This window comes from Nyctibius grandis, chromosome 5 (assembly GCF_013368605.1).
Source record: "Nyctibius grandis isolate bNycGra1 chromosome 5, bNycGra1.pri, whole genome shotgun sequence".
Lineage (NCBI taxonomy): Eukaryota > Metazoa > Chordata > Aves > Nyctibiiformes > Nyctibiidae > Nyctibius > Nyctibius grandis.
In genome coordinates, this window is record NC_090662.1 from 59,576,714 (window position 1) to 59,703,252 (window position 126,539).

The 126,539-nt window shown below is 42.6% G+C and overlaps 2 protein-coding genes across 5 annotated transcripts; both read right to left on the reverse strand.

Annotated features, from left to right (window-relative positions):
• Positions 1–386: 386 nt before the first annotated feature.
• On the reverse strand, positions 387–66,514 carry EP300 (E1A binding protein p300). Of its 4 annotated transcripts, none has more exons than XM_068400551.1 (32): positions 65,278–66,514; positions 64,528–65,153; positions 49,590–50,248; positions 41,106–41,282; positions 38,645–38,906; positions 37,769–37,882; positions 36,621–36,857; positions 33,890–33,983; positions 33,423–33,557; positions 32,947–33,064; positions 32,267–32,441; positions 30,347–30,424; positions 29,391–29,500; positions 28,743–28,898; positions 27,271–27,711; positions 25,823–26,011; positions 24,705–24,861; positions 24,019–24,137; positions 22,498–22,737; positions 21,856–21,944; positions 19,331–19,411; positions 16,746–16,802; positions 15,208–15,285; positions 13,490–13,557; positions 11,897–12,047; positions 11,395–11,541; positions 10,864–10,977; positions 8,943–9,108; positions 8,101–8,265; positions 5,856–6,017; positions 5,122–5,403; positions 387–3,816 (listed from the first exon to the last, which is right to left on the reverse strand). In XM_068400551.1, exons 2-32 carry the CDS (start codon positions 64,619–64,621, stop codon positions 1,579–1,581), a joined length of 7,353 nt encoding a protein of 2,450 aa, XP_068256652.1. In that variant the 5' UTR covers positions 64,622–65,153; positions 65,278–66,514; the 3' UTR covers positions 387–1,578. The 4 variants fall into 4 exon arrangements, with proteins under 4 accessions (XP_068256652.1, XP_068256651.1, XP_068256650.1 ...); XM_068400550.1 differs by having other exon boundaries at positions 64,528–65,156; XM_068400549.1 differs by having other exon boundaries at positions 64,528–65,392; positions 66,453–66,497.
• A 30,019-nt stretch (positions 66,515–96,533) lies between these two features.
• RBX1 (ring-box 1) lies at positions 96,534–108,804 on the reverse strand. Its single transcript, XM_068401875.1, has 5 exons — positions 108,678–108,804; positions 106,242–106,320; positions 99,480–99,550; positions 98,083–98,168; positions 96,534–96,714 (listed from the first exon to the last, which is right to left on the reverse strand). Exons 1-5 carry the CDS (start codon positions 108,753–108,755, stop codon positions 96,702–96,704), a joined length of 327 nt encoding a protein of 108 aa, XP_068257976.1. The 5' UTR covers positions 108,756–108,804; the 3' UTR covers positions 96,534–96,701.
• Between the last annotated feature and the right edge of the window lie 17,735 nt (positions 108,805–126,539).

The window sequence follows — 126,539 nt, forward strand, 5'->3', positions numbered from 1 at the left end:
TGAAATAAGATGTTTTAATATCACATATCCAAACAATAGTTCTCATTTCAAAATGCAAAATAGGTCCTTTGAAGATCAGCTGCTCCCAGGGCTACGTGAGCAGGGTGGGGTACAGCTGCCTGGCAAAACTGCTGAGGTCAGACCTCATTTCTTTGGTAAGATAGATGCCGGGAAGAAATGCGAATGCAGAGCTGTCCCAAAAGTGTCCGTTTAGAAGACTAATTATTACTCCACGTCCCTTATTAGAGATTTGCATTTTAAAACAGTCATATACATTAAATAGCTCTCCACCATCTAAATAGCAAACAGTTGAATCAAGTAGCATATATTCTGCTACCCCCACCATTTCAAGCGTGTAGGAGAGAAGGGAAACATTAAAAACAGGCTGTCTGTCTCACACAGTTTATTTAACAATAGGTAATAAGAAATCAATTTTTAACAGTCTATACAGTGATCGAAAGTTCATATTTATAAGTAATCAACTTTAATTGCATGATTTACAACATTTGAGGGTTTTTTGCTTTCTATTTTCAAGTTTTACAGAAAGTGGAGGAGGGTGGGAAAGGGGCACGGGAGAGAGAAAGCAAGCATAAAGAAGAAACCCCAGGGACTTTTTCTCAGGTTAAAATCATCCCGTTGGAATTGTTTCTTACCCTCTTTTTTATTTTTTTTTTCCTTTGTTAGATGTAAAAATAACGAAAAAAATTCTTTCAAGAAAACAGAAACCACAATATATATACTACATCCATTTGGCAGCTGCCCCTGTGTATTTGCAAAAATGTTGTCTTCTCTCTACATGTACAAATTATTTTAATACTTGAAGGTTTTTTTTTTTTAAGCTCAGACTCTTCTATAGAAAATTCTTGGAGGACAAAAGTAGACTTCAGGAGGGGACTGAGTTATTTAATATTTTTACATTTTTCAAAGAATTGACATATTTCCAACCAAAGAGGAAAAGATTGGTATTTATTTTTTTATATATATATATTTATATATGCAATGTATTTTTAAAGCAACATTAACCCCTTTTGTCCTCCGGTTTTAGGAAAAGGTTCTCCTGTGGTGGTTTTTTGTTGTTTTTCTTGTGTTTCTTTTTTTTTGCAGTGACATGAAGAAAAACCAGAATAGGGAAAATGTTTACCATCTGCCTCAGTAAATAATAACTATCAATATTACATATTTTCATTAATTTAAAAAAAAATAAAACCTATTGGAGGCATGAGTAGGGCACCCTTTGGTGAACAGCCAAAAGACCACCCTCTTCCCCTGACCTCCCCAACGCACACAAGGAAAAAAAAACCAAGAAAAAGGACTGGTTATGATTCCAGCCATAACAAAAATATATTCTTTGTACTCTACTGTCCCTCAGGTTCGTTGTTGGTTTGTTTTGAAAACCACAAACTACTGCTGCAGAGTTCAGATGTGTTCCAGGGAAAAATGTTGTTTTAGCTAAGAAAGATTCAAAAAAATTTGTCTTCAGTACAAAAAGTCTTGAGAAAATAATTTTTTTTCTTTTCTTTTTCTTTCTTTTCTTTTTTTTTTTTTTTTTTTTTTTTCTCCCAAAATGCTACAATGTGTCTAGTGTATGTCTAGTGTACTCTGTGAAAGGTTTGAATTCAAGTCTGAGTTCTCGGAGCTGAGCCCCAGTTCCGTGGCGCTTGTACCATGGAGGCCTGCCATGCCGGGATTGCTAGCAAGCTGGGAAAGCATTGCACTCTGGTCCGGGCTGGCAAAGTGCCCTTGATCCATGGGGTTAGCCTGGGCAGCTACCAGTCCTGGATGTGGGGAGCTGGTCTGCGGGGAGACATGGTGTGGAGAAGGCTGAGGTTGCATCCGGGGGGACGGGCTGGAATGGGGGGGCTGGGACTGGGGCCGCGGTGAGGGTACAGGCTGCGGAGAGCGCACTTGATTGGTGAGCGATGAAGGGAGCTGCTGGCCCTGGAGGTGTGGGGACTGGGCCTGATTGGGGAGCATGTGCTGCTGGGGGCTCATAGGATTGGGCTGAGCTGGGGACCCCATCTGCTGCTGAAGTAGCCTCTGCTGGAAAGCCTGCTGCAAACTGGCTCCTGTCTCTGCACTCATCGCCTGTGGAAGCTGGCTTATTTGTCCCATGTTTCCTTGCTGCATCTGCTGCATGTGATGCTGCATTCGCTGCTGCTGTTGTTGCTGCTGCTGGGGATACCCGACACCCTGGGGCTGCTGGAACTGGTTGTGGTTGGCCATCCCCGGCCCCAGTGCTGGTCCTGCTCCCTGCTGCTGCTGTTGCTGCTGGTGGCGCTGCTGCTCAATCATCTGGTGCCGCCTCATCAGGAGGTCTCGGAACTGGGGAGCCATCCCCGAGTGATTCATATTCATCTGCTGCGCCTGAGGATTCATCCCAGCCATGGCCTGCTGCGGCTGCTGCTGCGGCTGCTGCTGGGGCATGCTGGGCCTCTGCACTCCCGCTTGCATGGGGTTCATGTTCTGCATGGCTGGGTTGGGGTGCACCCCTCCTTGCTGCCCTTGCATGGCCTGCTGTGGCTGGAGCCCCGGCTGACCCTGGGGGATGCCAGGCTGACCCGTCATCCCCTGGGGGTTCTGGGACCCCACGTACTTGGCAGCCCGCTGCTTGATGAAAGCGGCCAGCAGCTGAGGATTGGAGTGAAGGATGTTAAGCACCTGCTGCTGCTGCATAGGTGAGCTGGGAGACCTGAGAGTCCGCAGCAGGTTTTGTAAGGCTGCCTGGGGCAGTGGTGGTTGTTTGGGCTGAGCAGTGCCGGGTACCTGACCCATCCCTGGCTGAGGTGCCATATTCATCGGCTGACCTGGCTGGGCTACTGACATCATGGATGGCCTCTGCATTCCTGTCTGCAGCTGTGCTTGGGGTAAGCCCCCCTGCACCCATGGTGGCTGCTGCTGGATTCCTGCCGGCCCCATTCCTTGATCTATATGACCCCCAGGACCTCTGCCTATCTGTGGAGGGTTCATTCCCATAGGCGGCATCTGGGGCATCTGGTGCTGAATCGGCCTTTGGAAGATCTGAACCTGCGCCATCTGTCGTTGGGTCTCCGCTGCCCGCTGGATCTGCATGGCCATTTCCACTGCTGCTGGAGGAGGACCCTGAACTGGCGGTTGAGGTGGCTGGGGTGGAGTTGGAGGAGTCACCTGGCCACCCGCCTTGCCCTGGGACACAGCACTGGGCGGCTGAGTTCTTGGCATGGTGTAGGGTGGCATACTGTTGGGAGGTGCAGGCTGAGGCTGCGAGGCAGGCTGGGGCGGAGGCTGGGGTTGTGGGGTTTGCGGTGTTGGGGGCTGCTGGCCTGTTGGAGTTGTTGGGGTGGCCGGCGTGGGTGAGGGTAATCCTTGCTGCTGGCCTACCACACCGGTCCGCTGCATGCTCGCCATCCTCCTTCGGAGCATCTGCGCCTGTTGCAGGCGGTGCTGAAGCTGCTGTTGACGGAGCTTGTGTTTAATGTTGAGGCAGAAGGGCACTGGGCACTTGTTCTCCTGGCAGTGCTTTGCATGATAGCAGCAGAGAGCAATGAGTTGCTTGCAGATGGGGCACCCTCCATTGGTTTTGCGTTTGCAGCCTTTGGTGTGCTGGACGACCCGTTTCATCTTCTGACAGGACGGCAGTGAGCAGTTGGCATTACGACACTGGCAGGCGTGGACCAGAGACTGGATACAGCGCTGAATGCTCAGGCGGCGGGAATCACCAGGGCTCTGGGTGGTTGCAGTCTGCTGGTTGTTGCTCTCATCATCTAGACCAAGGCCTAATTTTTCCATCTTGTGTTCATGGTTTTTAGTGTTATAGCAGGTGATGCACAGGTCGTAATCCTGGAAAGATAATGAAGGAAAAGTTATCACTGTTCCTGAAACTCCATACAATAAATGATGTCATGCCACCTCAACAAATTACTCCCAGTCTGTTCCAGGCAAATTGTTGCTCTAGGGAAAAATCTAATCTTTCACGCCACGTTGAGGTACTAGAGAAGGAATAAATCTAAATTATGGCCAGGGAAAGTGCATGGGTGCAAGGGTGTCTGCAATCTACACAAATATACGTAGCTTGAAAAACAAGTTGGTCTGAGATAGTAAGTCACACATTATTCAGCTGGGCCAGAAAAATCCCTTTCTTTCCCAATAGGAAAGGAGAGGAAAAAGGCAACAAACAGCTGCCCATCTGCTGCTGCTTCAGAAGAGGGCAAGAGTGGCAGGAGAGGTACCAATTTTCAAAAAAGGAAAGGGGAATGAAAGCTGTATTTTCAGTTTTCAGGGGAGTTAAACAGCCAAGCGCACTGGGCAGAAGAACAGAACAGCATTTCCATTCTGTGAAACCAACAGCACAAGAGTTTGGGCTCAGTAATTGAGCCAAGTCCTCGGGATTCATTAATCCACAGGAAGTTTAGCATTTATTTTCTGGTACATACAAGCAAATGGGAGCATCGCATTTTAATCGGAGCTTTTCAGAACTGAATCAGAGACAAGTAATTTATTTCCAGCAGGCTAAAAAAATTAAGTTACAAGCCAGATTCAAAGTTAGTCCAGCTTCTGGAAGGCTCAGCATTGACCCCGACCACTGGACTTGATCTTCAAGCACACTGGTATTGCAAACACTTCTGAAGACAACGATGCTGTTTGCAGCATGCTACAGAGAGACAACAGGGTAGTGGAAGAGTCACCCAAGTACAGGAGTCTGACTTCTAACATAGCAAAACCTCCATGCCAGTAAACCAACAGAGAGCCCTATTTACAGAAATACTGCAGCACAACACTTCTGGCTCTGGAAGAAGAAAGGATGCATTGCTCTTCAGAAAAATCCACTGATCCTACCATTACTGCTCAAGCAATTGCTACAGTTCCCAACTGCTTACGCAGCTGCACCTTAAAGGAACTACAGGAAATACAATTCTACTTCAGTTCCCCACAGCTTGAAAGTACAAGACAAAAATCACACCAAGTAGGGGATTAGTAGAATTGCTTGTTATGGAAAACGTTTCTTCTCCTTTCTTTCTGAACTGGTGGAGGATGAGCTGCACAGATTTTTTTCCATCAATTAATATTGAGAAATCAGTTCAGTTAAAGAGCACTCTGGGCACAGAGATATAGGGAGACAAGTAGAGAAAACTTCACCAAGCATACCTCACAAACAGTGCAGTGCCATCTGGTCTCCACGTGATGCTTGCATTCATTGCAGGTGTAAACAAAGCGGTCTTGGCTCTGGGTATGCAATTCCACCAGCATGCACATGGTTGACCACTGAGCCCTTCGTAGCGAGGAGAACTCCAGGTGCTTGTCTCTAGCAAGGGTTAGGAAAGCATCACGCCCGTCCATCAGGTCACACGGAATAAGGGGGTCAGGCTCAACGATGGGGGGCAGGGAGTTGGCTGCAGGGCCAGCAATGAGACGGATGACAAAGAAGACCTGAAAAGTAAAAAGACTTAATATGCCAGCACTTATCAAGATGTTTTGGTTGCCAAACTTCATTACACAGAGTGTACAATTCCAGGACCAACTAACACTTGATTGATGTGCCGCCAGGGTGGTGTGCTTGTAAGGGCTGGGAAATTTCAGACCTCTGGGTGCCCTGCAGGTTCACCTTCTTCAGAAGCATTAGGTAAGGAGCACTGCACTGAACAGTAAAACTGCTGTGACAATCTAGGCTGTTAGGAAGTTCTGTACGAGCACAGTTGTATTTATCCCCACCGCCCTCGCAGCAAAGAGTGTCCAGACTTACTGGTACTTGTCTGGTGTGCCACTCAATTCTCCAGCCAAACCTGTATAATTTACAGGGCACAACTCTGAAGTATCCATCAAAGCTTTGTACACCTCTCTACTTAAGTAAAATATGTATTTATCATTCTATCAACTCTTACCTCCTTGTGCTTCTCCATAGTGGCATACAGCTTTTGGGAGAGGTCATTGGACACATTGGGCATGCCAGGCTTTTTCTTATTACCACGACTCAAGCTGCTCTTGTTCTTACTTGTCTTCTTATTGTTCTTCTTTTTGGCATTTTTGCTGTCTCCCTTGCTCACCTATTAATTTTAAAGGCATTTTATGTCAGGTATCTAAGTCACACCACATCAGCATTTTATTACTTTCACATCTTCTGTAACTGCAGGACAAAATACACTTCACAATAACTTACTCTGAAGACACTTACCGGGATCCACTGAAACATTAAATTAAATCCATTAGAATCACTTCAGAAGATAAAGATCAGCAATACATAGTTCTAAAAATATTAAAAGCATAAATGCTCAGGAGGTGCAAGGGAAACGTTATGTACTGAAACCTGTTTGTCTGCTATAGTTGAACACCGAAGAACCTCTTGGATAATCACACAGGGGTTCAGCACATGGCTTCTCAATGCAATTCAAAACTAAAAATAACTGAAAAGTCCAACTGATACTGCACTAAACAGAGGTAAGAAAGACTTAATCCACCTAGATTTAGTTTGTTACAGCTCTCTGACAGATTTATTTTTTAATAGACTGCATTAAATGGATTTTGATATCAAGCTGTTCTTCCGAGTCCAAAAGGCATTAGTAGTGCAATTTCTAGTATGCACCTCCCTCCTGTTATATCCCGCAACAGTCGAACAAAACAGGTCAGCTTAATTCCAATTATAATCAATTAGCAATGAACAGTTTATTCCTCTCCATGCTTCTCAGAGGGCCCCTCAAAACACTACAGCATATGATGATCAAGGATCAAAGCAATTCTTATCCAAATAAGCATTTTTTCTAAGCTTAAAATAACTTTGTCAGGATGGAAATTTCCAGTGAACATGAATGATTACCGTTTCATTTGAGAGTACAGTTTATTATTGCCTCATTTTCAAGAAGTAAAACATGGGGTCAATAAAAAGTTAAACCTACTTTTAATAATAAAAGTTAAACACCAATATGGTGCAAGCTTCCCCCACCACAGGATTTTGGGGCCAAACTGCTGTGAAGGATCAACCAAGTGTTGACCAGCCTCACACAAAGCTACGCAATTCCTCATGACTGGTTTCTGGTGTATTAGAGAGAAGGGAACGTGCAGCTCTGCCAAGTGGAAAACAAACCTTTAAATAATACCTTCCTAAGTAAGAGGTTAGTTAATGCAAATTTGATATCAAGTTGTCTAATTCCCACATTACTCTTGCTCTTAGTTTATTCAAAGTCCTTGAAAGGAGGTATTGCAAGAGCAGCACAGGAGAACCACAAATTCCAGTTCTAATGTTAAACCTAACTTTTTTGATCCAGAGGTCTTTAAGGAAAAAGATTAACTCTAAACCCCAACAAAAATCTAGAATCTAATAAGGTGACGAAGCAGTAGTGTTTACACAGAGTTAACTAACAAGTACTACTGTGTGAGCAAAACTACTAACCCTGTCCTAGATTCACCACCTCTTCCATAAAAGATCAAAAGATCCAAGGATGGGCAGATGCATAAATTCCGCATCTGTTCATTTTCAAATTTATTGTTGAATTAAGAGGCATACCTTTCTTTGTTCTTTGTGGAATGTGAAAGCACAGTTGTTGCATATTCTCCAAAAAATATTGCACAAGATACCAGCAAGAAATTTCTCTAGTTTAAGTAGCCCAACAATTCAGTAGTATTTTGTGCTTCAGATCCTCAGTGCCTTAAAGCTTTCTACTAAAAAAACCTACACTGAGTAAACAACTAAATCACAGCGCTCTGTTACTTTCTCAGAACATTCTGCTAAGATTGGTATTATAACATCTAAGTTAGAAAGAAAATAGTTAGCCGCTCTTCAAAAGCTTAAACAAAAAGCTTCCAAGTCAGGCTGAGGTTGCAGCATGGACATTGATAATAATTGGATTTCAGCAGCAAAATATTCAACTAGCAGCTGTTTCAATCTAATTGACTTTGGTAGTTAGTTAGGTTTATAGCCGTATGAACAGCCACTGCTCATACGAATGTAGCTTAGGGGTATTTTAATAACTCTTATTTATAAAATGTAAAATTGCAATTTATATTAGAGTGAAGCTAGTAAGGTGAAAAATCCAGTTAACCGAAGTGCCTAGGCCTCCCTTTTTTTTTTTTTATACTAGCCACACGTAATTACAACTTTTACATTAGCTCACGAAATAGCAGAAGCATTCTTACATCCGTGCTTTCATTACTAGTGTTTTCTTCTCTCTTCCGTTCTTCTTCTTCTTGCTCTAGTTCCTTAATGCTCTCCTCTAGAACATTAGGCCAGAAATCCCCTTCGAAGTAAGGTAACTCTTTTGCACTTGTTAGTCGATCTTCTGTTGCTTGCTTAAATATATCCTGAAAAGGAGCAAAACACTTGGTTACCACTATTAGAAGTCACGTAAGTAAAGGCAACCTTTTCATTAAGTGATAAAAAAGGCACCAGCAGATCAAACAAAGGAAAGCTTAATATTTCAATTCATTTTATGATGGCACATTCTAAGTGCAGATTTAACACTGCATCAGTTACAGACAGGTCGTCAAATATATTTCAAATATTCCCATTCTGAAGAAATAAATCACTATCATGTGCTACATGTCAATATCATACTTAACAAATGGGACAATAAAATCACTATATTGTCGACACTAGCTGAAGTCCTTATAATTCCAAAGATTTTACATACTTCTAACTGCATCAGCAGCCTAACCCTGCAATTTCAGTTAACACAGGAAGATTAATGATTCCATATATTTTCTTTGTACTAATGAAACGAGATTTGCTCTCTTTTACAGTATCCCACAAGAATTTAGATTGCTCTAAGGAATCACTTCAAATCTCTTGCTAGAACAATTTCAGAAGCTACATGCTTTGAAGAGGATATATTTTAACTCTAAACTTTTAGTGCTCAATTCACTTAAAACTAATACAGTAAACTCCAAGAATCAGGCACAATGCATAAGGCAAGGAAGAAACTAAGACAGACTGGTCAAACCAACCACCCACCCCCAATGGAAACATACACTTAACAAACCTTGTAATCATGGACAATGCGCTCCGACACAGATTTGTCCAGCATCTTTTTGTACCACTCTTGCAGTCGTTTGGGTTTGGGTATCTTTTGGTCAGGAGGATGGCAATGGAAGATGTAGTCATCTCCTTCGCTAGGTGGGCATGCCCAGATATGTCCAGTAGTATACCTAGCATCGTTAGACAAAAAAAGTACATGTGGGCTCTGATGATTAACACTAGAGCTTGCTCTCCTCTCTGCCACGAGATGGAGCCACCACAAAATTGGCTGATGTCACCAGATGGGCAATAATTATAGCTCTCCAAGATTTTAATTCTAGTATTCATTCCAGCTTCATTCATGCGATACCATTACCGTCTTTTCACTAATTTTTTAAAATTCAGTGCTACATGCAGAGTAGTTTATATAAAGTGTGCACGTTTTCCAGTCTAGATAAAAATCAAAGCCTGATAAAGACTTGCAATTGCCACCTCCCAATTAACTAGTAAGAGAAAGATGGAGACTAGGTATTTCACAGTAGTAAAAGCCAGAATTCTTTTTCCTTGAGACAGCGCAGTCATTCATTATTTAGCAACATTTTAAGAATAGATTTACTTAAACACACACTTCATTTTTCTGCTGTAAATCCTCTGGTTTTTAACTTTGAGGATCAGTTTTAAAAGATTTCACAATTATATCTAGGAATAAACAGTCACTGTCAACCTATGCTATTGGGTGTACAATCTAAGTACTATGAAGATAGATGACATCCAAACAGTAGCAGCTGCAGAGAATGTAATACCACAAAGATCACTTCTTCATCCTCAGTTCTTCTCTATTAGTTTTTGAGAAGAACTCCAGTAGGAGGAATAAGCAGATCTCAAGTTAGAGAAAAATAACCATCCTTGCCATGTTGAGAAACAGCTCTGCAGAACCCTACCCAAACCCTGGGAACTGCAGCCAGTTGTCATTCCTTCTGCCTGAGAACGGAGAGATGATACTGCGTGACCGATATTGTTTTCCCAAAATGAGAACCTGATGTTACCCATCAGCACAGAAAACAGCATCAAGTAAAACTGAGGCCTGAGCTCTATGCAGCAATTTTTACAGACTCGCAGGTTAGAAAATATACAATAAAAAAAGGCAGAAAGAAGTCTAACGTATGCCTTTGGAATACTAAGGAATGTATCATCTCACAGAGGTACTGAAGACAGTACCACCCACATCCATTTTGACTCCCCTAATTTTTCTCATGCAACTACTCTAAACATAGTACCTAACAATTTCTTCACGAATAACTCTGCCAAACTACACCAGATACCTCTAACAATAGACTGATATTTAGTTCATTGCTTTTTCTACTTCAGTAATCATAGTAATTTGATTTCCACCTTTCTCATGTCTTCAGTTGTTCTGTGTTCTCTTTTGTGCTGTCCCAAGTATACTTTCCTCTTTCTTCTAAATTTTCAGTTTCGCGCAATTTCAACTACTACGTTCTGTAAGAGCTTTCTTAGTGGCCTTACACAGCTGTTACAATTAATCAGTACAGACAGAACACACTTATAAACATGGGTAAGAACTTACTCGCCAGCCCAAAGGAATGGTCTGATTAAAGCAGTAGCATTACACAAGGACTGCACTATCAAGAAGGCCAGCAAAATTTTATGGTCCAGATAAAAAGTCTCCCCTTTTCTACTTAGACTTAAGGAAGTTTTGCATAAATTTGGAAACCCAAAAACATCTGAAGCATAAGTCCCTCCTGAAAAGCCTGCAATCACTTTGTGTCTTTTCTCCTTTTCAGCTATATGCAGTTGTTGCCAACTTATTCTATCACCGGTTGATATTTAGGCACCATATTCTGCACAACAGGATGTAGTAATTTCATGTGCAATAAGAACTACCTAGCACAAATGCGGCACAGAAGAAAACATTAAAAAAGACTTACCCTAGTTTCTTGACATATTCTAGATATCCAATTAGTATTTCATGATAGACAGCAGTCCTCAAGCATTTAGGGCGGAAGAAATGAACACTGTCAAGGTAAGATATATACACTCGCCTATAAAAAACAAAGGCATGATGAGAAGCAGATATTTCAAAGTAGTTCTACAAGTTTATTCACGTTATTTTATACATTTGAAGTATCCAATACAACAGCGATCTTCAAAGTCTCTGATCCTAATTTACTCTCTAGAAACTCAGCTTTCGTTTTGATATCCTAGACTCATCTCTCTAAAACTATCCAAGCCCTTCCTTGAAAACACTGACAACTGATCCTTCAGGCAACACTGTCTGCCAGCCAGCATGCCCAGTAAGAAGTAACTCTGACATATTCCCTACAGAAGCTACTTTGTTTCTAGAAGCTAACAGCACTACGTCTTCATGTATGTAACACCAAAGCCCTATACAGAATTCCAGAAGGTTCACCCAACTGAGACAGTACCAAAACAAAATAACCTTTCATGCAGCTCCTCACCTTTGATTGGGTGGAGGACAGTCTGAGCCATACTCCTGTACATGCATCCCAAAGAAGCACAAGTCTACACCATCAATCTCCTCAAAGGCAAAAAGTGCTTTTGTTCGATAAGGGAAAGACTCAGCCATCTCTCCGCTGTCTACAAACCTGCAGATTACAGAGGGTAAAGGGGAATACCAAATATATTCACATATTAGAGAATACATATCATTAGGTACAGGCAACAATTATGAGGGCTGCTGTAAGTGTAATTTTAGTGCAATTTTAAAGTCAAGTGCTTACAGACTACTCAAAACACAAGGCGTTCACTTTTTACTATGAGAAAGATGACGCTCATCACAACTACTTAACGTGCTGCTGTAACATCTGTTTGTCAAGAACTGGTCAGTGGTGAGGTTTTGAATACAACAGTCTATTTTTTCAAAATAGTAGCATGTAAGTAAATTCAAATAGCTTCCACCTCCCTCAAAAGAAAGTAAATTTAGAAATGGAAAGAACATACCTTGCTTTCATTCCTGGTTTTACTTCGACAGTTTTGTCAGATGCGTGTACCACCCTAACTGTAACCTCTCCGGCCTCAGGGTGATTCTGTCGTCTTAGGAAGTCATTGACTCTGTTCTCCAAGAAGGTACCAAGTCTTGTAGCCGGTAACCCTGCATGGGAAAAATACAGCTCTAAATACGTACAAAACTGAACTGTTCAAATGTGATTTCTCTATTCAGATGTTAAATGAAAAGTGGCTCTTAATGCATGCAGTACATTATCATAAATTCAAGCATTATCTTTAAACACTAACACTTCTAGATGGGGTGAGCTGCTTTTCACCTGCAGGCACATTTATGGTTTACACATTGTTTAGATGAAGAAAGAATCTGTATTTTGACCCAATTTCTATCTGTCTTAAAAGTCAATCACAATTAAGACTCCTCCTGAATAGAAGCTATTAATTACTTAAACTGGATTACAAAACTGCTCTTGGACATGGCTTCCAAGAGTAGACGTTGCATTTGGAAGTATATTCTGTCTATAAAGCTACACTAGCCAAGTTAGTCTCTCCACTTACCAAAACAATATATTTCAACTATATCTGCAAGTAACATAGTTTAGAAGTTTCTCATTTTCAAACAATCTTCATACAAATGAAGTACAAGCATAACGTTAGCTGACAAAACCTAACGCTGAATGGGAGTTTAATACTTCTGGTATAACAGGGCCTGTCTCATTCCTGTCCATTACTTCTGCTAGAGTTGCATATCTGCCCAATCAGCTTTTCATTTTCCAATTTGACACCTTTCAGTAAAGCATCACTATACTATGTGAAGTATGCAATACATACAAGTTGCTAGAAACAAAAACTGATAAAAAAATGTAAAAAAAGCCCTTGTGTTCTTCCTGTATTCTTGGTGAATCTAGGGAGTTTTGATTCTGGAGATTTTGGAAAAACACTCAAGATGTTGAAACCATTCATTGAATGGTTTGCTGAATCTTGATGCTATTGGTTGGCCAGGGATTCTTTATTTATTTATTTATTTTTAGCAGAAATGTAAATACTATTTGTAAGAAGTACACCAACCTAAGAAGCTTTTGACAGGCTTTTGTCTATAGAACAGATGGACAATGACTGCACAAATTTCCTCCTACACTGCCTTCAGTTCAGCTCCCTTGATGAAGAGGAAATGTCTACAGAGAGTTTTGTCACCAGCTGATGCAACCTTTGTCTCCATCAAAGCTTTTAAGAGCAGTAGTAGTCACGGTGACTTGAACATATTATCATAAATTTAAGTTAGACTGCACACTCACACAGCAACTATTTCTCAATGCTATTAATACTGCAACTGAGACAAAAGGATGTGTATCTTGCATTAGCAGTGCTCTAAAACAGTATGTTAACCCTCTGCAACAGACTATTAACCAACAACACCACCCGTGAATGCAAACATTCTGAATATCACAGAACTGACGTTCAGAACTGACCAAAAGTATCCTCCTTTAACTCAAAAAACCTGAAATAAATGCAAAACGAGCATAAAAGCCACCTCTTCCTCATTCTTAACAAATTATTTAAGATTTGTTGGTGCAAGTGTCAGAATCTTACTTTTAGCAGAGAATTTGTTCTCTTTCCTGGTTCGTCCTGTTTTCTTTAGGCAGCCATCACAGACAAAGCTGAAGCAAAAATAGAAGAAAGTGAAAAACCACTCCAAGTCACACCGTAAAGTTCCTTAGCATTTTATCATTGGAAGCAAAATCTTTCACCAGATCTTATCCGGTCTGGAAAATACCTTAACTGAAATTTGAAATAAAAGACAGCACGAAGAACAGTGCTAGCAGAAACAGCCCAACTGTTTCAGAGCTGCAGAGAAGGATCTAAGCTCCAGGGGGTGCATCTCCTGTCAGTCACCCATGTAACCACCTGCAAGCCCAGGAAACAGTCTCCACTGACAGGTCTAACAATACTGGCTTAAAGCTTTCTTGGAACAAATAGTCTCAAACTGCTGACTCTGATGAAGATGAGATACTGCAACACACAAAGCAAAAGGCTGATTTTTTTCTAAATGCTCAAGTTTACTGTAGCATGAAATGATGGGCAGATTCTTCCTCAGCTACAGGATGTCTATCACAGAATCACAGAATGTTAGGGATTGGAAGGGACCTCGAAAGATCATCTAGTCCAATCCCCCTGCCGGAGCAGGATTACCTAGATCGTATCACACAGGAACACCGTCCAGGCAGGTTTTTGAATGTCTCCAGAGAAGGAGACTCCACAACCTCTCTGGGCAGCCTGTTCCAGTGTTCGGTCACCCTCACTGTAAAGAAGTTTTTCCTCATATTTATGGGGAACCTCCTGTGTTTCCAGCTTGCACCCAATTGCCCCTTGTCGTGTCAAGGGATGTCACTGAGAAGAGCCTGGCTCTATCCTCATGACACTTGCCCTTTACCATATTTATAAACATTAATGAGGTCACCCCTCAGTCTCCTCTTCTCTAAGCTAAAGAGACCCAGCTCCCTCAGCCTCTCCTCATAAGGGAGATGTTCCACCCCCTTAATCATCTTCGTGGCTCTGCGCTGGACTCTCTCTAGCAGTTCCCTGTCACTTCTTGAACTGAGGGGCCCAGAACCTGGACACAATATTTCCAGATGCGGCCTCACCAGGGCAGAGTAGAGGGGGAGGAGAACCCTCTCTTGACCTGCTAACCACAGGTAACCACCTGTCTACCCTCTTCTCCAGCAATGTGGATGGGACAACAGACGGTAAGAGTCATAGCTTTCTTATCAAGAAAGGGAACATTTAAAGCTCTTACAGAGCTTTATCTACATATAATTTATCAACTTTTTAAAATAGCTTTTAAAGCAATCAGAAAAATACCAGAATTTTTAATCAAGAACTATGGAGTATTTTAAGACTACTAGATTGTTTCTCAGATTTAATCTCATCACTGAGGTCAAAAAACTGAATTCACCCATTGAATTCTTTAGTAGTTACAAAATTTTTTTTGAAGATGACCAAGTAATATGATTTGTACAGATCAGTATGAAATTGTTACCAGAACTAAAAACATCTTTTCATGAAAGACTAGTATCTTTAAACATAAGGCTGAAAGGCCCTCTTCCACACACAGGAATGTTAGAACCATTTAAGATTAGAAACAACTTCACATACCACACAGCAAGATGTGATGCCTAAATTTGATGCTACCCTATATGTTCTGTAAAATTTTCAGGTAGGAATGCAACTTCTTCAATATAACGAAGCTTATGCACTAGCTCTAGTAAATCTATCATATACTCTCTACTTAAGAAGGAGAAATTCCTCACCCAGAAGGCCAGATTATCTCATTATGAAGAACACAGATCTGGTGCATTTTTCTTCCACACTCTATACATTCAACAAATCTGTAGAAAGAAAAAAGGGGGAAGGGAAGCAAGGTTAGTGGTATCATTACTTGCTTGTATATTTTTAAATTTTTATTAGCAGAGTTCTAGCATTTAGGCTCTTGAGCCTGTTTAACACAGAGAGCACATACATATATGCTGAGAACAGCCTCCAGAATGAATTAAGAATCTGTCAGCTCAGGGCAGGTGGACTATGCAGGGACACATTATTATTATTACCACTTGCTTGCCTTACTGCCATCCACTTCACTCATTTTTTAAAGTGAACCCCTTCTAAGGATAAAATCTGTAAACTGCTTGTTGCTATAATGAAGAGAGGAAAATGGATTCACAGGTGTCAGAAGCAAATAACTAGGAGAAATAGTTGGCTGTTAATTGCCCCACTATGCTTGAAGCCTGGGGTACATTGCAAATATACTGCAGAAAGGTGGGAAGGAAGAAAACAGAAGCAATAGCAAAGTCACTTTCAGAAGACTAGCAGAGATTTAAGGACAACTGAGGTTAAGTGATATGGTCTACTTCACAGATGTTGGTGAATATAATTCTCAAAAATACCTAAGGTTGCTTCATGTATCAGGACAATCTGACTCCTTTTGAACATGTCTATTTATAAGAGTCTGAGACTTCAAATGAATAGCTGTCATTTATGTAGGGCATATGGTATCATGCTGCAAGTCAGGCTTGTATTCTAGCATCAGGCTGTATCTTCACTATAACACAGGGCAAGAAAAAAGTTATGAATCAAGTTACTATTCTCTCCTTCCCACAGCCCTTGCAAAACAGAAGAACTGGCCGACCCTATGTCCTTAGAAGGATGGTGTGGGAAGAATACATCTCCTTTTTACTCATTCATTTGAGAACGAAGATCATGTTTGCAGAGTAGCAGCATAGGTGTATAATGCAGGACCATGTGAAGTGGCTTCAAAAAAACCCTCAGGAATATAAAGAAAAGCAGCTAAGTCACCATCATAACTTTACGGAATCTCTACAGCTCTGCTTCCAGAGCAGTGTAGAAGAACCGTGTAGTTCAAATTTAACTACTTTTCCTTCTACTACAGCTGCCTGTAAAGTATGACAACTAGAAAAGCCAACAGCACAAGAAGAGCTACTGCCAAATGACTCAAATCAGTCCTGAGACTTGAGCATTTGCCACAACAGGGTTTCAAAGCAGAGTTATCTGTGTTCATCCTTCTGCTGAATCCACGTTCAAGACAACAAAATGCATTAATTTCGGCCCATACATAGAGGGTTACATATTTCTCAAGTACATTTGTGGTGGTTTGGGTTCTCAAGAGAGGATGCCAGATATGCTGCTCACTGAGCAGCCCCTGCTGGCTAACAGAGCTACATGAAATTTGGAAGACACTGAAAAACAAAGCTGATGATGAACGAATAACGTGTCTTTTGCAAAATAATTATAATAAAATGAGGATCATTCAAAGTGTGACAGCATTACTTACAGTTCAGGATCCAGTGTATCGTTTTTCCTTTTTGAAAACTGTTCTTTGTTTATCGTGCTATGAAGAAACAGGCAATAAAATTCAGTTTTAACAGAAGACAACATACATTCATGCCATACCACACATCCACACATGAAGACAAAACTTGCAAGCAGATTTTTTGAACACTCCCTGGCACTACAAGGAAAGGAGCTGTATTTCACAAAGTGACAAGACAACTGAACTATATGCCACCCTTGACTCTGCCTGTGGAAAACATTCTTTTCTATGGGACAATAGCTTGCAGAGAACCACATTGTTCCCTTATTCAGTTTTACTACAGGATAAACGGTAAAACTTGCTGAAATTCAAGTTTTGGACCAGTCTGATCAGTATTTCATAGTGAAAGGACTATTTGATACGCCTCTCATATTCTGAAGGCAGAGAATTTCAATTATCTTTGACTACTGAGAAAGGTAGGTTATCTTATTTCAGATTCCCCTAGCCCTCCCTCCTAGATTAACTTCAAAGGATAGATTTCAGCTTCCAAACCCTGCAGCCCCAGCCCAGCTATTACTCTAAACTACCTCTACCTTCCCTACAGCATTTGCAAGGCCAGAAATGCCATCTTTTTGACAGTGAGGTCCCAGGTATGTTTTACACCAATCTGGTTCAAAATAGTCCAGGACAATCACACAAGAATACCCAGATCTCTGAGATTTTACTCCGAAGAGGGTGTTGTATAACGTGAGAAGAACAGTACATGCCTCTGAGAAGCAATTACAGAGACTCAATCCAATTTGTCTGAGGTGCATTAACCTTCCTATAATTTTATTTCAGTGTTTATTCCAAATAGTGCCACCTGCAGAATACTTCAAGCTCCTTATCAGATAAATAAAGTTCAATCTCCCAGTTACCTCAAACTACTATTATAATATGGTGAGTGAACAGGACGTGACCTATATATAACTAATCTTTTTTGCTTTTGTTCATTTTAACTACAGGTTGTGGGAAGAGAGGAAGGGAGCAGGATCTCTATGCCCCAGTGAAATGCGTTCCTAAGAGAAAGCCTGTAAGCGGGTGAGAGAACATTCAAAAGTGTACTTGCTCTTCATGTGCAGCCTATAGTCTCCATTTTCACTACACAACAACCAAACATTTAAACCAGATATGAAAAAGAATACCATGAGCTGGAAGTACCTTCTTACCATTGCTTATCTTCAAAGAGCTTTTGATTGTTTTCATTATCGAAAAAAAACAATTGTATCCAGCACTTGTGTTTCCAAATCTAGTGTAAAAATCAAAAGCACTCTATGCTGCCTTCTACCCCAACTCAAAGGTTTGTGGCAAACCATTCCAACTTATGTGTATGAGAGAGATTGTACTCTCTCAGCAGCTAAACAAAGCTTTATATATAACATGAATATATTTGACATTTATTTATAGACAGATTTGCATGTATATAGATACTTGCTTCTCCCATATGTCAGTATTTCATATCCCACATCTCATATTAACAAAACTGGACAATATTAAACTTTGGGTCTCTGCTTTTACCGGAGTAGTAATCCATACTATCCATGGGGACATGGCCCATTGCACTGACCAGCATATGAACATAATTTCTTCCTTTTTCCTTACAGAAAGGCAGATGTACTCTTACATCTTCCCAAGCCCCAATGGATTCTTTCACTACAGTTCGAGATACATCCATCAGGGCAACCAAGATTTGGTAACATGCTGCTAAAGACAAGTTCTACTTCCAGTGAAAGTTAACTCAGTTTGTCCAATTACCAACTTCAACAACTCTCCCCCTGGCTTCAGACTTTCTTAAGTTCCTCACTTGCTTCTATCTGCAGTGTTCCTGTACTCCCTTCTTCCAAAGAGCTTTCTTCAACAGCTCAAAAAGTAACTGCTTGGCACTCATTTGTCCCTCTAGGGCTTCCTTAGTCTCCCAAAATTGTGTTTCAGGATTTTTCTGGGGAGGAGTGAGGAGGGTACAGCAGAATGAAAGACTGTCCCAACAGTTTGCCACCAGCATGGAAAAGTCAACTAAATCCATGCACAGCCTTTTACCGTGATCTCCTCAACAACTGCACGGCCTTTCTCATAAGCAGATGGCACTCCAACAGTAAAATAGTTGTACTGCAAAAGGAGGTTGCCTGCTTCTTATTTGGATGAAAAACAATCTGAAGTTGAATACAAGTTTAATAGCATAGCCAGTCTATAAACAGAATGGTATGTTTGACTATTTCAAACTATGTCTGTCACCTACCTGCCTGCAGGCATGATTATTTTTCTTCATTAGAATACTTTCACTTTTTTTTCCCCCCCAAAAAAAACAATTCTCATCTTTCCCCTCTATTGGTGTAGTTGCAATTTTAAGCACTAAGTGCTTATTTTTCACTACAGTTCAGTCAGTCCAGATTTTAAAGAAAAAAATCTACAGCACAAGTCCAGGCTTTTACGAAGCATATCTGGTCCGCCTTCTACTAGCCCACAAACAGCGAGGGTTACCTAAAACTAAACTCCTTCCCTTTGAGAAAGTACTATAGACCATGATACAGCTTATGAATGCACGGCCCAAGCAAACACAAATAACTCACGTTTGAGGTTGTGATGGGTCATCTCCCAGAGAAACGCTCTCCCCTTGGATTTCATTGAAGCACTTCTCACAGAAATGATACCTGTCAGCAAGAAGGCCATATTTGGGTGAACTGCTCCGTCCACACAACACAGCCCAAGCCAAGCAATGGAGCCACCAATCACAGCAGGCCAAGGAAGGGACAGGAGCAGAGAGCAGGTCATCAACGGCGACAAGGATATTCAATGATGCAGATTTATGGGCCCCACATTGTGTTTGGTTGGTGGTTTTTTTTTGTTTGTTTGGGGTTTTTTTGCGCAATCAAAGCCAAGTGCAGACAATGACAAGCATGAAGGAGAAATAAAAAAATAAGATACACACGAACAAAGAAATGGGGATTTGCAGGACAAAAACAAAAACATAGAAGCAGGACAAGACAACACAGAGCAGAAAGCCAAGGCAAAGCACAGATTAGCATTAAATGTCTCAAACGGGTTCACAAGCAGCAAATGACTAAAGCAAATTAAACAAGAGTATTCCATTTTAGCATACCCATACCCTCTTCATTTTAATAATCCATGCCACGTACAGCAAAGAATTAAAATGAGAAAGGGGAAAGAGCAGAAGAAAGGAAGAACTGCTACTCTGACTTGTACATCAAGACAGCAGTTCTGTTGGCAGGAGGATCTGCAGGAGATCAGTGGAAGAGGGATAGTTTTCCATCTTAAATGTATAAGTGCTGAAAGGCCACAGGATCCTCTCCCAGTTGAAAGGGAAAGCTAAGCATCAGAAGCTTCAAAAACAGTAAAATCTGTCCTCAAAATCTTAGAGATATGAAGTACAGAACTGTCAAACTGCATGTTAACTAAACACCTGACATCAACTACACACATAATGCTCTACACTGATAGGATTCTGCCATAGCCCAGTTTGAGTGTAGAACAGTCCAGGCAACCAATGCAGCAGCATTACAGAGGAAGATTTCATTTATACTTGAATAAAATAGTGATTAATTTAAGATTCTACCCCAGCCCTACAAAATGTTCTAAAACTGTGGCCTCTCCATTACTAAGGTATGTTAATTGAGTGCAACAAGACATCTAAACCAAAAAGAAATAAACAAAAATTCAAACAGTTTATTATAAAGCCAAACAAACCAACACTATAGCAGCTATTAAGCTAAAAAGACAGGTCTCTTTAACCCTCTCTCTCTGTTTTCATCTGAGATAATGCAGAGAACAGTACTTCTGGAATTGTACATTTTCAGTCTATAGACATACATGCACACGTGCATATAGCGTAATTTACAAGTCACACGTATGCACCTGTTATAGTGCAAACATTCCCTTCTAATGTTTGAAAACAGGTAAAGCATAATAGTCTTTTGGTCCATCTAGTGCTTGCCCATAGATAAACGTAAGCAGAAGATACTGACATGATATGAAAAGCTCTATACTATGGAAGTCTAGAACTACAATAGTTATTATGGGATACTATAAGCTTATCTTCTACTTCTTCACTCCTAAAAACCTCCATTCACTACTATAAACCTTTACAAAGCCTAAAAAGGTTAAGATATAACTCTTGTAAGCTCTTTGGTTGCTTTCATCTGACCAGGTGCTTAAGAAAACTACAATTCTTCCAAGATCTTCTTGGGTTTCAGGTAAAAGCTTTAGTGTTTTTGTTAGTTTGGTGGGTATTTTGTTCGTTTGTTTTAAGGTGTTGGAAAGAATGGAGACCAGCAACTAAATCAACAGAGGTGACATATTTGGAGGTAACAAGCCCTCTGCTCTAACAGGTGCATTCTGATGACAGGCCAGGGGATATGGGAGTGCTGAAGCATATATTTTCCCTCCTTCTTCCTGCCTTGATTCCCCAATTGGCAAAGAGATGCCTAGCAAGAAATCTTCTTTCAGAATCAAATAGGTTTAAATCCTTTAACAAAACCCAAGTAAAAAAAAAAAATTCGAAAGAGCTGTAGAAGTGACAGCACTTTACACAGCTGCTGACAGCTACTTCAAGACAACTCCCTTAAGGAAAGTCAGGGAGAAAAAGCAAGCATCAGTCTACTCAAATCTGAATACACAAACCTTCCAATGAAGATTTGCACCACAAAAATAAGTTTGCTCCTCAGTGTTATCATCATGAGAAAAACAAGGACTTGCCAAGTATAACATGTATTACAAGCATTAATATATTTGCTGCATAGTTTACTCAGTGTTCTGCATGAAAGATATTGCTGCATGGCAGAAAGCAAAGACAACAGACTTGTATATATGATTTAAGATTTAATTAACTGCAGGATAACAATTTAGTAAAACATCACATTCCTACAAACAAAAGAGGAAGAGCAAAGGCTGCAGTGAACTTTTGCAGAAAGAAATCATTAACACACAAGGTAAACTTTTCAAGGGCACTTCCAGCAAATTTTTATCTTAAAACACAAAGGTGTACACATATAAAGAGGGTGTATATGTAAATACATGCACGCTTTTCAACAGATTGATTGCAGCATGCACAAAACCGCACCAAGTGAGTTCTCCTTACCTGTTCTGGTAACTGTAGTAAGTGGCATCTCGAGGGATTGTGCATAGCTGTTTGCCATAGCAACACAAAGTCTGTGGTGAGAATTCCAACTGCAAAGAGGAATGGGTCATCTTAGTACTCGTACGTGTTTTCACTTGTTCTCCATGGGAAGCAAGTGTGACCCTGATAACAATCATTTCCACCTTATTCTGTGCACAGATCTCACAGTACAGCAAGTGTATGAAGCGCTAGAGTCATAAAAACGTTCAGTGGGCTGTTATTCTCAAGTTAGCTCTTCTCCAAAGATGGAAAGCATATCAAAACAAGATAATGGAAATACACAGTCTCAACATACAGTGAAACAGAGAGCACTTCTGCAGTAACAAAACCACATCAGTTTAATTTGCAATAGCAAACGGGTTCACCCTAATCAAAATAAATCTTAAGTTACTTTTCCCCACCAAGGGCTTATATACAAATAGATGATTTAAGCACTAGATAGAATTAGAAGATTCATAAAAACCTCAAAATCATGATTACTCAGGATTGCTAAATCCTGGTAAATTTTCCCAATTTTTGACACACACTGCTAAAAACTGCAACCGCTGTATTTTTCCCCCTTCAATAGAAGGAAGCAAGCAGCAAACTAAAAATATTTCTTACCTTTCTTCCACAGCAGTAACCAAGGCTCTGCATAACTGGGTCAATTTCTTGCTCAAACACCTCTGCCAGTTTGGAACAGTACTTATATACCCGGGATGTTTTGCGGTTATACAGCCAGGCGTTATTGAACATGAGCCAGATGTCATCTACATATTGCCATGGTTCCTGATACTGTCCTGTGTCCAGCTTCCTCTTGATAGTAGAAAGGTCCATGGGGTTCTTCACTATGTCAAAATAATCCTGCAAGAATACACAGCGTATCAAAACATTACTACAGAACTATGTTGTGACGTGACAGCATGAGCATTCTCAGCATCTAAATCCTTCTGCAGTACATCAAGAAAAACAGGTTCCTCCTTAACTTAATTGTCAAACTGCTTGTGACACACAATGAAATCTCTAAGTAATACCGTATCACTCCCCAGTGCTTCCTTTTCACTATTCCTTTATTTCTCGGGCTCTATTGCTCTTCCATTCCTGATGAAATAAAGCCACTCTAATTTTAGTCAGCAAAACAAGTATTACAAAACAGAGGGAATGGCAATGTTTTTGCAGCCACTGTGATCTGAGGATATACACAAGAGCATTAATAGAAAGCAACTGTTTTTAGTAGACAGACAACCTAACAAACAAAAAGTAACTTTATTACATGATAAAAGATATCATGTCTCCTCTAAAGACTGCCTTTTTCCAGTCCCCCCCCATCAGTTATAGGACCACTTCTCCTACAAAAGTCCTCAGAATATGACAGCCAATTGAGAGCTCATTAAAGAATATTAGCAACGTTTATGCTTGCTTGTAACACAGCAGGCCTTGAGATTTTGCAGTATCTATCCTAAAAAAATAAACCCTACACCAAGACCAAATAAAACAAAACAAAAAACCAAAAATGTTTTTGGCAAAAAATGTTGCCCAAAGCACCTAAGTAGGACTTCTATGTGTATGTATTTGTGTATAAATAGTAAACTTGCGTGGTCAATACAGAGGTTAAAACACAGAGCCTTGAAGGACAGTAATGTCTTCTGAAGACAATTCTAAAAAAAGCAGAAAATTCAACCTAAACAAAAACTAGAAGTTGAATAGTCTCTTCCTTGCTTATAACAGATTAATAATCATTGATGGATTTTTTTTTTTTTTAAAGTAGTCTGATCTGCTTAATTTCCTACATATTCAGCCAAGTTTTATATATGATGAGAAATACCTATGGAATTCAGCAACAGAAGGATCACAACACAAAGTAACATTCATAAAAAGGCCACACAGCACTGGGGATCTGTTGGCAATCACTTCAATGTATGGTATACCTACTTATTTATCAAAAGGAACACAGAACTGAAAAAACTTCTAAAAACCAAACTTTCCTAAGTCAGAGGTTGTATGTTCCACTGCCTAAGCTAAACCTCTTCAAATGCATTAATATAAATATGTTAACAAGATGGACTTAAGCTGTTCTCAAACAGGTATGTCATAATATAGTAGTTTTAAATTAAAGCTGGGAAAGTATCTTGCTAAGACACTCACAGGAATTCCTAGTAGTTGGGGATCCACAGGCTGTCGAAATGGAAGAGACTCTGGATCCTGACGGTAAAGTGCCTCCAGTGTTGGCATAAGCGCCTGCCGCAACTCTTCTGGCTTGAAAACTTTTGAAAAACAATCAACATTAGAAAGATAGCAGAAACAGCTGTAAGGAACAAACCGGCTGGAAAATGTGAGGTCTGCGGAAAAGGACTACAGATAATAGGCTTAAGTTACTTAGCATGGCCTATTTATCCTCTGCAACACTGAGTTCTGAGGAGGGTATTAAAATGATCACTTGGACACAAGGAGATGTCCAAAATGTTAAAGAGAATCTTGTTTTTATCACAGAAAGACAGCACTGAATTTAACAGAGTCAGTTTACATTCCAGATACAGTCCCTCTCTGAGGTTCCAAGAAAAAATTGTCTAGAAAATCTGTAACTGAGGAGTATTTCAAATCTCTATTGTGTTGACAATTTTACTAAGGCTTAATGTCCAATACTAAAGGCTTAAAGAACTCACCCCAAGCCAATTACAAGCACATTTATTGTTAGACATTTTTGTCCAAAAGCCACAAAGAATCCATATAAGCCTACTGAGTATCAACAAAGAAAGCTCAAGTTTTTTTCCCCTAAGATTTCTCTATAGGGAGATGCAGTGAGTTTCAGCCAAAACAGTGTTCCCGCTTACTTTTTTTCTTAGACTGCCCAGCTGCTGGAGAAGACTGAGTAGCTGGAGTAGTAGGTCTTTCTTCCCCCTCTGGAACTTCAGTCTTCACTTCGGATTTCTTCTCGTCTTGCTCCAATGGCTCTGGTTTACATTCTTCCACGACTGGTTCTACTTTGACCTAGAAAGTAGTTTGGAGCCTGTCACTTAGTCTCCTATGAAGTCACCCATCCACGTTTCTGTCCTTTAAACCTATCTTCCATCCTGCCCACCACTCTTCGCTAGGATTAAGAGTATCTACTTTGTGGTCAAAACTTGCCTAAAACTCGAGCAGATGTGCTAGAATGTGTCTTTAAACACTGCAGTAATAGCCATGATGAGCTGCTGACCAGTTCTGAGCTGCAAGCAGACACACAGGTGCTCATCCAGCTCTTCAGGCAGGTCTGACGGTCTCTCATACACTGGGGCTGCCAAGATGACACCACTGGCAGCCTCACTGCTAGCTGTTCTCAGTGACAAGTTGTCAGAGCCCAGTAAAGCAGCCCATCATGTACACATAGAATCACAGAATCATTCGCAAAAGACCTTTAAGATCATCAAGTCCAACCATTACCCTAGCACTGCCAAGTCAACCACTAAACCATGTCCCTAAGCACCACATCTACACGTCTTTTAAACACCTCCAGGGATGGTGACTCAATCACTTCCCTGGGCAGCCTGTTCCAATGCTTGACAACCCTTTCAGTGGAGAAACTTTTCCTAATATCCAATCTAAACCTCCCCTGGCACAACTTGAGGTCATTTCCTCTCGTACTAGTATCTGCTATTCCAACATTTAACAGCTGCCAATAACATCTGAAGGACAGAACTGAGTGCCCTCTTAGACTGGCATTTACCAAAAAGCCTCACAGCTACAACCCTATTATCATGGTCCTTCCTGGAGCCACTGGTTTCTACCACCATTTCACCATAAAACAGAGACCCTTCTTTAGGAAGACATTGAGGAAGACAACAAAAGAGCAGCAGCAGGTAGCACCTACAGCTCTCACTGAACTCTGGAAGGAATGGCTTGCACGGAGACAGAAAGCACCTAGCTGTACTAGATAACGATGTTCTACCCAACAACTGGCCGACAATCTCACCTCAGATTTCTCCTCCATTTGCAACTCTGTTTGTTCTGGTTCCCCTTCATCTGTTTTAATATCCATCTTCACTTCCTGCAAGGGTGGCTGCTGCTGCTCTGGAACAGTCTGCTGAGAGTTCACCTCTGTGCTGCTGGTGGATGGGGGGTTGGACACCTGCCCATCAATGCTTACAGCTGGCTGTGAAAGCTGAGGGAACAAAAGACACGTTACAAACAGGCTTCTAACGAACTTATTTTTCTTTCTCTAATCTACCTTTTACCTATACTACATTTGTACCAAGTTTAAATGCACTCTAGTCCTTCTACTTGCCTCACCTGAAGAACACACTGCTGCACAACTCCAATTACAGAAAAACATGCAACAGAAACATGCACTGGAAGGCCTAGCATACAGAAAATTACATATTGTTTCTCTGTTGTACACCACCACTATGCACATGTAGACATTAACTAAAGACCTCATCCATGTTTCACAGTGAATTTCAAAACATGTACTAGAATTCTGAAAAATACTCCCTCTCCGTAAACACTAGATGATCTATAGACTTACCTTCATGCAACAAAGGTTACCTCCCAAATGCAAAAAAACCCTATTTTGATATTAAACATGCCAGGAGCTACCTCCATTATCACAGACTCGCACAAAAATAGAAGACCAACTGAAAATTAAACCTTACACTTAAACAGATGTACATACAGACTGGGGAACGAGAGGCTGGAGAGCAGCCCTGCGGAAAGGGATCTGGGGGTTCTGGTTGATGGCAAGTTGAACATGAGCCAACAGTGTGCCCTGGCAGCCAAGAGGCCCAACCGTGCCCTGGGGTGCATCAAGCATAGTACTGCTAGTCAGTCAAGGGAGGTGACTGTCCTGCTCTACTCTGCACTGGTGCAGCCTCACCTTGAGTACTGTGTGCAGTTTTGGGCGCCACAGTATAAAAAGGATATGAAGATACTAGAGAGTGTCCAAAAGAGAGCCACAAAGATGGTGAAGGGTTTAGAGGGGAAGCTGTATGAGGAGCAGCTGAAGTCACTATGTCTGTTCAGCTTGGAGAAGAGAAGACTGAGGGGAGACCTCATTGCAGTCTACAACTTCCTCACAAGGGGAAGTGGAGGAGTAGGCACTGACCTCTTCACCCTGGAGACCAGTGACAGAACTCAAGGGAATGGCAGGAAGATATGCCAGGGGAGGTTTAGGTTGGATATTAGGAAAAGGTTCTTCACACAGAGGGTGGTGGAGCACTGGAACCAGCTCCCCAGTGAAGCAGTCAGGGCGCCAAGCCTGACAGCATTCAAGAAGCATTTGGACAATGCCCTCAGACACATGGTGTGAATTCTGGGGTTGTCCTATGCTGGGACAGGAGTTGGACTCGATGATCCCTGTGGGTCCCTTCCAACTCAGGACATTCTATGATTTGCTGGGAAAGCACAATTAAAGTATTTCCTTACAGGTGTTGTGGGGTGCTGAGGCTGCAGCGCTGCTGTTGGTGTGGGAACAGATGCAGTCGTGCTCTGCTGTGACAGGGGTTGCTGCTGTTGCTCTGCAGAAGGGGTAACTGGAACTGGAGGCTGGACTTGTGGAGGCAACTGTGCCTGCGGAGGCGTTGGAGTCTGCCTTTGAGGGGGGTGCATAGTTTGCGACTGTGGTCCAGGTGGCATTGCCTGAGGAGTAGGTGTGGGGGCAGTAGTGGCAGCTGCTGTTGCCTGCTGTTGCTGTGATCCCAAGCCTGGGGGCGTGTGGTGAGGTGTTGGGGTTCGGCTAGGTACTGGAGAAGGAGAATTTCGGTGCATGGGAGGCTGTGGAAGAGGTGGGCAGTGAATATGGCTCCCTTGAGAACCTGGAGCCATTGCAGGAGAATTCACAGGACAGGAAGCACTGGTCATTTGTGCCTGTGGGAAAACAAGGATGCATTTGCAATGACTTGAAATAGAAAAGTGAGAGAAATTACTGTCAAATGGCTGCTTTCCCACAGTTACTGGCATACTTTTAAAAATGTGACAAACTGTTTTGTTTCTCTATTTCAAAAGGAGAAATGGTCTGTTCGATTTATTTTGCTCCACATGAACATAAAGCTAGTTTATAATTTATTCAGCTCTAAAAGAGAAGTTTCAACAGAATCACTTATACTTGTTGATATATTTAAAGAATGGCAGACCTACACTCTCAGTTCACAAAACATTTCCTTCTGCAGATTTGTACATCCTGAATATGGGACAACGCACCACAGTGAAAAACTGCATTCAAATACACTTACTGTGCCCATGCCCCCACCCCCAAGACTAGAAACTGAATTTATCACCAGAAATAAGTACAGCCGTAACTGTACCATTACGCGATTACAAAAAAACTGCATTGGTCAAGGAAAAAAGCTGTCACTCCACAATAATCTTGCCTGCAAACTAGGAAGAAGCATCAACGAGTAGCGTCCCTACTTCTTCCTGGCCTGAAAGGTTCTTGCTGAAAAGGGAGAGGGAAAGGACAGAAAGGAAACTGCGAGACTAAGTTCAGATCTTTAGTAGTGATAACCCTCCTATCCCCCAAAGCCAGCAATACACATTGGTCCTGGACAGACATGCCTTTTTATGACTTATTCCACCATCTCTTAATTTCTAAGGCTCTGCTGCTTCGCTGTTCAGCAAGAAATTCTTAACTACTGCATGCTAAGTAGCAATTTCTTCTTTGCTCCATAAAAACAAACTTAAAAAAATTCCTGTCACACTTAAACTTAAGCCTGAGAACAAGCCAACAATGTTTTGTTTCACCCTTGCCATTCCCCATACTACATTAGGAAAATGCAGAGTCTCAATAAACTAATTTGGTTTCCTGAGAAAAGAAGTTGTTCTCCGTTACTAGAAACTCAACAATGAAACCAGTATATGACATAGCCCACTGACACTACTTCCAGAAATCAGAAACTTACTTGAGAAACTGGTGTCTGATTGCCAGGCTGAGTCATAGGCATGCTCGCTGTGTTCATTCCCGGGGAAGAAGCAGGGAACTGGGTCTGTTGTAGAAACTGACTCTGACCAGAAGGCTGACCAACTCCTGGTTGCTGCATACGTGAAGGAAATCCCATCTGTTGGAAAAGAAAGGAACTCATTCCACACTATGTGCATACACCTCCATAACATTTCACAAAAAAATGATTTATCTTGTTGCAGAAATTGATGCTTGCCGCTTATCTGTGGGATACAATATGGAAAGCCTACTTATAGTGCTTCTCAAAAGACAGAAATTATTATGATTTCCCTTGTAAGCTAAGGAAAAAGATACTGATTTCAGATTGCAACTGTGATTTAAGGTTTTTTTTGTTCCTTGTTTTAATGATGAAACAACACAAAAAGCCAGTTAAACTTAATTTTTAGGCAATTTTTACCACCAAGATCTAAAGGCTTACCGTAGACCAGACCAATCTTTGAGTGGAGATGCAAAAGAAGGAATCAAAGGGTCACGAGAACTAAGAAATAATGCTTGATTTTTAATATTTCTTTTATTTATTTATTTCACAGAAACCACAGCCAACAGAAGCAAACCTGTGAGCTCAACACCCTGGACGAAATGCACTGACCTGGTTCATGGCCCCAGCCTGGCTTAGCTGTCCAGGGTGCTGAAGAGGAGCGGTTTGCCGGGGTCCCATCGGTGACAACTGCATGTTCATCTGGCCAAACTGATTCATTCCTGTGCATTTGTGCCAAAAAAACCACTTATAAACAAAGGCCTGAATTCTCCTTTGGGCACCATTCAACACTTGGAGAAGAAATGCTGTCAGTTTCTTCCCAACTGCGTTTTCTAGCAACCATTTTTTAAGCATGCAATACTATAAAGGTAATATTTCCTTCTATCAACCAGCTACAAGGAATAATTTTAAATATAAACTGTCCAAGCTACCATACTCCTTCAGAATACAGACTATTTTTTTCTCCCCACCCCTAAAATACTTGTTTCCACTGTTATCAAAGCTCTCAAGTTTGAAAACTACTGGAGTACACGATAAATAACTAAAGTGTCACATCTACTGCTGAAGATCAGCCTTCTACAGAAAGTTGCATTGTCTTAATTACATATTAGAAATTCACTTACTGAATCCCAAACTGTATCTTCACTTCCCTAAGTACTTTGTGTGTTGGCTACAATAATTCTTGCATATGTAACAAAAGGTTCTGTCCCCTCCTGCTGAGCAATAATTCTCACCATCTTCCCTCTGCCAACATCTCCTCATCTAACCTGGCTAGGCCTATCATGTTTGACTGACCCCACCATCCTACGTTCACACGATCAGAAGTTCTAAAGCATCAAGTTCTTTATTTAACAAAGCAAGCAGCTAAAGTGCAGCTCTTAAATTCACAAGATCATAAAGTGCTATTAGAGATACATATAGTTATGTAAGCATTACAAAATATAGATACCTAGTTTCTTAAATGGGAAAACTGCAGGGGAAACAAGGGCTATGACACTTCAAGCAAGAGCAGCCCAGTTCCAAGATTCCTTCAAAATCACAGCAGCGAATTTTCTGCAAATATTTACCTGGCTGTGCCTGCATGCGATTCATCATCTGGTTTGGCACATTGGCACGTATCAGGGTTGGGTCAGGAAGAGGACCATCTGGGGAAAAAAAAATACATTGGAATAAGATTATGGCACGTGGAAGACCGCCAGGTTTTATCCACCAAACATTTTAGTGAGAATTACACGCTAAAACCCATGTGTAAAAAAAAAAAGTACAGACACAGTCCAGTAACTCTAAACACTCTTGAAGAGTCCTCAAAGTGAGAAGCGAAACCAAAAACTTCCTTGAAAATATGAGCATGTCCCATTAACAGAAATATCCTCTGACTTAGAGTCAGCTTTCAGAAACTGAGGACAAGTTTGAAGTATGTTATCGAAGTATAACAACAAACTCAGTAGCTCATGAACATTCCAGGCCACAAGAACTTCTACAGACCACTCTACATTGTTATTGAACCTCTAGATTTGAAGCACTATGAAAGCTATATGGTTCAACAGAGCATTTATCAAAGCTCTGAAGTTTGAGAACTACTAGAGTATGTGATAAATAACCAAAAGTGTCACACCTACTGCTGAAGATCAACTTTCTACAGAAGTTATAGCAAATGAAGTCACAGCATTAACCTTTAAGAATCTTTCTTGGATCTTGGTAGTGCATCTCAGTAAATCCTGTTCTGACTTCAAGCATAAAAAGAGCCAGAACTGCATTTACCAAGATACATTCAAATTTAAGCAGGAGAAAAAGAACTCAGATGAAGTCTTGTAGCATATGCCTGGAGCTACTGGATCTTTCTGCAGTGTTAGGAAAAACACATGAAGTTTTGTCTCCTCAGTTGACTAATCCAAATTTTGACCCTATCTTCTTTAGACAATTTATTACAGTATCACTGACAGCTATACCTCTGTTTCCATGAGGTGTCTTAAGAACTCCATTCTTAACTGTAAAGTATTGAAGAACATGCAAGACAAAGAATCAAGGAGAAAAATCCTTCTGTTCTGAGAAGGAAGATCGAGATAGAGACACACTCGGGGCGGGGAGTGGAGAGAGCTGTGCTCTAGAAAGTACATTTGCAGAACTGTTGCACTTAGTTTTACGAAAGACTACTTCAGTCTCCAGAGCTGTCAGTCCAGAATCTTGGCGGGGGGGGGGGCAGATCTTAAAGCAGACTGGCTCAAACAGTTAAAAAATATTTGTTCTCTTTTACAGTTAAATCAGAGTATGGGATGTAATTTCATTTAGAAATGTACAGTTTAAAATACTGTATTTCAATTATTTACAGTATTTAACTGGAAATACAAGATTACAATGTCAGCAGATGCCTCTCTCCACTTTCTACCTAGAAATATCACCCAAATAATTTGTGTTACCTGTTTTTATCTGTTACCCAAATAAAAATATACCAGATACCTGAGAGCCTACAGCACCTTGTCCCTTCCCAATGTTGTAAAGAGACATTACACTCTTTAGCAGCATGATAGTTTTGATCATTAACTCTTCTCCAAAGTGAATTTTATTCTAATATACAAATGCATGGCTAGCAGGGATAATAATAAATAATAATAATAATAATAATAATCTGTTCAGCATTAGGAAGGTCAATTCAAGTAACAGAACTACTGTGAAATAGAAGACAGCTGCATGGGGAAAAAATTGAAATGTGGTTTTCATTGCATGCTGGAAAGGCCGTTTGTCTGAAAAAAACAAAACGTGGCACAGAACAAGCACTATCTAAACTTTCAAAGGCATAAATACCTAAGCACTCCAATCATCACACTCTCTGCTTAGCAACAATAATAATAGTGACGATCATTTTAAACACCACACAACTAAATATCATGAAAATATATTTCCCTTATAGTAACAGAAGTTATCTTTAAATCAATTAATTCTAGAGGTGAACCTAACGAGACCATTCAATGTATCCCAACTGTTCTTACTTGCAGACATCCCTGGCTGAGGCTGTCCCATGTTGGGCCCTTGATTCATGGGAGCCTGTGGCATGCCCGGAGCATTTGGGATCATGTTTTGCTTCTGCAGCCTGGTTCTTCGTTTCTCCTCCAACTCCTTCTGAATCTTATAGATCTTCTCCGCTAGTAAGTGATAGTACTCTGCCTGTTGGGGACCAATACAAGTCAGGAAAGGAGATGACACACACACTAAGTAAAGGCAACAGGTCCCAGTGATCCAAGCTTGCAAAACAGCCTTCCACACACACATTTCAGCTTGGGTGGGGGTGGTTCTCCTTTTGCAGGGGCTGCTGGGCAGACAGGAGGGCAAAAAGTGGCACTGCTCAGGGCACTGCTGGCAACCAACACCGGACATTTCTCTTCTCATGTCCAACACTTCTTTGGGAGAATCACAATGAAGAGCTTTCATGCTGCTTTTAGGGAACCCCGAGAAGTCTCAGGCACAGCACACCCCAACAGGCACCACCCCAACTCCTGGCACACCCAGGCAGAAGCTGCAGCTGGCTGGTTCCTAGACCCCATCCAGCAGCCCCTGAACATGCGGCCTCAGCCTGGGACTCTCATCTGTGCTTTCACCCCTCTTCCTCCCCAGTCACTACACAATCAAGGCATAGACACACATGACTGGATGACAGAGGATGGCATCTCACCCTGCTATTTGCTGATTCATACATATCACCTTCCACTTTCCGAGCATATGCCACCAGATTCTCCATACGTCGATCCTTCAGTGCTGCAGGGTCAGGAGTAGGAAATATGGCTTGGACTCTGGGGGAGAAAAAAAAAAAGCATGCAAGTGATTAGAATATCCCCAGATGGGGACATCAGCAATCTGAGCATAAAGCAGCCAGCAAATCTTCTGACAGACTACGGCACTGCTACTGCTCCTGGGGGACACTGCCCCGTGTAGATGGCTTGAGTACAGTGAGACACTTCCAGTACAACAGCCCCAAACCAGCAGATGCAGCTCCACCTTTCACACTCTTGCTTTCCCTTCTCACGGACCCTGACAAAATTCACTCCCTGGGCCCCTGGTTTTGGAAGCCAGGCTTCCTCCTGCCCCACACACACACCTCAGAGGCAGCAACTCACCTAACAGGAGACTGTTTTGATATTAGCTACTCACAATTTATGAACAAGGTGGTTTCGGAGATCCTGAGTAATGTCTTCATGCCACTGCTTTCGAATTCCAGTATTGGATGGTTGAGCTGTTGGCATGGCTCCCAAACTGGCAACGTTGGTGCTTTCACTCATCATAGGGCTTCAAAAACATAGCAAGAATTGAGGGCAAAAGTCTAGCCCAAGCTTAGTCATCTTACACTCATAGCCTCTTTTAGAATAATGTTAGGACAAAGTGCTAGTTCAGCCATTCTCTAATCAATGGACAAACTCTGCAGAAATAGCTGCATAGACACCAAAACAACACTGTGAAAGAGTACATGCTGTCCTACCCAAGGATTTGGAAAACTGCAACAAAAGCTACAAAATCCAAAGGGAGAGATAGCCATCAATGGCATTTACCCCACTGTTTATGCAAGAAGTGCCATGAGATCAAAACAAAATCACTGGGGTGCAAAGAATAATCCAACTTACTTCTGCGAATTCATGGTTGAATGTAACATTGAATCAGGCAGAAGATTAGGGGTTTGAACCCCTACTCCTCCATTCACTCCCATTGGATTTGCACCTAGAAAACAGAAGAATAAGTGTTCTTAAATGAACAGCCCATTTACTGCGCAAAATCAGTAATTGCTCCGCAATAGCAAGGGTCTAGACTTTCAAGTACTTTGACTTCTGTGAAGTGATTTTAATTACCTGTTGCTCTCTTTACCCTCTTTCTTTTACAAATTTAAAAAAAGTCTGAGGCACAACACTGGTGACATATAAGTGAAGCATAACACCATGTTTCTCCTCTGCACCTCTTCCTGAACTTTCCAACAAGCAAGCAATTTCAATTTGCTGCAGACCTTATGCACCTGAGTCCTTTTCTGTGACTCCCTAACTAAAGATTTGGCATTACCACCCACTTCTGTTTTTTTTTTTTTGTTTAGAAGTGGTTGGGTATTTTTGCCTTTCAGGGGCTTAGAATATATATTCACAAAGGCTTCAGAAACTTAAAAACATCGGCTACCACCTGCATCTGACAAGGTCCCCTCTCACCCACTCCATACTTAAGGATGCTACAACCAACTCCTGTTTCTATTAAGAAGGAAAATCTGACAATCCTTTTCAGGAAAAACCTCTACTAATTTGTTACATACCAAAATCTGCTTTTTTGAATCACAGCAGATCTCAATCACCATAAAAACTGCCTATTTTCTTCACACACTACAGTTAAGACTCATATAGTGAAGAAAAATGCAGCATATTTCTGTCTGGATCTTCTGAATAGATCACTTTGTGAAGTTGACAGTAGCATGAAAGCCATTACCAAGCTTCACATGCATTTAGGACATCTGAATCCTACAGAATCTGTATGTCAAGCAAAATTAGACGCTGCATACAAGAGAAATCCACTGAAATTAAGTACATCAAGCATAACACATACCTCTAATATCACAACCAAGTGTTTAACAGTCTTTTCATAAAGCTGCCTCCAGCCTCCTTGCCCTTAGTCACTTTTTTCTCCCTCCCAAATTCACTTTGCCATCTGAGCGCAAGCTGGTGTAGAAGGAAATGGTCAACCTTTGCCTTAACTCTCCCTTTTCAACTGCCAAAACCAACTATTAGTTTGATCTACTTAGGACCGCATCTTTTCACATTGCAGGTCTCACCAAATCCTGCTCTTTCTCCTAACCTAGCCATATTGTCATGTAGGCTGTGACCTGGTAACTCCTATCACACCTATTGTAACTCCCTCCTTAGCCACCCACTCCTAATAACGAAACAACAGTCAAAAAGTCTACACTCTCCGTGCTTGTCCTTTCTACATTAAGCTTCAGTCTTTCACTCTCCAAGAACTTTTCAACCCCATCTCATTGGATTTTCTTATCAGTGCTACAAGGAGTGCCCAATAAGAATGCACAGGCCAAACTCTGTGTCTATAAATAAAAAAAAAAAGCAGAGAACCATTTTGCTTCAGAAAAATGGACGACATCCCTTTCAACCTTTCAAGGCCCTCACTACAACATTTTGGAGCTTCTAGAAATTCATCTATTTGTAAAACACTAATGCACAGTAAAAATCCTTATTATTTTAATCTAATTGTTATAAGACTAAGCTCTCAGGACCCTTCCCCCCGCCTCCTATTTCAAAAAAAGGCTTTGCACACTGGAAGGCAAAATTTTAGCAGTATACAAATCACATGCAACCTAAGAGGACCAGTCATCTCATTAACAAGTCTGCTCTACCCAACAGCCTTTTCCTGAGTAACTCAGGAGTAGCACGTCCTTTGATGCAGAAACAGCACATGAAACCACAGCCTGCAGCCAACTGCTCCTTCCCTCTGCAATCTCCCAGGTCCTTCCCCATGGAATGCCTGTGCATACACAGCACTCATTCTGTACACAAGGTTGTCATGGGGCATATAGGCAGGATCACTGCAATCCCATACAAGCTTGTGATGAATCTCTACCAGCTCATCTTTCCTCTTTTCCATTAAAAAAAACCCACACCTCTACTTAAGCAACTCCAGCAAAGAGCTAGGGGTGAGAAAAATTCCTCTGATGTAATCTCAAACTATCAAAATTACATTTGATGGTTAAAGGTTACTTCATTTGACACCAGTAACAGCCAGGTTAGAACCAATTGCACTGCAAATTAAAATTCTTATGTAGTCTTTTGTAATTTTGCAATAAGCCACCCAGACAATTTACAGTTATGTGAGTCCACATGACAGGATTAAGAGAGAAAGTCTGTTATTTACTACTTTTCATTTTTATAACAAATATCACATATCTGAGATACAACTGTAAAATGCTGCAATCTGAGTGACAAGGAAGTGCACCTGAATACAGGCATTCCAATGCGTGCATTTCCAATTAAAAACTCCTACAAAGCCCAAAAGTTGCATTACAGTATAATTATAAAGCTACAAATCAACATTAAATAAAATGCTTTGGAAAACTGGTTCTCAAAAAAAAAAGTCATTTTTCCAAAGAAAATACTTTTCCCAGAGAACTTGTTTGCCAAGAGCAGGCATCTGGGCCCTCTAATGTTCCTGTTCCCCTGAGTAGCTTGCTATCTCAAGTCTAAAATATTGCAAAGCCATACCTTTTGCAAATTAACTAGCAGTATTAAGCTAGTAGGTTAAGAAAATCTGCATTAAACGTAGCATGGAAAAGTTTCCTGTGGTTTGTATTTTAACACTAACAGTTAAACTTACTCATAGGATTCATAGGGCGCAGACCCTGTGCTGACTGTCCTTGTTGCTGATTCTTCACTTGAGCCTGGGGCTGTGTCTGCATCTGGTTCCCTTGATAGGTCAGTCCGAGGGCTGCATAGGCTCTCTCGATGGAGCTGGGGTCTATCTGACTGGTAGTGTTTATGCTGGGCGTTGTCTGCTGCCCCACGCCCACAGAGCCAGTATTTGCAAGTCCTACTGCAGCTCCGCCCAGCAGCGCTGAAAGAGAATACCAAGTTAGTAAGTACAGCAGGAGGTAGCCAAGGAGGTCCAAGAAAACAGGAAAAGAACATAAAGAATGCACTGGATGTTCAGAACTAAAACATCTCCTTCTAGGAACATGGAGAGAAGAGGCCAGGTCTGGAAAACCTGTCATAAAACAGGGAGACAGGTTTTGACCCAACCAGCCATTCCAACAACATGCTGTTTTCCCCTTGAGCTGCTGAGAGGAAATCCCACTCTAAGTATTTGGGACACATCTGTTTGCTTCAAACCGAAAACAGAGGCACACCATGTCACAGAGGCTAAAGGCAGAAGGGTACATACAGCTCTTCAGCAGCCATTGTAATGCCTTTTTTTTTTAAATTTTCTTAAAACAAGAAATAGCTCAACATTAGTCATGAGAAGAGCCTAAAGCAATATTAAGAAAGTAGAAAAAAAGAAAACCATGAGGTAACACAATGATAAAAATATTGCCAAAGATTTTGGCAGGAAAACCAAGGGGACACAAAGAAAATGGGGAAGAGACATCTGATGCAAACAAAGGATGAAGACAAAACCAAATATCATGAGGGCTGAAATGACACAATCCTCTGTGTGTGCACATCTGTCTCCAGAACCTGTCCAGCTGGAAGAGGTGGTAGTGAAAAGCCAATCATTTGGTTGAGAGCGCCATGACTTGTTTACCCTTAACACTCTCCTGCTAGGAAAATCCAATAAAGTTAGAAAGCTTCCATAAACACTAGCTATGAGACAGAAAGACACTCTGCGACTCTAAAGCAAGAGGAAAAATCATATTACATGTTCCCACGTTCAAGAGCATCACCAGTATCACCTGGGTACAAAAAAGTTTAATTCCCAACGTGCATTTTGCAGTTTATCTAATACACAGAATTCCGCAGCAGACTTACATTGTTGATTTCTTTTGTCCCCAGCGTTTTTGAGAGGCAAACATACAGGACAGTCATGTCTCGTACAATTCTTCCAGTGGGAGATGATTTGTCGGGAAGACGCGCAATGTGCCACTGAGAAAGGGAGGGAAATGTAAAACTTTTATGAACTACTGCCAGTATCTCCACATGGTCAACACAAACTTGGTAAGGAGCAATTATTTCTCTCAGGGCACACATCTATATCAACAGGGGTCAGTAAAGTATCACTTGGAATAGTTCAGCACCAACTAGCCCTGAAAATGTAGCCAGATTTCTTCAAGTACTGTTGGCTCAACTGAAGCTTACTTGAAAGCTCTATGTTATACACCCAAGCCTATGTCTCCCTGGCTCGAAGAACATCACCATACACACCAGGTAGACTGTACCAAGTAATTGAGATGTCAGCAACTGGCACAACCCAGACAAGCCTAGGCTACCAAAAAGGTCGCATACATTTTCCTTGGCTACTAGGATAGACTGAAAATTCACCAGTGCCAGTAGCAGCTTAATTCCTGACTAGCTATGCCTTGAGATATGTCTCTTCTGTTTAAGGGATACAGGTAGACTCCTACCTGCAGATTCCTGCTTTGTGTCTAGCCTTACCAGAAGTGTCCAAAAGATCTTACAGTGAGTTACAAAGTTAAGCAGATCTTCACTCATCTCCTTGTGCTGTCTTGTCCCTCTCACTTGCCTAAACTTCAAAGGCTCAGAAGTTTATGATCTCCATTCTTAAGGGGACAGATAAGTTAAAAAAAATTCTACTTCCCAAGCCATCCACTAGTTCTCCATCTTTTCTAGGAACCCTTCTCATCCTGCAAATGTTGACTGCATCTATATAACCACTGCTCCACTTACCCTGGCAAGATTTGCCAGCTTGACAATGTGTCATGTGGTTCAGGACATTCTTCATGGTTCGGCAGTGAGGGAGGTTGCACTGTCGCACCTCCCCGTTGGCCTGTTCTCGCCGCTGACACTTGTGAGCATGTAAGAGGAGAACTAGTTGCTGCTGAATGAGTTTTCGTTTTTCTGGATCTGCTGTCGGTGCTCCAGATCCCATTCCTTGAGAAGCTGCTGGTCCCATCCCAGCTTGCTGAACTTGGGGAGCCTGCTGCTGGCCCTGAAGAGGGTGGAAAGAAAATTCCCAGAAATAAAATCTATTTTTGAGAATAATCCATTTAGCAAATCAACAACAGCAAAAATCAAAGAAGAGAAACAACTACTACATTCTGTGATTAAGGGAATATCCCACTTATCTGTAGTTCTGGATGACCCATATTAAATATACCCCTTAGCAACCATCCTGGCAATGATTCTCTTGCCAACCACAATTTCTTCCCCATATGACTCTCCTATTCCTATCTCTTGCCTTATCAAAGACCAGCAGAACTTTGCACAGGCTCACAGGTTAATTTGCAGTGCTAGACCAACCAGAAAATATTAATAGCACTTAGACCTCAAATCTCCTTCTCATTTGGGAGTCTAGAAAGTTGCATCCACAATTCTTGCCTTAATGGAAGAAAGCATCTTTTAGAGAGAATTGAGTTTTCCCTCTCTTTCAGTATAAGGTACCTCACAATTTGACTGTTCCCAGAAAAGGAGAATGAAGGGGAAGTTATGGAAACCTTTTTCCATCAGGGAACTTGCATGTAGGCATTCAAAAAAAAAAAAAGCATCTCCTAGTCTCTGCCAGAGATGAAGCACAACTTCAGGATAATACATGACACAGAACTTATGTCAAGTATGGCAACATCTAGTACTTCTTCTGTACTTCTGTTTATTTCTTCACACTTCCTTCTATTTCTTCCAGGTGACATTTGAGGAATACCCACCAAAGAAGAGAGGCTCAGGGACTCTATGTTCCTTGTATCACTTCAGTTCAACAGCCTTCAGTTTCTAATAGTCTCTTCACAGAGGGTTTTAGAGGATGTTTCTGGAGATCTCCAGATTTTTAGAGCTCAGCATTCCTAAACCCCAGTTCTCCCATAGCTCTTCAATACTAGTATTAACCTTTCATTTTACAAGGAGACTTCACCAGTTACTCAGTCCCCTCAGGGTTTGTATATGCTCCAATATGACCATAACTGCCTTGTTTGCAGCCTGTCATTCTAAATGACAACTGAGATGGCAGCAACTTTTCATTCCTAGGTTCAGCTGGGTAGCAATTCAACTTCAAGAGAGTTACTACTCTGTACTGAACACAAGCTTGACAGCTGGGGTTCTGAACAGCAAGTTTTGGCTGCTTCTTTATTGGTTCATACAACCAACTGGTTGTGCTAGACTTCCAGTGTTTCATGCTCAACTTTAAGTTAAAATTAAATAAAACTCATGGGATTGAGCTCCTTTTAATTCAAAGGCACTAAAGTTAGCTGGAAATGGTTTTTCAGCAAGAGCTACTAAGATCAAGAGACTGACCCCCTCCAAGGAGATGCAGGGGGAAGGAAAAAAATATTTCAAGCAGTGTGAACTTCAGAAGTGTTAATTTGTTTCCCAAATTAAAAAAAAAAAAAAAATATGTAGGGGGAAAAAAGCAGGACCTGTATGTCATACCCCTAACCAATTTAAGCTTCTAAAATAATGATGCAAACACATTCAGCCACCAGCATTAAGCTCAAGCTAGGGAACCTAATGTTAAGGCCTGTCATTTATAAGCTTGGGCCACCCACTTTTTGGCTATCCAGTTTTGCCCCAAACTCTCACTTCCCCTTAAGTCCTGCTGCAATAACAGTGTGAGGAGAAGGTTGTAAGCAGGGGCAACAGGGCTACTACAGCAACAACTGCCAGTGAACCCCCAGCATCAGGACTGTTATGCGTGTTCAAGTAATTCAGAACAGGAACAAACACATGACTAGGGCTTCTAGGCCCTATGCTAGGTAATGCCTTTTTGAGAAGAGATACTTCTCTCTCCCAAAAGCATCAGGGAGTTCAAGCAGGAAAACAATCCTCAAGATGAACCTACACTGAGGAGAAGGGGCCCGGTGGACCAACCACAAGAGAAGGGATGGGAGAGGAGAGCAGAGGTGTCCAAACAGGTGGCAAAGTACACTTCAGTTAAGAAGAATCACGTTTCATTTTCTCTGCTAACAGGGTTTGAAGGGCGAAGACTGGAGGTGCAGCTTATCAACAGAGAAAGCATAACCCAGCCCTCTCCTTCCTATCAGCCCTTTTAGGAGCTGAAGGAAGTGCATTACATGTGTATTCAAAGCATGCATTCACACTGGCTATGACAGCCAAAAAACATAACACAACAACACCAGAGCATATTGCTCCACTTCGGTCTGCTACAACATTTGCTGGAGACACCTTTCATTCTACTTACCATGTTAGGCATCCCTGCCCCAGGAACTGGCTTCTTGTCCATTGGGAACTGTGGTAAGCTATTCTGCAGTCCAGCTTTATTCTGCATCTGAGGCCCAAGTCCACTGGCTCCAATCTGCTGCCCAGTATTCTGACTGTATGGCTGGCCATAAGGGCTGGGATTGCTCATCATTCCCATCTAGGAATTAAAATGGTAAGATGTTCAAGTAAGATAGGTTAAGTTCACAATGTAAAAGGCAAATGAATACTTTCAGAGAAGCAAGTGATCATAGCCATGAACCAGTTGCAATGCAATACTGATCCACATGCTTCCCCTGCTCCTTTATATGCATGTATTTACCCATCACACAACATCAACTCCTCAACCAGACAGTTCCTATAAACACAGCAAAGCCAACTTACCAACCTTTGAGGTAAGTCTGGTCAGAACTGGCCTGATTATTTCATTATGAAAGACTTTGTTCAACAGATTTCTCATTTCAGCTATCCCAATCACAAATTTGTACCGTGGACTATATAACTCACAAGTCTGGAATAATTTTTCTGCTCCCTGCATCTGTGCAGATTCCACATAGAGACAAATATGCTTCATTCATATTAGCAGAGTTTATCCCCAAAACCTCCTACCAAACTGTCAGCACTCCCACAGCTCCTCTCCAGACAGCCATAACAATGCATGTCTGCATTTTCAGTACACAACAGTTTTCAATTTAAGAATACACCATAGGCATAGGTAACTCCACACACCATCATGCAGGCACAGTAACTCATTTGCAGTAAGCAGTACTACAGGTCAAAGGAGACGGTAGGAAGGAACTCTGCAAACAAAACAAATCTATTGAACCATTCATCCAAAGGGGAAGTAGATTCTTATTTCATACAAGCTATATGCATATTCAACAGTTTTAGCGTACCAGAATATACCATTTGTTGCCTTGGAATGCCCTAGAACCTAAAGAACACTTAAGAGCAATCTTGCCAATAAAGTTGTTTGTCCTCTGACATTTTTTCCATTCCTTGCATTCCCATCTATTTTTTCATGGGAAATCTGGCCTTCTAGGACCAAAACAACTAGCCACAAAGGACCAGAAAAAACTGGAGAACTTTGTTAAGATTACCAAGTTCTCACCATTACTCAGGCAGGATTCTTGAGGAGCCATAACTCATAATAATAAAGGCACAAGAATACTGTAAAGCCCTGTATTGTTTCGACTCACATTAGCATTTGACTAGACAATGTTCAGTCTCCTTGATGCTTTTTGGTTCAAGTCTGGGCATTTTCCTGCATCCAAATTAAGTGCATACAAGCTCCTACGGTAGGTTTGTTTCCAATCACTCCTACATTTATTCTCAAAGCATCCTCCCCTAGTAGAAACACCTTGTTTCTGCTCTTTACCAAGCTTCTCCAACTTGCACAGAGAAGTAACCTACATGCCCGGAGATGACCTGTGATTAGTCAAACACTTTCCTTTTTCGGGTTTAACATCTGCCAATCCATTATAATAGCCTTCAGTTTGCGTTTACAAAATAAAGCAGGATCAAACACAAGTGACAGGAAAAGTAACACAAAATTCACTGAAGGACCTGCCACTTTAGACATCTGATATGTACAAGTGAATTCCCTGGAGGACAGCCCCCCTCCTCCACACACAAGCAATAACCGTAATCACACAGCAGTAATTCATTAGAGAGCAATGAAAAGAATCTCTACACATGGCAGATAAACAAACCACACAATGATTAGGCAGAACTAAAAAAGCTTCCTTTCGTCTGTCTCCTTCAGCACCACCCCTGCTGTGTCTCGACTTCGATGAACACACATATGGTGACCAATGAGGCAGCTGCTGCCAAAACAGAACAGGTAAGACTCAACCCCTTCCTGCCTCTCCCTCAGAAGACTAGTAAGATCTTATGTGCAAGTCAAGCAGAAGGGAAAGTGAGAAGAAAAATGTAAGGAGTCAGCAAACACTTTCAGGACTCTTCCCCATTGTCATTGCTGCCTCAAATTGACCAACAGGTTCAAGACTTAGTGAAGGACTGACAGTGGTAATTATTTCCTTAAGAAAACAAGATATGCTTTCCTGTAAGATAGCCTGATCCTTTGGCTCCAGAAAGCGTTTTGAAAGCAGGTACATCCTGAAAAACAGAAATTTCTAAGCACACTTCTTAAGTGACTTCTGCAACTTATGCTGCTATCAGCCTTAAAAATCCCTAATCAAACAATTTAGAATTGAAGGCTGAAGGCACATTTTCACACCCTGGTGTTACAGGGAGAAATCAAGATGCCCGGACTCAGACAACTGGGGACTTCACACATGGATACCAAAGGATTCAGAATAACTGTGGCCTAATGAGCCAGATCTGTCCTAACTGCAGGGGAAAACCCCAAAACTAGACTTAAAAAAGCACCTTTGCTACATCACCCAAAACAGCAACTTTCTAATGAAACTCAGTGTTGAGGTCTGACCATGCCAATCAACCTCTGTATTTGCAACACAGCTCAGTGTTGAGGTCTGACCATGCCAATCAACCTCTGTATCTGCAACACAGCTGGACACAAACTTTATGTGAAGCATCTGGCTTTTTCAAATGTGCTAACCAAGTTGGCCCAGCACAAAGATCTCTGATGTTCTCTCAAGCATGAGCCATTGGCACTGTTTGGGGTGCAAAACCAGCCCTCTCAAATAAGGCTGTCTCCATGGCAGAAACACAGGGCTACACTCTCCCTAGGGCTGAGAACCATCATCCACCCCACCAAGGGGACTTCCTCCACTCTGCTGTACCCAGGGACCTGGCAGCAGAAGACCACATGTCCAGCTCAGCCCAGCTGCTCCCGACAGGGGTAATAATCCTCAGTTCCTTGTCTCAGCCTACAGGAGAGGCAAACACCAGAGAAGCACAGGCCAGGCTGTAAGGCAAGCATGCCAAATTGACTCCGAAAGCCACGCATTCAAGCAATGCCTAAAAGGGAGGCTAAAATACAAATACCTCAAGGTATCCTGGAACAAATCAGCAGCCATTACTTAGTCCAGGTGAGACTGACACCTGCCAGATTCACAACTGAACCTCACAGCAATGCCCCCCCCCATCCTGCCATCAGAGACCCACTAACCTGACACCAACAACCTGCATGCAACTCTAGACTGAGTCAAGAGAAGGGTCATTTGGGAGGACTCTTCACTCAGCACAAGGTGGCCTTGTGACCCTGGCACAAGAAGCAGGAGCATGCTCATGTCATTGGTGTGACATGTTGAGAAACATGAATAAAAGAAAACATCAAAAAGGAAGAAATGGATGACCTCACGACTACAGAAGGAAGATAAAAATAACCCTGTAGAATTTTATCAGTAGGAAACAACCAGAAACACTGACATATAGTTCATCATCATATTAATAATCTATTGGTAGTGAGGGGTAGATAAACAATCGAGTGCAGAAGAACTGGCCCAAGAAAGGTGGTGTTAGTATCACTGCATGAGACAAGTACAAGGCTTCATCTGCAATACCATGCAAAAACACACATGGCTGAATCATAGCTACAAGTTGGCGAGTTCAACCTCCACTCACTCCTTCCTCGCCACCACCTCCTTCCACTGCTCTTCCCATTTCTTTTCTTATCCATCCCATCTGTTGTTGTTCTTCCGCTCCTCACCTCACAGCCTCAACTTACTTTCATCACATATGCAAGGACTTGCACACAAGGAAGAGCAGACAGAAATCCACATCTTGGTAAAGAAGAAGAGGAGGAGGAGGAAACAAGGAAAACAGCAAAAGATGATGATGCATGGCTAACATGCAGTTGCAGTATCAATTACGTATCTCTATCACAGCAACTGCAATGCATGCACTAGTTTAAGACCATACTGATGGTATCAAGTATCTTTCCATATCCGCATGTTCCCAAGTGGAAGTTAATTAACTCTCCTGAAACTGTAAAGTTAGTTTTATTAAATTCCAGATCACTCTTTAAAAACAAGAATTTATAATTGATAAATTGTACATTGTTTTCTAGTGCCGTTCTACTGACTGGTAGAGCATTACTGGACCCAAACATAACCAACTTAAGAACAAAATTTTGCCAGAGGTATCTGCTGCATTCTTTCCAAGGACTCTTATCTATCATTATTCTTTGCACTTGACTGCACAATATTTTAAGACACCTACTGCAAGACACTAGCACTATTTCACTGCCATCTGTGCAAGAAACTGCCCTATCCACCCCAGAAACTTAAGACTCCAGACAAATCTTTACTGGTCCATTTCTCCCTCAGACACATTCCTCCCTTACACTGGGATAAAGTAAGAAATTATCTTTTTGTTTCACCTTGGTTCACCAAAGAAGGACCAGAATACGCAACTACACTTTTAATGGATCACATGGTACACTTGGTACCAGAGTCTAAACAGTATGGATACATTTACCTGTTGAATCAAAAAGCTAATGAAAACAAGGCAACCACAAACACTGACCTTCCACCTAAAATGTGACACTGAATATGCTAACACGAAGGAACATAAGGTGCTTTTATTTTCTTTACCGAATTTTACAATTTGAGGGTGACATCATCTTCAATCTCTCTTCAACTTTGAAGAGAACTTTATTATTATGAAATTTCTTATTGCTTTACTTAAAGGAAGTTACAGAGATTCTGAAGAATTTGTCTTTGTAAAATATTGCCATCAATTCTTCTTAACAGAGGTTAAGCTGATAAAACCAAGTGTACCCACTATAATAGGAGAGAACCCTGTGTATACTCAAACAGTAAGCCAAATGACAAAGAATTACTACTGGAACTCTAAACATTTCAAGTAATTTTACACGCGAGTGAAATACTCACATAGCAGAGGTAGTAGTAATGCCCTTACTAATCTGAACTGCCTTCACATCCATTTCATTACTTAAGCAACAGAACATTTCTTGAATCAGTGGGAGATGAAATCTAAATGACCTGAAGGCCAGATGAACTTCGTCATTTTGTGATAGAGCACTGCTATCACAGAAATGCACACACCAACTTATACGCAAAATACCCTCCTCCCCTAGTAAGATGCTGGACAGTAAGACCGTAACTGGGCACTCTCAACAGAACCCAGTGGAAAAACAAACCAAAGGTTTTAACTAGATATAATTCCAATGAAGAATGGTTCAAAACAGGAAACATGAATTTGTTCTTATTATAGAGCTTGAATTTGCTATCTATTTACTTTTAAATTAATCAAAGTTGTAAAACTATCTAGTGAAACAAAAAGCCCTCAAGAAATGCTTAAGCACTGAAAGAATCAAAGCATTACAAACAATTTCCAAAACTCTATTTTAAGAGTAATAGACATGTCTGTTATCCTCCTAACTTGCACACAACCAGGCACATAGAAAACAAAAAGCTATTCAAGAAAGCGAAACTTGTTACAATTCCCTTCCCCTCCAGTCTAGTCAGGCTAGACTTTCACAGGCATTTTTATGCTGATACTGTTACAAAGCAGTGTCCACACCCTCCTCTGACTGGTAGTATCAACTCCTTTAATATGTCCCGTCCCTAATATCAGCATTAGCTTCCCAACTGATGAGTATAAATTGGACCAGAATAACAATTCAAATTAAAACTACCTTTTTTTTAAATGACCATGTGAGTTTCAAGCTTGGATTAGTTCCTCAACATGGCCTGTCATGCAACTGGCACAGAGATGGCATGCAGATAGAATTGCTTCTTTGCATGTCAGAGATTGCTTACCTCATACATGAAACTACAGCGTTAGACCTCAGGACTTAAGCGGCAGATTATGACAGTGTAAGTTTACGTATACCAGGTGACCCCAAATCAATCAACCACATTGACATTTGGGATTTCGAGTCCTAAGAAGTAACACGCACAACTAGAAAAGTTGGAAAGTACATGTCTAATGTGCAAAGCAAGTGTTCCACTCTATTGCTAGCCAATGTTTTGGGAGGAGAGGAAGAAAATGCTTCAGTAACTCCACAGGACAACAGGACAAAGCAGAAATGTAACCAATTTTACTTTCCAAATTGACTAGCCACTTGGAGCTCACCTTCACTGTTAGAAGAGTGTAACATCCTCCCCTCCCAACTGGTTAACATCCCAGGAAACCTAAGCTATTCCTCCGTACAAACCATCGCAGAGAACACACCTCTGTTTTACTAAGAGAGAACTCAGAGAGGCAACCCTCCCATCACCTCCAGGGGCTGACTTTGGCAAGCTAACATGATGAAGTTGAACACAACCAAAGTGTCTGGTCTATTTTTTTTCCTCCTACTGAAGGACAGCTCCTGGATAATACACGTTTTTTTTTGCAGCAATGAAGGAAACCTACGGAAGTTACTACACAAACTCCCACATTAACAGTGACACAGTACTAAATTTACCGATTAAAAAAACTGGCTTTTAAAAACAACTGCTTAGGGTCCTCTATTTTCATCTACTTTTGAAGATTTGTAGGTGGGGAAAAAAAAAACAAAAGCAGATGGGTGGAGAGAGAAAACGGTCAGACATGACTGTTGTCAGATTTTGCTCACTCCACTGCATGAAGTGAAACACAGGCTCCCTGCCAACAACCAAACCAACTGAAGACATTCTGGAATTTCAGCCTCCATTTCAGACTGTTCTTTCTCATCCGGCAGTTTTGACTCCTTTATGAGGGCTATACCCACCATACTTACACTAAAAGTCTCAAGGTTTTTTTTATCATCAATTACAGAACTCTAAGTATTTTTAACCAGTCTGGGACTATGAGCTAAAAACCAGAAGTTATCACGTATTTGGTCCGAATATTCCCAAAAGCAAAAATGTTCTTATTTCAGATGTACAGCACATTTCAGATTTTAAGCAAGCAAGGAAGACAATTTAATTTTGGACTACATCAGCCAAAAGCTTGATTTTGCATCCTTTATTTATTTCTCCTAGATAAATGAGTTTATTATAGTGCATAACTCTACTTTAGCTCTGATAAGTAAGGATTAAGAAGTTGCATTTCACCCAAATACCCGATATGTCAATTTTTGACCTCTGAATACAGCTTTCTGAAGGTCAAAGTAAATTTTTTCTACAGCCAAGCAATATTGAATGAGACATTATATAATTCCAATACAAGAATACTTCTAAGTAGTTACACATTTCTTTCCACTGTAAACTGCATACAAATATTCTACTGTAGCAATCAAGCTTTGCAATAACTTTCCTATCACGCAAAAATACCTGAAATGAACAGACCACAAAATCAGCTCATTACTAGGAACACACACATATATATATCTCAGAACGACTGTTAGCAGCACACTGACTTTAAGCAAACAGCTAAGATCAAAGAACTTCATAACTAAACACGTTCATGAGACGCTAAAATCATTTTACTTAATACATAAAAGCACAGCAAAACCACTAATACACAGCATAATTTTCATTTATGTTTCAGATACATTTATAGACTATGCTACTTATCATTCCAAGCCCTCCAAGTGGACTGATTTTAGGCATCCCAAATTAGATCTATTCAGGTATTGCAAAGCGCCTTGGAAAAACTTTCCCCTCATTAGCCAAGAAACACAAAATACCCACCTACAGTAAACTGAAACATTTAAGTCTTTTCTAGGCTTTTGATCAAAACATTAAAAACTTAAATAGTCCAGTGGCTCCCTACTCTAAAAAAGCTAATTGTGCACAATAAAAATTAAATTTAGACATCTGTCACTTAAACAACTAGGTCTTCTCTCATCTTTTCAGTGACTCATGACAACAACTTTCTTCCAATCTCCTAAATTACAAAAGCACATTTATTTCCCTCTCCAGTATAAAAAAAGATTTTTTTTCAGCTTTCTGGTTTACTCTCTTATAGCCAAAGCCTTTGTAAATTTTAAAACTAGAACTGAGTTCTTTTAAGCACCCAACATTTGCCTTCAGGTTCTTACACAAGCATTAATTCTCCACCATTAACTCAAATACCTATTTCTTAACAAGGCCAACGTATGTCTTGGCACATACAGTGCATCAGTCCATTCAAACCCGTATGTGCCTCTTAGCATCTGCTACGGCATAAACAGCTAATCCCATACAATAAATACCCTCATTAAGTGTCACACAGAAAAAAGCACCACATCTAAAAGGTCTCAATGGATTCCTGTCACACTCAACACCAGCATCACATTAGATGGGAAAATACATTTGTGGACAAAGCATAAACCAGAACAAAATACAATTAAGTTACTTTTCAGTGTTGTTGATAATCTATATTGCCACAAGATTTCTACAATAGGCTTTTTAATCTAGCAATAGTCTTGCTTGTTGTGCAAGACTCAATTTTCGCCTCCCGTGACTGCCACAAATTCCACTTTAGCAGCATATAAACTATTTACCACGTGATCCAGGACTCTTAAAAAATCCTGTTCTATAGAACGCATACTGCAGAGGAATAAATCTTACAAAACAAAGTCAACAACAAAAAGGAATGTAATAAAATCAAGTTGAGCTTGTGCTACCTTGTTCATGGCTCCAGGCTGTGGCCCTCTCAGTCCGGCCTGTCCTCCCATCTGTGGAGAGCCTTGTTGCAGTGTCTCAGCCAACAAGTTACCAGCACTACCCATTCCCGGGTTTGGGTACGGCATATTAGGTCGCCCTCTGCCTGCTCCAATTGAACCGTTCATTACTTGCCCCTGCATCATTCCCTGTCCGGTGCCTGCTGTCAACATCCCAGGATTCATGCCAGCATTCATCCCTGTGTTCATTCCCATGCCAGGCTGGTTAACTGGATTGTTTACTGTTGGCATCATTCCTGCTGTGGATTGGGCTGAAGGACCCTGGTTTGGTCCACTTGTACCCATCGCCATATTGGGAGAAGTCAACCCAGCCTGTGCCATGGGGCTTTTCACCATGCTGTTTAACATTCCCAGTCCAGGACTATTTTGTTGGGTTTGACTGGCCATGCCCTGGCCAGGGCCACCAACCCCCATACTGAGATTTGGGGAGCTACCAGCCCGTAAAAGTTCAGACAGCTGCTTGTGTTTAGAGGCAGCATCTTGTGCCAAGCCAAGGCTGGTCTGCAGCTGATTTATGTCACCACCATTGGTGAGTCCCAGTTCTGTGGAGCTGATCAGTTCGTCTGGCAAGTCATGTTCCAGATCAAAGAGTGATCCAAAATCTGAAAAATAAAACAGATTTTATATGAGGTTAGAGCAATCAGTAGTGTCTTGATGAAAAATCTGCTTCATTATTTTCTATTTTTTAATTTCAAAAAACTAGCAAAACTTCACTTTCTATATTCCAGCAAAATTCCTTTATCAGTCATTACTGAAAACTACCCAATTTGTCATTATAAAAATAATTTCTAAACTTTAAAGAGTCTAAATTAGAGAAGACTATTCTACTTCACTCTCCTACAACAGTTTGCGTTGAAAGATCACTGGGTATCTCAGACTACTGTCTCTCAACTTGAGAAATTTGACAAGGAAGGAGACAAAAAAAACTGTATTAAAAAAATTCCACAGAGTTAGCCAGTGGAATTAGACAACAATTATTACAAAGAATTAAAAGGTTGATGGGAAAGCACTGTCTTTAATTTTTAACTTTCACTGAACTCTGTCACTTTTGGAACAGACATAACTAATATAGTTTTCAAAAATGTTTACTATTTATCAAATAATAAATAGAGGTTTGGTTGTGGGGGTTTTGTTGTGCTTGTTTGGGTTTGTTTGGGGTTTTGGGCTTTTTGTTGTTAAGTTTTTTGTTTTAGTTTGTTTTTTTTTTTTTTCACTTTTAATCTTCCACATCCAGTCATTCCCAGCACAGAACTACAAAATTCCATTGAACTGCACTGGACAGCCAGTACCTTCCCACAGCGAACACTGTTAGAAAACAATCAAAGTAATCCTCCTGGCCACGAAGCTGTGAAAAAACCACTAGGATGAAAAATCAAATTCAGATCTCAAGAGCCCATGTAAAGCAATCCCCAAGGTAACCAAATGGAGAAAAGACTACTATTTGGGATACATAGATACAAGAATATTATACAGTACCCAGAATCAATTTGCTTAAGAAAAACAAGTTCTTATGTCTGCAGAAGCAGCATGCACTTTGATCTGTATATTTAAACTATGGCAGTTAAACCAAAAATAAGCTAGAAAGTTTATGGCTAAAAGCTGAGTCCCTGTGTGATGTAGCTACACACAACTAGGCTGTAAAGCTTAATATTTGGAATCTGAGAATACCTAGTAAAGAAGGGTTTTTTAAATCTTAACTATTGGAATATTTCAGCACCACTTCTGCCAGAAAGGTCATTTCTTGGATGCTCTGTAGGAGGTATTGCACTGCATTTTCAAAAACTTCAGATCAAGACAATGACCTAAAATACTACTCATTATCTCAGCAACTGCAACAGGAAACGTCAATTACACTGAATTCTAGAGATGCTGGCAAGACGACTTAGTCCAAATATTAATGGAAAAAGACTACAGTTAAACAGCACGTCATATAAGCTCATCAGCATTAGAAATCTGTTCAAAATGTTTCACACGATACCATACCCAAACTGCCAAACTGCCAAACTCCTTGCAACTGTTATCACAGATAAGATCATTACTTAAGAATTCTGAAAATACAGTATGAGGTTGACAAGAATGCAGGTATACCACAACAGAGGAGATTTTATAACTCCATTTATATATTCTTCATCACTGCAAAGCACCGGACACAGAATGAAAATTTCCACTAAAGAACTATGTTTTAAACTATTAAAATCAGTTAGCCCATTTCTCATTAACGTAAATCTCATGCTAAAAGTCATGCTCTGCAACACATACTAAGGACTGATCTTTCATACGCATCACTGATATTCTTCAGCATGACTGGTATTTTTGAAGATTCAGAAGTGAACGAAAAAAATCAGAAGTTTTGTCCAAGTTCTCCTCCATTTAAAATGATTAATTTACAGTTTTGTGTCAGTAGACTTATCTCAAAACTAACACCTCCCCCCAAAAAACTTACAATGCTCACTGGTTAGCTTAAGAATTAAATATTGATGAACACAGGAAGAGTTACCGTGGAAGAGACCCTCAAATTAGAGGGGAGATCACGGAAATGGAGAAAGCAATAAAAAAAAAAATACATGACAGTTTAAAATAGCTTCAACAGGCATCTTAAGTTGCCTCTTAGTATGCGTTTAACAAGCAAATGTTGAAGAAGTACATCTGGAAAATACTCTGGCTAATAACCTGGCAAACAGCACATGAGTGAGGAAGAAGTAAAAAATATGACCAGTAATTCACAAGTTAGTCTGCTGTCCAGAAAAAAAAAGTTCTCCTTAATGATGAACAAACAAAACCGAAAATGAAAGTTAAGTGTCTGGGAAGAACATGAGCCAGCACAAACCCTGTACCTACAACATAACCATAATGGCAGCACAGAGCAATCTCCCATCTGCAAACTGGAAAACAGCTGTTGAGGCAGAGATGCCCACATAGCTCAAAGGCCGGTTTTGTGACTGATTGTAGCTGGGGAAAGTACTTCTGCTCTTGAGCAGACATAGCTTCCAGGACAGGGCAAGTCCCAAAACAAAAATCCCCACTTCACCTTTCCTGAGATCAGACCATTGTACATTAAGTCTTTCACAAAACCACCTGGAAAGTGATCAGTAGATGTCTAAATATGAAGAACTAATTCATTTTTTAAACCACCACAGAACATTTTCTCAGGAAAGACCCATTTAGATGCTTTCAGATGTAACACTGCAAAGGGGCAAAGAGACAAAGATTTGCTCATTTTTCTTCACCAGAAAATATGAATCTGCTTCTCTGAAAACCTCATTCTTTTTTAAATTCCCCCTCCTCATAAATGAGAAGATAATTCCAGCTTTAAGGCTTACTCGCTCATATGCAACTGGAGTATCCAGGTACAAGCTACCTGAGCTCCCTGGCCTGGTCATTCTGTGCCACCCATGAACAGGAAGAAAAATGTCATAAAAACTCAAAGTGTTTTTAATTCTTTTTATTGATGTCTCAAAACACAGCAAATCAACAGCTACATTAAAAAAAAAACAAAACAAAACAACAAAAAACCCCAACCAATACTAAATGGTTGTGAGATAATGCCAATCGGATCAGTTCTTTACATTAAAAAACGTAAACTGTTCTTTCAATATAAGACTAACTTGTCAGGATTTTTAATCCTAGAGAACACACAACAGAAGTTTGATCATAAAAGAATACTATCAGCTATAAGACAAAATCGTAAGTAGTAAATACCAACAATGCAATATTCTGGTATGAGTTTGCTCTTTTTATAAGCCTTTTCCAAAAAAAAAACCTTCAAAGTCTTCTTCAGCCAGCAGATAAACAACAAAACTAGAAAAAAAAAACTTTCAGTTGTCTGGTCAAGTATGAAAATTACATTTTTAGTCAACTGCCAGGAGGCAGTAGTTTTCAGATACGAGACTGAAACACGAACAGTCTTGAAAGACCATAAAGATCCATAAGTCACTGTATATTTAGCAACAGTTGCCCACTGTAGAGTTCTACTTATGACCAATTCAAAAACTGACAAGGCAGGGCCGGACAAGCTCACAGACTACGTGAAAATAATGGCACATACAACACTCACACAAGAGCCAAAGGCATAGCTTAAGACAATGGTGATAAATATCCAGAGAACTGATTGACTTTCCAGTACACCGAGTCCACTGCTAGCCTTGCAATCTGTTTCATTAAGGATATATACGAAGATTTCTTACCAACAAAATAAAGCTTGTAGGAATGCAAAGGAAGCAGATTAGTCCTGCAAAGGTTTGTCTACCTGATTCATAATCCCTAGAGATCTTAGGACATAATAAGATACAGAAAAACTGGGATGTAACAGAACAGGCAGTACCTAGCCTAAGAGCTCAAAAACATCCAGTAATACGCAGGCAGTAAGAGGTAGAGCTAAATCTTAATCTCAGAGTAGCAGAGTGATTCCACATTATGTTATTTATGGTATTAGTGTATTTCTTTCCATAGGTAACAAGAAGATACAGACTAGATTGCTACTGCCACCTAAGACTCAAAGGAAAGAGATGGAAAGTACCTCCACAAAACAACATCTAAGTAGGTAATCAAAGTCTTAACCTGAGGTAGTCTAAACATGCAAAGGTGCATAATAATTCCTTTTAGGAACCGTACCACTACTGAACGCTTAAGCAAGTCTTTTTTTGTAGAGTCAAGAAACTGGCCTGACTTGTCCTGGCAACATTAGATCTGCAGTGAGAAGTGGGTCAGAAAAGACAGTAGACAGAGCAGGTCCATTTCTTTCAATGGCAGTCCAGTTAGACTGGATTAAGTAATATGAACTGCACCCTAAACTGTACGAAAGCAACTTCAAAGATCAGTATGCTAACATGTGTTTATGCTATGGATTATTTTCTTAGCTTTGGACCCTATGGAGGGCTGACTTCTTAGAAGTCTGCCTTTGACAGTGGCTGATCTTCAAGGTGCAAGGGAACTGCCAGCCTGGATTGGAAACCCACCTGGCACTAAAATGGACTTTAAACTAGTACAGATTCAGAGTGTGCAATCAAAATCTTTAAGTCAATAAGACATGGGTGCCTTATCAAGTGATCAATTTTCAAATGAGTTACAAAGTATTTATTTCAGGCTAGTTTTACTGCAAGAGCACCTGGCAGCACCAGCTATGTAACAGCTCTGGTAGAGATTTCTGACAATGCTTGTAACACAAGGAAAATATATCCACACTAACTACTTAGCAAAGAAATCCACACGTGGGTTCAAGTGGCACATGCTAGTTTCTTTTGCACGCTTTCTAGCCTACAGGCATAAATCAGTTGTTTTCTCATTTCTGGATTAAGATAACAGACCTCTATTCACCTTTCAGAATAAAAGAGGGACTTCTACCAATATGGAGATTATCTGGTTCCAGCAAATAGGCTGCAGTGAATAATACTAGTTTTCTAAGAACTTGCCCACACGCTACAAAAGAGCAAGAACGCTTTGCTCTCGTATGTACTGTACCCTCAGACTCAAGACCTTCAACCATTCAGTCTCAAAGAAGAGTTGGTATATCTGAAGAAACAGCATCATGTGTGAACAGCAACGCCTGAAGAACCCTGCATGCCAGACATATAAAACAACTTATTCCAGTGCTCACCTCATTGCTGATCTTACAGAGGTAAGAGACCTTACGGTTCCTGTCCCTGCATCCCATTTATTATATCATATTCTGAACACAGACATATCAAATTAGAAAGATGATGAACAGCCACCTTTTTGCACAAATGCTTCTGGGTTCCAGAAACCTATCAGTGGATCAAATTGTATCACAGTCATTAGGTTCACAATGAAACAAGTGGAGAAGGCTTAATACAGCACACTGAATACAAAGCATGCATGTGACAGGGTTGACAGGAGCCACAGATGATGTTGGACTACATGGAAAACATGATACCTTTGCTGCGCTTTCAAAGAATAAATATAAGCTGTTGAGGTCAGTATCTTCCCTGCATGGCGACATGAAAGCTATCCAGGAATCTAACAGGGCCTAGATGTAACAGAGAAAGTGCCCAGAGGATACAACCTATCTCCCAGAGAAACAAGCCATTCAAGCTTGCAGTCTAGCACTGGCATTACAGGCCCTAAAATGTATTGTCTGAAATGCCCTGGAAAAAAAGCCAGAACTCAAACCATAAAAATAAAAAAGGCAGAACAAGATAAGGAGACACATTCTCACAAGACGATGCTCAGGTATCCATGAAAACACAGAAGCAAAGGTGAAGCACAGACTTCAAACAAAATGCTAATAAAGTAAGTCACCAATTCCCAAGGCCTCAGCAATGGCAGAAAATTAAGCTAGACATGTTCAGACAGCTTTATCAGGGGAAAAAACCCCCACATATAAGAAAGAGGCAAAAACTCCAAGATTCCTAACAGGTGGGTGTGAGGGAACTTTGCTATACAGCATTCTGGAGATCAGATTTATTCTTACCATTAAAGCCCATTAAGGAGAATGCTTTTCATGTAGATCCTCTATGAAGTCACAATCACCCAATGGTAACACAAACTCTGCCAAACTGTTTCTTCCAACTTAAAATGTAGAATTAATTTAAATTATCTACTAATTTGATGCAAAATGAAGGGGCAAAAATTCAACATCCATCTAAAATATTAAGGTCTAGATTCATCATTGCAACTACTGCTTCCAAAATCCAAGGACATCAGTCCCTGTATAACCCTAACCATCACTCATCCCCAAAGTGGAAGTATGATGCAAAGGCCTTTACTAACACTTATGCCACAGCAACTAAGCATTTTTATTCTGTATTACACTATTTGGGTAACAGAGTCTTCAGCATTGGACTTAGATGTTAATTCTGTTTCCTGGAAGAAACTGGAGAAGCACTGCCTCCTTCCTTCCCTGCTCATCCAGAAAAGACCAGAATTTGTTCACCACATCAAGAAACTTGATGATTTGAAGTAAGACTGCAAACAACACAAGCAGAAAACACATCTAAAAAGGACATACTCAAAACCCCTGGAAGACAACAAACACAAAGGCACAAAACATGTTAGCACATCATGATAGTGCACAACTTCAGGCATTTTAAAATTTAAAATTTTTTTTTTAAAGACAACCAAGTGCTTGTTGGTCAAAGTCCAAATCACCACCTAGAATGTACATGATTTCATTATCAGTTCTAACAACCAGGTATAAACATAAGTATTTTACAAGTGTAAAAAAAAAATAATTCTAAAGCAGCAATGATTTATTGTTCAACATCTACTGAAGCCCTGAAAGTAGGACCTCACTCTTACCATTTTTTTTGAAGCTATCCTAATTCCTATTCAAACACTGGTGTCAAACACAAACTCTTGCTTAAGAAAAAAGTCTCTATTTTGCAAAGTCTCCATAATCCGCAAGTTTAAGTTGTACTTGTCCCAAACGAATATCAACAGAAATGCCGATTTTAATAGACTCTGGTTGATGCATGTTTTTTGCAACTTCAGAAGAAAACTGTAGTCATAACTGTTTTGATTTTCATTATCATATCCAAAGTTCTTCAAAAAACAGTATTTAGAGATACAAATGATAACAGGTATTTACCACTGAAAAGCATAGTGAAAATTAAACAGTTATGATTCTGGAATATGGAATTGTAGCTGTTCTAAGAAAACAGAAGTGTAATCATACGGAAAAGATTCAGTGCAAGAATCAAGATAGGGTATGTTTAAAGATTTAACATTACTTAAGGGGGAATTCCAGACACTGTCGTTTGTGTACCTGCCTGTTCCCACCGTTACCTAACACAATGCAAAGGTACTAGTCTTGCCACCACTAATGACCCAAATAAGATGAAGTTCTGACATTTTAATTCCAAAATGCTGAAGTCACACAGTTAATAATTTCCTTATGAACAAATTCCTATTTGCATAAATTTCACTGGGCTACCTTTAAATTCAGTGAAAAGTCTCTAAATTAGTATTCTTATTCCCAAGACTATCCTTTGTATGCCACTGAAATATAAGACCACGTTAAGTTGCCCACCATTGGTCTGTCGTATTGTTACATAGTAAGTATGGCATTTCAGTTGGGAGTCTGATAAATTGTGGATCACCATGCACACAAGTCTGGAAAGTCAGAGACGCCTTGCTGGTCTGCTATATTGGTGGGTAAAAAGTGACTACATGCAGATAGGAAGGGAACACTCGTCTATGCACAAACACACTAAATCAATTTCATTTTAGAAGTGATTACAAACCAGTTTCAAGAAAAGAGTAAAGTTCACTTCATTGTCAAGTTAACAATGACTTTGAAATGATGCAATCTGCATATACAATTACCAAAAAGTAAAGCCATTTTTCCGAGTATTACTGACTTGAGTTCATTCAACGTTACTCCTGAGTAACACCAAAAAGCAATGTTGAATTTCTGTACCAAAAAAAAATACAAGTAAATAAAAACCAGAAGTCAGATCAGACTTTTTTATCGTGAACTGGTAATTCCCCAAAGCTCCTGAAATTATATTCAGGAATATGTGAAAGGCAATTTATCTTCAGCAGAATTTGTACTGAGCAAGCCATACACCAGCATTTTGCCAGAATTTTTTTTTATTAGAATTCTAAAGAAAAAACCTGAGAATTACATTATTTTAGTTCATTAACACAGTAAGAGTATGTTGTAAGAGAAATTATCCATTCACCTGTATTTGGGAGTTCTACAAAGCAAGAAACAGTAAATCACTACTCTGTAAGCAAACAGCTAAGGTTCAAAACTCTACTTACATCTCTTACGGAGATGCAAAAGGTGTGGTACACAGGTGCTTCACACCATCAAATGGAAAAAAGCAAAATCTTTCTCCACCCCACCTCACAACCACCAGTAACAGAAAATAACTTGCGCTGTTTTTGAAGGTCCTGTACCTAACTTGCACTTTTTTTGTGAAAATCCTAGTTTGGACCACGATTTCATCTCCTTGCTGTTCCTATAAACACACCTGACATCGCCAACTAAACCACACGTTACTATGATTTGAGTTCATCAGAATTCAATGCTCCTTTTTTCAGATATTCTTCAAAAAGTTTTGGGAGAAATGCGTGCTTGAAGAAGCACATCAAGTTTTTAAGAAAACCTTAAATACATTCATATGCCAATCTGTTTTAAGAAAACTTGTTGCTTTTTAGGAAGAGAATGAAGTTATGTTGTCAGATATGTCACCTACTACTCAGGGAGACTATTTCTGTGAATTGCCCTAGTTCAAGTTCTACTTGAAGCTCTACAAGCTCGATGTAACCGCAGAAGTTTTTTGTCAGTGCATACAACCATATGCAGGGACAGATGTATTTTACTTCAGCCTGCTGCTACAGTTTAAGGAAAGACAGAAAAGCCAAATCCTTGGAGACAGGTGTGCATTGTTTATCTGTCAGTGAAATCTACACAGCAAAATTACTCTATTTGTCAAATAATAAATCTAAATGACTTTTGGCCAAGCCCTCTCAGAGTGGGCACTAGTTAGGGTGAGGAGAAAGGTTAAAGTAGTATCATTACATTGTTGGAACAAGCACTGAAAGGCTGCTCCTGCTAAAGCAGCTAAGCGAGACACTGAGGTAACACTGGAGATAATCAAGCAGCCTACAGAGAAAATGCAAAAAATACACACTAAATCATACAAAATTAAAATCTAATAATAAAGTCATTTTCTCCAAGTTGTAAAGGTACAAGGAACCAGAATTCCTACAGTAGTTCAGCATTTATCCCCAGTACCTTATGAAACCCACATCCCCTAAAAACGCATGCTAAGCCCTAGAATCTGCTAGACCCTTCCCAGGGGTCCAGCAAAACTTTGATTTTCTGCAAATACAGGACTGACCAATAATCTGAACTAGCAACCCTCCAGACTAAAACCAAACCCTGGCTCTAGGACCATTTAAATTGCAACTGCAAACTGGTTTTCTAGTATCAAAGGTTTTTTATTTGTGAGCACTCAAGATTCAATTTTACATCATGATATGTATGGGCCTTGTGTTGTAACGGATATTTCTTTTTAAAAAAATTAGGTACCTTTCTAATACTGCTCAGAAAAAGTACATACCTATGTCAGAGACACACACACAATCCACTTGGTGAAAGGGGCAAAAAAAAAATCAGAGTTATAGCGGTGTGGAAATCTATGAGGTTCAAAAGTCTGCAAGATTTTCTTTAAGAAGTTACTAAGCACTATATGAATGATTGGTTTACTTTTTAAAGAAATTCTTGCAGACTTAAATTCTCTTAATTTAAATTGATTCCTAATGCAGTTACTTTGACAACCTACATAGCTACAAGGCAAAGATGCCCATTTTTGCCACACAAGCATCCACCACTGCAATACTCAATTTACAGTACGTGCCGTCCATCAAACCATATTTTAAGGCATCTCTCAACAACTAATACTTGGAAAAAAAAAAAAAAACAGCAAAGAAAGCGTGGCTCTCAACAAGAAGGAACAAAAATATTTTAACTGATGGCTGTAAGTTAAATGTAGGTAATTACTTTGTCTTAAACATTAGCTAGAAAACAGATCTGTGAGAAGTATTTGATTTTAAAAATAGTATATACAAATACTAGGAAAAAAAACATAGCTGTCTGAAAACAGAATTGAAAACCATGAATATGCCTCTGGAAAAGGCAGTGAGACAAGATTAATATGATTAATTTTGAGCAAAGAAACATCCTGATACATTTGGAACAAATGAAAGATGAGTATCAGTCAAAATTGCAGTAGTTCAGGCGACAAGTTTCATTACAAGTTTTAGACCTTTGATGTAAGGGAGAGTAAAGTTTTAAAGGTCAGAAGCAGTTCCTGAAAAAACATGAACATACCAACTTTACAGAAGATGGGTACTGAAAGGGAGATTGAAGACGTGCTACTGCTCAAAAAAATGCGACTTTTGGATACAGTAAACTGAAGGAAGTTAAGGCACGTACCACAAATACATACACTGATGTGATCTAACACATGTGCCAACTAATTAATTGTAGAAAACTGACTTCCAATGTTACAGCAAGCCAGAAAGACTTAGCACTTAAAATCCTATTTTCGGATCTAGCAACCCAAAGACATGATACCACACAACCACACTGAAGCAGAGAGGATACTCCATTTTTATTCCGTGATGAAATACAGCAGCTCTGAACCCACAGCCCAAAAAGCTTTCCTAGCTCTCAGAAAACAGGTCATTTCTAAGGGGGGCTGTAAAACATGATTAAAAACTCTCCCTTCCTGAATAAACCACAAAGAAATCTGTACATGGCAATTTCAGCACACCTGCATTACTTCAGGAAAAATTGAGGGGTTCACAAATTTAAAAAAAAAAAATAAAAAATCACTGGTTTAAGGCATCCAGTTAAAAATGTATCTCTATGAAAGACTTCCACTCATTTACTCAAGGAGAAAAAAAACAGACCTGCCTACACCAGTTTGCTAACACAATGTTTAAGAAAGTCTTGTTAGACTAGGTACAACATATCAAAACTGTTTCTACCAGTAAGGTAAGCAAAATGAGCTAGACTAGCAAATTCCTTATATCAATGTAACCATGCTAGTACAGTGCTAGCATCCAGTGTCACAGACTCACATCCCATACTAAGGATACTGTACCAACAAAAGCTGACCCCACTGTAGAGCTGCAATGATCTTCAGAAAATTTAACATCTGGACAAGATAGATGCATAATTACCATTCTTCTTTTCAACAAATTTAACATTTAAATAGGAAAAAAACATGTAGAGAACCTCTGGCAGTTTAAGGGTATCCACACAGTCCTGCTCCTGAAGCTATTCTAGATCTACCCAACATTTTTAAAAAAAAAAAAAAGGAAGAGACCATTCAGAAATTTGTCACCAATATATTACACAGCACTGACGATACCAAGACTTTCTAAATTACTTCAAAATGTTCATTACAAAATGTGCTACAAACATTTCATTTTCCCTGTAAGTCTACCTTATTCTTATCTCCTAAAGAAGGAACTGGCATTAATGAAGCAACTCAAAACTACACTAATACAGTATGTTCTATGGCAAAGCAAATTCTGAGCAGGGAACACATGAACCATTTAAGACCTGTAAGACAGAAGGAGATGCAGCACTGCAACAAGTGGGAAATGCAGCTATATTTGGCTCCTGCCAGTAAAGCAAGCGTATTAGGACAACCTTTGCTGACTTCTTTTTAGAAGAAAACCAGCATCACTTGAGTTTAGTACATTCCAAGCCCAAAATATCAGTATCACTCAGGTCTACAGTGAAAACACAAGTGAATTAGAGACTTATTCCCAAACTTGCAGATGTTAAACGTATTTATATTGGAGACTAAGTTAACTAAAGTCAGTCACTATTTTTAGGTATCGAACAAGCTAAAACAGTATTTCAGATTAAGAAATGAGTCAAAAAGTTAAAAGCAAAAGAAACACATTGAAAGATCCACTATGCACACGTGCTGGAAAAACTTTCATCAACAGTGCAAGTTTCTTACCTTTCTCCCTCTCTCTCTCTAATAATGCTATGAACCTAACAGTTTTTAAAAGAGTGCTTGAGTAAGTACATAAGCTCCATGTTATTTATTTTCTATAATTAACTAAGGAGTGGGGACAATACAACAGATTCTATAAGCGGAATTTACTTAATGAAAGCTGCTCGCACTATTTCAGAGCTAATTTAAGGAGCAGATAGGTTTAAAAATGTAAACTTCAGAGCAGATTCCCACAACAGCAGAAGTGGGACAAAAAAAAAAATGCAGTCTCTCAATCAGCAAATGAAAAATATAATGCTCAAAACACGCTTATTGTTTAAGAAGCGTGATTTTATTTTATTAGAGAAACAGATACGATGTTAAAAACACAGAAAGTGCAGCTGTCCCAAAATCCAGATAATAAGTTGTCAACAAAAAAATCCAGAAGAGTAAGAATCCTTGAACAGTTTTTATGTAGCATATATAAAGCATTTGTACCACTACAAACCTCCGCGTAGCTATCAGGTGATGACAACTTTGAGAAAAATTATGCCATTTGTGCACTACTGAAACTGTCCAACAATCCCTAGTGTTTCACCATAACTGTGGAAAACTCATTATTAAACTGCTTAGTAAGGTAACAATTAAAATAGACTAAGTATTCTGTGAAAATCTGCACCTGCTAAACTGAAATACATTCACAAATCATCCAAACCTTATTTGATCACAAATGTCTTAACTTAGATATGTGCGCTCATCTGAATCAAAATACGCCTTTAACTTTCATATTTTCAAGTACCAGGACTTCTCTCACAAAATACATTTTTATTTCACCTCTCTTAACAGAGCAAAATAACCCCCATCAAGACAAATTAAAAATGGTTACTACTGAATTAAGTACTGGTTTCCAAGTCTAGCACAAAAAAACAAGCCAACTCGCTCTAGCTGAAGAGCAGCTTCTCCTACCCTCTTCTACTTTCATACTAGAGACCTGTTGACATTAGGAATAGTAGTGTCCTCCAGTTACAGTGTAATATTGCCTATATCTAATATGCTCTAAAAGTTACGCACAAACTTTTCAAAACTAACACATCATTCACCATGAATAGAGAAGGCAAAAATCAAAATTTTGAAGATGATTCCAAAAAGAATCACATCCACTGCTCAACCAAAAACCAGCTATTAAAACCTTCTGTTTAATGTCAAATGATGAGCTAAAACGACAAACAGCTCTTCCTTTTTCTTTCCAGCTGTAACTGCATTGAACACGACCACCGGTGGCATCAGAAATGCTACCACTCACCAAACTCTGGCAGGAGGAGGCCTCCTCCATATCCCATAGGCTAAGAAGATCTAAAGTGAGTTCAAAGAAACTCCTGTGGGACAGGTAACCAGGTACTCTCACAGCAAAATGAAACCAAATGCTCATCTGCTTCACAAGAAACATTAAAAAGCTGAACAGCCCTTTGTTACTCCCTCCCCTCTCCCAGTACAACCAGTTCATATTTGCTAGGGATTGGGACACCTAAGATTTCCAGCCTCCAGCCTGCCTTCACAGCAGCACCGAAGACCCTTTGCAGGACTGCAGAGAAGCCCCTTGATCTTCACAGCCCGTAAGTCTACGGGGGAATTTCAGACATTTTGGTCTCGCAGCAAAGAAATGGGAGATGCAAGATGAACTGCACTCCATATTGATTCTTAATGTCAATAAGGTGAAATAACGTTTCATTTTTAAGAAGAGTCTTGATAAACCTTATGCCCCACGCCTGGGATCTGGCTTTTGGTTTTAGCTGTTTTTCCCTAAAGTCGATGGTCTATTTGAATCAGAAAAGCAGTTTTTAGATACCCTTCTGCAAGGAAGAGTAAGGAGGATTGTAAAAAGTAAATCAAATAAGCAGACTGCGTGTAAGAAGAAAAGAAGAAAAACAGCAAAGAAATAAATCTCGTTTCTAAACGAGCTGTAAAAAAAACCCCTGTATATGCAAAATAAAATAAGAAACAAGACACACATTTGTGTGTACAAACGTACACGCATAATTCAACAATAAAGTGTACAAAAGCATCATCTTTAGCACTATTTCGTATTTCAGCCACTGGAATTAATGGCATATGCTTAGCAAGGAGCTCAGTAATAACTACTATTGTGAAAGACACGAAAACGACAAACTGTTAAGTCTTATCTGCAGTTGATCAAAAGCACAATAAACTGAACAGCTTTGCTTTCAATCACTTCCAAAAAAATAAAAGGGTAGAAACACCCGAACACCCTCCCTATGCCATTAACGCCAATAGGTTCAAACAGAGCGAAAACGGGAGAAACAGACAGACAGAAAGGACGAAGGCAGGCACGAGTTAACAGCAGCAAAAGGGAGGAGGAGATTTAGGCAGAAGAAGGGAGAAAAGGGCAATAATTGCGGCACCGAGAAGTGGGGAGGGCCTGGGCCCCCGAGACTGACCTGTGCCGTCGCTGGCGGACACGGAGAGCGCCGGTGAGGAGAGTTTAGGCCGCTTGGCTGAAGGCGGGCCCGGCTCCACCACATTCTCGGCCATTTTTAATTCTTTTTTAGACAATCCCTCAGAGCAGAGCGACGGTGGGGGGTGAACCCCAAAATCTTCACCTTCTTCTCGGGCCTCCGAGTCAGCTGAAGAACAACAATAACGCCGAGAGGGAACGATGAGGATCTGGTGGAGGAGGGGGGCCAAGTTCCCCTTTTTCTGCCCCTCGGGCTCCGGGAGGGCGGCAGCGGAGAAGCGGGGAGAAGGTGGGAGCTGGGTCGGCGGGGTGAGGCGGGGGAGGAGGCCTCTTCCCCCGGGCGAAAGGGCTGAACGAAGATGGGAAGAGCAGGTAAAACCCCCGCCAAAAAAAAAAAACCACTAATTTTTTTTTTTTTTTTAAAAAAAAAGGAGAGGCTGGTAGGGTTTTTTTTTGTAGTAAAATTAATCCCGGCTGTTGTGCTGCTGGTGCTTCCTCGCCGCCGCCACCATCATCATCTTCATCCTTCGGGGGGTCGTCTTCTTCTCCTCCTCCTGCTGCCTCCTCACCGCCGCCATCAGCCTCTTCCTCCTCAGCGCCGTCCTCCTCCTCCTCATCGCCACAAGGAGGCGGGCGAAGGAGGGGAGAGGAGGAGGAAAAAAGAAAAAAAGATCACCGTCCTCTAGCAGCGGCTCCTTCCCCCTCCAACACCACCCTGCAAAAAAATACCCACCGCCAGCGACAGGGCTGGGGGGGAGGCGGCGGTGAGAGCGGCAAGGCGGGCGCGGGGTCCCCAGCTCCACTCGCTTCTTCTTCGCCCGTCGCTAATGGCTGCAGAAAGGGGAGCTCTAAGGATGAGGAGGGTGAGGATAAGTCCCAGGAGTCTCCGCTTCACATCTTGTTGTGCAGGGAAGGAGGAGGGGTTGTTGTCCTGATGGAGGCAGCACCGATCGCGGGATGGGAAGGTGGGGGGCGGGTTTCAACACCCTCTCTGCCCCCCCCCCCCTCCTTCTTCTCTTCTTTCCCCTTCCTCTTTCTCTCGCTCTGAGTAGCAGGCTGCCCCCCCTCCGGCACAGGCAGAGGGGCCGATCCCACAGCAGTGGCAGGAGGAGGAGGAGGAGGAGGAAGAAGCCGGTCCCTCCCCCCCTCTCTGCCTACCTTCCTCCCTCCCGGGCGGCCGAGGATAGTTGCGAGCGCTGGCGCCGGGCAGGGACGGGGCTGCCCGTCTCCGCTCGCGCGGAGCCACGGGCTATGCGGGGTGCGGAAAGCGAGGGAGAAAAAACAACCTCGGCCGCTGCTCGGGCGCGGCAGGGACTCCCTCTTCGCCTCTGCGAGGGTGGGGAAGGAAGCGAAGAGGTTGGTAGTCTGGGGGGGTGGCGGCGGGGAGGCCGCTCAGCGACCCCTCCGAGGAGGAGGATAAAATGAAAATAATAAAATAGAAGAAAAATTCCGCCGCGGTAAGGCGGGGGACTCGCCCCGGGGTGGGTTAAATGGCCGGGAGGGGGAGGGGGTCCTCGACGCTCCCCGGCGGAGGGGGGGGGGGGGAGTGGGTGGGGCGGGACGGCGCAGGCAGCGCGGGGGCCGAGCGCAGGCTCCCTACTGCCCCTGCCTGGCGCTCGGCGGCGGCCCGGCTCTGCGGCCGCTCCTGTGGCGTGTGTGGCGGAGCGGGCAGAAGCGGTGGGGAGCGGGAGAGAGAAAGAAGTCGGAGAAAGGAGGAGAGAGAAAAAGAGAGAGGAGAGAGAGAGAGCGGGGACGAACAGGCTGGCGCGCCGGGTGGGGGGACGTCTCGGCTCCTCGCTTCTCTCCCCGTCCCCTGGCCGGGCCCCTGGGTCTCTCTGCGCTGCCCTCCCCCTGGCTCGCCCCGTCCGGCTCGGCCTCTCGCTTTCGCTCCCTCCCTCAGTCGCTCACACATAAACAAAATGGCGGCTGTTGTTTCTTCACTCTCCCGAGTCCTCGGAGGGAAGCTAGCAGCGGCGGCGGCGGCCGGAAATGAGCCAACACCAGAAAAACGGGGCGGGGCCACGCCTGGGGGCGGGGCCCGGCGGCGCTGGCGCACACAATGGAACGCGGGGGGCTGGCGTGCCGCGGGTGGGGGTAGGGGAATGGAACCGCCCATCCACCGTCACGACGCCGTGCCCGCCCAATCAGTGCCCACCTTTCGCCGGGCTCTTCCGCAAACTCCCCTGGCTCCGCCCCTTAAAGGCGAAGGGGTTTTTTATTAAGGGGAAAAAAAAAATTCTCCTTCCTCCTCCTGCCCTCACGCTCTTCTCTGTCGGCCGAAAAGAGCACGGCGGCGGCCCGGGGGAGACCGGCCGTAACCTGCGGCCCAGAGCAGGCCGCTCCGCCCCGCCGCACGCCCCGGTGCCCGCGGCCCGGCCCGGTGGGCTGAGGGGCCGGCGGGCCGAGGGGGGTTTCTCCCGCCGCGGCCCTCTCTTACGGGTGTCGGAGCCTTCTCGGGTCCCCGTGGTGCCGGCGGGCGGGGCGCTCCTCCCGCCGGTCGAGGGCCTTGCTGCGCCACAGACATGGCAGTCCGGGCCAGCAGGCAGGCCCCGGGGCGGTGCGGCGCCCGAGTGGGCGTACAGCCCCCCCGGCCTGGGAGAAGGGGGGAGGGAGAGCAGCACCCACGTCCGCAAAGACACCCCCCAAGGCCCGGCGGGCGGTGAATGTACGAGATCCAGAGACACTCTTGACATACTGCTTAACTCGGGGGTGCGAGAACTGCCGCCACTTTCCATCGACATTACGAAAAAACCAAAAAAACACCACCAAAAAAAAAAAACACTTTATGCCAAAAAGTAAATAAACCCACAAAACACATGCTTTATGCAAAAAAAACCCCGCGTGTGCTGGGGAAGGAGGCAGGAGGCGTTACATGGTACAGCAGCGTCCTGAAAACGCGGCTGCACTTCCCAGGCTGGGCATGGGCTGGCCCTGGGGCTGTAGGCAGGTAATAGTTATGTCGTGGAGAGGTGTCCCTGCCCATGGCGGTGTGATTGGAGCAAAATCTTTAAGGCCCCTTCTAACCATTCCATGATGATTTTATGTCGTCCTTCATAAGCCATCAGAGCCTGTGAGCTGTTTCAGAGCTTACTGAGGACTACTGACCAGCCAAGAGTTTTCCTCAAATCTTTAAGCGCTTCATCAGCAAGAAAGTACCCCATCCCGGCTTCTCTCTTTGGTGCATTTGGGCTCTTTCGGGCCATACACCATTAGGTGATAGAGAGTGGAAAGGAAACAGGGGCCTGCGTATGTTTTTAATAGAAAAAGCAGTTTTGTTTGGTCCAAGCGGGACATTTGCGAGGACTTCTCTTGCCACACACCCTCAGGGCTGAGCTCTCCGCAATCCTGCGCCTAAGAACTGAAGCAAGTATTCGGGAAAAGCCTAGACTAAACACCAGAGTAAATACCACAGGTGATGAGAGAAGGCATGAGCAGAGATTCACGGCCCTGTAACAGTTATCCACCAGCTCCCTCGCATACTCCCACACTTCAGCTTCCCTTGTTTGGGCTTTATTTCCAGCAAGATTGTTGTTGTCTCCCCCAACACAAAAGGGAAAACGCAAATAGCTACAACTATGCTCAAACTGCTACAGAAGTGCTTAAAGATTAAGCATGTATTAGCCTTCCAGAAAAGTCTTGGAGCCATAGGCAGCGTGCAAATCTATACATTTTTAAAAGAGAGGTGGAGGGAGCCTTGCAAGGACAAATAAGCGATAGGAAAACATTCTGGAGAGCAGAAAGCTTATTAGTCTCAGCACTAAAGCTGCCAGGGTTTCCAGCGTCAAACCTAACTGTGTCACCTTAGAAACGATATTACAATTCTCACAGTTTTTTACCTCTTATTGCTACTAAATTCCCCAAAATATCCAAGTTATAGAAGTTTTGTATTACCTCAATTTGTTTTGTCAGATTGACTGTTTCTCTTGCTTGTGAAGCACTTTTTTAAACATAGCTGAGACTAATTTTAACTTTCTTTTTTTAAGTCTCCTTAGAATTAAAAGTTGACTAAAATAAGTTTATATAAGGTTTTCAGACTCTCTGGAGGCCCTTAATCCATAGGTCAATAAGGAATTAGTGCCAACTTTATAAAGACACCAAGGTGCACATAAACACCTAAATGCTTTTAAAAGTCAGGCCCTTACTAAACAACAACCTTGGAGCAAAGCAGATGTTTCAAATAAGAGTTTCGTGACACTAGTTCCTATCTAGAGACTTGATCCTACCAATAGTTACGTGTGTGCTTAGTTTTATATAGCACATAGTTCCACTGAAATCTCACTGTACTGCTCGCCATAGTAAAACTAAGCAAGTGTGTGCTTGCTGGAGCACAGGCTGAAAGATAAAATTTAAAGAACTGGGTAGTTATTTGCTACTCCAGAGAGTATCGTATGGATCGGTTAGTTTTGTTAAGTAAAGTACCAGAAAAATCTGACAAACAAAATAGAGTCCTTTTTTTTTTGGTGCAGCTTCCCCTCTGCTCTGGCTACCTGTTTATCTACCCTTCAAATGAATTCAGGGAAGCGTACCTGAACTGTGGGAAACGTATAACCTTTGGTGAATGCTACCAAACAAGCATATATCTTCTGAATATGAATTACAGATATAAGTAATTAACTGATATATTAGTAAAAGCATACCTCTGCGTTATAAGCTTTACAACTAGTAGACTTCGTTCTTTACATATTAGAAAGTCATATTCAGTTAGCTTTCCATATTAGGGACTTAAATGCAAGCTGAAGTATATGGAAAATAAATAGAAAAGAATGCTACTTGTGTTTTATTTTTCTGAAAAAGAAGGTCACCTAAAACAAGAGAAGCAGGAAGAAAAAGGAAAACCGGGTTAAGATAAATCAAAGTATATATATATATATATACACAAAAAATAGCCTTCAGCATCTTTTAATTTTTCTAAAAACACTGCAGTTTTCTTAAATGAACCTTAATACATACACACAATCAACTGTTGCTAAATGCTATCTGCCAAAACAATAACATACGAAATTACTGGAAAGCAATAATAGAACACTAAGCATACAAAGAAGCAAATACATAAACCTATGCAAATAAAACCAGGAAAGGATTATACTACTAAAAGTAAAACAAACCTATTTACCCAACAACTGCTCCTCCTTGCCTCAGTTTCCCCATTCTTACAGCAAGGATAGTAGTATTTATCCCTTGGAAATAATACCCAGAAGAATTAATTAGCTCATTATTGCCAGTAATTACAGCAGCCATTATGTACTTTGAGATAACTGGAGGAAAGTACCATAAGTCCGATTAAAATGAGAATCAGCTCAGGAAAGCAATAAGAAGAGGAATGCAGGGCCTTGAACTTTTATCATGGAATCTCATTTGGCCTTAGCTGGTAGTTACTGAAACTTGTAAGCATGCCCAGCTGTTTTGAGAGCTACAAGGAACAAGATAAGATCCCTTCGTACTGTGAGGGTCAACGTGATGTCCAGAGCTCAGCATCCCAGCATCAGCGAGAGGAGCAGGCAGAGGGATATTCATCTCCCTTGGCTTGGAGGGAGCCCGGGCTGTGGCCTTCCCCTTCCAGCTGGATGGAGAAGCGGTGTGTGATCTCAAAGTCACCTGAACAACCTCTTCCCCTCCCTAATGCTGCCCGGGAAATCACTTATACTGAATAAAACTTCCTCATTCCCCTTCGGCAGGATTTGCCCCGCAACCCTGTGGCTGTGCGAGTGTCTCTGAAAGAGGGGGCCTTGTGGGACAGGGGGCAGGAGCTGGGGACGGAGCACTCGCATCTTCTCAGCCCTGTTTCTGCCTGCACTTTCCAGCTGTATTATCTTTTTTTTTCCTGAGCTTTCCAGGGTCGCTGCCTGTGTCTGGCAGGTAATTTCTCCTGTTCCCCAGCTGCCTCCCGCTGCTGCAGCTCTCTGCTCACACAGCACTGCTCCTGGGGAGCAAAGGAGGAATGACTCCCTTCTCCATACCAACAGGGAGATCTGCGGGTGGAGGGTCCTTCCTGGCATAGGTCAGAGGGGCGAGGAAATGATTTAAGGCTGCAATTTTTGCAAGTAATGCCAGGGCACAGCTATATTTCTGGAAAGCAAGAGCCAGCTGTACCGGAGCAGAGAACATTGCTCAGCGCGGCGTCAACATTAAAAGCCAGCAGCGGTTTGATACGAGACAAATTTTATTAAAACCATAAGAAGTAACCATCCAATAGCTGGTTCTTGCATCTAGCGTATACATAAAAGAAAGGGCTGGCTTTCTGACAGCAAGCAAAATGCTTTCAGTCCTCGGCCCCAGAAACGCAGGCTTCCTCGGTCACACAGTTTTCAATAGCTGCAAACACAGAGTTATGTTGCTAAATGTTAAGGGCTCAGCTGTTTACCAGAAGAATGTTTCCTCCCTGGAACACATGGTTTTGCTTAAAAGTTCTCAAAAAAACCCCCCCACGTTATTTCATTAGCGAATGCAACGTTATAGTCCTAACAAACATGCCATGCAGTCTCCCCTTGCAAGAGTGAAATAGAAAAAGAAGACAAAAATTGACCTCTCAGTTTAACAGCAAGGCAGAGAGACGCTCTGCCTAGGAAATACTGCAGCTTTGAGGTCTGGTGATCTAGAGCTGAATCTCGTGCTCTGAAATGTATATATCTTTATACATTGTTTTCATATTCCGGTTCATGTTGAAAGCACAAATGTGGAATGGGAGCGAGAGGCTTGCATGCTCCCCCAGCTTTACCAAGGGCTGGCCAAATCGCTGCCTTTCACTTCCCAGGCTCAGCTTTCCCCTCTGTAACAGGGAGGTGATGCTACTCCTCCCTTACAGAAAGCACATCCAAATCATCAAATGAAAATGTAATAAACTTATCTCTTCTAAATGAAATTATACTGAAATTAACACATTTACATCAGCAGTTGATTTATCCCAGAGTATTATGGGGACGCAGGCAAAAGGTACTAGAGTGAAAGTATAATATTTTTAATTAAGAGCCCTTGAACTTGCCACGTGCTTTGAGCTTGTGGAAGGTGAAAGGATGGCAAATTTCTGAACAACTTGGTCAGCTCAGTACTATATTTACAATGATCTGCTAAAAATGATCCTTGTGCGATGAAGTTCAAGCCAACATGGGAAATCTGTGCTGAAAGAATTACAGTTATTGTAACAACCTGGAGGAAGCACGCTGTTCACATTCCTCTTACTTCTTTTGACTCTGGTATCCAATGGGAAAGTCCTTGATAAGCTTTGTTGCACTGCAGAAGGTATAAACAATGTGCTTGGAAATCTGCTGAGCTTAAACCTAAAACTTATCTTTTCAGTTGTTTCCTGAATTGTCCCACAGATACAAATCCACTGTCCACACATGCTTATAAAGAACAAAATACAATTATTTCTCTTATACCTCCCCTTCCTTTGCTCTTTTTTCATGTAGTGTTCCTTAACTCAGGTTAGTTTTTCATGCTACAACATTCTTCTATATGTTGAACTACAATGTGTTGTTTGATGTCTGCAATCAAAATGCAAAGAGGGAAAAAGTAACATTTTTTTCTGATTTATTAATTTTCATGCTTCAAGATATAAAGTGGTTCCTTCGACGGGGTCAGGCAGGAATTTACTCTGTGGCAGAGAAATGTACTGAAACAAGAGGTTTTCAGTACAGACGGTATTGGCCTTTTGACGGAGCTAATGGGACCCTGTTGTTCATGGGATAATACACTTAGTTAATCAACACAATCTGAGCTGTTTTTAGAGTTGCCATGGAAGAAAAAATTTCCACAGGAAATACAGGTCTGGTTGGCTTTTTTTCTTTTTCTTTTTCTGCTTTTCTCTAAAAAGATCTTGTACCTTCTTGGCTTTTTGGCATGCTAGAAAAGGCAATGCTTTCACCAGTGCTTTCCTTCTACATGCAGATAAAAGTCAATCATTAACGACAAACACCAAAAGCCAATTGATTCTAATGTGACAACTCTGTGTAAAACAATAGGGTTAATCCTCAGTTCCTTACCTTCCTAATTTATGTAGGCTTATCACTTCTCTTCCCAGAAGTTCCCGCGCGAACTCTCACGTTTCAATGTCCATGAGGTTTTTTTCCTCTTGGTCTCAAGCAAGGGATGCTGACATCAGGCAGCCCCAGACTTTCTGTTTTCATCCCCTGACCACCCCATATGTGAGACCTGAGAGCCTCAGAGAAGGGAGCATCAGCCCCTGATGGTGCTGTGCGATTAAAAGCCACCAAGAGCGTAGCAAGAAGGCAGAAGCTGTAGCAGTCCCCAGCAGCACACTTTTCCTCCTGTCGCTGTCTCGTTGCCTGAAGCCCTAGAAAGGTCGGTTCTGTGAAGCAGGGCTGGTTTATGAGCTGGTTTGCAATATTTACTCCAACCTCTTTTTCCATCTCAGACGCCTTCCCTTTGATCTCAGAACGGGCATGGGAGAGGGATGCCACAGCATGCAGTGAATTAAATATGCAGAGGTGGACACAAACAGCCCGTCGGTGGGATGTCAGGGGAGGTTCAGTTGCCTGGTCCAGCGCAGGCACCGCAAGAAGGATGCAGCCACCTGAGAGTAAAGCTGAAAACTTTTGAGAGGGCTGGACCAGCCATAAAAAAAAGCTTTCATCCACTGGCAGGTCCCGATGAGAGGTGAAAGTCGTGGTTGGCATGATACTTTGGCAGCAAGGAAGCAATATTGTTTGGCTGGCTGAGAATAAAGCTGATGTCTGTGGCTTGGAGAAGGATAGCGCTGCCCGGCAGGTTGCAGAGGAAGGTCTCCATCCTGTCTGCTTGAGATAAAATACATTAATTAAATACAGAGCTGCGGGGACAAGGAGGTACGGCAAGCATTGCAGGTGCTTTTTTTAGTGCTTTTGAGAGAAGAAAACCTGTGCTGAATCCTGTCAGGCAGCGAATCTCAGCTAACTTTTTTACGTGGCTTTCAGGGTTCGAAGATAAAATGCTTTGTTTATCTTGCAGGAGAACTGAAGAAACATTTAGGTAACTTTTGGAGGAACACAGAGGACTTTCCTAGTGATCAGAAAAGTAACAATTTCAAGGTTGATGTTACTGATCTTTTGCCAGTATTTATATGACTGCAAATTTGTTGCCATTTAAGAACCGTCTTCAAGAAAATAAAACACCAAGTGTGAGATGCATGATCAGCATCACAAAATGTCAGAAAGTTTGGTTCAGTCTTTCACCATCATATAGGTGATGAATAAATGTTTTGTGTGGGCATTTGGGCCTCGTATAAAGGGGCTTGGCCATGGTCATTCTGCATGGTGCTGCCAGGCCAAGCACCAAGCCCCAGGAGAAGCTTCCCTGGGCTACCATGACACTGAGCTCCCCTGGACACAGAAAAATTGTCCCAACAGGAGAAAAAAGGGTCGTAACATTGACGTCACAACAAATCCTTGCAACAGCAACAACCCTCAGCTTCTGCTGCTGCTGCCCTGTGTGGTGTCAGCCCCATTTTTGGGAACGGACAGAGGGGACTGTGCCTGGCCACGCTGAACGTGCTCCTGGCGTGCCTGCTGCCTGTCTTCCCAGGGACATCTTGGTGGTGATGCCCCAAACAGCTGCTCTGGCAAAAAGGACAGTGCTGGTGAGCATGTGGAGATGCAAAACTTAAAACACTGAAGTGAGTAGAGTAGTGAAAAGTTTTTTACTTTTTTTACTACACAGAGTTTTTTTCTCATTTGCTCTGCTAGATGAAGGCATCTGAATTCCTGCTGAAAAGAAACAGAGGAGCCCGAGGCCTCTTGTGATTCTGCAGCTTGCTGGTTCGTGTGTCTTTCTATCTATCTGTAGCACTGCCACAGATACATAAATATATATATATGTGTATTTCTATACATCAGGGGTATAGAAATTAAATGTGTTTTGTTTAGAATATTCAAGCCATCCTGGCATATTTAGCCCCTGCAAGAAAAATCTTTAAAAATTATATGCTCTAAGGTGAGAGGCTCTCTATTTGCAGAGGAGTGCATCAGTTTCCAGGTGAGACGTGTGGAAGATTCCCTGTTCCCGTGCGAAGGAGCTGAGCTAAGGGCTAACAACGGTGGCCTGACACTACAAGACGAAGGGCGAGCACATCTGTGCTCACGCATGACTATCCCGCATCCGTGAAAAACGGGCCCATGGATTCCTCCGTCCCTCCTGGGTATTTCAATTAAAAGCCGGAGAGGAAGTCCAAGAAATGCCTAAAATGTCTTGAGTCCTTCCTCACGATCTGGAAATGGAAGTCAGCAGTGACTAACTCCAGCCCAGCCACCAAACCCCTCCCTCCCCGGCTCTGCATCGCTCCGTTTGTTCCCAGCTCCTCTCCTGCGTTTGCAAACAGTCGTCAGTGGAAACAGTGAAGCAGCCTGGCTTCGAACGCCAAGAGCACATGAGCGGTATGTGACTGCAGCAGTGACTGTCATCCACCCGTCCCGGTGTCAAACCTAGGAAGAAGTGATTAAAATCTGACGGGGACAAGTCTTGATTATAAGCAGAGGAATGATTTTAAAAGAGGCTGCCGCCAAGCCTGGAAACAAAGCCCAATTAAATCCTGCCATTGACTTAAATTGGCTTCAAACCAGGCCTCTAACAGCTTCTCCAGTAAAAAAAAAAATAAAAATGCTTGTTTATAATTTTTTAAGCCAGTTCAGACGATGTCTTCTGGCCTCCTCACAGAGCTAACAGGTAGCAATATCCATAAAGAACAAGATTAACTAACTGAGGGGTCAGGAAAGCAGCATCTCATACTCACTCACGGTGTGTTGGTCTCTGTAGTAGGTGTTTTTTTTGCTGTTGATTCATTTTTGGTTATACAGTTGACCTGGATTTGAAAGCATCCACCCCAAAAGAAGAGTCAGCTGGACATTGGGAGCAGCAGGAGCATGTGCTCTGATGGTGGGTGACTCCACGGGCACCATCCTGGTTCCTTCTCTCTCCATTTGCTCCCATGCTGCACCAAGTGTGAACTCTCAGCCCTTCTGCTCAAAATTTCTAACCATCTGGGTGCAAATATGCAATGGAGAGCCTTTTTGTGGGATTTCATCTGCCGCTTTGCTTCCACCACCATCCATCTCACATAGAAGTCCATTGAGACTTGCTTTTCATTTGGTACCTACCCCACAGGGGGTTTGATCTCTCCTGGTATCCAAAAACTACGATAACACAAAAAATAAAGAACAGAATGGGATGCTTGTGATCCCAGTAATTTGTTATTCAAAATCTTACAGTTCAAAATCTCACCTTCTCTTTCAGTTTACTTCTGTTGTAGCTCTTTCCCCAAGGACTTTAAAAGAGTCAGAGCTCTGCGTGCTCGTGAGTGAAGGCTGAGGGAGGATAAATCACGCAGTGTGGGATCCAGGATACCCTGTCCTCTCCTCTTTGGTGGTGCAACATGGAGAAAGATGTCCTCAAAAAGTCTGACTGCTTCTGAGATGAAGCCCTCTGTGCCCCTTGTTCAGGGCTGCAACAGGGTGTCTTTGGGAGATGCTGGAGACCGAATATGGTTGGAAATGACTTTATTAACAGGGTGTTCGAGGTGTTGGCTGGAGAGCTGCAGAGCTGAGCTGCCTGCATATGCCTTACCCAAATTTACTGCTGCCCTCAGCTTTGTGACCTCAGTGACTATTCAATAGGGTAAAACTACCTTGTATATTCCCTGCAGAGGTGATTAAAAAGGATGAGCAGATGAAGGTACACCTGAGCAAGGATATCGCTAAACTAGTGCATTATTTTTACTGAGCTAATTAAAGGCAGACAAATGAAGTGATCACACTGAGATCATGATTAAGATCAAATCAATAAATCATTAGATTCAAATGATCGGTCATCAGATTATATATCCATCTATCAAAGTGATTTGTGATGTTGCCACTGAAGGAATTACTTAGATTTAATCTTGTCTAGGGAGATTTCAAGGAAGAGGCAGAAGTCTTTTCAGGCTAAAACCCCAGAGAGCTTCCCAGCGGATGCAGTAAGCCCCCTGGTGAAGAACATAGGTCTTCAAAGGATATAAGGATGTATATCCCCCTTCGAAGGATTTATCTTCTCCCTTCAAAGGAGGATGGCCAGTCTTCTGTGGATTTTTTGCCAAGCTACATGATCCACGTCATGCGGTAATCTTGTCTTAGCTCTCTTTGGGGAAGTAACGTGATAGGTATCTCCACGGTAACTTTTAACACATCTTCTTAAACCTGAAGCTTATTTTTAAATGTATTAATATTTATTGTCTGTATATTCCCTATTTTGCAAATGGCCCAATTTTCCTCTACTGCTAAAGCAGAGGGGGTGGTTACGGTGAACCCAGCTACTTCTGAATAATCTTGTTTTTGACTCCGAAGACTGCCACCCTAATTCATTTACAACTTAATTTTAGTAGTCCTCCAAGAGTATTTTTGCCACCAACACACCTGTTCATTCATTCATACCAACAGAAAATCAGAAAACTAAGAAGTGAGGAAATCCATTCATTAAAACAAAGGTAAAAATAAACTATGTAATTTCACCTGAATCATTCCTTGGGGTTTTTAATTCTTGTCTGAGTTTCTTTGTTATGCCGTACACAGCGCTAAACACTTCCTTCGGGCTCGCAGCCTGGAGCCTGACATGGTCCTGGAGCAGGCTTCAGTCTGCACAGCCTGGTGAGAGCCTTCACTTGAGTCTGGTTCATCAGCGCAATGCAGAGATGTGATGTTGCTGTTTTTATTTTGGAGAACAGATGACAAACGAACCATGTTTCCCACATAGTTATCATTTGTAGAGGTGTAACTTCTGTTTAGATCAGTCTTCAGGCTGTATGGCTAGTGGGCCAGCTGTGAACCCTGGTGTTTTAGACCTGTCACGCAGGTCCCTCACAAGTTGTGGTAGAAAGTCCCATCAGCAAGTGACCTTTAATTTTACCTGATCATGCCTTCATCAATAATATAAAACACAGACACGTATGGGAGGAAGCCTTGTCAGTAAGGCAGATGCCAGTGTTGCAGTGCAGGTAAAGTATAACATGCTGTCAGCAGAAATCAGCTTTCAAAAAAATACCTGGTATCCTGCTCAACACACTTTCTCCCAAGGATGTTTTCCTCGTGTCAGTTCCTCCTCCAGTGTTCCCAGCAGTTGCTAAAATAGTGTGAACTTTTTAATAGAAAAGAATTGGGGAACTAACTTGGGTACATTTTTTACTTACTCTCATGGCTTCTGACCTAAAACTACAAAACGCTGTTATATTAATCAGTATTTGACCATTAAATTCTCTCAGGATCGACTCTAATTTGGGCCTATTTTCCTCCCACAACCTCCAGTCCAAGCAAGGGTCAAAATGTGTTTGAATTCCCAATTCATGGAGGCTCCAGGCTTGCTGGTAACATGGTGAAGGCTTTTCACATTTCTTTGTCACCGGTGTGAATTATAGCGTGCCTGAGGCGAAATGGGGGCCTTAAAAATAAAAAATGAAAATGTAAAATAAAAGATGCTGTGGTTCCCCTTTTGCAGAGACAGCACAAATCAGGAGGTGAGCTCTGCACAGTGCTATGGTAGAAAGTAATTTCCTGATTTAGAGTGATATGTAGCTAAGGATTTTGACTGATCTCATCTATATGTATATTCAGTCTTTTCAGGATGCTATTAGTAAGCATACCCAAAATTTGAATGTCTTATTTTATTTTATAAAGCCTCTTTTATATTATTTTTAGGGAGTGTTATCAGTGTTACCTGCAGCCTGACACAGCTTTGGGTCATCTGCAGGTTTAACAAACCTAATCTTTCTTCTTTCAGACAGATAATTTATATGAAAGCTGTGTATGGGCCTGTGCCCCGGCTGGATCCTGGCTCACCCTCACTCAGTACAGCCTTTCATTTTGAAAATGAATCACTGCTAAAGACCAGAATAGCACAGGGGTTTGCCACCCATCCTCTACTGGTTTCATCCAGCGAGTTTCCCCGCCTGGTTTCGGAGAGCATTGCATGAGACCGTGCCAAAGCCTGGCTGGAGCTGAGCTGTGGTACATCTGGAGCTTCTCCTTTCGCCCCAGAGCCCGCTGCTGGTCTGCTTTAGGAGGAAAGAGGGTTATTTTGGTATGGCTTGCTCTGGACAGATCCAAGTTGGCTGCTTCTCATCTCATTGCCATCTCCTGGATGTTTACAAATAAATGATTATTTGTTCCAGAGAGTTAAAGTTAAGCTGACTGGTCTGTCATTCCCTTGGCTCCCCTCGTCTTCCCTTTAAGTTGATAGGAACTCCTTTGCCCGTTTTTAATCTTGGGGTGCCCTGATGTGTCCGTCACAAATTCCTCAAATTAACCATCTACCGTTTCGAGGTAATGTCAGTGAGTGCTGGGTGAAATTCCTCCTGCACAATGAGATTGAAAACATACACCTCATCCAGGTGCTCTCTAACCACTTCTTTCTTCCAGGCTTGCATCTCATTCCCTTTCTTGGCTGCCCGCTCAGCAGCAATATATTCACTGAAGACAGAAAATAAAAAAAAGTATTAAACACTTTGACTTTATTGACATTATTTATCAATAGTATTGCTCTTTATTGAGTAGCAGAGCAACACTTTTCCTTACGCATCTTTTTATTATGATGTGAGATCAAGTCCTCTGTGAACTGTGACCCGTGCTGGAGTCAGGGGCATCCAATGCTCTTTTTTTTATCAGTGCACGACAGGGAAGATTGTGTGGAGCCAAGCTGGTTCGTTCTGGCCTCTGACAGGTTTTTAATATTTTTTTTAAAGTTCTTCTGGGCTCATTCTCAAATAGAAATTTGGGCTGATGAAGACACCGAGGTCACCTCCCCTGCCCAGCGCTTGTGTTAAGCCCAGACAACTCAGTGGCTGCCCTAAGGCCACGTTTCTGAGGGTCATCTGCCAAGATCCCAAATCCCCACATCTGCCCAATGACCCTTTCAGCAAGGGGGCTGGCAGGGAGAACCCTGTCTGCCCAACCTCCCGCCTGCTCCCTGAACAGCTCCCTGCGAAGGACAACCCTGACCCCCCTGTCAGGATGCTCGTGCTTCTCCTGGCGCTGTGGGTGCTGGTGATGCTCTCGGAGGCTGAGGCTCCCCTGCATCCTTTTGGAAGCCCCGTCGCTATGGCGACTGTGTGCAGCTTTACGATCTGTTTGTTGTCCACGTATTTCAATCGGAAACACTTCTGGAGCTTTTATATTTCCAGTGATTTTAATTCAAATCGCTAGTGGGTGATTTTGAATTCAAGAGGGAAACGATACACTGTGAAGAAAAACTTTCAGAAACCTTTGTGGTCCACTCTTGCATTCATTTATTTTTAAATGATTAATAGAGCCTTTTTGTCAGTTTTATATCCATTTTGTGTCATTGTCACAGTGCTCTGAGAACATCGGAGAGAAAGAGAAAAATCTTTACTTCTCCCCCTGATTCAGATGCTCATTATGACCCAGCCAGGGTGGCCTGCGGCAGTGAGACGAGCAGCAGGGCTGTCCAGGTGCTCCCTGGCCCCGATTCCTGGGGGACTGGCAGGACCCAGGCAGGATGGACCAGAAGTGCTTCAAGGTCTGTAGGCTAAAGGCAATTTTGGTTCTTGGGGCCTGGATCAGACCTGTGGGTGGCCCGTGGGGATCCTCCTCTTGGTGCTCCTGGCTCAACTGGGGGACAAACAGAAAGGAGAAGCAATGAAGGTGAAGCCTCAGAGTGTGCATGTGGTAACTTCACCCACCTTTGCTCACCTGCAGATGCTTGCTTGTCATGGAGGGACATTTCAGACCCCGGCAGTCACTCCTCCTGGATAAGGAGTTAATGGTTTTACCTCCCAGATTGTGGCACTTCCAATCTGATTACTATTTTAATGAAGGATCACAACGTGCATCTGCACCCTTCTTAGCCTGTCCCCCACCAGGGTTCCTGCCTCTGGTTGGCAGAGATGTTTTTTATTCTTTGCCTTCTGCGTGTGCTTCCAGCTGCTCCGACCCCCCAGCCACAGCAGTCCCCTGGCACCCCCCCAAGAATCTCCTTCTTTTCAGCATGTCTTAGGAGGTGAAGAGCTGTTCAGCTTTGACAAATGGTAGTACTTCTGCATTTAATAGTCATATTTTAGGGAGGCATTTGCTTTCAAAAGCATTGAAATCTCTCTCTCTACCTTTGTTGCATTTCAAACTTTTGCATCCATGTGCTGACATGGGAAAAGCTGGTTGGAAACTTGTGGTTTGCTCTGTAGGTTTGAGATTTTCAATGAGCAAATCTTATTTCTCAACATGTAGTTTAATAAGAGCTACAAGGTGAGTAAAAATAAAAACGTACAGACATGAAATTGAGAGATTATTGGGGAGAGAAACTGAACTCTGCTCAGAACGCTTTAAAATAAAGAAAATAAGGACTATGTTTTTAGTTGTGTTTTCATTTAGTTTGGTTACTAGCATTCATTTGTTCTGGACAGTCAAAATAAACTACTTTATTTTTATATTTCCTAACATTTTTACTTATAGAGCATGGCATGATGCTCTTGGATTTGGTCTTCTAAAATGTAGCGGCATTCTTAAAGATGCTTAAATGGCAAAGGGCTGCCCTAGGTACTTCAACAGCAGGTTTTGATAAACCTTTCAGTTTCATGGACAGAACAAAAATGCTGGGAATCTGTTTGCTTGAGTCCCTATGGAAAGGACCTTTCTTTTTCACCTAGCCCTTGGTGTGGTGGTGGGAAGAGGTCTGGGACAAGGAATAGAGGGACTGGTTTGCACCCAGCAACCCAGGAGCCGGGGAGCTCACCAGGATGCTCCTCTCCTCCCTGGGTATGGGGCAGAGCCATGATGGGAGCAGAGGGTCACAGTAGCTCATGCTACCAAGTAGCTTTTTCTGAAGGATACACTGGGAACAAAAAAAGGGGTCTGTGTCGTTCACCATTTTCAGTCACGGCCAAACCTTTGCAGGCAGCTTTGCTCCATGCTGCTGAGCTTGCTGGCAATCACAGCCTGCCCCACGCCCACCTTATCCTCCAAGTGCCAATTGTGATCCCATAAGGCAATGCTCAACTGTGGGGCAGTGACTGCCAAGACCGGCTCCTTGAAGGAAATCTCTTCCCTATTTACACCAGCAAATACCCGGCAGATGCCAGCCCCAATGGCTGTGCCCTTCCTCAGGATAACCCCCACGTACAAATGGGAACGCGTAAAAACGTCGGTCTTCTCACCTTGCCGCACCTTTGAGACCAAGGCCAAGTGCTGCCTCTTGGAGAGAAAAGAAACAAAATACTGAGATGGCACAGAAATGCTCAAACAGAGGGACAACATTACCTTAAGTTACTAGACAGCACGAATACAAATGTTGAAAACCTGGCTGGATGCCCAGGATAGCTAGGACTGGTCCGAGGTGCTTCGTCTGATCACCCACCGCACATCGGGGGCCCCAACGGGCATCAGCAAGTCGAAGTGTAATGATGGGTGCTTTGAAAACCTGCAAATGCAGTCCAGCCCTCGGCCCGAGGTTTGCAGGGAGCAATGTGTGGTATTTTCCCTTGCTGAAGAAGGCGGCGATGAAAAGTTGCCTTCCTGTTCTGGTGGAACTGTGTTGACTTTCGGGAGGCTGTTCCTACCAGGGACAAGCACATTCAAGTTGGCCCAGACATTATTAAAAAGCTATTCCAAGCGCTCTGGCTGGCTGTACGCGTTAGTGACAAGATTATTAGCATCAGAGGAAATCCCAACTTTTGTTAGGAAGAATGTAAACAACTGCTGTTCACAAAAGAGCTGCTTCATTCAGCATCCAGGAAAGAAAAAAAAAAAAAGAGGAAAAAAAAACCCTCTCAGGCCATTGCAACGCGGCTGGCTTCCACTCAGCACCATCCCGCTCTGAAGCAGAGGGTCTGAAGGCTGTTTAGGGACAAACAACAGGGAAAAACATAAGCTTAAATGCAGCATTTCCCATGAAAAATGCCTGCGTACAGATTTAGATGTTGTGTCACCCCAAAGCCAGCCCCTGCTCCTCATCAGTCGAGCTCAGAGCATTGTTTCCATATATATATACTTAGAACAAAAGTTATAAGTGGACATAGCATTTTGTGAGCTCCCAGAGATTTGGGATATCTGAAGGACTGTAAATATGAGAAGTGTTCTACTTGTTGCAGTCCAGGGTCCCATACTGGAATTACCACCCCACCCACGATCTCGTGGCGGAGCCCAGTACATTGGCTCAGCACTGCCCTTTTTTTCCTCTACTATAAAGAAAAGGAGTCAGTTTGAAAAATCCCTATTTTACTGCATTTTCACATTAGGGAGTTGAAAGAGCAGCAATTGAATTCAGGACAAAACAATGAAATATCACATCATTGAGTTTTTTTCTTTCTTCTTATAAATTGCCTGTCTCCAGATACAAAAAGAACCATCTTCTGGTCGCCCATCTTTGCTGAAGGACCCAGTTTCAAACTATTACTGGCCCAACCCCAAACCACCATTTAATCAGGCTGAGATGCAAGCTCACCCTGCAGCAGCCCCTCAGATGTTTGTTTTCTGCAGCTACAAGTAGGTCCCAGTGTGGTGTGAGCAGGATGTACAGGAGCGGGCAGCGATGGCTCTGGACGGGTCTGGCTCCGGACGGGTCTGGCTCCGCAGCTGTTACTAGTCCCAGCTTTCATGGCACGGCAGGGCGTGAAACAGTCCTGGGGGGACTGGGGGGTGCTGTGCAGAGCAGAGGAGGACACATCTCCCATCCACACTGTTTAGCAGCACATGTGCCAAGCAGGGAAATCATTTGCAGAACACTGCTGGTGAGGGATCTCAATGATGAGTGTGTTTGGCCCCTTACTGCCCAGAGACATCTTGGTGTTGGGATCGCTTATGGGATCAGGACAAAGCAGGGATGAGTTGGGATGCTGCAGTCTGGTCCCTGAGCAAATATCTAGGCTCAGCTCCTCCAAAACACCCTGTGGACCTTTTAAACCCAGCCAGTGATGTGGGCAGCATGTGAACAGTTTGCAGAACTCGCTGGGATTTTCAGCCACCTCTCAAGCTCACCTCTACCTTGTGATCCCTGTTTCAGTGCTTTTCTGAGTGAGGCTGACCCCACAGCCCTTTTTACTCTGGTTGGGAGTTTATTGCTTTTAGGGTCATTGAATCCCTCTGCCTCTCTAAAGAGCGGCAGTATCCAACAGCAGCAGATACTGCTGACGCAAAATTGCACAGGCTCAAGGCAACCTGAAGCTACTCTAGAGACCCCCCCCATAAGACCTCCAAGCTAGGCATTATCTCTCCTATTTTTCTAGTGCCATCTAGTAAGTCCACGACAGTGTCCCACCATGCCAGACAAGCTCTGGGCATCGCGCTGGAGCTGCGGAGACAGCCGAGAGCTTGTGTCTCTGCTGCTGCTGGATAGAACATCACCAGGAGACAGGAAAGGCCACAGCGAAGGTGGTGGGAGGGCTCCGGCAGCAGCAGAGCAGCCCACTCCCTACTCTGCTGCAGCTGCCTGAGGTTGCAGCAGCTCCAGGGTGATTCGTCCTCGACCGGGAGTAATTGGTGTTGGCTACTGAAACACCGAGCCCTGAAACTGTTTCATCATCTTTAGCATTTCCCGCTACATGACGTGCAGCTTTGTGAAGTGCTCTGCTTGGTGTTTGCACTGGAGCAAAGCCCTTAGTCACCTCCTGGTCCCAGCAGCAGCGGTGTGCCGGTCCTGGGGAAGAAGTAGGCAAAACAGATCTCGCCAGAACAGGCAAATTACATTCACTTGCTCAAGGAAGAAAAAAAAAAAAGAAGAAGAAAGTAAGAGGAAGTGAATAATTTAAAGCAGCAGGATCCAAAGTGAGTCCCTTTATTATAGAAAAGCCTGAATCATCTACCGGCATGGTATGGGGGTTGCAAGAGCCCGAGTGATGGCAGGGAAATCTTTCCATGCAAGAAGGTGCACATACTGATGGCAAAACAAGTAAATTGGACTTTGCTAACTGCTTGCTGTGGTTTTATCTGACAGGGCTTCTTTCTCAGAGCTGAGGAAATGACTGCCCTGGGGCTGGCTTGCCCCAGCAAACCTCCGTGGGGCCTGGAAGACTGACAATGTCGGAACATGCTCTAAGAGGAAGATAGTCCTATAGAGAAGATCTTCTACCGTGAACATTTAGCATCATGTGTTTTAAGATGTTTGGTTGCCTAAAATGTTGGTGGATTTGTTTTCCAAGCCAGGTGTTTTGCCCATGGGCACCTGGAGACCTTTACCAGAGCATTTTGCTCCCCCTCCCACCACCTCCATCACCAACCCTGAAAAATTCACCCCCAGAAATGAACAGGTAGGGGTTGCAGTGATCGTAGCATTCCTGATGGGAAGCACCAAGCAGGTGCTCTTGAAGATTGCCAGGTCTTCCTATATAGGACTTCCTATACTGTAACCAGCCCCTGAAAGAGGCTGCAGCATGAGCCCCCTGACCATGGGATGGTGCATTTATGGGGCTCTCCCCCGTGCTGGCAGCCAGCTGCACTCTGCAATTTGCTGTAGCCTTCAAATCATCTGCAAAGGTGATCCTGAAAACCCCCATGGGCAATTCAGCAGTGGGGAGTCCACCGTCCTCGGCACAATATCAAACCCTGCATTGGGCTGCGAGGCACCCACACCTCTGGCGGTAAGAGAGACCTCTGCCAAAACTCCCACCCCAGCAGCCAGATTTATGGGCTGGTAAAAGGCTGGGCCTGCCATGCTCTTCTCCAGCCATAAAGCAGGCAGTCCTTGTAGAAATAAGCCTTGTCATCACATCCCAGTTGAGATGCACAGTGAAGCACATCTCTTGTTTGAGCTGTAGCTCCTGCATCTCCACAGACTTCAGCCGACATCTTCTAGGTGATGTTTTCAAATTTCCTCTCAGTACGATGAAAGACTGGAAGTTCAATTTATTGAAAGAAATAATCTCAGCTCCTGGAGCTGAGATTTCAATTTCACCACCTCACCCCAGGAGCTAGGACCTTGGCACAGATGGATAGTCCCTATCTGTTAATCCAGCACGAGAGAGAAGAAAGGAAGAAAATGCTCATCATTTTGTAGCAAACCAAAGAAAGAAATCATTTTGGGGCCCTGCTCCTACCTGAGACTCAAAGAGCACTGATGCGTTGAGGCCTTAGCATGGTTTTTTTGGAAAGGTCAAGCGCATGTTCCCAGTACAGAACGACCAGAATAAAAATTGTCATTAAATTCTGTGTGACTAAAAACCCTGATGCAGAGTCGCCGCGACTGAAAATCCCAGAGAACATGAAATGCTGTTATAGTTGTACCACAAGGCTTTGGATTTTTTTCTTCCTCTACCCTGCTGGTGCGTGATGTTCCTGCAATTTATTTAGTCTGTGTGTCTAACAGTGTGTGAGCAGAAGGAGGGGACAGGAATGTAGTGTAAAGCAAATTGATTTGTGGTTTTCCTTGTATCCAAACCATACAATTCATTAAAGGAAGAGCTTACATTTTAGCCCCAGCATAAATCTCTCTTATGTTTTGGGTAATCCGTGAAAAAAAAAAAACAAAACAAAGAGTACATTTTTGGGAAGAAAAAGGATGTGCACACAGAGGGACCTGTGCACTGCCACCACCAGAAGACAGGTGAGGTCCAGGGCCATGTGTGGGGACACTGGATGCTGGCACGGGTGGTGGTGGCTGCCTGGGGACCACCCTGCGGGACACAGGAAGCAGCTGCTCAGGACAGACAACCGAGGGCGGGAAGTCACCAATAAATTACTTCTGATCTCGCCATGACCCACTGCAGAAACTTCCCTACCTTAGCTCATCTTTTCAACACATCTCCACTGACAACTGATTTGTGGTGAGTTTGTTGGGTTTTTTTTAAACCAAACTTAGAAAGCAACCCAAACACACGAGCACTGAATAATTACCATACACATTTAGCACCTACATGATAAAAGCTCTTGCACTGCTCTTTTCCGATCCGGAGCACCATAGACTCTGAGTAATCATTTCTAACCCCGTGCTACCGATGTTCGTGTTGCTTTCCCAGGGTCAGAAAGCTGAGGTTGAGGGTGAGCCCGACATCCTGGAAAGGCCTCAGAGTCAGACCGAGAGAGCGTGGGTGTCGCTGAAATTTTTCAGCTCTCCCTGCTCCACACAGACTTTTCAAAAAGGCAGAGCCAGGACTCATGGCCTGTATTTCTCTTCCTGCTGTCCCTTTGAACACCATTCCGCATGCAAACATGCCTGTGGACTAAATAGCTCGAAGCTCATCCTTTCCAGCAGCCATATGTTACCTTGTCTTCTTCAAGCCTCCATACGGCTTATGCTGCAGCTGAACCCAAAGCAGCGGTGCGGGGAAAAATTATGATGGAAATAATCTGAGGAAAGAAGGAAGTCAGAGCAGCTCTGCCAGCTTTTATATCTCCTCCTAGAGTGGGCATGAATATACACAGCTTGGAGGAAGCACATGCAGCCACGTTCCTCGCTCACACTAGTTTTGAATAGGGGCGGGAGGACCTGTCACCCCAAAAGCGAGTGATTTTCCTGGGCGCTGCGTCAGAGGGTTGGTGGTGCAGCCTGGCACGCCGCGGTGCCCGCTGGTATGCTTTCTGCGCCAGTTCCTGAAGCTGTTGGAGATCTTTGGTGCTCACCTCCCATAGCCACCTCCTGGCTCGCCAGGGCAGGTGGGCGCAGGGGCTCCTCCAGCAGTGGCTGCAAGGGCGCGGGAAGTGAGTGGAGGAACAGTGGGGAAACAGGGAGGTGAAGAGCAGGGCGGATGGACCAAGTGTCCAGCACATGGAGAGAAAATCAAAATCCCACAAAGGCACAGGTTCCTCACTTGGAAGGCTGTCTGAAGTGCTGTTCTCCAGTGGACTGAGGAGGAAGAAGACGTTTTAGATGATACTCAAGGTACAGCATGTGTTGCTTTCAGGTGTGTTCATGGAGGATTTAGGGACAGCTTGATCTACTTAAGATGCAAAAGATAGTCCAAGATAGACTGAAAATCTGGAACAAAACTGAATGACATTATGTTGTTACAACCAGATAAACACTCTGTTCCTCTTTCAAAGATAAGCAGATTTTACTGCAGGTCTTTCTACTTTTTATCCTCATGTTTTGTACTTCTGATGAACTGTTCTCTCAAGAGAAGGCAGCTCCTCCATGTCCACGTTGCTGAGGGTAGCTGCTCCAGGTCCGGCTGGCAAATGAAATCTCCTCCTTGAAAGAAGTTATCCATATTCAGTGAAAAGGCTTCTCAAAATTGTATGGAGAGCCTTTTAATTAAAAAAAAAAAACCAAAAACAAACCCCCAAAAAAACACAGTTATGTTAGTCCCATGATAAGGAATTCAGCCTACTCTTACTTTACTCCACTTACAGGTCTTCAGCTCTGCTTTTACAACAGCTGGGAACAGAAACGCAAATTCGATGCCAGTCCTGGTTCCAGAACTGTAGTCAGTCCAAAATGTAAAACCTCTTCGGTTAATAGCTTTAGCTCTGTCCCTCTTTACTCCCCAGCCTTTAAGCATTCACTCCTCAGTGAAGTGCCAGTGTTCAGCCCCCGGCTCTTGTCTGGAGGCATCTCCTCAGGATGTCAGAGGTTTGCACAGTCAGACGTTTGATAAACCCCCACTTTTGAAGGAGCCTCTCACAAGCCGTTGGAGCTTTCTGAGTCTATTTTGTCCAAGAAAAATTATTTTAGATCCATAATAAGGAGTTTATTCCAGGTCTTTTTCTCTTTCGTATGCAATATTTTGGTTCTAGCTATACCATTGCCAGCACCATGGGCTGTTTGTTTTTGTTCCTGCTAATGAAGTAAATAGCTTTGCGTTCCAGCTCATGATAATAACACAGCTATATTCCTGGTTGGCCTTAGCCAAGACAAGCTATTAAAATGAGTTTTGTTTTGTCACGTTTCAGTTTCTGAATCACCTTCAGGAGGTGTGGAAAGGCACAGAACAGGCTGAGAGTCAAAGGCAGGAAAAGCATCTGAGACGAGCCTGCTGCTCCAGGCTCTGCTGGGACAAAAGCAATAACGTTGCTTGCCTCCTAATGCCGTGCAGACGCGTGTGAGAAAAGGCTCATTTTTTTGTGTGTGTTTGAAGTACAGCCCTTTTTTTTTCAATCTGCCACTTGCAACTCATGGTGAAATGCCTGCGCAGACTGTCCGCTGTCTTTTGCTGCAGGGAGGTGGGCAGTGGAAAACACAGAGCTGGGCTTCGCCGGGTGCTTCCCTGTTACTGGAGTCATTTTGTTCAGCAGTGGCTGTTCTGACAGAAGAGAAAAAAAAGGAAAAAAGAAAAAGGCTGTTAGATTATTTCACATGACTTGAACTGTGCAGCCTGATACGATCATTAGAAAGCTTTGACTGTGTTATTTATAACTTTTGATGCTAGCACAGCTTTGTGCAGGCTCCTCTCTGAAGCTCCTACCTTGGCAGCTGCCATCAGCAGCTTCGCCTAATGTGGAGGCATCCATGATCGCAGTCGCTGGTGGGGTGGTGGGTTGAAGAGATCATCTTTTTGTTCACCGCATGAAGATGCCGCCTTCTGCTTTGCTGGGGACGAGGAAGGCTTGAGCCTTTTCCTCTCCCCACATCCAGCCTGCCACATGCTCCTCAACACAGGCTCATTTCATTAGCTGTGTAGGGTTGCATCCACGCCTGGATCCCATAGGACCTTGGTATGGATCCAGCATCACTCACTGCATGGGCAAATCTTTTTTGAAAGGGACTAGCAAATTTCAGGGCAGACAGGAAAAAAGCCTTCTCCTCGGCAAAACAAGCCTCTGAGCAGTTGCCAATTACTGCTGCAACAGCTCATTATGTCAGGTAGTGTTTGAAAGCCAGAGATTTATAAGCCAGGGTCACATAAAGTCTATGGCAAATCAAATCTGTGATGAAAAAAAAACCTGTAATAAAAAGATTCAACACAGGAAGTCTGATAAACTGTTAATTTCACTTAGGATAATTACAGTATTTACATCTAGGTAGTGCTGACAGTTCAGGGCTTTGATATTCTCTAATGTGATTTATGGGCAGCAGAAAGGAGCTGGGTTGAGGTCATCATCTTTGTCCCAGGAACATCTGCTCTCCATGCAAAGCTCTGATGAGCGTGTGCCGCCCCAGCAGATATGACTGACCACACGTGCCTCCCACCTGAAGCAGACTGGTCATATACATCATCCACAGCACGGCATTTTCATGGGCTGCTGCTCAGAGATGACCCTACATCGTGCTGACTAAATGCTAATGAAGATACTACATTTACAGGCAACTCAAAAGAGCTTGACAAAGAGCCCAAGGGAATAAGCTAAAAATGGTGTATTGACTCCAGAAGAGACAACTGGGAAAGGAGAAAGGAAATGAGGCCGCCTCATCTTCCAGGAGCTGCTCTTGGTGCTTCAGTAGACGGTTCATCAACAGCAGACGCAGCCCCAGGTATAAAAGAGACCACTGTCATCACCCATAGCTCCATTCTGCCAACACAACCTACATCATCAGGCTGAGCGAACAGCCACAAAATAAGTAACACCCAGGGCTCTAACATCAATGTCTTTCAGCACAAATGCTTTTGCTGCTTGTGTTTTTGAGGACTAGCTGTGTCCCTCTCTCACAGATGCCATCCTTCCCCTTGGAAATCTCCAGCTGTAAGTGGGACAAGCCGTGTAGGTAAGGTGGTGAAAGTGATCGCAACCCGAGACAGAAATGTCACATGAACACATTGGTTGCAGAAACAGTAAAAGCAATTTTTGAGAGAGGTGTTGTATGTAATATGGGAACAGAATAAGGATGGGCTCAGTTCCTCCATCAGCAGAAGGAGCACCTCTGCATGCCAGTCTCAGGTTATAAAGGCAGGTAGCATCTGGACCATAAAAAAGGAGACTGTTTTGGTTTATCAACTGCTGATGACTGTCTGAAGAGAGGCTGATGCTCATGGGTGACACCAGGGGGGACAGGGACAAGGTCTGGGAAACAGGTGAAAGCCTATTCTTCTGAAGCAAATCCAGCACAGCCCTTTCTGCATTTTACCCTCCTGGCTGTGCTGTCCAGTAGATACATTGGGATTGACATTTACCTCAGCCCTCTCAAGAAGATCTCACATGGATACAATGAAATCTGTCCTATAATGCCTGAAAAAGGATGGGGATCTCGTTCTGCCTCCTACCTGGGAGCGATGTCTCTCTTCCATCTCACTGCCCTGCAGGAAAGGTACACAGTGGCACCAAGAGACACACAAAATACCTGCCTGGGAGGACAAGTTTGGGTTGTTCTTCACACCAATCCCTTTAGGGAGTGGTTTATCTTATTGGAAGGTTTCTGGAGAAACCAGAAGTTCAGGGACAATCCTCACAGGGCTGTCGTCTTTCTTCGTATACTTTCATCTTTGAATGGTTTGGAGATCAGTGATTTATGAGTATTTTAAATGTTCAGTCTCTACTTAGCTGAGCAGGGAAACAGATGGCCACTTGCTCTGTTTGGAGCAGCGAGATGCGAGAGCCTCAGCACCTGGGGCCTGTTCTCATCTCCAAAACCAAACATGAGTGAAAGGGTTTTGTGACAAGCATAATGACTTACACACTGAACCCATACCAAACTGAACTCGTGTTTTACAGAAAAGGCTGCAGCCCTGGGATGAATTTTGGCAAACACACGCCCTTCAAAAAATCCACAATACTGAAATTTGGGGTGGGGGGGTTTACAGAAAACATCCAAGCCCATGTTTTGCATTAAAAAATCATAACGTTTCATGTCTCAAATGTCAAAATGAATCATTTCAATGCATCCAATACAACTGGGATGAAGAGAATGCTCCAACAGCACGCCACCTCTCTCAGTGAGTGGACAGGAGATGAATGCACTTTTTGATTTGCATTCTTCTAGGACATGTAAGAGGAAGGGGGATGAAAAGGATACTAAGCAGGCTGCATCTCCGGAGAAAACCTCCTTTAATCCCCTTCGCTAGCACATAAGGACCCACTTGAGACCCAGCACGGGAAGACAAAGAGGGGATGAGAGAGACAACAGAAGAAGAGCACAACCAAAAGAAGAGGACATTTTCTCGAAGGCACCGCCAGTGCGCTGCCATCTAGGGTCATCTACCCATGACAGCAGATCAACTGAAAATACCTACCTGCTGCCCCATGGACAGAAAATCCCAATGTGCGGGGGCCATACTGCTTTGCAGTCCCCTCTTGAGTTATGATACCTACCACAGTGGTACCTCTGGCACCTTTCCAGAGGGAACTGCCAATGCCCTCCTCCTGGTTCATGTGCTGGAGCAGTGAGACCAGGACTCACCTTTCATGCAAGAACCAAGAAAGCAGGCGACCGAGCCACATTCGCAGCCATATGGAGAGAAAAGGCAGCAAACAGGCAAACTCCAGGCCGCTGCAGTGGAGCAGGTAAATTCAGTAAGGTAGCAGGCACTGGTGCGTCCCCACACTCAGATCTGGCTTTTCCAGAAGCAGCTGCTGCTAATTTTCAACAGATTTTTAAATTGAAACCTCAAATGCTTTTTTTTTTTTTTTTATCTTTTGCAGCTGGGACCGTTGCTGGTAATGGCATGAAGTGAAGGCCTGGCGAGCTGCGCCATCACGGGCCTGAGCTTTGGGCAGCATCTCGTTCTGTGTCCGATAAGGAGAGGCCGGAAAGCAGGTGAAAAAAATGAGACAACAGGCCAATGTCCTGTTGTTGTGAAGGACTCAAGTGACAGAGAGACAAAGCAGACCTTCCAGCAACTTGTCGCTTGACTTCTGGGATAGGATGCAACTTCAGCTCAGGTGAGCCAGAAATCATCCCACTGACCTCCACCCCGCTCCCCCAAGGCTGTGGAGGGAGAAATGGCACAGTTGATGCCTCGGGATCTCCATGGGAACCGGATCAGAGAGGGGGAAAGTGGAAGACGAGAGCAGAGAGCAGACTGGAGCGAGCAGCAGAGAATGGGGAGGTGGCAGTGGTGGGCAAGCGGCACGTGGAAGCCACTAGTGCGGCTGAGACGCCCTGCAGTGAGCAGTAACGGGCTTGCTGCAAAACCTGCTGCATTGGGGAAGAAAATGAAGCAATATGTCTAGCGCATGTGGTAGGGGAATGGCATGTTTCCTCACAGCAGATTAAAGCCAGCAGCAATATCAGCAGAGCGAGCTTGTGGGGAAAGTCAAAAGCAGGCAAGAGCTCGCTCTTCCCACAGGTTTTGTGCGGAGGGGAAGAACAGGGTGACCTGGACGAAGAGATAGAGTGTACCCTCTGCAAGTTTGCTGATGACACAAAACTGGGAGGAGTGGCCGATACACCAGAAGGCTGTGCTGCCATTTAGCGAGACCTGGACAGGCGAGAGAGCTGGGCAGAGAGGAACTTAATGAAGTTCAATAAAGGCGAGTGTAGGGTCCTGCACCTAGGGAGGAATAACCCCATGCACCAGTACAGGCTGGGGGTTGACCTGCTAGAAAGCAGCTCTGCAGAGAAGGACCTGGGAGTTCTGTGGACAACAAGCTCACCATAAGCCAGCAATGTGCCTTTATGGCCAAGGCTAATGGTATCCTGGGGTGCATTAGGAAGAGTGTGGCCAGCAGGTCAAGGGAGGTTATCCTCCCTCTCTACACAGCCTTAGTGAGGCCACACCTGGAGTACTCTGTCCAGTTCTGGGCCCCCCAGTTCAAGAAAGACAAGGAACTACTGGAGAGAGTCCAGCGGAGGGCTACAAAGATGATCAGAGGACTGGAGCATCTCTCCTACGAGGAGAGGCTGAGGGAGCTGGGACTGTTTAGTCTGGAGAAGAGAAGACTGAGGGGGGATCTTATTAACACTTACAAATACCTTAGGGGTGGCTGTCAAGAGGAGGGGACCAGACTCTTCTCAGTGGTGCCCAGTGACAGGACAAGGGGCAACGGGCACAAACTGAAACATGGCAAGTTCCATCTCAATATGAGGAAAAGCTTCTTTACTTTGAGGGTGACAGAGCATTGGAACAGGCTGCCCAGAGAGGTTGTGGAGTCTCCTTCTCTGGAGATATTCAAAACCCGCCTGGACGCAACCCTGTGCAACGTGCTCTAGGGGAACCTGCTTTGGCAGGGGGTTGGACTAGATGATCTCCAGAGGTCCCTTCAACCCCAACCATTCTGTGATTCTGTGATCCACTCCATGGTGTGTTGCTAGAAGCCTGGAAAACTGGTTGAGGCTTCAGCCATTCCTCTCAGACAACAGACACCTTTAAACTATCAGACTCCTGATGGCCTGCCATTATTTTAATGTATGGCCCGTAAGGCGATTTTGAGGGGGAAACTCGACACTCTGTGTTTCCCCCTCAAACTGCTGCTCAGTTTGGTTGCTGTCTGTCCCCTCCTACTTCTGCACAGCCCAACATGCCATCTTGGTGTCACATCATCCTAATTCTGGCATTTTAATGTAAGAGCAGCAAGGGATTTGGCGCACGAGGCGCAGCCGGTGCCGCACAGCACCTGGAGCTCGTTGCCTCCTTTCCAAAAGGAGAGGGAAGACGCTGTCCAGTCATTTTGGCCTGCCCAGAGCGCTCTCCGCCAGGGCTTGCTCAGTGATGCATCTCACCTCGGCTGACAAACTTGTGGAAAGCATCAGAAATGTCAAAACTGCCTTCTGCTCCACAGCAGGTCTACCAGTGATTTGTTTTTCTCTAAGCCGGGCAGCTGCAGGATATGCCACTCTCTGCAGTTTTAACCATCTTCTCCTCCTGATTTTATTTTTGGGTCCACAGCTCAGACACATCCTCCATTTATCGGACAGGCAAACATCACTGATGTGGTCATTGTTTCTCCCCTGCTCACTTACCTTCCCCCTGGGATGGTTAGAAATGTGTCTCCACCTTCCACCCCAAAAAGCTGTCTGTATTTTGCAAGAAGGGGAAGCTGTAGTCGAAAATGATTGTTGCTTCAGGAAAAAAGAAAAAGGCAGTGGGAAGGAATGGGCCTTCCGCCTCTCACCACCACCACATCCAGTGCAGATGAAGGCCAAACCATAAAAGTCAGGATAGAGCAATGCCAGCCTGAGCAAGCAACCACGCCCTGGGGAATGGGGCGCTTTGTGCCTTTGGATAAAATCCAAAGAGGGTAAGATCCCTCTTACCTTCACTTGATGCTGCCTGTGCTGCGGAGTTTCTCACTTAGGTCGTTTGCTGAAGCTTTTCCTCTTCCCCCCCAAACACAACCCTTAATGTGGTACATTAAGGTAATTCAGCCCTGTGCTGGAGCTGCCATGGGTCACCACAGAGCTTGGGCTCTTAGCGGCAGGAGAACAGCAGCAGGGCCATTTCAACAGGTGGTGGCTGAGTACAGATTTTCTTTCCCAGGTCTGTAAGCACTTGCTGCTTTACAGTCCGTATTTTCCCATTTGAAATCAAAATCTGAAATAAAATTTAACAGTTATGGCTTTATGTGCTGTACCAGAACAGAGGTTTCAAGAGTGTGGGGGGAGAGTGCCTATAGACTGCTATTTGGAGGACTCCATTAAAAAAAAATAAAAGCAATAACAAAAAATACAAAACCCCCTGTCTTCTTGTGGGCACAGCCTCAAGCAAATGCACGCAAAGCTGCGAAGGAGAGGGAAATGTCTGCACTGATGTGTCTGTCCCCAGCCAAAAAAATATGGTCAGGGCAATATGGACAGACTGAAGGGAGACAAACCAGAATGATGTAGCTGGACCCAAAACAAAGTTAATAAGGAAAAAAATTCCCTGATCAGTGAGCATCTGGGTTCCAGGTCCTGAAAAATCAAACACTGTACACAAAATGGACTATCACAAACAGCAACATCTGACATTTTACTCAGCTGGACAGGACATTAAATGAGAGTTTAGATTTCAGGGAATGGCATTTAACCTGGATATTCTGCTGCCTGCATGAATGCTTTGACCACTGTTGAGATCACCTTTCTCCCCTCTTTTGTTCCATTCCTGCCCCCATCACCAAAACCACCTTGCAAATTCAGGATGAGCTTTTTACCATCTAGACCTGGTAAATAAGCTGTCCAACTATAAACCCTTTGGATTCCAGTTGTTCCTTTTCATTTCTTCAGGGTGGAAAACAGCAAACCATATCATTTCAGAGCACAGACACCAGCTGATAAAATAATCCTGACATTTGCTTGCTGCAGATTAAAGAAAGCCCCAGCAATTACTGAAAAACCTGCAAGTTTTGGTGCTGTTGATGACCACCTTTATTCCCTGTCACTACAGTACACTAATGTTTAACATCAGCTATCAAATTTCCCATCTTCAATAAGTAGCAAAAAAGTGTTGATCTAAAGGTGGCATCACAACCAACCACAGAAATTTCCTCTATCTACTGCTGCTGAGATGAAGGACGCAGCCTCTTGTAGCAGGAAGAATTTCTGGACCTTGTTTTGAGTTCCCGGCATCTGCTGAGGTTGTCGACGTAGGGGCTAAAATTTGATGCAGTGAGGATATCAGGGTATTTGACATGGAAGATGATACAAAATAAAACATCATGTAGTTTTCAGAGTAACAAGTTTGTGCCAGTAAGAACTACAGCTTGGCTTGAACTGGGAAAATACCAGTAGGAAGCCAACCAAGAATTAGTTTGTTTATACACTGCTTACTTTTAGCTTTCCAGCCCATCTAGCACGTGAATTTCCTCAGTTTACTTTCACCTGACATACGAAAGTGCTTTATGAGCCCTGATAAAAACTAATATTCAGTTAATGCCGCCCAATCTAAAGAGATGGAACTGGGAACAGTTAGTGAAATTTTCTTCTGCAGGGGAGCTGGTCTAGTCAAACTCAAGAGCAGAAGCAAGAGAGAGTAGTTTCTAATAATGACACAACCCCTAATTGTATAGATGACTATTTCAAGTCAGCTGCAAGAAAGCATGTCCACATGAAATGCTATTTGCATAAATTACACTTAGCCAGGCCAAGTCCTCCACCCATTGCACTACACGACGGAGCTTAACGCCGACCTCAGTGAGCTAGAGGCGTGGTTCTCAGTTGCGTGGGAGTTAAGACCAAACTCACAGTCAAAAATTGGGCATAGCAGCAGAAGAGCTGCCCAGTTTAAGAGGTGCCTAGCTTAAGTCCCCAGTCTCCAGATAATTCTCCTCCCTCATTCACTGACTGCCCACTCCTGAACACAAGACAAAACACTTTAACAGCAAGCTCCAGCAAGATTTTATTCAATGGTATACAACACAGAGAAATTAAGATTAAAGAAGAATCGTATACATTAGTAATTTTTCAAGTTGCTGAAACAAACCCATAGTGACTAGAACAACTGAGGCTGATGACATAACAAGAAGCATGGCGACCATCTCTCTAGTGTCCATACCTGCAAATATATCATAGAATCATATAATATGTTAATGCTTTTAGAAAAATTATGCTTCATACTAGTGCTGATTTGAGCAGATTTATTATCTTTCTACCACGATGTAATTAACACGTAAACCAGATGAAGGTGAAATGCTATGTTATGGAAACCTTAGGAGGTTCTCCACATTTCACTTCCCACAAAAGTCTATCCAGATACTAGTTAGGAGACTGAGCAATCCACAATATCCTACGCAAGAGACCCTCAGTATCATCATCTTTTGCCCTGAATCCCACTTCAAATATATCCTGCATGAAAACAAGCCCAAAGCTTGTCATAGCCCCAGACGTATTACTGAGCACTCATAAGAAGATATTTGTTCATGTCTCTGTTTCTCATCATGCTGCCCATGCCATGTTAAGTCACTCGCCAGGCAACACGGGCTCAGTTTTCATTAATGTTCATTCAAACATCTTAATATCCAAACTATGGTACTCAAGTTGTCATGTCAATGACGATTTGCACAACTGATTGTGAACCAGATCCCAAAGACTATCCTGAACAGTTACAATATCTGTTTTGGTTTGTTTTAATCTGGACTCTGGTTAGAATTAATATGTGGTTGGTTTTTTTTTTAAAGGAGGTGGGGAGAGGGAAAATCCACAGTTAAGATTAATGGATAAATGGTGCAGAATGATTCAAGTGACAAGCAAACTTCCTAACTACTCTCAAAAAACAATTACCCCTCAAAAACCCATCCTTGGATCTCCTATTATTATTCTAACAACAGAGGCCTTTGAAAAAACACAAAACAAAACAAAGAATACAGAAATTATGAATAAATGGGCCAAGGCTGCAGCAATGGCTACATGGACATTTGATTTCCAGATGCTAGGAAATCAGCTGTATTAATCTCTGAGCCTATTAGAGTTATAAAACACACCATCAAGATACAGAGAGTACCCAGTAAGACGTCTGGCACCTCAGCAGAAACGCTTTGGAACACAAGCAGCTAAATTCAGGTCATTTTCTAAACCCAAATTGCTCATGCGGCAGTATAGTATTCACCCGAGGCTCCACTTCCAGTGAATTCCATTTCTTTTCTGCTCTCCATTCTTGAATGTCAATAGAAATCACTAAGTAGTGACTAAGAGGAACAACTCCCACTTCCCCCACAGCTATTTGGGCTTCCTTCAGAGCTCATTTAGCACCGGCTGACTAAGGAAAGGTCCCTATCCAGCAAGGTGGAAGAAAAAACTTTCCTAACAGCAACTATGCCCTCAGACCCACAAATGAGAGAGACTACCCACGTATCTTGCATCGATCATTTCTATTAACAGAAGGACAATTGGATTTTTCATCTGGAAATCTGTGGAGGATACCTACTTTTGGAACTCCCATTCCCTGTTGTCCAGCGGACATACTTGGCGAGTTTTGAGCCAGCGAGAGATGCAGTGGAAGTGGAAAGCATGCTGGAAGAGAAAGTTCAGATCACATCATTTCAGAATACATGAATGTATCTCAATGTGAAAACTACCACTGAAAGCATCATGGTAAGAAGAGAGTAGCAAGTGTTTGCAGCCAAAGGTGGGGAGGACTCATCAGCCAGCTCACTGGTAAACACCAAGGAATTGAGGCACATTTTCAGAGAGGAAGGGAACATTAGTGAAATGGCAGCAGGGAGCCTGTTCCACAGTGCATGCAGTGGCAACTGACTGACTTCTGATGAAGGAGAGAACGCAGAGTTTAGCGGCTGCTAAAATTGGCAGAGCAGATGCTGATAAGAAGCATAATCAGAAAGACAAGAAAGAGGATTTCATAGTGAGTAGCAGGGATGATATATATGTATACATGCTGAAGCTTTCTGCCAGTCTTATGGACAAACCAAAGCCCGAATAAAAAGGAAACTTGCAAAATTAGAAAGAAAAAAAATCTCAATTACGTGTTTAATAAGGACATCCTTTTACACACCTCATATAGCTACTTAAAAACAAGGTTTCACTTGTGGTAACTCTTGCACACAAAATCGTAATTTTGACACTAGAATGTTCTAACGTGGTTTAAAAAATTGCGCTTGTCCTCTACAAACAGAATTGCAACATCTGTAATCCTGTTCCAGCATTATCACAATGTAGCTTGATCCCACACCATAGTGAAGATGGGACTGAGGAACAGGTAGTTATCCCATTATGGAAAATTATATCTTCCAGCTCAGGCCCAGGATACCTAAGAGGTATGCAAGTCTGAGTTCACATGCTAGTGGGACCATGTACGAAAGAGCACATAGGGCAACAAATTGAAGAGCTGGAGATTACACACTGGAACCGATTTGATCTTCCTCCAAAAGGGGAAGCAAATCACCTAGTTACCCCACATCGACTCCTTGAGTCAGCCTGCACAAAGACAAAATCAAGCATGCTGACATCCAAATAATCCTATTAAAATGCCTTAAAAAAAAGGCATAGCTCCTAGGCAGAACCTTGATCAGGAAAATCATGCTCAGAATGAAAGATCTACTATTCTCAAAAAAAAAAAAGGGGGTGGGGCTAAAGGCCTATCTTCCTCCCTTCTTTTCTGTCTTCCATATAACGCCCCTCCAACTTTCACTCTTTATGTTTTTTCCTCTCTCTCCTTTCTGCACTCTACTAAACATATGGTGTTTAAAATTCTTTTTTTCTGGTTGATTATCTGAAACATTTTATAGAACTCATTTTGTCCTGAGTCATCAAAAAAGGGGACAGCATCACCACGCATGAGCTCCACAATAAAACAGTTTTTCTTACATTGCAGACGCCCCATGCAACTGTGCACTCTTCAGAGGTAGCTGATGCTTGGTTTGCTTGACATTCTATGCCTGTGAAAACAAAGATTAAACACATATATGCAGAAGATGTACATGCAACATCAACTGGTAGATTTCTTCGTAATAGCAAGGGGCAGGGAGAAGAGCTCTTTGTTTTGTTGCATTTATTACATCAGGAAGTGTCAAGAGCTGTTGGTTTAATGTGTACGTTTTCCCAAAAGTATCAGATCAAAATATACTTCATCCTGCTTTCCTCCTTCCTCTACTTTTTTAGTATTCCAAATTTCCAGAGGGCAAGAGTACATAGCTCATCTACTGGTAACATGTGTCTGCTTTCCAAATTTTAAGGATAAATATTTTTAATTTGTTCTCTTGTGCGTTCATAGATGTCTTTTGATGATCAGCTGCAGTAGCAGAACCATGAAAGAAAGTTTACTTACATTCTTAGCCAGGTTTCTCTAAATACAAATCCACTGTCTTGTCAGACATTTTGTACTATCAGCTATATTTACAAATTAATTTGCTCATGTAATGCTGAAGTTTGCCAGTCTCTCTTCTATAGTCTTGTGACAGGTAAGCACAGTCCAAAAACACACAATAGAAAATACAGTTTAAAATGTATTTTTTTAACTTTTTACACCTTAGAGCGGAGTACCTAGGATGATCCCAAAAAAGATAAATACTATTTATGGGTTTGGGTTATGTTTTACTTTTTGTGTCAGATGGCATGGATGAAGGAGACGAGAGAGAGAAAAGAAAGAAGAACAGCACTGAGAAAATAAATCCAGCAACCTGGTTCTCCATTCTAGAGTCTGAAAAATTCACTTCTGCTCCAGCTCAAGAAGAAACTTCAGGAGAAAAAATGGTATTTCCAACTCCTCCACAGCCAGCAGCACAAACCTATGAGACCAACATTTTACTTCCTGCAAAAGGATGCTTTCTTTAAAAGCCAAGCCCAAATGGTTTAAAAGACATCCTGATAGATGATCAGCTTAGAACTCAATACATGGGCTTGTTGCTTGCTGGTTTTGCAGATTTTTTTTCCTGGCAAAGAAAATGTCTCAATGAGCTCCAATTCTCTGTTCACTGTTCGTGTGCCCGAATATGCTTGGAGGAAAAGGAATTTGATTCACCAATTAAAGATTCAAAAACTTTCAAACCCCACAGACTTCACTGAAAAAATGTGATCTTTATTTGCTCTGTCCTATTCATCTCTTTCTCCATTTTTCACTCTCTTTCAGGTGTGGAGGTGAACAAAATAAGAGCAAGGCCCACTTTTCCTGAGATGTGAGAGACATCAGTTAACCTTGGTCACAAGGAACTACTCAAGACAAGACTGAGGTCTAAAGAAACTCAGTAGCAACAACTGTTCTATGAGATTTGAATGAACCTGTATTTATTATACAGTGTACATCAAGATACGGTATACCACAGCAGGAAGTCCAAAGCTCAATCCCTGGCCTGCCTATAGAAGAGAACAAAATCCAGTGCACCTGAAATGTCTGATGTCTTAATTCCTTAAGCCCTCAATACATACAGCAATAAAACTAAATCTGATTAAGAAAATGGAAGATGCTCAAGAACCTTGAAGACCTTCAATTACTTTGGATATTTGTTTAAAATTTGACACCCAGGACTGCTGCCACGATTTTACTGTTACTGCAGTATAGACTCATGGTCTTGCTGAGTAGCATGGGGCATATTATATTAAGTTTTCAATATTTGGCATAAATCTGTACAGTAACAGAAAATGGTGAGAAGATGAGTAGTAGGAAAAGGAGAGAAAATTCATTTGAAGGAAGAAAAGTCAACTGGTAAGCAAACTTTAACTCAGGAAGTCTCTGCTGAAAGCAAGGGAATATATTCCAGCACACAATATACTTCTCTTGTTTCTTCTCCTCTTTCCCTGCTGGAAACAGGGTATTGGGCTTATTAGATCTGAAGTCCATCTAGCCCATTTTTATGTCATTTTGTCTGTTTTTTTTTTCCTTCTCTAAGTGGCCCTAACCCGTGAACCGTATGCTGTGGAACACAATATAATTTTTTTTTTCAGGCTTTAAAGGACTCTGTATTTTGACTGGGAGTGAGAGGGAAGAAAGGTGGTTTAGGTAAGGAAGAAAAGCAGCACTGGAATTCATTTTAGTGTTACTTAAACATTCGCTGACAAGCAAATACAGCCTAAAACATGACAGTCCCAAAAGCTTAAGAGGACAGATGAACTTTTGCAGAAATAGCTGAGGAGGAGTTCTCTGGTGGTGATGTAAGGCCTTTCCAACAAGACACCCAGATTTAACTCCCTCATCAAACAGGCTGGAGACTACTGCTGGTACTAGTACCCTCGGCTGCCAAAAAAGGGCGTCCCAAAAGCTGAAGCACTTTTTGGTCTCCTGCTTGCCTCATTTCAGAAAAGAACAATATATCAACAAAGAAATAAAACAAATAAACAATCTCTGTCAGAGAATGAAAGCTGATGATTCTGGCTCTTGAGAGAAAGAGAAGCTATTTACCAGCTGCTGACCCAAAAGAAGCAGTAAGAGTGAGATAGTAACAGGTACTGAAGGAATACTGAACAACTCTTCTGCTGCCTTGCTTTTGCCAGAGTACCTGGAGGTGAAGGCAGAAAGATACAGCTAAAACCTGAAATACCTGTAAATAATTGTGAAAGATGCAATGGAAGCATTTCAACTCAGGGAGTTACAGAAGTGCATATTATATAATGGCAACTTCTGAATCTTGGCATCTATTAAGAACCATCCCTCTTCCTATACATTTTCTGTTGCAGAAATCTTCTGTATATTTACCTAACAAGAAGAGCAACCTAAGATTTAAGTAGCCAAAATGGCAGGTAAAAGAAGTAAAGTACATGTCTTCTGTTCACAGCTACAATAACAGCCCACTGCTCTGGTAAATTTGACGATAAGAGCTCTTCAAAGCGGCTTCCGCTTGAACAAGGATTACCACTGTATGGGTTCCCCTTTCTCTTTACGTGTTGCCTTCTAAATCATATCATGAAGAGATCGACTTATTGGGAAGAAATAGATACACGTTGCTTGGCTAACCCAACACATCATGTACTCACTCAGAAAAGAGAAAAAGAAAAAACAAATAACCAGGGTAATAAATTTGAAGTACACTTGTTACTTGTCCTATGAGGAGCAGCTAAGGACTTTGGGTTTGTCTGTTTTGGAGAAAAAGAGGCTGAGGGGTGACCTCATTGCTCTCTCTATACAGCTTCCTGAGGACGGGAAGTGGAGAGGGAGGCGCTGATCTCTTCTCCCTGGTATCCAGTGCCAGGATGCGTGGGAATGGTTCGAAGCTGCACCAGGAGAGGTTTAGACTGGACATTAGGAAGCATTCCTTTACTGAGAGGGTGGTCAAACACTGGAACAGGCTTCCTAGAGAGGTGGTTGATGTCCCAAGCCTGACAGTGTTTAAGAGGCATTTGGACAATGCCCTTAACAACATGCTTTAACTTTTGGTCAGCCCTGAATTGGTGAAGCAGTTGGACTAGATGATCATTGTAGGTCCCTTCCAACTGAATATTCTATTCTAGTCTAGTCTATTCCCCCAAAATGTAGAATGAGCTCTTCAAGTTAATTTTTCAAACTTCAGAGGAACTTCAGAATTTTCCCCTTGCCATTCTCTCCAGTTTCTTAGGAATTATCTGCAGATTTTATTAAATACCTACCCTAAGTTGTCCCCCATCATGTCATCGTATGATTCCTTCTACTTATAACCCCCTTGTATGACACTCAGTATTTCCTGTTAGTATCACACCCTCAAAATACATGTCCGCAGCTATCACGTTCCACTCCTCCTTATGACTTAGCAAACTATATGTACTTAGTTCTGTTCTTCTATTCTTCTCATAAATCCAAAATCATTCAACCTGTTAAGCATCGTGAGATTCTTCTTTGGATTCTATGCAAGATACCTATCTTTGTGAAGCTGGAATATCAAATCTGGTACTTCGCATCTTACTATCAAAGAAAGGGGATGGTATTTTGATGGCACTTTTTACACAGTTCAAAACTATACCGGTTACCTTACTACAATATTACATTCCATGTTTTACACCAGAAGGTAATCCACTATACTAAACTTAGTGTTTAGTTAATACTCTCCAACTTACCATGTTGCAATGACAGCATCAGAGAGCAAGCCTTTGAAGAAATCAAGAACACTGCTCAAGTAAAATCTAAATAGGACCTGGGTCTTTCCAGAGAAGAATGAAACCAAAACACTGAAAATCTACTCATTCCTTCTGTACACTGAATACAAACCAAACTGAGGGCAGGGGGAATCCTTTGACCATACTGTTACCGAGTCATAACGTACATGCATGAGGAGAACTGCATGACACCTTAACATTGATGCCTGACTTTACAATGTTAACAATCTTCTATTAGCATGGCTGGTGTTACTTATCACTCTTTTAATGTTTTCCCTCTCAAGATTTCTCTTCATCACTAGGAGAGGGAGACATTTGTATCCTGCATTTTATCAAATTGAATCTTGTGTTGTTCTTTCCTGCACATTCTATTAATTTTTCCTCAACTTCCCATCACTTCACATCTTATGTTTGAAAATCTAATTAAAGTGCTGTTTAGCAACATTAATGAACTGTAACAAGGAAGTAAGTAAATCCAGAGCCAACACTGATCTCTGAACACCAATTTAGACACCCCTTCTACTCTGTATACTGCCAATTTTGGTCTGTCATTTGCAGTCCAGGCTTTTCATGACATTGCTCATACCCAAACTAATAATGTGTTATACTTGAGCAACTCAAAGAAGAAAAAAAAAATTACCTATGCCCTTTTCCTTCACTGCTTTTCCTAATCTACCTATACACTCTCAAGTCCACCCCCATTTTGGTAAGATTTTTTTTTTTTTAAGAATTGACACACAAAAACTCTCCTTCCAGCTCCTCCACACCTCTCCTTCATCCTCTTATGTCCTATTTGCTATTTATAAAAAATAGCAAATATATGAGACAGTATTTGGTCTCTCATGGGAGGCACTATTAATTTTGAGGCAGATTCATAGAATGAAACACAGCAGCATCCACTATCTTACAATATATCCCACTTATCATGAATAATTATCTTGAATTACAGGATTTTATATATTTATTCTATGCATTTGTAAATTCTATAAATGTAACTTATGTTCTAACAAATCTTTAAAAATCCATTTGCCTGTCAGCAACATGCTTTCCTCTCTAGTGTATCATAAAGCTGAGAGACTTAAGTAGTAGTCCAGTGTCCACCACAACTACTTTTTAGAACGGTACAGGTTAGAGGTACTTAAAAAAGAAATCTTTACATCAAAGGACCTCAGCATATTTCATAACCCCTGTCCTCACTTGCTTCTCTTCAGTGTTATCATTCCCCTTCTAATAACCAAGAATAAACTGAGGCATGGATAGGCAGTAACTGGCTCAAAATACAAACATATCTGTCCCAAAGCAAAGAAGTGAACTTGCGTTCAGTGTTTTCTCTTTACAAAAAAACCCACAACTTCTGAGAGTAGTTTTGTAATTATTATTTAAATATGACATAAAATCAGGTGCATCTCTCACTAGTTGTTACTACAAACTTGAGGTCTCATTTTTCTGAAATGTTTTATTTCCGTATAGGCTTATTAGACAGTAAGTTAGCATTACCAGTAGTTCCAAGGGCGACTGCATAAAACCAAAGTGCAACAAAACTATCACAATGGGATCATGACTGGCCATTCCCAGGCACTACAGCTGTACCTGCTCTGTTTTTGGGGGGTTCCACAATCCTCACATTTTAGTAATATAGGCAAATAAGGCAAATTTGTATCTGGGGTATATTAAAAAGTCTTCTGTCCCTCATGACTGAAACAAGATGGACAGTTAGTTATTGTGCCAACAGTACCTTGTCAGTTTTGAGGGGGAAAAATGGTTTTGTATTCATTACAAATCCCTTAAGGGATTGAAACCAGTAATTTCATGTATGCACACCTATTTCACAATAGACATTTGTATACTTAATTCCATTATCACTTTATTTTCCTACATAGCAAGCATATTTGTTAATTGAACCATCAAGATTATACAGCAAAAAATCAAACCAATACTACCAATGCATTGTTTTTGATTTAGGCATTTGATTATTCTCCTTTGTAAATGAACAATTAATTCTCTATGTGGCTACAAAATTCCCCATACTATAACATTAACTAACTTTTGCAAGGTGTTTTTTTCTGGAATGAGGAGTCAAATGAAGTTACTGGTCCAAGCCTTTCCTGGCCAGACACAGAAAATGTTACAAGATTTCATCCTAATTAAGTGTAATCAGAAAGTTGATACCCATAGCAACATCCCAAACTCTAAAATCTAATATCTCTCTTTGTAAGCATTACCTGTTGACCCTGAATAATTTCAGTTCCTCCTGGCTCTTTATTATTACTCCTTTTCCTCTTTGTTGCATGCAAACTACACTCTAACATCATCTCGTCTGTAGATGTGGTACCAAGGGATTCTACTCTTTACAAGGAAAGGGTGAGGGAAAAGCAGTATGGTGACAGAGGTCATAAAAATAGATTATAGGACTTCAGCATTACATCAAATAGAGCTTAGTATTTGTACTGTGAAGACTTAGTTCCTAACTGAAAGCTGCATTTGCTGAATTATACCCTGAACAGAGGAAATTTCAGCTGTGCATCACATACAAGTCAAAACTGTCAGCTGTCTTCCCCACCATTTACTTACATAGATCCATAATATGGTTTCTGCAAATGGCACAGTTATCAACCACAATGTCCCATGCCCACAGAGCTACTGCGTTCCACTAGAGGGGGGAAAAAGAAAAAAGAAAAACACAGTTTCGACTCAATTTACAGCATACAGAAATCCTTGTTATTCTCTCAAGATCCCATGTATTTTTAAAATGGAAAAGCTGGGATAATTAAAAAAAAAAGATCGTAGTAGTCCAGAGTAATTCTTTATCATGAGTTCAGGTTACTAGAAAGCAGTGGTACATTCCTCTCATGTACCTCCCAGACCCAATGTCTCCTTCCAACTTCAGAAACAAGGCAACTCCCCTAGTCCCCTTTTTTGTGAAACAAATGCAAACATCTGCATTTCTATTCAAGATCCAGAGGCAAGGATGCAGCTCGTGCCACATCCTCAATTCTGATGTTAAGGACAGTGCCTCGGAGAAAGGCCAATCCAGATGCCATTTTGTTAAGAGGAATTTCCATTATTCGCAGCAGTTCTTCTAGTAACCACCCCCCAGACCAGTTGGGGTCAAGAACTAAAATAATCTCTAATGCTACCCTTCGTTGACTCCTGAACAATCTCCTCTGCAAAAAGGTTACTAGGCAATGACCTACCAGCAAGGCTGAATATAAAAATTTCAAAGTACTACGAAATTAACCTTTCAAAGACCAACAAATATCTCTGTCCCATGCTACTTCAGGGGAAAGGCTGGCTACAAATTTCCAGGGCAGTTTTATAAAACTGATTCAGAATGAGGACTTTAAGACAAGCTATGCAGAAAAGCATAGCACCTTTTTATTCCTCCCCACAAAAAACATAATCAGGTGTTTTGTAAATTCATTAAATAGATGGGTTTGCCTTCAATATTCAAAGCAATCCAAAATCACAGTGGTAGTTGGGATAATCTTCATTTAATACTTAAGCAGTCTAGATATTTTGTTTCCTTCCATTTTTTCAGTATATGATTGTATTGACTGTACTACAGTAAATCTTCTCTACTGTGTTCCATTTACATCTCAATGTTTTCATTGCTTCCCCTCAGTTGGGGATTCTGAAGGAGGACTGCAGACTGCCAAGTATTGATAAGCCGTATAAATTTTGATAAGCACTTTCATTTTTCATTAATACCGATATAAAAAGTCATCACAACACTACTAGATCTTTTAGGAAATGGGTCAGTAGTGATCTCATTTTTTCTCCCCATCTTCCAACTTCAAGTCTAGCCAGCCTTCTGGCTGAGGTACTCATCTCTCAAGGACTTCATCCACACTTCAAGGCACCTAGGATAAAAGTTCCCAGCACACTTATCTCTCCCACACTCTCAGGTACTTAATCTCTTGTCCCAACATAAGCTACTCTTGCGACCCACAGAACCCGTACTGAGCCACACATGCAACAAATGCGCCTTGGTACCTTGCTGGAGAGGAGGAATGCCAGTGACACATAAAAGGTGCCGCTTCCTGCTGCTCTCATGTGCTATTATATCTGTCCCTATTTCCAAAGAACAAGCAGTCACGTCATCCAAACATCTCCTTCTGCGTAGACCTGCAGCTCTGTACTGAGCTAGGGGCTTCCATTATCACTGATGACAACTGCAGTTCAAACAAACTACATCTGCGAGCAGGAATCACAGGAAATGTTTGCCGATATCCAGTCCAGGAGTCATTTTCCCCCAAATTCTACCTTAGCACAAGGTCATGCAGACTCCCTACTTCCTCTGCACCCTCCTGTAACAGGTTTGGACTATTACCAGGATCCAGCTGACAGACAAACTGGTGGCACTGGACAGAAAAATAGTACTATGGCTGTTCTGGGGATTCAAACAAAGCCAAGGTGACAGAAGAGCATTTGCTGACTACACATACGTTGTTATGGCTTGATTTAATGAAAAAGAAAAAAAAAAAAGCGGCCACACAGATTTGTGCGTAGCGTCTTACGCAGCACATGGGGCAGCTGGGCCAGAGCGGCCGGGGCTGAGGAAGAGGAGGCAGCACCCCACCCCTGCTCCCCGGCCTGAGCTGCCCAGAGGCTCTGCGTAACGCGGCCTGGCCGCGGGGGGACACAGAGCAGCCGAGCCTCGGCAGGTCGGAAGCGCCCGAGGGGAGCAGGCGGCGGAGCTCCCTGACAGGGGCAGTCCCTCAGACCTCCCTCCTCCCGTCCGCGCGGCCCACGCCAGCCGCGCCCGCTGATTGGCCAGCCCCCGCTCCACGTGCAGCGGCCCGCCTCAGCTATTGGCCCGGACGCATGTCAAGGCTCCCCGCAGGGACGGCCCCGCCCCTCCCGCCGCGCCGGTGCGGAACCGGGCACTGAGCTCCGTGAGGGGAGCGGGAAGTCGCCCTCTCCCCAGCCCCGCTCGCCGCCACCAGGCCAGTCCCGGCCTCCCCCTCCCTCTGGGGCCAGCTGGAGGAGCGCGCCGGCGGGCCTCACTTTCTTCACTTCGAAGCGCTTCTTGCCGGCGCCGCTGTTGGTGCCGCTAGGGGTGTCCACATCCATCGCGGCCGCCATTTTGGATGCGTGAATCGCCCGTCCTGCTCCGCGCGCATGCGCGGCTGGGAGGGGCGCGGCGCGGGGACGACGAGCGGGAAAGGTGGGCGGGTCTAACTCTGGTCCCGCCCCCTCACTCGCCCCGCCCCGTCACCAACAGGTGCCGGGAGGGTAGAGAAGCTCGTCAGCGGGGGGAGGCGGGGCGTGCGGTCACGTGAGGCGGGCTCTTAAAGGCGCCTGTCAGGGCGGGGCTGAGCGCCCCTTCTGCCGTTACCTCATCATCCCCCCTTCCTCCCTCCTCCTCCGCGGAGATTGCGCAACCCGAGAGGAGGGGGCGCGCGGGGAGCCGGTGGGGGAGGTGCATTTAAAGGGATACGCACCGAAAGGCTGGGGTGGGTGGGGCTGTCTCGCCCCTCAGGCGAAGCGAGAGGGGAGGAACCGAGACCGGCCCCGGCCACGCTCCCCCTTCCCTCCCTCAGCCCGCCCGCGAGCGCCGCTCTCGGCTCCCCGAGGCCAGGGAGCAGGCGCCGCGGGCCGGGCCGGGCCGCGTGGCCCGGGTGCAGTCCCCCGGGAGGGCTCGCCGGGCCACCGCTGCGCGGCCTCGCCTCGCCTCAGGCAGCGCCGGGGCTGTCCCCGGCCTCCGCAAGGGCCGAGCGAGGCGGGAGAAAGACGGGGGAGAGGTGGGGGATTCACGGTAGCGGAGAGGCGAGCGGTGCCGGCGGTGGAGCGGGGCGCGGCTGAGGCGGAGGGAAGGGGGGAGATGGGGCGGGTGACAGCCGCTTGTGTGGGAAACGGCCCCGCTCCGTGGCTGCCGCTGCGGCGGGGGTGCCCCTGTTTCGGGTCATCGAGCGGCAGGCCTGGCTGGCTCCTGTGCGGCAGGCAGGCAGGGGAGGCGGCGGTGCCTGACAGGGGCTTCGGCGGCTTGGCCGAGGGGTCACTACTAAGCACAGCCCCAGACCCTGCCAGCTGCTGTGCGTACTCAGTCTCTAATTCTTGTGTAGCACTTCAATAAAATCACTTGGGATTGGCCTCTCTGCCGTACTGCGAAGGGCTTCATCCCTTAATAATAAACTTTATGCTCATTTTCTTGCATCCTAATGGAGCTCCAGCAAGCGCAGAATGGGGCAGGCACGTTGGATTTACTGCTGTAGCCCTTTTTTTATCGCTAGTGGTCCAGTTGTTTTTAAATGGAATATCACGATTGCTAGAGAAAGAATTCGCATTGTCCAGGCTACTCTTTTAGCACACACATTAGGCTAGCAATAGTTATGATCAACATGGATTTTACTTGCGGTGCTAGAGCTGCCCAAGCCAAGCCTGTTCTGTTGCAAAGGTGGACACAACAGGCATGGGGGCTCATACTGGGAACCTCCTCTCCCTGTCAGGTATAGCTCAAAGTACTTTTCTGAGAAGATCAGTAGTAGTATTCCCCAAGATGTGGAAACTGAGGGGAAGATACTCCTGAGCAGAACAACAGCAGGCCTTGAAATAGCCAGCTTCGCAAGGTCCTTGTAGATGTGCTGTCTCTTTGCAAAATCAACCCCTTAAAATAAACTTTTACACCATGTTGCTGCATAGGTGCAGGAAGGAGGAGGTAGTAGAAGCACTAGGCATTCCCCTGTATATATACAGGCAAGCAATATCTATACTGTATGTATCATGAGCATTGGGGCCAGTCTGGCTCCATGATATCCATCTTGCTGTATGCATACAGCTTTTACCTGTGATCCAGTGCCTGCTGGGATGGGATGTCTGTCAGTCTCCAAATAAACTTTAAAGTAGAGCTTTGTGGTAAGGACAAGATGATGCTGACATTGGATGCGTTGGAATCATTTTCACTGGGATTCATATTTGAAAGACATGTAACACTTGTGCCTTGAGTTAAGCACATACCTAAATGTTTGCAGGGTCAGGTTGAGCCTGAAAGTTGTGCACACACAGAGTAAAATTAAGTTTGAAGAAGAAAAATGCCTTTTCTCATTTATATACCGCTTAACATCTCTAGTTATCACAAGGAAAGCTTCAATTTCAGTTAACTGCCCCTTTCCCCAGATGCTGCTCAGTTATGGTGCGTCTCTTATTGCTAACAATAAAATGAAGCTGCACAGGTTCGGCTTTTCATCCTGTTGCTCCTTATTCAGGACTGTAGTGTGAAGGCCATTGCAAAGGAGTATTTTGAAAATGGGAGGCGGGTGCTTGAGAAAATCGATTTTTCACCTTTAAGAAAATAGCTCTTTTCAAAGCAGAGTTTACAAGATTTTCTTTTTAATAGAAACATGAATTTTAACCCTAAATGTCTATGGTAATGTCCCCAGTAGGACGTTACTCAGTAGGAATCCAGGGCATTCAACAAACATGTACAGTAGGGCATATGCATAGCAGAGAAATGTTAACATTCATTTTCACTTTAAATGACTAGTGCAATATAAAATTATAGTCGTCTTTTCCACCTCAGCTGGTGTCACCATAGGGAGATGGTTGCCAGTGGGTAAAAGCCATGCAGCCAGTAATCATGTGGTCTGGATTTATCTCTCTGTATCTGGCAGCAAAAAGAATATAGTGATGCAGATCTTAAGTCTTGCTAAAAAGGTGGTGGTGCTTTCAGAAAAAAAGATAACAAACATGATGCAGAACAGAACATATATCTGCATGCTTATTTAATTAATGTTTACTGATACATGTATGCACCTCCCCAACAATGGGAAGTGCATTAAGAGATCTCCAGTGTGCTTTACAAAGTGAAATTAGTGATGGTATTCCCTAATAGTCCTGCACTTCATAAAAAGGTCTGAGCTACCCTCTTTACCATACATGAAATAATCTGTTTTCTGTTGATTTTAGTGCCATCTCTAATTTCTTTCCTCCTAGGAAAAGTGCAGCTCCTCAGACCTGTTTTCTCCCACTTACGGCTATATGTTATAGACAGGTGTCAGTAGCTGCTGCAGAAAGAAAGGCTGCAGCTTTGAAAGCATCCACCTCAGAAGAAATACAACACTGTGGTCCAAATGACCAGGGGTGCTTTGAAGAATGGATCATTTTTCAAATCACAGGGACATGCAGGGGAAAAAGAGGAGACCGCCAAGCTGAAAAGGCAGGGAGACACACAGACTAGGTGACACATGACAACTATTCTGAGTATGGTCAGTCCCAATTAAAATGAGACAAACTCCCTCTTCCAGTTGCCAAAAACTGTTCCAAAAGGCAAGGTACCAACAACCTGGTGACACCAGTGCAATTACCTTCCAAAACCAGTGTGTTTCACTTTGGTTATTGTCTTTCTCCTTTACAGTCCTCCTGTTGGTGTGTTTTTTTTTCTGCAGCCACCAACGTTGTCCTACATGGGATTTAACCCCCAAATGATTCCGCCCTCCATACATGCACCCTTAGAAAGCGTGTGCCTGACTGGGCTGCTGTGGAACTGTGACAGAAGGGGTGGCTGCTTGCAGCCCTGGCTCTCCGCAACTGCACCCACGCGGGGACTGCGCAGAAGGCCAGGTAGTGGTGGTACTGACAAAACTTGTTCCTCCAAAGCACCAGAACAGAGGGATTCAAAGGGCAGGGGGAGGATCCCCCAGAACTAACTGAGTCAGAAGGAAAACGCACGCAGGCAAGGTTGCTTCGCTTTCCAGTCCTTGCTGCCTGAGCCTTTTGCATTCTGCTTCCCAGCCCCGCAGACAAGGTGAGCGGTGCATCCTCTGCTATCACAACTCATCCTCAGCGCACGCACCAATGCCACAGGATCTCGCTGGGGCACTTGGGTCACTCTCAGGAATGAAACTGTTCTGAAAGAGAGGAGAGAATTGCAACGCTTTCAAACACACTTTTAGAGCAACACCTTTCCTTTACTGTACAGTCATGAGAGTAGGGATGGGCCTTCCAAGACTGCCAGGAGCAGAGAGCAGGAGGGAAAAAAGGGAGGTGGCCCCTTTCTAAGTGCTTACAAACCTCAAGTTTTTCTGCTGCCTCTCTGTGCTTCACCTTCTAATTGATACCAGACGGTTCAATTTAGCCACAGTTTAGCAAGAGTAGGCCTCAGAGTTAGCAACGGTTTAGCAAGAGTAGGCCTCAGAGTAGGCTCTAAAGGCCTGCTCTGTGTTACCTTTATACAGAACAACTTTCCTGTCAATAATTTTCCTTTTAGCTAGAATAATAATAGTTTCTGAAGTAAACTACATGTTTTGTACATAGAGTTTGTTTATGGGAATGATAACAAGGTTCTAGTAAACAAAGATTCATGCTGTTTACACTTAGTCCTAGAAAAACAAAGGTCTCTGCTAATTATATAAGGCCAAAAGACAAAACAAAACTGTAAAGAACAACTTTGTGATGTCTAAATTAACTTGATTCATAAACTCTTGTGTCAGAGGAGAGATAAGTCCAAAACGATATCATCTTCTTGGGAACACATGTACTTGTAAACAAGAAGGCTTCAACCACGCTTGCGCACAAGCACAATTTAAGGGGGATTGGGACCACCAGCGACCCCCAGAGACCACCAAAGACCCCTTCCCCAATTTAGTACGCATGCGTAAAGACATTACGTAATGCATTACATAATGTGTTATATATAAGTTTTTTTTTAATTGGGTGGGTTTTTTTCTTGGAATTGTGTATATAAGGAGCAAGCTTTTGTTCTTAGGCGTGTATGATAGGAGGAGAGATCCCCCATGCACCCAGCTGTAATAAACCAATGTCGGCTTTCTAAACTATAATTTGGTTTGGAGAGTTTTCTTGGTTACTCTTTTTCGGTAACAGAATTTGGCGACCCAGATGGGACAAGATCTCCGGAATCTCCACAGACCAGAGGAATCATGAGGACTCCAGCACGCACCGGAGTATTTTCGGGGAAGCCTCCGATTCCCTGGTCGGGTGAGTTTCCAAGACAGCTAACAGCTATCTGGGATATTAACGACATTGGTTGTGAGTATTGGTGCCGGTATTTTAATTTGGTTGCTTGGTTGTTTGGTTGCTTACAAATAAGTCATACCTGAATTAAGTGAGCATTGTTAAGCTATTGGTATTGGTGTGCACAATTGTGATAATCTGTACGCTACTACGGGGATGCCCGGAGTCCGGATTTTGGGTTGAATATTGGTTTTGTACATATTTGTATATATTCGTATATTCATTGCCGCTTAGCGAAACTGCTTTTGACTTTCAGCTTGCAAGTTTCTCTCTGTGTTCTACATTCCTCCCTTTCAGGGGAGGGAAAGGAGAAAAGGGGGAGGCGAACGGCGTTTTGCCGTTTACTGTTTGTTATCGGTTTAACAGCCAGTCCGGCTTTGAACTGTGATAGATTTATTTGTTGTGGTACTTGTATAACTTTGTTCGGGTATTCGTGTTAATTTTGAAACTTTGTAAAATGGGAAACAGTTTGTCTACCGAAGGGGGGATTCTCCCTTCGGGCTCTCCCTTGGGTTGTATATTAAAACACTGGAAAAAGTTTGGGGGTGATCCCCTTACTTGTAAAAAGTTAGTAGAATATTGTAATCAGTGGTGGCCTTTGTATATCCTAGATGATCAGGAGAAATGGCCTAAAAACGGGAGTATAAGTTACAACACAATACTGCAATTAATGTTGTTCTGTAGACAAGAAGGAAAGTGGGATAAGATGCCGTATGTGAATTTGTTCTTTGCATTACGGGAAGATTATGATGTGCGTAAGGAATGTGGTTTGATTGTAAGCGAAAGTGAAGTATTGGTGTAGTCGGCAGGATTCTGCTGCCTGCTTAAGGTGTGACTTTGGTGGTGCCCTAAGTAGCGTCAAGCAGGAATTACCTGGTACATGAGGCTAGTTTCCTTTGAGCAGTTGCAAACCAAGAAGTGAAAATCAAGTGCATTTTATTACTTTTTAAAGAACTGCAGGGCTGGCTGGCTGCCCTCTGGTCGCTAATGCCACTAAATCCATTTGACTTGACTAAGCTGGGATTTCTAGCACCCTTTGCTTTTGGATGCCCAAACCCACAGAGAGCATTCACAAATGACTATTGGGGCAAAATTGAATCTACCATCTTTCCGTGTTGCCACAAAACTTCTCGAAGTCACAAAATAAGCAAACAACCTCGCACCAAGGCTCTGTAGCATCCCTCGCTGATTCAGTGTGCTTGGCATAGGAAAGCTGAATTCAAAGAACAGAGCCAGAGGCGTAGATTAAGCAATATATCCCATAGATTTTTGGGCCAGACTGTGCTTGGTTTCTGCAGAAACCAAATCCCCTTGCCTCTGTGCATGTTTTCCAGATGATGGTCACGTTATACCCCATATAGTACCCCTGGCTTTGCAATCCATTACTAAAGTCTCAGGAGAGAAATGGAGCCTCCAGCCCCCAATAATATAGCTAAAAAGAACAGATGAGATTCTGAGAGAGGAGCAGGTTGTACCATTTAATGGGATGGTGACTAATTGTTGCTCTTCCTTTCTCATGGCATTTTACCTGAAGCTGCTTGATAACTTGCAGATGAAATAACATACAACCATCGTGGCAGCCTGCAGGTAAGTACGTGCTTGCAAAAACCATAATACTTAATGACTGTGCCCAATCTCCTGCAGACAGCCTTTCCCCACACGTGAAAAAGAGCAGCTGGGAGTGTGGCTCTAGGGTCAGCAAATGACACTGTCCCCACAGCGGGCATCCCAGCCCCACATCATGCCTGACAATCAGCAGCAGCTGATACAGAGAAACGTGATCAGGATCAAGAGACCCCAGTGCATTATGGTGAGGATATTGGGCTGATTCCATTTGGCTTCAAGAATGGGTTTGAAGCCATCACTCCTATGCATCAGCACCCCCATGCTCCCCATCCTAATCCTCGCCCCCACCAAGGAGCTCCACCTCAGAAGGAATTCAACACCAACGCCACCTCTTCCCTGCCACCCCTTTGCAGTTCTGGGCGCTGAGCTGCAGATGCTGATCGCATCTGACTGTGCTGCCACCTCCCGAGAGAAATCAGCATCCCAGCTTCTGCTCAGAGGAGAGGACATTTTCTGCAGCCAGGCTTGCAGCCTGCGCAGAGGTCCCCAGGGGAGCCAGGGCTCTCCATGTCGCCCGTAGCCTGGGGAGACAAGAGATGGGTCCAAGAGCCACCATACCTCTAGGCCAGCTGCAGCCTGGCCTCCTCTTTTGTTCACAAGGCTGAAGAAGAAGTGCGAGGGTGAGACTGCCTACAGCAATCAAGACAAAAAAATGCACCCATAGAAAAGAGAGAGGGCTTCAGAGAGAAACTGAGTCCTGCTTTAACCTGAGCTGGGATCCTGAAGATATGTCAGAGACAGAGGCTGGGATTGTAATTCAGAGAGAGGACAAGTCTTTCAGAGGGTAACAGGAAAGCGGTAGCAGGGGAGTGATTGTTTTTAACCTGAATATCCCAGAAGAACTGCATGAGGTGAGAAGAGGCTGTGGGATAGTTCAAGTGCAGGAGACAGCACCACTAACCACATCAGAGGCATCATTTGAGTACCAGGTCACAGTCTGGATCTCCTTCCTTGCTTAGACGAGAGTTTTCAAAAAGCATTTTATCCTTTTAAGGAGGATGCAAAACAAGGAGAATGTTATGATAGCTCAATGCAAGTAGTTATATTCATCTACTACTGCGTGTGAGCTACATTGGAAGATGCTGCCAGGCTAATTAACAGTAGCCAGGAAAAACCACGAGAGTAACCAAAGTAGTAACGCAAGTTTGCCTGCATATGAATCAATGAACTCCTACTGATCTGGGAAATCCATGAACCTTCAGTAACACGAGGAGAGGCAGTTCCAGACTGCTGTGTGGGAGACACTAAAACACTGTTTACAGATATTCTTATCTACAGATTCTCCCTGGCAGTCTTGAATGTGGGGAGAGAGTTATGGAGAGGGAACAAGCACTAAAATCAGAAAAGGACATTATCAACAAAGGGAGGTCTGGAATCTACCTCCACTGAGTCAAAGGTTTTGATGCTGTTTGAAAGGAGGTGAGAACCATCGACCTACAGCTTTGCATTTCTCCTCCCCCCATTAATTCTTTGTCCTTTTTCCAAAAGATATAGTATCCCAAAATTCCTCCAAAGTTTACTTCTAATTGAATCAAGTTCCTGACTGCAGGCCCTGCTCAACAGGACAAAATTCATCAGCTTTTGCCATCCTTCTTTGTCACAATAGGAGAGATGCTGCTATCAGGAAAAGCATTTTGTTGAAGCCCCGGCCCAGTGGAGTCATAGCAAAGGTACCATTTGGCAGCTGAAAATTGTGAAAATCCAGATCCAAGGTTTGGGGGTTTTTGGGTGGTGGGGGGAGAGGAGGTGGAGTTTAAATATTATTTTGAAGCAAAAAAAGAACTAATTTTATACCACTTCGTCTTGGCAAGACACAAAGGAATGGGAAAAACAAATCAGGTGACCCACAGACACCACAATTAGGTGCAAAAAAATATATGGATATCACAACAGAAGCCAAGAGCGAGGGAGCCAGCAGTCCCTTGCCTCCTGTACCAGCATAAGTAGGAACAAAAAATTGTGGTACCTAAGTCAGATAGTTCTCAGAAAGCAAGATTTCAAGTATTTCTGGCGTTTAACTGCTCTCTTGTGAATGCCTAGATAAAGACAATATACTGAGTTTAGCCTTGCTTTGGACTCTACTGGAAAGTTCATTATGGCATCTACATCAGTGAATCCCACAAGAGATGGTTTGCCTGCCAGTTCTATACTGAACAATAAAATAAATTAATACCCTGTCATATTTGTTTGCAAGTTCATATACTTTAAATGTATCTCGCTGTGTCAAACATATTTTCCTTTGATTTTAAAGCTCAGCACAACTGGATGTCTAGAACCCACACGGAAAGAAGGGCCACTGGAAGCAGCGAGCTTTGACTGACCAGAAAGCACAAGCTCCCCAATCGCGACAGCTTCAGGAAATGCAGAAAATAGGAGCCATGAGAGAAACAAGTGTACGGTGCAGGGCCTAGTGCTTTGGTCATTTTTGCTTTTGTTAATTTGCCACTACAAAGTGATGTAGTCCCTTCTTCCCCTGCGCTCTGTAACTGTGTTTTTTTGGTTTTTTTCCTCTCTTGTTTTTTCCCTCTGCTCACCACATCCATGAATCATATTTCTCACCCCAGCTTAACGATTCATTGATTCCTATTTGTGCCAGGAGGAAGGGGAAAGAGCCATATTCAGCACCAGGAATAGTCTCACACCCATCTGCAGTCTTTAAAAAAAGAAACAGGACAAGATGCAACAGCTTCAGGGAGGTTTTAGCAAGACACATAGGAAGTTCTATGTCAGATGAGAGTTTACGACAACTACCAAGGAATTAACACCTTTACCTCAATATATAGAAGTACTAATGAGTTTATCATGGAAGATCCTTATCTTCGTGTTCACTCACATCCCGTAACCCTCTTTTGCAGTCTCCAATCATTCAAGACAACCGATTGCACAGGTCTGAATGGGAATAAGTAAATTTGAGGAACCAGGAAAGCTGAAAGACAAAAGAGGCCAGAGATCTGAAAATACCACACACATACAAACCATCAGCAGTGACTAGAACCTTTTCATTCCCTGGAGGAGAAAAAACAATGCCCCATTCTCTTACCTTGTTTTGTTTGTATAACGAGCAACAAAATACCTACCTTTGCATTCAGATACATTTCTCCTGCTGGGGGTTGGGCTGGCAAAAACAGCTTCTGCAAATGCCCATCAAACAGCAGCCTTTGGTTAGAAAGGGGCCTGAAGCTGAGGAAGAGCCCTTATAACTCTTCTTTCATACAGCAAAACTGTCAGTTAATTAAAACATTTTGGAGAGTATAAGGAAGACTGTTCACTTTCTTCAGTTCTCGGACAAGAGAAAATGGAGAAGATGACAATTTATCTGGGTAAGAGTGGGGTGGAGGAGGCTGAGGGACCAATAGCCCCCCAGAAGCTCACAAGTGCAACTTGCATTCCCATGTTATCTGATTAATAATTAAGGTAGTTGCTTATGCTAAACCAGTTTTCCCTCAATTTACCTTACTGTTTCCTTCTATTTACTCCTTTCACCCCTGCTTTCTCTCACAGAGTATTTTATGGTATGATTCTGTGATTGTGTATTTGTATTTCACTGTATTTTTAAACTCAATCATTAAAACCCAGGTTGCAGGTTTGTTGGTGTGTAGAAATTATCAAACACCCATTTCATTCCATCTTATTTGCATTACCAATCAATATGGAGTGCAGTTCATTTTTCATCTCCCCTTTCTTTGCTGTGAGAGCAAAATCTCTGAAATTCCCATGTAGACTTATGGGCTGTGAAGATCAAGGTGCTTCTCTACAGTCCTGCAAAGGTCTTTGGTGAGGTTTTAGGAGAGAGGAATAATCTATGCCGTGAAAACACCAGAGATGCTGTGAAGGTGTCCTGGTTTAGACTAAAACAGACCAATTTTCCTTTCAGAGGTTTTCCCTTTCAGCTAAGCTTCTTCTAAGTAACTGCACTTTCTGAAACTAACTGCATGTTTTGCAGACAGTGTCTGCTTCTAGGACTGATAACGCTCGAAGTTTATAGTTATCATCACTGAGGCACCGGTAGGGATGTTATGCAGGAAGGTTCTTGCTGTACTTATTCTTGGAGAAACCAAGGTCACTGCTAAATTCCTCACTGATTATGAGTGAAGAGCCGCAGGAGGGTCGCACCTCCAGGGAGGACTGGACAGGAGAGGTGACCCAAAATTGACCAACAAGGTGTTACATCCCAAACATGTCATTCTCAGTATAAAGCGGGGGGATCACAAGGGTCTCGCCCCCTTCTGCTATGGCCAGTGTCCAAGGAGGACTCTGTCTGTTTTCCTGCTGTCCCAGATCCTGATCCGTGCATCCTTGAACCCAGTTCCCGTCCATTGCTGGGCCCAGCCTGGGCCTTCCCAGAGCCTGCCCTGCAGTGCTGGTGGTGACATGACTGACATCGGGGGAGCTCGATCTTGGTTTTGTATATATTTGTATATATTTAATTATTTCCATTATTATTATTATTATACTCTTTTCCATTATTATAGATTATTAAAACTGTTTTAACTTTCCAACCCATAAGTCTCTCTCCCTTTTCTCTTTCCCTTCCCCTTCTGGTGGGGAGGAAGGTTAATAGCATCTGCCACCAGTTTAATAGCTGGCCCAGCCTTAAACTGTGACAGAAGGCAAGCTAAAGGTTGGAAACCTTAGGTGTCCCAATGCCTAGCAAGCACAAACTAAAGGGATTTCCTTTAAACTCACTTCAGATATTTTTAGCCTGTGGGATGTGGAGGAGGCATCCTCCTGCCGCAGTCTGGTGAGCGGTGCTGTTCCTGATGCCACCCACCTTGTTCACTGCAGTTACAGCTGCCAAGAGAGAAGAGTGAAGAACGGCCGTCATTCATTGACAGTGAGCAGGTTTACAAATGCAACTTTCAGCTCAACCTTGGATGTTTGTTTGGAAGCTTCTCACAGCAGTTTGTAGTCACCCTTCCTTTCCTGACGGGGATGAGCGGATTTCACTCCATTAACTGTATCTCCCTCGGGTTCTCTGTTCAAGTTAAAAAGAAAGTTCTCAAAGAACTTGGAGGGCACATTTGGGACTCATGTACAACACAACAGTGGTTTGTTTGCAGCGGCTTAATTTAAATTGGATTTCACATCAATTCCTTGTACAGCTGAGGAGCCCTGTGCGGACAAACTTATTTGCCTTAAGAGTTGGCTTAAAATCAGTTCCTAATCGATTTAAGCTCCACTGATCAGATTTAAATATATATTTAAAAGGTCAACACAGCCTTTTGCATTGATTTAATGAAATGATATTGAAAGCAAAGCTTCAGTAAGCTGGTGCAGCTCTGTGTAAAAGCTGCCCAAATTAGTGTAATATGGATTGTCAAAAGATGGAGAAACATTTCTCCCCCTTGAAGCTTGCAAATTCAATCTCTTGATTGAATGCTAGCAAGACGGAGGCTGATATATCTCTCCTCTGATGGAGCCACGTATTGATTTTATCATTAGATACACAAATAAATGCCTAATTCAGTAATAGGCACATTTTATGCCTTGACTTGATGGTGTTGATCTTAGCCCTACATATATCTATTTTAGCTCAAAAATCACTTATATTCCCTCTTCAATATGAAAGTTCAAAATTCAGGCCTGGGAATGTTTTTGAAATTATTATCTTTAAAAGATTATAATCCGGAAAGATATGACCTTTTTAAAAACTTAGATAAATAACAGCATGGGAGCCTTTTTCACTGTTTAACAGGTGCAGATATTCACCATAAATTACATCTTATTTGCGCTGAGTGGTTGAATTGCTGAGGAATCACTTTATTAGTATGTGAAATATTTACTATGTATAGCTGGACAGCTTCCCAGGAATTCTGATGGAACACATTAATGGACAAGAAAGAACATCCTTTCTTCATCAGATGTGCAAAAACGTAAGCTTTGCTCCTCTTAGTATCTTATACAGAGTTTTTTAAAACTATCTATCTGAATTGTCCATATAAATTTATCTGGAATAACTATTAAGAAAGATCTTTTTAGGTAGAAAATTCTCTCTCTTTTGAGGAAAGCTGCTGTTATAAACGTGAATATCCAAAATAAAATACACTTTTATTTAAACTACATTTTTCTTCACCCTATTTAGAAAGTGCCTTTTTCTTACAGAAGGCTGAGAAACTACATGTTGCTTTAAACAATTTCAGATGCCCAAAAGAGAAGAGTGACATTGGGATAACTTCAAAAAGCACAGAAACTCAGAAGCCAATAACTAACATTTGGCTGGGAATTATTTGCATGTGTCCTTTGAATAAAGGCATTATTTGCTAAGAATTATTTATTTAGACCATTCAGCTATGGATTTCTATATCTGTGGAACAACCAAAATATGGTACAAAGGTAGGAGAGACTTCCAGTTACTACCTAAAAGTTCTGGGTTCCCACCTGTAATCTGGGTTTGCTACACAGAGTAATTGATCTGCATGACAAATACGGGCGAGTTTAGCTCTTAGTGTTACAATAGGCAAGAAAACAGGACATCAATCGCAGGTTTACAGAGACAAGAAAAGTTTCAAACAAGCGTAGGCCACATTCCTTGTAGCTGAGAAGCCACATAAAAAACTAACTTAAACAGCAATAAAAGCAAATATGAACCGTGTTATATCAATAAGCTAATACTGAGAGCCATGAAAGCTCAAGAGTTTACATGAGGATCCTATAAAATGCTAATGTAACTAACACCAGGGAACTCTGTAGAAGCTATCCCTCTGCAAATCCAAAACTATATTAAAAAAAACCCCAAACAAACAATTTCCAGGACCAGGAATAACAGATGTATACAAATTTGCAAGGTTAAATTTTGTTCTTTGTTCCTGATTCACAGGCGTATGTCACCAAAATATACATATAATTTTCAAGGATATTTTTCTCTGAGATGAAAGCGAGTCCTCCATCGCACCTGGTTTAAAATGCCTCTCAGTTTAAGTTCGGGAGCCTGAACATGAGTAGTACATTTGCTTTCCATCCTCTAAACATTATGGCTCTGCAGTGGACTGCTCACGATAGTCTGAAGAATTCCTTTAGACTGGCTGTGGACAACGGTATTTATATTGTTTTTGCACAGGTGCTTGTAAAAGTATTTTGAATATTCATGCTTTATTCAAATTACATGGAAAAGACCAGACACACAAGGCAGTGTGTGTGTGTGCATGTGTTGGCTTTGACTCCAGAGTGAGGACATTTCATTCTCATTCTTTTTCACGCTCAGAGGGAAAGAGTGTGAAAAAGAGGCAATAATTTCTTAGTTATTTACTACAATGCACAGAAAACTGCTGGAAAGCAGCCAAGGGTCGAATCTTTCAAGTCTTTTTTCCTAAGAAGATACAAACTGCCCAAATAATGAGTTTGGCAGTTAAGTCATAAATCTTAATATAAGTCAACAAATAAAAAGTCAAGAAAGCGCCTTTTTATTATAACATTGGGTATTTTAATTAAAAGGGAAATTATGGCTTCTACCATTAGTGCTAGCACATTCATACAGATTTGCAAAAAAAAAGAACTTTTTCTCACAGAATGGAAGTTTCTTTCTGGTCCCATATGCAAAAGCTCCCGTAGAGCTTGTAGTCTCGCTATACCCAGCTAATCCAGCAGCAGTCACATGGAGAACGGTCCTTTCGAGTAAAGCAGTGGCCAGATCAGTTGGGAGAAATTTCTTCCATAATTTGAATGCATCGTTAATACTTAAAGTTTCAAATACTCATTAGAGTACGACAGAGAACATCAGTCACTTCCATCAAGGCTGGAATTCCTAGGAGCAAAAGTCCTGTCCTAACAACTAAAACATTGCTGGGATGACACTGGAAACACTTGTTCCTGTTTCCATAGACTCAGCAATACTTCAGCTGGCCTTTTGACGCAGATCAGCTGAGGGGTATGATATGCAATAGCAGACCATACAGAAATCACACTTCCAGTCAGAGACGGGAATATGTCAGTTAACCTCGACCAGTCTAATCTCAACTACTTACTGAGGCGTTGTTATACCTGGGAGCAGTGAAAAGGATACTTTAAAACTTTTGTATACTAAACAGATATAAAATTAATTACAATTCATATTGTTAACTTTTCTAAGTCAGTTCATCTACTTAAAATTTTATTCTTTTTATAAACATGCTTCTTGAATAAAAAAAGCTAGAAATAAGGAATCAACTTCCATTTTGCCCAGATCTTTATAGTCCAAAAATGTTTTTAATCCAATCTAATTTATGCAACAATTTCAAAGCTGAGGGAAGAGGATATGACATCTGCAACAAACATAAATTTCAAGAATGCTTCTATTTGCCATTTGCCAGTTAAATAATATTCTTTTGAAGAAGTAATACACATAATAAAGGAGATGATAATGCAAATTGTTATTCCTCGACACTGGTGACCTCTAAAAGCTTCCTGAAACAGATTAAATATTATCATCAGTCCAGCCACCTCCAGATAAAATAAAATAATGCTTTGTGCACAAGCAGGTTATGAGGGACTGAATGGAAGAGCCTGAGCAGAGCAAAATTCGACATGGAGCAAGGCACATGGAGAGCAAAATGATGATATGACTGACTTGAAAAGACAGAGGAAATAATGAATTCAAAATAAGCAATAGAGACTGCCCATCACTGTGTGCTGTTTGCAATTGCTGCGTCGTATGGTCACTTCTCTTGAATTACTGAAAAGAGGAAAGTAGGTGTGTATCTGCTTCCCCCTGTTTGAATTGAAAATGAAGCATGTGGGAAAGCACTCCAGTGCTGTGTACAGCTGGGTGTACACAGGCTTGCACCCCTTCTCCTCCAAGCATGGAATAAAGCTCTCATGGAGACATCCTCTTGATCAGTGCTTGGGGTTGGGAATGGCTGCCTGGGTCAGTCTCCTCCAGACTTTCTCCTCCTCAGACCTTCTCCAAACTTTTTTTCAGGGCAAATCCAGGTTATGGAGCCTATAAAAGGTCACCCCTCCTTTTAACTACACTCAATGGCATTCATATTTTACAGCATGCAATCTGGAGCAAGCTTTCCAATGGAAATGTTGTTCTGAAAACATCAGGTGACAGGATGGAAACATGACCTGCCACAGTATGTCTGTTACCTGTTATGCTATAGACATGTTATAGCTGGATCAATACAAGTTTACCAAGTGGGATGGAAAAAAGTTGGAGGTACATGAAATTTGAATCATGCCTGTTAGATTTCAAACGTGAAGCAAGAACAACAAACAGACATTGAGGATTTCAAGGAAAGACCTTTGCTGTTGAGGAAGTTAAAGTGATCAAATGTAACAGAACAGATGCAGTTTCAAGGATGGGCCTTTTCTGAAACACCACATCCTGAGTTCAGAAGGTAATGTAAAAGGCAACATCGATTCACAGGCTTACTCATTTCTCTCCTTTGCACTTACACTTCAGGATTTGGGTTTTTTCTCTCGTTTTGAAATGTCTGAGATCTGCAAAGCCAGGTGATGTATTCAGGGAATAAATAGGAAACTTAGATAATGTCTGGACTATGCTCATGTCCCGCACAATTGCTTATTTTATTGGAACAAACATGATGGCAAAAAGAGGGGCTGGCCCCAATGTAGTATGGATCCAGGTCCAGAGGAGCCACTTTGCAGCCCCTTCTGCAACTTTACATTTAATTTTTTAAACACACAAAGACTATGTTAAGTACTAGAGAACAAAGAATAAAGAGGAGATGGCACTATTAACTGGAAGACTTTATTTTCTTTTGTGCATGTGTATGTGTCCAAGATCTTTTCTACCAGAGAAGAGCCATGCAACACATATGTTTCTTCCTTGCTTATTTGCTTCCTTTCCTCTCTGGTTCTTTGTCCTTCTGGGTTTGCTTTCCTTGCTAAACTGTGAACAGCCCCATTGTGCAGCTCTGGGGACTCTGAGAAATGCCACTGAAGGAAGACATGAAGTTCAGAGTTGTAGGCATTTTTATAGAAGTACAGTCACAGTTCCACTGTCAAGGCTAAACTGAACGCAAAGTGGGTATCCGAGCTCTTATCCTTCCTATAATGCCTGTTGGGAGGGGTGGGGGGCGGGCAAAAAAAAAGAAAAGGTGCATAGATTTTTAATGATGGGGTGGTTAACAGCTGGAGCAAATGACTGAAAGAAAGAATTCTTCATCTTATCCTTCTCCCTCCCCCAGCCTTCTGATCAAGGCTTGATGCCCTACTGAGGGATCTGCCGCTGTCACACACAAGCTACCAGGCTCAGCACTAAATTGAGGAGGTAAAATGCAATGGCTGTAATAGCAAGGCGCTCAAACTCCTTGATCAAGAGTGCCTCCTACCCTTTCATTCAGTGACTCCATTAACCAAAGACAGGCAATATTCTAGAGGATTTTCAACTCAGTCCTCTATTAGCTTGTAACTCATTAAAAATTGAGTCCTTAAGAAGTGCAGCATTTGGTGCATTTCTTGTCTTAAATGAGCTTAGAGAAAGAGCTTATCAGTCTTTTAATTCATTATTATCATTCACTAAAGTTTCAGAGTGTGTTGCATACTGGAGGAAAATAGCTCTCATATCTAATTGCTGAGATTAATTTGCAGTTATCAGTATATTAGGAATGTAAGTTTGCACTACAATCCTACTTTTCATTAATTGCCACACTTGCTCTATTTTATTTCTTTAAGAAACTAAGTTAGAATTATACATTTGGGTTCAAAACTCACATAATTTACAGTTTTGAATTTCAAGATCAATAATCACATCTTTCAGATAGCACATTCTCACCTTTTCTGGAAAGGTACTCCTCAGGTGAGAATCACAGAATGCTGTCTCCTCAAAAGCCTCATACTGCAGGAAAATTACATCATAAAAACTGAAAAAAACCCCTGCAGATGGAGGCAATATTAAGGCTACATGGCAGTGATTTACGGTAAAATATATTGGAGAGATAATCCAATTATTCAAACCCAAGAATTATAAACCATGGAAATTCTAAGGCAGAATTAAGTTTAACAAGAAATCCAAATAATGCATAAAGAAATGAAGAGTCAAATATCTAAACAATCTTAATTATGCTTGGACAAAATATCTTCTAAAGCTCTAACTAGCTAGAAGTCACAACATTTGTTTGCATAATACATGCGTGTTTGTATACTAATATATATATACTAATACATACATGCTTTTGAAGATGAATCATACATTTCCACTTTACACTGTGTAACTGAAATTCCATGAGAAACCTCTCTCTGTTCTGCAGGGAAGGGCAAAAAATACAGCATGCCTTTAAAGATCTCTTAATCATATCCAAGTCCACAAATGTAGAACTACCTCAGTACGAACTG

Coding starts and splice junctions, on each gene's coding strand:
- EP300 (XM_068400551.1), bottom strand. CDS start 64,621: ATGGCCGAGAATGTGGTGGAGCCGGGCCCGCCTTCAGCCAAGCGGCCT. Junction 36,858..37,768: donor GGACAAAAGAAATCAACAAT/GTAAGTCTGCTG, acceptor ATTCTCTTTCAG/CGCTGCTGGGCGGAGCTGCA. Junction 33,065..33,422: donor AACCACCTTGTTCATAAATT/GTGAGTAGCTAA, acceptor TTTCTCCCCCAG/AGTCCAAGCCATATTTCCTA.
- RBX1 (XM_068401875.1), bottom strand. CDS start 108,755: ATGGCGGCCGCGATGGATGTGGACACCCCTAGCGGCACCAACAGCGGC. Junction 99,551..106,241: donor AAACCATATTATGGATCTAT/GTAAGTAAATGG, acceptor TTGTTTTCACAG/GCATAGAATGTCAAGCAAAC. Junction 98,169..99,479: donor TTGCATGGGGCGTCTGCAAT/GTAAGAAAAACT, acceptor TTTCTCTTCCAG/CATGCTTTCCACTTCCACTG.